Below are 142,121 nucleotides of genomic sequence, written 5' to 3' on the forward strand. Positions count from 1 at the left end.
GGCTAACTTTAGATAATATTTAAAAAAGAATGGCCCATAGTTATGAAATCATTCCACTTCTAATGCATACTAGACCATCTCACGATGTCCCTCAGAGACAATCAGGACATTCTGATGTTTCATTTCAAGATGAGAGCCTGTCAAAACCTCCTTTCTGAGCTGACTTCAAATAAGTTCACAAGACCATTTATGGCTAACTTTAGATACTATTTAAAAAGGAATGACCCATAGTTATGAAATCATTCCACTTCTGATGCATAGTAGACCATCTCAGGATGTCCCTCAGAGACAATCAGGACATTCTGATGTTTCATTTCAAGATGAGAGCCTGTCAAAATCTCCTTTCTGAGCTGACTTCAAATAAGTTCACGAGACCATTTATGGCTAACTTTAGATAATATTTAAAAAGGAATGGCCCATAGTTATGAACTCATTCCACTTCTGATTCATATACCATCTCAGGATGTCCCTCAGAGACAATCAGGACATTCTGATGTTTCATTTCAAGATGAGAGCCTGTCAAAATCTCCTTTCTGCGCTTACTTAAATTCAGTTCACGAGACCATTTATGGCTAACTTTAGATAATATTTAAAAAGGAATGGCCCATAGTTATGAAATCATTCCACTTCTGATGCATAGTAGACCATCTCAGGATGCCCATCAGAGACAATCAGGACATTCTGATGTTTCATTTCAAGATGAGAGCCTGTCAAAATCTCCTTTCTGAGCTGACTTCAAATAAGTTCACGAAGCAAGTTATGTCTAATTTCAGATTGAGATTTAAAGAAAACAGCACATTGATAATTGAAAACAATTGAATTGAATATAAATATTACTATTTAATCGAATAAAATATATAAAGAAAATTCTAAGAAAAAAACAACTTGACACTATGACATATACATTTGAGTTTCAAATAGATTAATAAATAAAAGAGAACATATATTAATTACGTAGTATAAAAAAAAATGAGAACATATGTGGGAAATATTTTAGAACCCCGAAAAAAGAAATTACACCATCAAGTTCAAATGTGGTATAGCCATCTAATGGGTGAGTCCCTTTGTTTGGTAAAAAACATAATCTGAAGTGAAATTATATAGTAATTTACCCTAATTTCCTTTCAAATCTTATCTGAAATTAGAGGTAAATTGACTTGCATGGTTTTTAAATTAGCTCAAGAAAGAGACAACTTGAGTTGGTCTATGTGAAAGGAAATCAAACTTTTGAATTTCATTGGAAAAAAAACACGAAATGTGAACAATCTTAAATGTCTTAAGTATTTATTTATTTTAATGAACGGACACTTATTCATAATAATAATTCAAGTCAATGGATAGAGCTTTTTACCCACAGATGGTTCAGATGTCTAACCACGGAAAAGGGTTTCAGAAAGTCTATATGCACAATGTTTTGCACCCTTCGAAGGAATCCTCCTCTGCCCGTTGAGTCCAGTCTTGGTTTGTGCGTGGTGGGTGCTGCTGTTTCCAAAGAAGAAGGTTAAGTAGGGCGATAAGGATGACACCATGTCAGAAATAAGATACATAAATTGCCTCGTGAACTTATTTGAAGTCAGCTCAGAAAGGAGATTTTGACAGGCTCTCATCTTGAAATGAAACATCAGAATGTCCTGATTGTCTCTGAGGGACATCCTGAGATGGTATATGAATCAGAAGTGGAATGAGTTCATAACTATGGGCCATTCCTTTTTAAATATTATCTAAAGTTAGCCATAAATGGTCTCGTGAACTTATTTGAAGTCAGCTCAGAAAGGAGATTTTGACAGGCTCTCATCTTGAAATGAAACATCAGAATGTCCTGATTGTCTCTGAGGGACATCCTGAGATGGTCTACTATGCATCAGAAGTGGAATGATTTCATAACTATGGGCCATTCCTTTTTAAATATTATCTAAAGTTAGCCATAAATGGTCTCGTGAACTTATTTGAAGTCAGCTCAGAAAGGAGATTTTGACAGGCTCTCATCTTGAAATTAAACATCAGAATGTCCTGATTGTCTCTGAGGGACATCCTGAGATGGTTTACTATGAATCAGAAGTGAAATTAGTTTTTAACTATGCACCATTTTCTTCTAAATCTAGTCCGAAATTAGAGATACGTTTGCTCATGAATGGGATTTTCTATATCTTTTATTTTGAAATTCAAAATCAAAATGTCCCAATATTGGAAGAGTTACCTTCCTATTGTTTTCTATTCATCATTCATAAAATTCATGATTAGTTTAATCTATTACTGTATCTGTATTTAAAGGCGTATTTCATCGTATCACGTTCACCGGAAGTTTGCTCTTATTTTAAAAGTCAGTTTTACACGCTCGTACCGTAATGCCTAGTATATACGTGTACTGAAAAAAACCGTGCGGGCTGACTTGACTGTTTTTCGAAGTGGAGGCTGGCTTGACCGCAGTCGCGGTGCACCGTCTCTAGTTTCTAACGCAACTACTTGGAAAGATGTCGACGGTCGGCGGTGCCTTGTGTCGAAATGTTTTGGCCGTGAGGAACTCTGGCATGATGGTGGTGAGTACAACTATTATCCTCGGCGTAAGAACAGAGAAACGCCTCACGGGATACTTTCAGTAAACGTATATTTGTGTTAATCTCTTGACTGTTGCGTGTGTGTGCTGTAGGCCGTTGTGAATTTAGCAACACAGTCCACGCTTCATTATATATACAGGCTTTTATGATAAATGCTTAGTCAAATGTATCCATTGTTCATGAGCTGAGCTTGTTTGACAACCCTCTCACATTAAAGGCTATATGTCAAATAAACATTTCGCAGTGAGGATAAACAGATATCTGTTTACTTCTCACGACCATATGGAACAATCTAAGTTATTGTGAAGTCTGAAGTCCATCTTTCATGGTCCTGAAAGTCAGTTAGGTAACTATAAAGACTGCTAAGTGATGTAACGCTTTCATGTTAGTTCACCTGAGCTGCCACTAGGGGGCGTCTCCATACTTTCTTATGAAAACAAAAAGAAAAGTAAACATTATTAGACTGTATAAACGGGCAATATAATAATAATAATATATTGAATAATAATATGAATCTAATCCGTAATATTATCTGAAAGCTTCGAATTGTGGTTTAATATACAGTTTATCTTATCTTCCAATTAGTTATTTATTTTACATTTATTTGTGGTTGATGTGATCTTATGGTACTTTTTTTTTAGTTTGTCTTTATTCTACTGCAAAGCAATTTTGTTGTTTGCACAAGGTCATTTATTATTGCAAGTAATATCCTCTGGTGTCGTAGGATCGAATAACCAAGTGTTTCCTATTTTGGCCCGAGTTCACAGAAACGGCTGTTAGGTCACATTATGGGGTGTTCCTTTGTACATACCTCTCTATTTTGTACAGCTCTTTATCTCTCACCTAAAAGAAAAATGCTTTCGGGGATAAAAGAAGAACACACCATAGGGATTAAAACTTGAAGAAGAAGACAATGTTCTTATTTGTTTTTTATTATCTATGATACAGATGGTACGGCATGCTCAGACGGCCGCTGCCCCGGCTCCTGAAGCCCGCATCAAGAAGTTTCAGATTTACCGCTGGGACCCGGACACCGCTGGAGACAAACCGCGAATGCAGACATATGAAATTGATCTCAATACGTAAGTCGTAACCGGGTCCCATGAACAGCATATTGTCGGGCTGTGCCTTCCTCTAACGTGTTGACACGTTCCTGTTATAGTTGCGGTCCAATGATTCTGGATGCCCTCATTAAGATCAAGAATGATATCGACCCCACGCTCACATTCAGACGCTCCTGCCGCGAAGGTGAGAAACAAATCTAGATTCAGCTCCCGCATCGTTTCTAAACTTGACCTTTTGTGCCGGATGTCAGTGACCCATCGGTTGTTTCTTCAGGGATATGCGGCTCGTGTGCCATGAACATAAATGGAGGCAACACGCTGGCATGCCTGAACAAAATTGACACCAACACTAGCAAGCCGACAAAAATCTACCCGCTCCCACACATGTACGTGGTCAAAGATCTGGTGCCTGTAAGTGCTGCACAGTGTATGCCGTTTCTCCTCACATGGCCACATTGAGAGTGGAAAGAAAAGTCACATTATGGTGCATTTATTGGTTGTTTTGTCCCCCCGTCCCCCCTCTTTATGTGATTTCCCCCAGGATATGAGCAACTTCTATGCCCAGTACAAATCCATCGAGCCCTACCTGAAAAAGAAGGATGACACTCAAGAAGGGAAGGAGCAATATTTCCAGTCGGTGGAAGACCGGCAAAAACTGGTAATTAACAGTCTCACTGTAAGATCGACAGAGCTCAGCAGGAATTATACAGCCAATGCTCCCATATTGGAGGTCGTCGTATCACAGTCGCTGTTGTCATTTCATCGCAGGGATTTCAGCCGGCCAGCCACAGAATTGACCACACGACCTGTCGGTTTTCGCGATGTATTACTAGTGGGAAATATTTAGCAGAATCACAATTTGAATGCCCGCACGGTGATTTAAGTAGGTTCATAGTCCTCTTAACCCAACAGGACGGCCTGTATGAGTGCATCCTGTGCGCTTGCTGCAGCACCAGCTGTCCCAGCTACTGGTGGAACGGAGACAAATACTTGGGACCTGCTGTCCTCATGCAGGTGAGTTTTTTTTGTTTCATCCCAATAGTTCAGATATTTGCGAATAATGTGATTCATGATGGCGCTAACGACGGATGTCAACTGTGTTATTATTATCCCTCAGGCCTACCGGTGGATGATCGACTCCCGCGATGAATTCACAGAGGAACGTCTGTCGAAGCTTCAGGACCCCTTCTCTCTCTACCGCTGCCACACGATCATGAACTGCACCAAGACGTGTCCCAAGGTACCGCAAAAGCGCTCTCGCACACGTTCTCTCACGGATTGAATTGAGTTTTGCTTTCTTACGGTCTGTTTGGCACACTGCTCCACAGGGACTCAACCCGGGAAAGGCCATCGCAGAGATAAAGAAGATGATGGCAACCTACAAAGAGAAGAAAGCAGCGGCTTCATGACCGTGTGAAAATCCAGCTCAAGAGATCCACCAATAATACCTGGAACAAGTAGTTCCTCTTAAAAGGAAGAGACGAGCAAACCAAGGTTGCCTACATTCAGCACCTTTTCATAATTTGTATTAAATTCGGGGGAATGTGAGTGAGTAGATGTGATTTGATGAGGTAGAGGAATAAAGGACATTGTGAGAAAAGGCTGCTGGAAAGTACTGTTAAAACAAATATATTTAGAGCGGTGCAACGGGTTGGACCACATTTCTGCTATTTGCTTGCAAAATAAAAATACTGGGCTCCGTTGTATTGACTCTTTGGGAATATCTGTAAATATTTAACTATGTATTCATTAAAGATGTGCTGGGCTCATTGCGGAAACTGAATGTGTTTTAGTTCAGAAAAGAACAAACTACTCTTTTGTGGACTTGCATTGCAATATACAATATTGACGCAACTAATGGGTCATTGTTAATTGCCAAAGAAAAGGGCCTTTTCTCAGCAGGCAATCCGTGACATTAAAGATGTCTTCATATCGATGAGCCAGCTCCAGGGCTTGTGTGTAGTCCATAATCATTCACTGATATGGCTAACTGGGAGACCTAATGGATTGAAGCCATTGTTAACGCAGTTTAAACATGTCAATATGTCTGCTGGGGGGCAAAGTTTCATTGCAATGTGGTCATTATATTTATTTGTTGATCTGTGGAGAAATTACTGACAAGCTGCATATAAACAGGGACTCTACGATAACAAGGTTAATAAAACACATGTTAAATACATTCTTAAATAAAACTCAGTGGGAGTACAAACACCTGCCGAAGGGATTCCAATACTTTTGTCCTTTAATAAACAAACTTTAATACATGAGTTGATGGCATAGGTTTAATATTATGAGCAATTTACAAAGGATGCCTTAGTATATAAATATACTGGAGTGCGTTTCTGGGAATTCTCGCAGTCTATTGGGAATGTATGGAAAAACATCCCAATGAAAACTACTGTAATCAAACTTATGACTGAATTTTGTATTCTTTATCGGGATAAAATAACATGATTCCATCTCTTGTCATGTAGAGAAACCGATCTGCTGTAGGAGGAGCTCAGAAGTGTGTAAGCACTGCGGTTCTGCAGTAAGCGACACACATGCAGCGGGCTGCCACGAGCCTACCGGCGTTTCTGCACTTTGGCACGCATGCGACTATTTTGAACATCGCGGCTCGCCGTAGAAGGGTATATAGTTAGTTAGCTGTGTTGGGGTCGATCGAGGAAGCGCGCCCGTCCGGCCAGAAGACCCAGTCTGTCGTTTGCATCCCGAGGGTAATGTGGAGGCAGTCATCGTGACCGGAGGATGGAGAAGCACGGTAAGTGTGCTTCATGGTCGAAGCGAACACGGTTTGCTTAAAAACAGCAAACCGGTGGTGCTGTTGTTGTTTTGTTGTCTGTGCAAATGTTGATTAGCTTTAGGGTTCAAGATGCAATAACTAACTGATAATCAGCAGCCATGTATACTAACCAACAATGTAGCTTGTAGCTAACTGGTGTTGTTGCTAGTTAAGTTTAAAACCATCACCATCAGGCAATCAATAAGGACAACTAAGTTATTTTGATCAAAGCAACCAATGCACTGCCCTGTCATGTGATTACATCTCAGTGATGTGCTTCAAATGCTGCAGACTATCTCTGGTGGAGTTTAAAGGGTCATTTCACCTAAATTACAAAAAGTAAACAAACAAACATGTGATCCCCTTCTTCCCACCAGGGGGCACAGAGCTGTCAGTCTCTGGCTCGAGGTCCTCACAGCAGCATGGAAGCATTACATTTGAAAGGAGCCGTATATTCTCATAATGAATGGCTTGTATTGCATCAAACAGCTGTTGTCTGTGGAAAGGTGAAATAGTGTGTAGCTGAGCAGAGGATGGAGTCGCCGTCCCTCGGCTTGCATAGTTGGCTCCCAGCTCAACCGTCGACACGTTGAGAGCCGTTGAGAGCCAATCGAAAGGCCCCCGGCTCTCCGCTCTCGCACATGCGCTGCAAACCTCACTCCGGCCTTGGTAGCGTTCCTAACGCAGGTACTAATACGAACACTACTACAGTAACTACTAAGTGTCTCAATTAGAGCGTGAGCGATGAATCCGCCTTCAGCTTCAGGTAACGGAGCCAGGTACCGTAGGGGTCAGGCTGGCCCACCAAACTGTTGAGCCTACTGGCTGTTGGCACGAAGCTGGTGCTATTTGAGGTTAACGGCTCGTTGTTTCGTCACATAAGCCGCTCAGATGACTGTCTTGTGTCTTGTTTAGCCATGTGTGCATAGTCTTTTCCCTTTTTTTTGACAGCACAGACATTTTGTGCTGTGTAAATGGATGAAGGTGAAACTGAAAGACCGGACTTTCTTCGGGTAAGCCACAGCTCATTGGCCACAGCAGGATTCATAAAGTCCTATTCGTAGGGATGTGGTCCATTTGTTTTAACGGGGAAGTTATTGATTGCTGCCTGGGACAACGTTCATTTAAAAAGGGGAATAATTATGACTTTCGAAGCCTGGAATTCCTGTGTGTGCTGAGACGGCCTATTTAGTATTGGAAGTCACTTGAACCCGTCTGGAACGCACTTTGGAGCTTATGGAAATATCAGTGAGATCGCTCTAAACGGTCGGGCACGCGCAAACTATGACACGTGGCCTTCTTGGTCGAGATTAGAGTATTTGCAGCAAAGCAAGCATGTGATCGGGCGAAATATCTCACATTCCGTTGTGTGTGTGTGTGTGTGCACGTGGTTCCTAGTTCGGACAAACTTTCCCTGACTGCACACTTCGCAATGATGGTCGCAATGATAGTATGCTAATGGTCTCTCTGTTTTACCCTTGGATGTCATACCATCAAAAACACTAACTTATGAATATCATCATAATTACAGTGCCCTAAAAAATCTCATGCCATGTCTGCATATCAAAACATCTACTGTTTGTAGGTAATATAGTCTGTCATGCTCATGAATGTGGAATGTTGTACAGTCTTTGTCTTGTAGAACTTATTTCCCTTGTTTGAAGATGACAGTCGCTCCTCTGGCTGTAGCTGATGTCCTGCGGGTATGAGGGGACGTACAACGCCCGTCTCAGCGTCGTGTTGTGGCGTTGACCTCCGCTGTCGATCAAGCAAACCTCCGCATCTCCTCTGCTCCGCGATTCCCGTTGCACCTTGTGCCATCAGCCAACTCCACGCAGTGTGTCTCGGCCTGGAACTTGTCGTTTAACTTTGCAATATCTGTGATTTATGTTTGAAGTCGCTCCCGTGTCCACCATCAGACCGTGCTCCTTGACACCGCGCCATGGCCGGGTCTCCGCATCCCTGTTGCTTATCCGGAATGCATACTCTTTGCTGCTCGTCGTCCCGCCATTGTTTCCGTCTGCAAGTTGCGTCCCGGTGCGTGTTGCTTTTACACTGGCTACACCACTGCTTGCGTTGACACGCGCCAGCATGGCGTTGTCTTCGGACGCCGTTCCACGCATCCTCTCGGTGTCCTCGTAGCTCCGTAATTTAGTTTTTAAATTCGGCTAAAGGCATCGCCACCTCACTTTGCGCGACATGAATAGCAAACGGCTTAAATGATTCTGGCAGTCCCTTCAAAATCATTGCTACTAACTGTCCGTCACTCAATGTCTCACCTGCGTTTGTCAAAGCGGTGATGGCGGTCTCTGCGCGTATAACGTACTCTGTCTCGCCCTCACTGCTCGACTTTTGAAGTGAAGTCAGTTCTGTATACAAACTGATTACACGTGGCTTCCCTTTGTCGACATAATAGTCTCTCAGAATCTTTAGTGCTTTCCGCCTGTTGTCTTATCGCCCAGAAACTGGATTAGCTCTGCGTATGCTTTGGCATTCTCCGGCCCTTCTTCCACATCGCCGGCAGGTTCATTTAGGATAGTATCCCTAAGCCTTTGCAACCGAAGATGGCCCAAAAAATGTCCTCTCCCACAGTTCATAATTCTTTTCATCTCCATCAAAAATTATCTGGGACCAACGGCTACTCGTTGTTTCGGCGACTCATGGTGCTAGCATAGTATGCTAGCAGATGTGGATTGTATAGCGATCCTGGTGTGTATACCCAGTGTTAACCCGACTATAATAATGGAGGAATAAGACAACGTGGGGCATCACTTTAGTTTCATCCAAAAGTAAAACTTTATTGTCAACTTCAGCACCTCTAATTGGCTGTTCTATTTGTCCAACACACCCACACATATATATATATATATATATATATATATATATATATATATATATATATATATATATATATATATATTTCCTTGTGTATGTTAACACCCCCACTTGTTCAGACTATATTACCTACAAACAGTAGATGTAAGGGGTGTTTTGATATGCAGACATGGCATGAGATTTTAGGGCACCGTAATTATGATGATATTCAGAAGTTGGTGTTAACACCCCCACTTGTTCTCACACTGTTTTCTTCAAAACGAACAAAAGCATCATAACAAGGATGTAAACTGGTGATGCGGGTAGTCAGGTGGGTGCCGCGCGAGACACGTATGCAGGTAGAAAAGAAAACGAGCATCATCATCATCATCATCAGCAGCAGCAAGGTGGAATCCAACAGCTGCGGTGTTACGGAGAGACGCGAGTGGCTCCCACTATAACCCTCCATGTTCGGGACGGATATAACGTGTTTAGTGACGGCCTTAGGTTGACGGTAAGCACTTGTGTTCCCCCTCAAATGTCTTAATTAGAATTTAAATATTAGTTTTGATCTGCGGAGACGGAAGTGCGAATCCGGTTCGCTTTGAACGTCCACGGGTTAAAGTTAAACAAACAACTCCTTGACTCTACTTTATTGTTGTTCTTTGTGTCTCCTAGGTTATTGTATGCTGTTAATATGTATCTTTACTGAGAGATTGTAGCAAACGTATAATACTTTATGGGACATTTTACTAGCCATTAAAAAGTTAATGTTTGTAACTGCGTTCACGCTTCCGCCGATACTCGGTCAACTGAGCCGCCGCTGGAAATGTGATGCGCCTCATTTCCTGGAGTTACGGTACCGAGGCCTGGACGGCCCAAAAGCAGCGAGACGCACCCTGATTTCATGCAATGATATGGACATTCTATGAAATAATATTACTGTACTGATGTCAGCTCAAGTTCAATGAGTATATTCATAATTTCACAATATTATAACTGTAATTTCCTTTTTAGCTAACTTTGTCTTCAGTTTTTTTTAGAAACTGTACAGTAAAATCTCAATAAAATAACTGTGGACATAGCAGAGGTCCTCTTGAATAACAATCTAGTGTCATTTTGATATATACTTTTTAAGGATCTGCTTTAAGAAATATTCGTAGGCACTGGGTATAACAACGTTAGATTAATAAACGTAACCTAAATATCCTATACGGTTTAAACTAAAGTTACGAGTGACTTGGGACTCGATAGACTAACATCGTTAACGTTTGTTTGTTGATTTGGATATCTCCATTACTCGTGTATCCGTGGAAAACGTTTCTCATGTCCCCTTCGTCTCGGATGATATCACTTCCAACCACTCTTGCTCTCTTTGCCGGTGGTGAAGTGCCTTCTTCAGAAGGATATTATTATTATTATTATTATTATTATTATTATTATTATTATTATTATCACTCCAACGCTGTCTTTCATTGAGATTTGGTCCACTCACTGACTCTTGCTTCCCAAAATATCAAAGTTTACACAAAACGTTTGGTAATTGTCAAGCTTGAAATGACAACCCATATTATAAATACAGTTTATGGTAACCCCCCCCTGTCTTCCATATATTCATACAGTTTTGCTGTGTTTTTATTGAATCCTTTCCCCCCCCCACTAGAATCACTCCTTTGCAGAGGAATTAATTGGATAAAAAACAAAATGTAAACCATAGTTTTCACCACATTGACCCAGACTGTTGAGTGTCTGGTAAGTTGGCCATGAGCACACCTGAGCCCAGTTTAGTCCATATTGTACAGACAAAAAAAAACTTCCATGACACTGAGGTCATACAAAACAAAAGATGAGATTTAAATCGAGCCACATAAAATAAAAAAAAGTGGTTGCAGTGTGCAACATGGACTCGACTAGAGCGTTGCAGTATGTGCTTTGTTTGTATTGACTGAGTGTGTGTGTGCGTTGTCCTGCTCAGTTCATATGAAACATTGTCCCCGCCCTGTAGGTAGTGCGGCCGGTTTGCAGAGCGGACTCCCGTCACCCAGTCCAAGAGACCGCCTGTTCAGTCCTGACTCGCACATGGTAAGAAACGTCCACTTTTTCTTGTGTGGCAAATAATGTTTACGGGAGCTGATAAGCTCGCCAGCACTATGGGAATGATCTTTTTGTTTGAATCTGAATGGCCTGTCTCGACTCTTTTGCCCCACCAGGATGTCCAGGGCTATAAGTGGGTGCGCTGGCGGGTGTGGTTGTGTCGTCTGGCCGCTGCGCTGTCCTTGGGTCTCCTCCTGATTGTGTTTCACTGGCGGCCGCGCTTCGCTGTCCTCGCCCGCTGCTGCTCTTGCCCTGTGGCATTGGCGGATATTCTGCTAATAAGAGTGAGGAAATGAATGGTCCCTTTTTTTTGTCCCGTTTGTTGGTCGTGAAAGGTTGATGTCCAAAAAGCCTTTTTTAGAATAAATTCTGCACACATCGTCACAAAAATGAAAGCCGTTATATTTATATATATATACATTTTTTTTTTTAATGAAGCTAATAATTGCCACCAGTCCGGTTGTGCCTAGTTTCCAACAGTCACCAGTGTATCTGTGTCATTTGTACCGTCAGGACAGCTTTGACCAGCATCATGTGGTGGAGGTCCACACAGAGGAGATGGAGGACGGCAGGTCAGCTTCAAATCCCGACCCTCTGTCAGCGTCACCTTTTTTAAAAAATATTAAAAAGGCTTTTAAAACCAGTAAGCACGCATTTAGGGAAACTGTGTGCCAGCTCTACTCACTGGATTTGTCATTTCTCAGTTTGGAGTTAATGGCCGAGCTGGAGGACAATGAATGCAGGGATACGGTTCAGCTGCACAAGGAGGAGGTGAGAAAGAAGTGATCGTTTGGCAAAACAATGTGTTGAGGGATCTTCTCTCCCAATGCTCGAAGTGCCTGTTGTTGTGTTCCAGAAAACGCTGCTGCGCTACTACCTGTTTGAGGGACTGCGCTACATCTGGCTGGCCAGGAAAGGAGCTTTCTGTCGTGTCAGGTACTGAAATGGGACACACACACACACACACACACACACACACAGCGTACTGTACAGTCCTGAGCAGCTGGGTTCATCCTGTATGTGTTTGGATTGAAAATGTTTTAGCCAGTGCTACTTTTTTCCTCAGTTATATTTCTAACACAGCTAGAAAGTGAAATATTGTAATTTCTTTTTGCTCACCATAACGTTGAATCCTCCCATCTTTTTGTCTATAGTGTCCTGAATGAAAACTGGACCTGCAAGGACCTGTATGATTTCCAAAAGGGCCTGAGTCCCCTGGAGCAGAGCTTGAGGTAGGAAAAGATGCGCGAATGGGGGAATTAATCTACGAGTGCACTGCGGAGCTATTCATGACGTGACTTCTTTCAGGAGACGCATGTATGGGCCCAACCTTATTGACGTTCCTGTGAAGCCTTACGTAAAACTGCTGTTTGAGGAGGTGAGATGGAAAATCTGTCCGTTTTATATACTGCCCAGATAGTTTTTTTATTTATTTTATGAATGTTTGGAAAGTTTGAAGTGATTTATTTTATTCAAACGACCAGGTAAAGTATCAAATTGAACTCTCTCACTTGGCTCCTTTTTTAGGTCCTCAACCCGTTCTACGTGTTCCAAGTGTTCAGCATCGCCCTGTGGCTGGCCGATGATTATTATTTTTACGCCGTGTGCATATTTATTATCTCCGTTTTCTCCATCGGCCTCTCACTTTATGAGATCCGCAAGGTGAGTGCAGATGCTTAATCTGACCATGCTCTGTTGTGGGTTTAGCTCTGGACATGGATACAATAACATGATACAACCTTTGCTCCACAGCAAAGCATCACTCTTCGCAACATGGCCCAGTTTGTCACAAATGTCACGGTACGGAGGAACTCAGGAGGTGAGCTTTTGCAAAGGTTCCCTTCTTCTAATGTGAATTTCTCTTGGCGTTAACATGAGTCCGGCAGTAATGTGTAGCCGCGGTTCCATGTAGTGATAAATCATCATAATTATAAAGTGGGTCAGAAATATACATGTATTGATCAAATGTACTAAATGACATTGAAGTTGACGCTCGTATTAACTATGAAAGGTGTCCCAGTCCTGGCTTGCAATAGTATATATGAGACTGTCCATATTGAACATGGTTTGTTTAGTTTCGTCGGACCCAGAACAGCCATCTCTCCAGAGGGACATGCACTCACTTGTTGTGTGTTTTCTTCAGCGGAGGAGTGCATGAGCTCGGAGGAGCTGGTCCCCGGCGACTGTCTCGTCATCCCTCAGGAAGGTCTGCTGCTGCCCTGTGACGCTGCCCTGCTGGTCGGGGAGTGTCTGGTCAACGAGAGCATGCTCACAGGTGATCAACCTCAACGTCCACCAACACCAACAGCAGCTACGCTTGTGCAATAAAATATTTGGGGGTAAAACACAGTATTTGTATTTGTAAGTGAAACCCACTGAGCTGAGGGGTGTTTAAACCACGAGATGCCACTAACAAGGTACACACGCTTCCTTTGTTAAAGCTGGGATAAACCTTCAGGCTGATTAGAGTCACCAGTTTTCCATCACAAGTGGTATTCAAGATGACCGCACACATGTGAGGGGTTGAAACATTTGCTTCATTGCCCCTTGTTAAAAGATGCTGCATCTGTTTTACCTCCTAAATCTGAACAAACTGTTTGCTTTGATTTGGCAAACTACTCAAATCTAAAAGGGAAATTGCAATTCATCTTAATGTCCCCCCCCCAGGAAAGAAAAACACTCCACTACCCATTTCCTCAGTTTCGTGATCCAGCATTTGCCTCGTATTCACTCCTCCTCCTCCTCCTCCTTATGTCCAGGTGAAAGTGTCCCGGTGCTGAAGACGCCCCTGCCGACCGGTGAGGGGCGGTACAGCTCAGAGACGGAGCAGCGCAGACACACCCTCTTCTGTGGCACCCAGCTCATTCAGGCCAAAGGGTGGGGCAGCAGCGGTGCTGTTGCTGTGGTCACGAGCACCGGTGAGTCGAAACCCCGGTGGCATTCTGTAACATTTGTAACGGTAATGACAGTTGCCTCAGGGTTGGATGACGTTATTTGTCCTTTTAAAGTCAACCGCACACAGGGCTCAAGTATAGAGGAGAATAATCACACATGTTGAACCCTCCAAGGTACATTTTCCAAAAGCAAAATATTTAGCATCGGCCACCAAACAATTACACACCACAACAGAGTTCGCTCAAAATGCATCCATTTGTATTTAACAGATCAGGGACAGGCACAACAATACACATAGTGAAATAACACACAATTCCCCAAAGTCCATTCCAGAATTTCGTGAGGTAGAGATTACAGATCGCTACACATTGTTTGTGAGACGTTCGGTAAAGTGGTAAAGGTAATCCGTGGAGTATATCGGTTACTCATCCTGTGATGCCTTGAATCTCGCCGAATTAAATGGCGTCCGTGTTTTCCATCAGCAAAACTATATTTTAAAAAATCCTCTTACAAACTGCCAGTCTGCAGTGCTTTTTAAATGGTAAGGTTTGCTCTCCAAGTCAAGCCAGGTCTTCTGCATTTATCTCTCCCTCAGGGTTCTTCACGGCCAAAGGTAGCCTGGTCAGCTCCATTATGCATCCTCAGCCAATCGACTTCCGCTTCTACCAAGACTCTGGCAAGTTCCTGCTCCTCCTGGGTTTGGTTGGTAAGCGCTTTTAACAGTGACCTGCAGGATTCAGTTTCAAGACCTGTATAAAGAAGATTATTTTATCTTTATTTACAGCTAATTCATTAAATGTTTTCTAGTCTTTCTGACCTATTATTCAACCGTTGGACATTAATAAGCTCTTTCCTATGTCTGTCCTTCTCTCTTCAGCTTTTATTGGCACCATTTACAGCATTGTGGTCCTCTACCTCTACAATGTAAGTGCACGGACCATATTTTTTTCTTCTTATTTGGCATGCCAACGATAAAGAAAGTGACGTGTGTGTGTCCAGGTGACTTTGCTGAGCTTGGTGATTCGGAGCCTGGATGTCGTGACCATCGCAGTGCCGCCCGCCCTGCCTGCCGCCATCACCACGGGCACCATCTACGCCCAGCGCAGGCTGAAGAGCCAGGGAATCTTCTGCATCAGTCCGCCACGCATCAACATCTGCGGAAAGGTCTCAGTCTTCTGTTTTGACAAGGTGAGGGGGGTGGGGGGTGGGGGGTGGGGCGTGGGGCGTGGGGATTTTACAAGCTGCACTCTTTGTACGTGGAGAGCTCGGCGGGTTGAAGTCTCCTTTCATCGGAGGACCGTTGTGCTCTCCAGACAGGGACTCTTACGGAGGACGGTCTCGATGTGTGGGGAGTGATGGAGGGGGGAGCTGCCGGTTTCTCCGAGCTGGTCCCAGACCCCGGACTCCTGCCCCCGGGGCCCATGCTCTCAGGCCTGGCCTGCTGTCACACCGTGACGCTGTTGCAAGGACAGCCCCTTGGAGACCCTCTGGAGCTCAAGATGGTCGAGTCCACTGGTTGGGTATGACACTTGTTTTATTTACTTCAACAGTGTTTTTTTTTTTTTTTTAATTCTCAATATTAGTATTAATGCATCAGCAAAGTTGGTACTGATACTAAAACAATACCGGCGTACTTACGAAACCCTTTTGTTCTTTAACGAAAGAAGCCATCTCTGATGTTAAATGTCTAAACACAAGAATCCCTTCGAGAACTATGATATTCTAAAATTGGGGGAGGGGAGGGATCAGTAATAAACAGGGCAGACATTGTGTAACTGTATTCAGGTTGGATATACCAAGCCCCACTCATTTTTACATTGATTTATTTTTCCAGTCCCTCCAGGAGCCAGAGGGGGATGGGAAGGTGCTGGATGCAGAGTTTGGAGGCCACAGAGTTTTGGCTGTTCTGAAACCTCCGACTCGAGGGACTGTGAGTGTCCCTTCTCTCATGTGGACCAATCAGTAGGGCTTGTTTGTTTACGTCAAATCCCGTTAACTGCGGTAGAACTGTTGCAAAGGCATTGCTCTTTCCATTGTTGTCAACCTTTTTAGTGTTATATTTTGACATTGTGGTAAATGTGTGAAATTACAAACTTAATTTACATAAACCTAAATTAAAAATAGATGGCGAAAAGTTGCTACATCTGCAGTTAGGTTGTGTCTCTGCAATATATATATATATATATATATATATATATATATATATATATATATATATATTAGAAAAACATTGTTTTGCTGTTCCAATATCGGTAGTTTCCAGTTATCCAAAACTGATATCCTTCTCTCTCATTTCTTGTCAGTCCACCAGCGAGGCGGTGGCCATTGTCCGGAGGTTTCCCTTCTCCTCGGCCCTGCAGAGGATGAGTGTGGTGACGGTGGCCCGCGGGGGACACTCGGCCCTCGCTTTCATCAAAGGATCCCCAGAGATGGTGGCAAGCCTCTGCCGAGCAGAAACTGGTCAGTGACTTGTTAGATTTTTTTATATTGGAGAGAGATAAGTTCTGTGTGAATGAAATTAATTCTGCACTGCCTGCTCTCTCCTCTTGTACATTACATTCATACTAAACGGCTTGCTTCCTGTTTACAGTGCCAGCCCAGTTCTCCAGTGAACTGGGCGGCTTCTCCAGTGAAGGCCTCCGAGTCCTCGCGCTGGGCTATAAACCAGTAGACGGGAACACTGACTTGAGGGCCATTGAACGGTGTGTTTTTTTATTTTTATTTTATGGACTCATTTTCCTACACCTGAAGCGTGCTGTAAACCCGGTCATGCTGAAATGCAGCCGCTTGTCTTTCCGCAGAGGGGAGGTAGAGACGGACATGCGGTTCCTGGGCTTGCTGATAATGAAGAATCTGGTAAAGCCAGAAAGTGCCAAGGTTATTAATGTCCTGAGGCTGGCAAACCTCCGCAGCGTCATGGTCACTGGTGAGAGATCTTTTGCACTTCCTCTTGTGTCTCTTTTGATCATTAAAGTGCTAAGTTTCAGTCGTCAACTTTTAATGCTGTCAACCTCATGTCAAATCTGGTTTGCGTGTCCTCATTCCCGTAGGGGACAACATCTTAACCGCAGTCAACGTAGCAAAAGGCTGCGGCATGGTGGAATCCCATGAGAAGGTGATATTCGTCAATGTAACCCCCCAAACTGCCCAGTCCGGGCCCAGACTGAAGTTCAGCCTGGATGAAGGAGGGGCTCCTGCCGACCAAACCTCTATTGTCACTCGGGTTAGTCCCGCTTCATCTTTTGAAGTCTCCGGTGTACTGTGCTGTCGATATCTGGGAAGATGGGAACCATGGTTCTGTTCTCTGAGGAGGTTCTTGTAGCATGCTCTGGAACTTGAAAGAACAGTGATGAGGGTTTTATTGGAAGTCTAACCTAATTCTAGCTGATTTCTTTTAAATTCTATTTTTTTTTTCTCCTCAGAGTGCTTTTGACTATCACTTGGCTATTAATGGAAAGTCCTTCGTTGCCCTCTGTAATCACTTCCCTGAGTATTTGCCAAAGGTAATGTATGCCATGTTACGGGGACAATGATTGAACTAGATTATACCGACATATTAGACTAATGGGCTGTATTTCAAATCAAGATGTGATCAACCTTCCTGGTCTTTGCAGGTTTTGTTGCGAGCCACCGTATTTGCACGCATGGCTCCCGACCAGAAAACCCAGCTGGTGAAGGAGCTGCAGAAACTGAAGTGAGTACCCACACAAAAGAGGAAGGATGGGCAACATACACAGAAAGAAAAGAAAACGGTGTGGGGGAATCAAACCCTCCTTTAACCTGCAGCCCCAACACTTATTTGAAATATGGGTAGAAGTGCTAGAAATGCCCAAACAAATGCACTGCCACAAAAGAAAGTGTATAGGTTTTTGGCCCATGTAGTGGCCATTGGAGGAACTGCCTCTCAGAGCACATCCATGTTGGCATCAACACCCAGCGGTGGTGGTTGAATCAAAAAGCTAATACCAATACTATTAAAGTTAAGGTGCAAACTTAAAAGAAATTTGAACTGGTATTTAAGGGCTTTCTAGTTGCATTATTATTATTACAGTCATTTAACATCTTGACTTCTCTTACTACAGCTACCGGGTGGGCATGTGTGGGGACGGGGCCAATGACTGCGGAGCCCTGAGGGCCGCTGATGTCGGGGTTTCCCTGTCCGAAGCCGAGGCTTCAGTCGCCTCACCTTTCACTTCCAAGACTGAAAACATCAGCTGTGTGCCGCTGCTCATCAGGTGAGCAAGTAGGAGGCATCAAGTAAATATGGACGGAGCACCTCAACCAGAAATGTTTGTAGTAGAGTATCTGCAGCAGAATATATAATAACTTCTTCTTTTTCTCTGTGTGTATGTGTGCAGAGAGGGCCGGTGTTCTCTGATCACCTCCTTCAGTCTCTTCAAGTACATGGCTCTGTACAGCTTCATCCAGTTCTGCTCCGTCCTCCTCCTCTACACCGTGAGTAGCAGCTTTCAAAGTGGCTGCCATTTACCTCTTCAAAGGCCGGCTTGTGGTTGTAGATGAGACGTCGTCGTTGGCTTAACTTCTGATATTTTCAGTGTTTAGAAACAAAGCAACTTGCTGGAAGCCGGTCTCATTACCACGCGCTGATTCTCTGACGGACGCCGGCTCTGGTTCGCTAACGCGACGCGTATTCCAGAGAGAAACGCCAGTTGTAGTCGTGGTGACGCTAAAATAGACTTCACAAAGTTAGCTCCGCAGGTAGCACGGGCAGGTATGCAGCAGACAATGGACATTAGCCAGATGTGTTACATTAGTGCAGAAAGAGATGACTGCAGTGTATACAAGCAAGGCTTTACTCATGAGAAACAATGTCGATTTAACTACCGCTATTCATCAACCACGCAGGATTATGAAAAGAGACTTATTAGAGATTTATTAATGTTTTTTTCTCTGAAACATTGCAAGCATACCAACTTGATGTATTTTAATCCAAAGCCATGTGTTTGCACCCCTGATCGCATGGCCTACAGAACTTACAGTGAAGTGTGTGTGTGTGTGTGTGTGTCCAGGTCAAGACGAACATCGGTGACCTGCAGTTCCTGTACTGCGACTTGGTTTTGACCACTTTGCTGGCCATCGTTATGGGGGGAGGAGGCCCCAGCGAGGAGCTGCACCCCGGCAGGCCCTCAGCCAGTCTGCTGGCCCTGCCTGTTCTGGGCAGCCTCCTCATCCACGCCTGCTTGATTGTTGTGGGCCAGCTGGCTGCGTTCTTCATCACGACCTCGCAGGACTGGTAAGTTTTATTTAAAAAAATAAATAAAAGCCCCACAAATTGGATTCCGAATGTCCTAAAGAAACATTTGGACACACTCTCTAAAACGCCGTTCCCCGGTGTATTTATTTATTTTCTTTTAGGTACGTTCCATTCAATTCAACATTGTTTGGCGCCGCCAATCTGCCCAACATGGAGAACACCAGTGTGTTTTCACTGTCCGCTTTACAGTTCATCATCATGGCCGTGGTGGTCACAAAGGGCTACCCTCACAAGAAACCTCTCTTCTACAACTGTGAGTCCGAGGAGGGTGACTTTCTATTGGGGTGGAGAGGATGATCCACACAGACCTGTGCTCACCAACATGGTCACGCTGGTCGTCGTGAAGATTAAGGACCTTGAATTCAGTGTTGTTTTTCCTCCTCCAGGGATCTTCCTCTGTGTACTGCTTGTCCTCTTTGCCGTGACGACTTGGCTGGTGTTGTATCCCGGGCCCGTCGCCGGCCGAATCTTACAACTGTACGACTTCTTTGACATGGAGTTTAAAATGCTGCTCGTCGCCATAGCTGCTCTCAACTTCCTCATGTCTTTTGTCGCGGAGGTGAGTGACGAAATCTTACTTTGATACTTGTTGTTTTACGTGAAAACTAGCTGGTTGGGACCCACGGCAGTATGTGATGCTGAACTTTTAAACTGGAACTCAGTCAGTAATATTCTCCTTCATGCAGACCAGTTCCTCTGGTCCGTTACTATCGGGTTCGATGGTGGGAAAAGTATGAAAAGGCCCCGTCGTAACTTCTCTGGCAACTTCTGCATGCTCAGTATATTCAAAAGACGTATACATAGTATGTAAAAGTATTCAGCACACGTGTCTTAACAGCCATCTGAACCTTTTTGTTTTGGGATTATTTCTCCCAGTAGAATCCTGATTCTTAATATCTGCGCTACAAAAAGACGTGTTGTCCTTTTCGATCATCTCGTTTTGTGGTATATTCCTAAAATAAACCCTAAAGTTGTTTTCACTCCTCCCCCCCAGGTGCTAGTAGACCGGGGTCTCCTGAGCTGCTTTCGCTTGCTGCGTGGGAGGCGTCAGTCCAAGAAACAGTACAAACGCCTGAACGTCCTTCTGTCTGAATCCCCATCATGGCCGCCCCTCAATCAAACCTTGTCCCCCACAGAGTACTCGGTCATCCAGTGCAGCTAGCATCTGCTCGCCCCTGTCGGACATTAGCCAGAAAGTGCCATCTGAGCGACATCCACTTTTTTTTAAATGTCATGTTTACCTTCATTAATAAAAAATATATTTATGTAAACTTTCAGCTGTATGTGTTTTGAAAGATGTCCATATTTTCAAGCGATTTAATATTGGGGTCTTTGAAGGACCTGCATGTTTAGTCTGTGTAGCCAGATTACCAAAATAGATCAGACCGTTATGAGTTTGAGATTTCATACACCTGTGCAATACAGTCTGAATGGAATTTAATTAAGTAAACATGATCACAAAATGAAAAACGTTGGGTTTTTTGCAAATCATTTTATTAAATCAGTATTTACAGGCAGTTTGTGTTCTCTCTCTCTCTCAAAGCTCAGCTAAATCTGTCACCTGCTGCTTTATCTCCTGAACTGAAATCTCTTAACAGTATTGTGAATTCTCCCCTCGGATGTATTCAATTACTTTGACCGACGGTAACAAAAAAAAAAACCTAGGAAGTCAAGACGTGATACAGGAGGCACAAGCCGAAAACCTTTTAATAAGAGCTTTTCTATTGATGCGCATCACTGAATATGGCTTTGAGATCTCATCTACTGGGCACAATAGTCCTGCTCATACAGGCCGTCGCTACCCCTCTGGTTCACAAACAGCGGCGTCGCCATGTTCCATTTCAGAGGACCGTCGGTTAGCCAACAATCACACGGGGTGAGGTCACCGTTTCCGACCAAGTTGCCAAGTCAGACAAAAGCAAAAAAAAAACTAAACCAGCATTCATTCATCTTGGGACGTGGACATCGTTTCAGTTACATCTCGCTGTGGAGCACCGCTTCTAACAAAAGTGCCAAAAATAGGGACACTTGCTGCTGTTTGGAAGCAATCGAAAACCCGCTGGAAAAATACAATCTTAGTTCAATTCATTCACGCGCACCTGAGTTTCCTACATACTGCACGTCAGCGAGAGACATGAAGAAACGAGCGCGCTGCTGACGAGGTGGAGATGTGACCGAAGCCTGTGAGCACAGCAGTAAATTCATCCACGAAACTGAACCTCTCGAGTTGCTGCCAGCACCACCTTCACATGACAGAGTGGATTTTAAAATGGGATTTTGATTAAAATACTGCACCGACATTGCTACCATCTCATACAAAAAGGCAGAAAAGCTACTTAGAAACAGACTTATATCCACAATCTCCTTTTCATTTATTTTTTTTTGCTTTTACTATTTAAATAGAAATAATTATGCGACAGTCCAACGAAGACAGCTGAAAAAGCTTATTTAAAAAAGAGGAACTGTAAACAGATATACAACTTGACACACATGACCCTCAGCCGCAACTTTTAAAAACAAATGGTAATATACATATCAGGGGTGTGCTAATAATGCTAACTCGGTTACTGAGCGGGTACCAGTTTAAGTACTCAGCTTTGGTGGCGAGTTTCCGCAGCAGACCTGGCGCCACAATCTGCAGCCCAAGATGTCAAAACAAAATATTTTTAAGACTATTTTATCACCAAACAAAGATGAAAAATATGAATGATTCCTATTTCGTTAATACTGCAGATGCTGATCAAAACAAATACAGTTTAAATGAACAGGTTCTTGGTGCATGTATAATGTAAAGCATGTACATATGTACTCTAGATATCAGAGCATCCCTAGTATAGATAAAAGACAAGCAAGAAAAACGAAAAGGAAAAGAAAAGCAAGCTAACATCTGGAAATTAAAAACATGGATTTTTAATTTCGATTACCAGCTCATCTCATTTAGCTATAGCCCGTCCCTTCTCCTCTCTCTGGCATCCTTTGTCCAAGTCTTTGCTTCTGCCTCGCAGCCGCCCTGATACGGAGCCTCTGGGCAATGGAGGAGGAGAGCGATGGAGGCGAGGGGGTGTCTCTTAGAAGGGATCATCACAGTGAGTCCAGAAGTTGTCCATTATCACAGTGTCAAACAGACTGGAGCGAGTAGAGAAGAGAGCACGTTTCCATTCAACTCTCTCCTTGAGTTCCTTGCTCCCCGCCAGTGGGAAGAGTCGGACAGCAGCCGCACTGCTGTCCGACTCTTCAGTTCGATATACAATGGAACTGAAGGAGGGAAGTTTTTTCAGAATACAGTGCTGCTGTTGCTCTGGTGACTCTTGATATCTCACTCTCTCTCCCCCCCACCCCAATGGCTGGGCGGCCCCAGGGCCCTGCTTATCTGTGCTGCCGGAAACCGTGAGTGCCGTCTGGACCGTCTGGCTGCCGGACAGTGTGATTGTTTGATCGGGTGTCTTCTGAAGGCAATGTAGAGTTATTGCGACCTGCCCTGGAAGAAAATCAGACCAACCAGGGAACACATTAACAACAGCAGCCTTTTAGAAGCGCCACTTGCAGTTGGCAGGTTTCCACACCGTTCTAGTTTGCAATGGATGTTTTTCTCCTGAGCTGTGCTAATTACAAGATCCCTGTATTCTCAGAAGAAAAAAAATCCACGTGAATTCAATCATGTGGTTCCCTCTTGGTTTTAGAGAGCTGGCTTCAAGATGGTGTTTTTTTGTTTTTGTTTCAGTGGCCATGCTTTTTTGTTTATAATGTTCGCACAAGTCAGCACTATTCAAATCCAACTGAGGACAAACTAAAATAGCGTCCTCTTATTCAGTTAAATAAATTATGAACTATTATTGAGAAACAGTCAGTCAATTTCTGCAAAGCTGCAGACAGCTTTCTGTGATGATTGTGAGGCTCCACCTCCAGTCAATCAAAATAAAGTTTTTCAAAAAACAGAGGCTCGTTTATAGCGTTCACATACTTTTTTTCTCCAACGAATTCAAGATTGCAGTCTACAAGTAGCACAGATCCAACAAACACATTCTGAGTCACAGGTCAAATGAATTTGAAAATAAAAGAAACACTTTGATTTGGTAAAAAGGCCAAATAAAACATGCTGATAAACACATTTCCCCACCCTCTCCGCTATTAAATAGTAAATATTTGTGGATTATTACCGGTCAGTGTTAGGTTTGTCCTGAGGCGTCTCATCTGGGCAGGCGCTGCCGAGTATTCTTTTCCTGGCCTCGGCGTACTCTGCCTCGCGCTGAGCCAAAGACTTGACCTGTTGCGTGGGCCTGTTCGGATTCGAGGGTGAGCCCAACGACCCATTGCTTGTAGGCCGCTTCAAAATGCGTATCTGAGGTGGGGGCGCCGCTGGTAGAGAGTCGTCCTGTATCACCATGGTCGTCTTCAGTGGAGATCGGGAAGAATTGTGACTGGACTCCCTAGAAGCAAACCCACAGGAGCCGGTGCAACCACAATTAGTGACAAGACAGACAGGAAGAGGCCGTGAACTGTGTGTGTACTTGGTACAGCATTTCTGAATAATTAGAATACACACTACAATTGAGTTCAATTGAAATCAACAAATGGATGTAACATGATTGTAAGTCGCTTTGGATAAAAGCGTCAGCTAAATGACATGTAATTTAATGTAATGGATGAAATAACATCATTTAAGTGGATCGAATTTGTGCTTCCCTAAAAAAAAAAGAAGTAATTGGCTCTTGGCAGAACACCTGTATGGTAAGCTGGAGAGTGACTTTTAGTACTGGTCAAACAAAAGTATTGTGTCCACGTGTAATAAATAAGCAAGACAGAGCAAAACAGCGTAGTTTTGAATGAAAATGTACACAATTGTTTAAAAAACAGTTTAGTTTTTTTTCCTACCAATAAAATGCCTTACGTTTCTTTCTGGCTGATCCTTAGCTTCTCTTCTAACCGTTTTTCCATTTCCTGTTGAGTGAGAAAAAAATAATAAAAAATACAAACATGAATTCATGAAAAACAAAACATAGTCCGACTGATTTTTTTGGGGCAGAGAGAAAAGTGCGGCAAGTAGCAAGCAAGTCGGAGAGCGGACGGAAAGGAAGATTCGGTTACAAGCTATTTATAAACGTACAGGACCGCTGCAGAGGGGTAACAGGAACATTACAAGGTTTGACGAGGAGCGTGTTTTAGGGACTTCCAACGCGAAGAGGTTTTAAAAAAGAAAAGAAAAAAAGTGAACTTCAAACTCACGAGCGCCGAACGGTCATGCTAATTTCTTCCCGGAGCCACGTTAAAGGGCGTCACGAGCCGGAGACATTCCGCCGAACCAACTCCACCAACGAGGGGCTAATTTTAGTGAAATGTTATCCATTTAAAAATGTGTGGCGTCATAACTAGCTCATCCCCGGAGAAGCAGTTGGCAACATGGCCGAAATTATTACCCCACAACAACTTGGAACAGGAAATATCCAAGTTAACTGGGCAGCTTGACATTATACAGTAGCGCGTGTGGGATATAAACCAGGCTCAGAACGAACGACAACCCGACATGAAACTAATCGTTAGCTCCCGCACACACTTAGCAAAGTTACTCGTCTTGACTTTTTTGACGGGGAAATGTCGACCCACTAAACCGAATCACGTCGCTGCTAGTCGTCGTTCACAGATCGGTTCGGTTCTCGCGTGAATGTTTAATATGAACGTTTTCAAAATGTTCAATTTGATACCGGAATGGCTCGTGGAAAGGCCTCGAGTCCTGTGTAACGTTTGTACTTGTGTGGACACGTTAAACAAACATGTACGTGTTCGTGTTAGCTTAGCTTAGGAGCTCTTCACTTCGTGGGTTTAGCATCTTGTTCCTACAACTGGTCCGTTAGCGGGGTCGCCGTTTAACTAAAAAACGGCCACGTTGGCGTCATTTCACCAGAAACGAGTTAGAAGTATCAAACATCACGTTGGCTCTTTGACGTCCGTTGGTTAAACTTCACGTGAAGCTCGCGAGCTAAACGTTGCTTGACGTTAACTCCGCCAAGTCTCTCGAAGCTAACGCTAGCTTTAGCCACATTGTTGGCCCGTGGGAGTCGTGAACAAACACACAAATAAATCAACGTTACGAGAACTTCCAAACGTCACCCTGGAAATACAAAGAAGCTCGCGACAGTACGTTCGCCTTTAGCTGGTGGAGCATCGTGCCTTTCATTATTTACCCCACTATCGGCGGCTTCCTCCCAACTTTCGGCGACCTCCTCATCCATGTTTCATTTTGCTCAGGCGCGCTGTAGCTGGACGTCCTGGGCCACTTCGGGTCCGCCTCTCCACCGTCCGGGCTTTGACATCCCCCCCCCCTCTCCACACAGCTGATTAGGAGTGGGACCAAAGTGACAGTCAACAAATTACGTCACGTTATTGAAAAAGTCAAAGACGCTTTTTACAATTCGCTCTAAACATCAGACGTGTGAACTATGTGAACGAACAGCGACTGATTCCTTATTTGCCACGGCCCTCGTCCCTATTTTATGGAAGCCCATTTCCGTCAGTATAAGACACAAATAAGATGAAAATGTACCTGTTTCCATCAATGAGCAAGTTGTTTGTAACAAGATGTTTAATGTTGAGATAAATCAACATACAATAAATGAATGTCATATTCCAGGTCTTGAGTCACTAATTGTACAATACAACATTAAATCAAAACGGCTTTAAAAAAAGGAGCCTTTTGTATCTCTTCTTGCTACTTAGTTCTGAAATATGATAATTAAGTAAACTCAAAATACCAAAGTAATGCATACAACAACAAAAAAGATTTAAACGTTTTACAATTGTTTAAACCTTTGTATTAATCATGGCTTTGGTATTTTTGAGTTTCCATCATCAATATTTATTACGTTTAAGGATGATAGCATGTTCCAATGTCCCCCTTTTTGAAAATGGGAACCACCACCCTGACCCTGGTCTGCCAGTCTATGGGCACTGTTCCCGACCACCATGCAACATTGAAAAGGTGTGTCAGCCAAGACAGCCCAACAATGTCCATCGCCTTTAGCATCTCAGGGTGGATCTCATCCACCCCTGGCGCCTTGCCACCAAGGAGCTTTTTGACTACCTTAGCGGCCTCCGCCATGGTAGTCCCCCCAAAGTCTTCAGGCGCTGCCTCCTCTCCAGGGGACATGTTGATCGGGTTTAGGAGTTCTTCAAAGTGCTCTTTCCACGGCCCGACGATGTCCCCTATTCGGGTCAGCAGCTCCCCGCCCCCGCTGAGAACAGCCTGGGGTAGGCCCTGCTTTCCTTTCCTGAGCCGTCGGATAGTTTATCAGAACCTCCTTGAAACTGAAAGTCCTTCTCCATGGCCTCTTCGAACTCCTCCCATGCCCGAGTTTTAGCATCCGCGACCACCGCAGCTGCAGCCCTGTTGGCCTGCCGGTACCTCTCAGCTGCTTCAGGAGACCACTGGGCCCGAAAGGCCTTCTCCTTCAGCTTGACGCACCCGTGTCCACCACCGGGTTCTCGGGTTGCAGCCACGACAGGCAACGATGACCTTCCGACCACAGCTCCTAGCGACTGCGTCCACAATAGAGGCTTTGAACAAGGTCCACTCTGATTCCATGTCCCCAACCTCCCTCAGGATGTGTAAGAAGTTCTTCGGGAGGTGGGAGTTGAATACCTCTTGGACCTCACTACACGTTTGGGCTTGCCAGGTCTTTCTAGCCGACTCCCCCGCCATCTGATCGAACTCCCCACCGGGTGGTGATCAGTTGACATCTCTGCCCCTCTCTTTTCCAGAGTGTCCAAGACATACGGCCGCAGATCAGATGATACGATTACAAAATCGATCATTGATCTACGGCTTTCTGGTACCAGGTACACATATGTTCGAACATGGTGTTGGCTAGCTGTGACTAGCACAGAAGTCCAATAGCGAGACACAGCTCGGGCTCCTCCCAATCACCCCGAGCCAGGTTTCTCTGTCATTGCCCACGTGAGTGTTGAAGTCTCACAGCATAACTATGTAGACTGCACGAGGCGCCCTTTCCAGGACCCCTCCCACTGACTTCAAGAAGGCCGCATACTCCAAACTGCTGTTTAATGCACAAATATCAACTGTCAGCTTCACACAACTTCAGGGATTTCAGAGAAGACCTGTTGCTCATACATGTGGCTGTTACTTGAAGTTGCCAGTCAGTTATGACAACCAGATTTTCGACATGAAATGAACCACGTTTTAGAAGGCAACTTCTAAGGATCTGTCTAGACTTTTCACTTTTCTTTTTTTTCTTTTTTTTCCTTCTACGCTATAATAATTATGTGGAGCATACATGCACATTATCAAGTAACAGACACAACAATACACAGCTCTGTTGAAACAATAACTAACATTGAGGGAGCCCTGTGTACTGTGTAGTTTTATGCCTGAGCTCCAGTGGAATACCTGTACTGAAGCAGCAGAATTTGACATTAAAACGATAGAGATAGCGCTAAAGTCGATGTTGACTTCGGCATCAGAAAGTGACGTGAAAGCAAAGTCAGACCAGTCTGTTAGAACCACAGCTTACTGGCAGAATGGTGATAGTCCGTCAGTCACACAGTAACATCAGTCACCATGTGATCAGACCACCATTTATTGGGGTTGCCTTGTAAAGCCAGCTTGACCTGTGTTGTTTAACGGTTGAGTTTGTAAATTTGATAAATTAACTGCAAGCAGACAATGTACATGCAAACAGCAAAATATGTCACCCTGTCATGGACAAATTCAAAGACGAGTAAATACATTGTAATTACATAGTGATTATAAAATGTACATTTTACAATCACAGAGATATCTGGTCAAACTTTCAAACAATACTATTTGGCCCTCATTTGTTTATAAAGGAATCACACAAAAGGTTTTGCTAACTTGTGAAAATAATTTGTTTATTTTCATAAAACATGAACATTACAGGGTGTACCTTGGGCATGACAGGGTGGACATGTTGTGAAATGTCATTGAATGGCCTCATAAATGGAAATGATGTACAAAAAAATGTCAGAGGTCCTTTTACCATGGAGGGGGACATTACCAGTTGAACAGACTGGTTTTGATCCACTCTACTTGCATGCAGACACTGAATAAAGATGCCCAAAATGAGCCATTAATGTGGCCTTCTAGTGTTAAACTATGTACATCATTTTGCAGTAAAAGACAAACATTCAACTGTTAAACAAAAAGAAAATGTTTTTAAGTGGAGAAGTTGATTGAAAAGAAGACTCGTTCAGAGAGATCACTTCAAGGCGTCTCCAAACAGTCTCTCCCTTTCTGCAGAGACGTGGCTCAATTCTGCAGTTGCTGTTCCACATACTTCCAAACAGACCCTTCAATCTGTACAGAGCGCTGATGATAGAATAAATACTATTATATAATATATAACAATATCATTATTGCACTAGAATAAATATAAAATTGCACTAGAATAATAAAATTATTGCATTAAAATACATATTTGTAATGTACTAGAATAGATACCATTATAGCACAAGAATGTATATAATTATTGCATTGGAATAACTAGAATAAAATAAATACAATTATTGCAGTGAATAAATATAATTATCAAAAATATTTTGAGCAATCATGGCATTTGAGAAGCTGAAACCAGATGATGTTGATGATTATTGTTTCAGCACTTATACTATAAATATGTTCATGGATACACTATCTACTGTATATATGTATATTTCGTTTACTCAGAATGTAGCTGTGTTTTTTTCAATAAAACATCTTGAAAGCACCCTTTGTTTTGACTGTATTAATACATAGAAAATTAAATAATCAAACATCTAGATATGATCAGCTGTGCGCATACACATCTATACAATAAACATCTGTTGTTGTGCCTTAACATAAGAACAACTGTAGCATGATATTTGGAGATCAGTATCTTATTTTCATAATTAAAGGAAAACCTAACCTGAGGAGGTTTTGCCACGACAAGACACTATTCTCAATTTGTGTCAAATGTATTCCATATTTATTTGAGGGGAATATGAGGTGTCAGCAGTTTGTATACAAACATTGACAATAACGAGGGCAAACAAGCCATAAAACATCCAGACAAAAAAAGGACCAGATAAAGAGTTATTACAACTCATTACAATTCAATTCAACCAACATTTATTTTCAATTCAAAGGTGCCAGTTTCCATGAAACTCACACACTGGTCTTCTTTAAAGAGACAGACACACATGCTCTAGACTACAAAACGAGTGTCCATCTGAAACACACTGGTGCAGGCTTAATTAAGTCACCGCTGCTGAGTTTTCAGAGAATATGGACCAAACAGGAGTCAACGTGCAATTTGCGGCTCTGGCCAGCAGAGGGTAGTCTAGGCCTTTTACCTTGTTACCACTTTCTCGCCATCTACAGTGCAGCTTGTCAGAGTGATTACAAACAACTTCAAAAATCACATCACAGGTACTTCACTGCTGCAGGATCACAGCATCATTGATGCTTTTAGTTGAAACTAACATCGACAGAATGTTCTGGTTAAAGCTCAGCTAAAAACTTGAAAGAAACCCAAAGCCAGAGGGCATGGGGGATATTTACAACACCAAGACTGGTTCAGTAATCAATATACTAATGAGGTTTCTTACTCACAGACCCATGGCAGTCCTAAATCCCCAAACTGCATTTACTTGATTACATGTAAACATTGTGAATTGAAAAATGTGGGTGAAACCGGCAACACCATGGATCTGGACATCTAATTTGGATAGCACACATCCTAAAGGCCTGAAGGAGAGATCGAAGTGGCGTGGTGTGGCGCGGTGAAGGACAGCGACAGAATCAAAATCCCCGAATTCCCCAACTGGCCCGTGCCTCCTGCTTCTAATCCATGTTTCCCTGACTCTCTCATACAGCCGTCCCTGTCCTTGTATCTTAGGCCCTCACTGTAATCACCATCTGGAACTCATGCCTAACCCTAACCGTGTGTGACCTTTGACCGCAGTTCATTTTCCACTACTAACAGTGGGCTCACACACGGCCAGTTAATAATAATCATGTAGCACACTTTGTACAAGTATCCACAGGCATCCAGCCACAATGAAAACTATCAAATTAACCCTTTAGATGACACATGATTGAATTGTGTGATGGAGCCTGATTGTATTCCAAATAACATTTGGAAATTGAAATGAACATGATTTGGCTGATAAATAACATGATTGAAACAAATAATTCATAGTAATGAATTAACAAACATGACATACATGAATTAAGTGACATTGTTTCATTAAAAAAAGGCAGCGTAACTTCATTAGGACATCAAAAAGCAACCACGTCTGTCTTGGAATGTATGATGTACAGAGAGGCCCCAGTCAACGGCAAAGAAGATGCTTCACATCTGTCCTGCCAGCAGCTGGATGGCCTGAGCTTCAGGGTCCCTGCAGCTCATATAGACATCATGTGTTTCTGTTTGCTTGCTAGTGTGACCTTTGACCTCTGAGTGCATCAGCAGCTCACCATGTAAATATGTACAGTTATTTATTATTAGCAGCAGCATCCTCGGCCGCCTTCCTCTTCCTGTAAGCCGTGGACCTGGACATAGGTGGTCCAGTGGTCCAGGAAGAGGAGGCTGACCAGCAGGAGGAGGGGGGGGGAGGACAGCCCTTTGACTATTCATCAAACAATAAATCACACTACAGATTATAAAACACCTGCAGTGTTTAACTAGTAGATTGTATTAATAGTTTAAAAAAAAACAGTTTCCCTCAAAATCAAACATTGCAGCATTTCTTTCAGGCTTTTTTTTTTTACTGATAAGTTAAAGTTTTACTAACAAATCTCAAAAAAGTCCACACAAGGGATTACTTTAAGTTTAACTAAGTTTAATTTGAACAGGTAAATTCAAAATCTAAAATTTGTCAGAAGTAAATGGACATAACTAAACAGAGCTGTGATGTTTTACAGTTATTTGACATATAAATGGATTGTGAGTACATTGAAGACTACTTTAAACGTGACTTTACAACAGATGAAATACTTAAATTGCTGTCTAATTCACGTGGGATTGTACTAAGCAAACGCACCCTCTGGATTAGGAAGAAGCAGCATTAATGGCTACAAGCTTAAGCCATTTGGAATTGCAATCAGCGGATGTATTGATGGGTTTTCCAGAAAGACGATATGGCTTGAAGCTTACAAAACAAACAATGATGACAGACTCAGACTCGATTTAGGAACAGAAAATTGACATATGGCTGAAATGCAGAGGCATTTTGGTCATCTACTCTTTATATTATTTGCCTCCTAGGAAGAACTTCAGGAGGTTGTATTGACACTGTAATGGTGTAACAGACTGGAACCCAAAAGCACGACTCTGAGACAGGGGTAACAAAGATGATCGTAGGTTGGGTTAAAAAACGGGAGATCAGTCCGTGAGGCAAACTAGTCCAAAAAGGGATGATCAGGTGTGAATGGCCGGGTCTGAAATGACGTGAAAGTTAATTAAACCAGCAAACAGAATGAAAACAACTAACATTACGGGGAATTCGTGACAGACTTGGAACCACCACAGAGTCTGTCAAGTCCACAACTCACAATCACCTCGTCCCTCCATATTGCATGCAGTCCCTCAGCTGTACGGAGGCAGAGATTGTTGTACCCTGTGGACCTGGAGAAAAAAATTCAATAAAAAAGAGACTGAACTGAACTCCGTATGTTGGCTGACGACACCGGTAGTTACAAACATAAATATATATTTTTATTGCTAGCGGAATTATATCTGCTTCCTCGTTATCAAAATTGTGTCTTCCGATAAGAGAGGAATCAAACACTGTGACAGTGAATCGGAGAAGATATAGTTGTGCTGATGTGACAAAAATAGCAATGAACTTGATGTTTATGCCTGCTTTTGGTGACACGTTGTCTTATTGTAGCCTGAGATTCTTCTGCTTTCGGGTATGATCTCAGTATTTGGTTATGCCAAAAGTCAATTTTACTGTACAGATCAGACAGAAGACTCATGATTGTTTTTTTTAAGGTCACGAGTTGAACCAGCCTGCAGGCTTGTAAAGGTGTCATAGACCCTCTCTTGATCCAGAGGTGTTGGCTAACTACAGACCGATCTCTAACCTTCCCTTCCTCTCTTAGATCCTTGAGAAAGTAGTCGAAAATCAGTTGTGTGACTTTCTACATCAGAATAGTTTATTTGAGGAGTTTCAGTCAGGATTTAGAAAACACCACAGCACAGAGACAGAACTGGTGAAAATTACAAATGACCTCCTAATTGCATCAGATAAAGGACTCATCTCTGTACTGGTATTATTAGACGTTAGTGCTGCGTTCGACACCATTGATCATGACATCCTATTACAGAGACTGGATCAGTCGATTGGCATTTCAGGTACCGCACTAAGTTGGTTTAAATCCTATTTATCAGATCGATCTCAATTTGTATTTGTAAACGATGAAGCCTCAATGACCACCAACGTTAATCACGGAGTTCCACAAGGTTCTGTGCTTGGACCAATTTTATTTAGCCTATATATGGCAGTTCAATCCCCGCCCAAGTCGATGTGTCCTTGAGCAAGACACTTAACCCTGCATTGCTCCCCGTAGCTGTGTCTACGGTGTATAATGTAAAGTGTCTTTGAGTATCTAGAAAAGCACTATATAAATTAAATGGATTATTATTATTATTATATGCTTCCTTTGGGCAACATTATCAGGAAACACTCCATAAACGTTCAATGTTATGCAGATGATACTCAATTATATCTATCGATCAAACCAGAGGAGACCAACCAGCTCGCTGAAATTCAAGCATGTCTTAAAAACATAAAAACATGGATGACCTGCAACTTCCTGATGTTAAACTCAGACAAAACTGAAGTTATTTTACTGGCTCTGAAGACCTCAGAGATCAATTATCTGGTGATGTGGTTTCTGTAGATGGCATTGCCCTGGCATCCAACACCACTGTAAAGAATCTCAACGTTATCTTTGACCGGGACTTGTCCTTTAACTCCCACGTGAAGCAAATCTCAAGGATTGCATTTTTTCATCTATGTAACATTTAAAAAATCAGGCACATCAAAAAGATGCAGAAAAGCTGGTTCACGCGTTTGTTACTTCTAGACTAGATTACTGCAACTCCTTATTATCAGGCTGCTCTAATAAGTGTCTTAAGTCTCTCCAGAATGCTGCAGCTCGTGTACTAAAAAAAAGAAGAAAAGAGATCACATAACTCCTGTATTAGCTGCTCTGGACTTTGCTCCCTGTAAAATCAAGAATCACTCGTGGTTCCTAGAGTCCTAAAAATTAGGATGGGAGCCAGAGCCTTCAGTTATCAAGCTCCTCTTTTATTGAACCAGCTTCCACTTTCAGTCCGGGAGGCAGACACAGTCACCTCATTTAAGAATAGACTTAAGACTTTCCTCTTTAATAGTGCTTATAGTTAGGGCTGTCTCAGGTTTGCCCTGGTCCACCGCCTTGATATGCTGCTATAGGCTTATAGGCTGCTGGGGGACATTTTAGGCTACACTGAGCTCCTCTCCTCTTCTCTCTCTCCTTAAGGACACATGTATGTCCCTTCATTGCACATTACTAACTCTACTTCCTCCCCGGAGTATTTGTGCCTTCTCGCCTCATAGGGTCCATTGGACCTGGCTGTGTCTGAAGCCGGTCCTGGCTCCTGGGTCCTGCCCCCACTGCCTCCTTGCCCATGCTTCCTGCATCCAGCCCCTGTCCTGGGCATGGCCTCCTTCCCAATGGCCCTGCCTCCTTCTTTGTGCCTCCTGCCTCAAGGGCCTGGCCTCATTGGTCCGGCCTCTTTCGCGATGCATCCTGCCTCCGTGGCCCTGCCCTGCTGATGCACAAGTCTAGGACTTTTGATCTTTCAGGGAGAGCCTGTGAGGAAGGTGTGAACATATTCTTTGATCACCCAGGACCAAACTCTATTAGTTCAAGTCTTATTTTGCAAATTATATTCAAGGTTGTCTGTTGTAGGAAGGCCCTGATGAAGGCCACAAGCCAAACAACAAAATCTATGACGTGACCTGAAATTGATACCATTAGGTTCGCAAAGGAAGCGCAAATAACACACAGACAGAATGTGAACTGAAGTGGTATGGTGTTTATTTGAAATGCAAGAGGGATTATTCATTGCGGAGCAAATCCATTTCAACAATTAACAGTAGTTTTGTTCTTTTTGTTGTTTGTTTCCACATTACACGTTGAGCTCAATATTTCACGTTAGTGAAGTCAGGAGTTTTTGTTTGTAATGCTGTTATACAAACTGAGTTTTAGCGGAAGGATTAAAATAATTTATTGCGTTAATACTTAAAGACACAAAAGACTTTGAAGTTCTATGTTGGCTGCTGAATCCAGATCATCATAATTTAAAGGACTTTTAATGCTCAACCAGCGTCACATTGACCCTTGCAGCAGTGACAACCCTCCGAAAAGACAAAAGAACAATGCATGGTGATGGCAGTCTGGGTTAAACACGGTGGACATAGTATCCTGTCACGTATCCTATGACGTAAACGGACACCAGTGCAGCCAAAGCTCCTGCTGTCTTCACTGCGACTCCCCATCTGCCGTTACACACTCTGTTGTAGATACTGTGAATGTAACAGGGAGAGAGAGAGAGAGAGAGAGAGAGAGAGAGAGAGAGATTTGTCGACCTGGTTTTACCACATTGTCACTTCATTTTGACTATCAATGTTTTACAAAGCTTACTTTCTTATTTTGCATACAAATAGTGTCAGGTTTAAAAGCTAATTTTATATTTCGTGACTTTCTTTCATCAGTTGAGTCCATTCATGTCTCAGTATATAGTTTTATCTCGTCCACTCTATAGGTTTGCTCTTCAGTGGCGTCAGAAAATCCTCCACCATATGAGAACTTTCTGTGTGATGGCTCACCTCATCGAGGTAGACTGTGATGCCTCCACGTTCAGGTTGATGTTGTCCTCGTTCCAGCGATCATATTGCACGCTGCCGGCGCTGCCGGCGCTGTTGGAGTCCATGAGTCCTTCCTCTCCTCAGAGATGTATCTGCAGCCTGGACAATGGACACACAAACTGTCCATTAAGGCCTCGGGACTACACAGACAAAAGAGGTTCAGTTGAATATGGTATCGTTATGACTTATACTCAGACTCATCCCCACATTCAAATAAACATATTTAGTGCTCACCTGTATGAGTCTGAAACGATTAACCTGCAAGGAAAGCTCTGCTGCTCCCTTTTAAAGCCACGAGTGAGAGTGAGAGAGCCTGCTGCTTGGAATGAGACCTTGGTCGTCGTTAGTGTGTTCACTGAGGTCAGCATGTCATAAATCCATTGCTTGTACTCCAGCTTTTCTTATATGACTCTTTCTTAGTGATAAAGGGCAATTAATGCTGCGTGTGGTTTGTTTGGCTCCGGTTTCATCACATCCTGTGCCGATAATAGCCTGCAAAGCAAAAATACCTTTGTGTTTTAGATTTTTATGATACTACCTCCCCTGTATGAAAATGTGATTCGGTCAAATATATATCACTTAGTTATGGGCTTCAGAATGTGCTGTGATATATTTTAAAAAACAATGTAGTGCTGCCATTTGTGAAATTCCCAGACATGAGGACATCTCTGGGTTTTTGAGTGAGCAATGTTTTTGTATTTCCACAAAATGATTTAACTACGCGACTGGTGTTGGGAGACGGTTTACAAACTTTCCTTGAACAATTTGAGCCTCTTTTGCAGCTTCGATCATAAACAGTCTTTGAAGCTGACAAGGAGCAATTGAACTATTCCTCAATAAAACCCAGAAGTGTGATGAAGAGATTATTTCTTAATCCACAGCAAAATATTATTCAAAACAAAGTGGGAAGTACACGTTATCTTACTACAAGGATACCGTTTTGTATCTACTAAAACACTATTGTTATGTTATGTTATATTTGTATAATTGTGTCGTTGTTTCACGTCGGACCTTTTACAGAGGTTACTCTCGCCTGCAGACTTCCGGTGTGCCAAAATACCGCTGCGCATACATCAGGTTTGTTTAACCATTTCACCTGCTTGCTGGTTAATATCACACTTTTCTGTACCTAGGCCTTTAAGTACAGTTCCGGACATGCCCATAGGTTCTTTAGTGTACTGCTCTGCCCGCTGTACTAACTATTCCCTCTAAAATCACGTAATTAGCTACATAAGTTGTTTAGCAACAGTCGACCATGCTAGTTGTTCCGAGCTAACGTTTACTAGCTAATGTGTTAGCACCGACCGCTGGATTCCCTCCGTGGGTTTAACGTCATAAGTAATTCCCTCATCTTCCATTTCCCTGAATGTGCGGCCACACTGGTGCCTTACAAACCAACCGCAGCTTTGTTCAGCCACAAACTTGAACCAGCGGGCTAACGTTAGTTAGGTATCCTGGTAACTGGCCTGTTGACGTCGGCTCCCTGCTCGCGAGCTAGCTGGTGTGCTGCAACGTTTAGCTAGTAAACTTTAGCTTCACACGAATAGCGCAATGATGCTTCATGCTAAACGTGTGTCTAAATAAACCGGATCGTTATTATTCACAGATGTGCAGGTCGTAAGCGCGACTGGCGTTTCGTTTGCAGAATAAGTGTTTGGAATTGAAATTTTGGCTAGATGGTACCAGAATAACCAGTAATAGTGGAACAAATATCATCTTGTAGTTGAAGGTCTTTGTGTCACTCTACGGTTATTTGATTAACTGCTGATTTACTTTGTGGCCTCACAATCGCACATCTTGAATGGCAGCTTAAATCAGAGATCGTTTATTGTATTGACAAGCTGCACGATTATTGTCTTAAAATGCACCGGAGGTTTCATTTTGACTTGTGTTAAATGATTATACAAAAAAAAAACAGGCAGCCGCGTCCCTGTCATGACTCTATTATAACTGTATGGGTCAGTTTTGTTTCAAATTAAGCTGCAATGAAATTACATAATAAATGTATCTGTGTGTGTTGTGGAGCAGGCGGTGGAGAGTGGACGCTGATGGGGGACGAAAAGGAGACCTGGAAAGTAAAAACTCTTGACGAAATCCTACAGGAGAAAAAACGCAGAAGAGAATTAGAAGAGAAAACGGATCCCAAGCGCCAGAAAGATGTAAAGTATCCCACATTTTAAGTAAAAACAATTGCGAGTCACTCATCCTAGCTCAGTTTTATTTGTTGTATAATTTTCCATTAAAACTCAGTAAGTTTACAAAGAATTGATTGGAAATTGCGTTTGCGTAATCGATTTAGGTGTATATATATATATATATATATACCTAAATCGATTACGCAATTATAGTGGGAATGATACATATTTTAAAGACATTGAATAGTGTTAGCTACATTCCAAATAGGCTGGTAAGTCTGAGGGCATTTTTTCAGTTACAAGAAATACAATTCATCCAACTACACAATTGAAACCTCTAGTATGCCTAATTTATTACTATGTCTTGCACAGTTCACACAGAGCCTCGTTCCACAGTCGGATGATCGGGAAGCCAAACGAGATACTCCGGAGGAAGGAGAACTACGGGATCAAAAGATGGAAATAACAATTCGTAATTCCCCGTACACACGGGAGGACTCGACAGAGGACAGGTATTTGGAACTGTAAGAATCAAACATGAGTGTCATTTTATGGCGGAAGTAGTGTACATGTAATAATTAAGGATTCAAGGATCATTTATTGTCATTATGCAACACAGGGGTGTACAAAGAAATGCAGTTGTAGCCCATTTGCAACACAAGAAAAACATGTCAACAACACAAAAAACACCAAAGTATGTATGTCATGGTTTAAAAATGTGATGCAACACGATGTCGCTGACTCTTTAGAGTCTGAGTTTTTTTTTTTACATTCACACAGGGCCGAGGAAGATGAATCATTAGCCATCAAGCCTCCACAGCAGATAGCCAGAAAAGACAAGTCTCATCACAGAAAGGAGGAGAAGAGAAAAGATAAAAGACGTCATCGCAGTAACTCCGCAGAAGGAGGTGTGGAAGTGCTGCTTAATAACATAAACACAAGTGTGTTTCGTAGCTGAATCGAACATTTTTGGGGCTTTAAAAATAATATTTTTTAAGATCTGCTTCCACTCTTTTTACTTCTATAGCAGTGAAACAAGTGCGACCCAAAGACAAAGAAAAAGAGCGAGAGAATGAGCGCAGGAAGCGTCAGTGGGAGGAAGACAAAGCCCGGCGAGACTGGGAGAGGCAGAAACGGAGAGAACAGGCCAGAGCTCATTCACGCAGAGAAAGGTGAGCACCGGCCCTGAAGAAATTCCACATGTTGTATTATATTACATTAATACCGAAGTATTTATTTTTTCTTGATTTCCACTTGAGTTTAATCAGTATACATGTTTTTCAAAGCCTGTTTTGTTGGAGTATGTATTCAAGTTCCCGGCATATTAAAGATATGAGCAACATGAAATCAATCTAAATGTATGTTGTTTTTCCTTGAAATCTGTAGCTTCAGTGCTTTAGTTGTAAATGTGATGTAGTGTACAAAGTATCTGAAGTGACACAACAGTAATTGTATAAATTAACTTTACATTTTTCTTAAGTGCAGGTGGTAAGATTGTAAGTGCGTTTTCTCTTTTAAGCAATGTAAATCAAGTGTATGTATGTAAACAATGCAGCCTCAAGTGATGGACACATTTGGGTTATGTTACTGCAATATATCAGTCATTAAGTACAACTGTGATATGACAAAGCACTGCTGCCCAGACTCCAAATAAACAAGCATTGACGAGATTGGGCTTTTGGTTGTCTGGACAGACCCCGATTGGATTCTCCTGGGTTTTTTTTGGACCACAGGGACCGGCTGGAACAGGTGGAGCGCCAGCGCGAACGAGACCGAAAGCTGCGTGAACAGCAGAAAGAGCAACGTGAGCTGAAGGAGCGGGAAAGGAGGGCCGAGGAGCGGCGCAAAGAGCGAGGTGGCCGACGAGAAGGTCGGTGATATACCATAAACACCTGCTGGACAAGAGGCCTATTTTTTTTTTCATCTCGGATAGAGCCAGGCTAGCGCTTTCCCTCTGCCTGCAGTCTTTATGCTAAGATAGGCTATACATGTCCCAATTACAGCTTCGTAGTTGACATACAGACATACAATTTTATATTTATCTGCTCATGTCCCTCTGTAAAAAAGAAAGCAACTAATATTGTCCAAAATGTTCCAACAATTCCTCAAAACTCAAAATCCAAAGCAGTCCTGTCCCATTGCCAATCACAAGGATTGTGTTTTAAACCCCGTGACCTGTGGTGCTACATCTGCGGCGTTGATTAATAAGAGACTGTCTCGTCCACAGTGCCGTCTCACCATCGGATGCTACCGGATGAGTATGGTGACAAGCCAAAACAAAGCCACCACAGCCGGAGTCCCACCCGCATTCCCCGGGACAGATCTGACCTCAGCGAACCACGGAAAAGTGCACGTGAGTTTATACATTTATTGATTAGAATTTCACAGTTTCTAGAAACAAATGTCTTATTTGAGTTTATTATATTTATGGTCAACATTGCACCTTTTGCAGCATCTCAATTCCCCCAATGTCATGATTGTTTCAGTTAATGCTGTCATTATATCAGATTTTTACTACATGATTATAGTGGCCCAAATTATTCACTGTAATTATATTGCCACGATAGCTAGAGAATATCAGAAAAAATACTATCAGTTAAATTAATCTCTACTTTTGTTTATTGTCCACTTTTATTTTATGGCAAATTAATTACACTTAAAATACGAGTGGAGGAAGGTGGTGAGAGAGTCTAAGCATAATGGCACAGGATTATTTATGTATTATCAATATTTAATTATTTTTCTAAATATCACGGTTAGCAAAGCCCCTAGTTTCAGTGTAACTCACACTACGTTTTGTCTGCAGCGTCGAAGGAGGAGAAGCCAGAGGACAAAGACCTGCTAGCAGACCTCCAGGACATCAGTGACAGCGAAAGGAAGACCAGCTCAGGAGAATCCTCCATCGGTAAATGACCCTGACCGTGACGCATCATTTACACATGTCATTGTACAGGGCTAAAGGCCTGACTTCTTTTGGACTTCTTCCTTCACCTCTGATGATAATCAGGAAAACTGTTGCATCTCCTTCACTTTGTCTAGCCTCGGGATCAGGCTCAGACGAAGAGGATGACGACGAGGAGGAGTCCAGCAGCCAGAGCGAGGGGGAAGAAGAGGAAGAGGGGTCCGTTTCAGGCTCGGGAAGGTCGGAGCAGAGCGCAGGTAAAACTGTCAAAAACGGCTCCCCTGCTGCGGCTTGTGTCGCTGAGTCGGGTCCAGTTACTCAGCATCACAGGTTTAACTCGATGGCTTCCACCCTTTCAGAGGACGTGAGCGAGGCCGAGCAGTCAGTGGAGGAATTTGAGGACGAGAGAGAAAATGGAAATCACATACCTGCAGGTAGGTCAACATGTCACCTGTGTTTTCAATTCGGAGATTGTTTCCTTTAAAGTCATCCAAAGGCCCATTTGCAAAGTCACTCATTCAAATGGCGTGTGGCTCGACTGAATTGTAGATATTTGCTTTGAGTACTGTTAAAACATTTTTGTGTAAACAGTTTGTGTCTGGGAGACCACTTTAGAAGGAAGAGTTGTGTGGCCAGTTGAGAGAGTGCCTAAATAGCAGTTGGGTCAGTAAAAGCGTGTCTTTTTCTGCTAAATATCTTGGAGTTATAATTCTCCGATGGAGGTTAATAAAATGTGCAATCTGTGAGCAAGTATAGATCCTTATAAGGTTTTAGTTTTTCATGCTAAAAGTGGTCTTGGAGTGTTGACCTACATGCCAAAATTCTCGTAAATCAAATTGCACTTACCAACCCTGAGCTGATTTCACACTTCGCCTCACAGTGCCAGAGTCCCGCTTTGATCACGACTCCGAGGAGAGCGGCGAGGACATGGACATGGAGGGGGAAGAGGAAGAGAATGAGGAAGAGGAGGAGGAAGAGGAGGATGACGCAGGAGAGGGTGACCCCACCCCTCAGTCTCAAACTCATTCTCGCTCCCCGACCCCCGAAGAAAATTACATCCCGGATTCCCCCCCAATTTCACCCGTGGAGCTGAAGAAGGAGCTGCCCAAGTATCTGCCTGCTCTGCAGGTCGGTACCGACGTAACGCAAATGTTCATCCGGCTCAGCCGCGAATGTGATGCGAGTCGTCAGCATGTTGAGGTCTTCAATCACATTGTGTTATTTGTCAGGGTTGTCGCAGTGTTGAGGAATTCCAGTGCCTGAACCGAATAGAAGAGGGGACCTACGGTGTGGTGTACAGAGCCAAGGACAAAAAGACGGGTATGAAAACCAAACCCGGGGGGGGGGGTCCATCTGCTCTTTGCGCTCTCACACGTGTTCATCGGTCAAACAATGAACGCACACTCTCCTGTTTGCAGATGAAATTGTGGCCTTAAAGAGGTTGAAGATGGAGAAGGAGAAGGAGGGCTTCCCCATCACCTCTTTGAGAGAAATCAACACAATCCTGAAAGCTCAGCACCCAAACATCGTCACAGTGAGGGTGAGAGAACTTGAAAATGACCTCTTTCATTGTTTAATGTACATCGTCAAGTGCTGTCGCAAAATCAAACCGTTCGCTTTTACTCTATTAGGAAATAGTTGTTGGAAGTAACATGGACAAGATCTACATTGTGATGAACTATGTGGAGCATGACCTGAAGAGTCTGATGGAAACCATGAAGCAGCCCTTCCTGCCAGGTAAAGGGACATGTCGTTGAGCTCTGTTCCGCTTCTGTTGAATGGGATACAAATGGTTTACTCCCCTTTCTGCTGATTTCCTTTGTGCACAGCTTTGGCTTTAAACCCTCCGCCTCCAAACAGCTCTGTTAAAGCATGGCGCCTCTCTTTCAGGGGAAGTAAAGACACTGATGATTCAGCTGCTGCGAGGTGTCCGACATCTCCACGACAACTGGATTCTCCATCGCGATCTAAAGACGTCCAACCTGCTGCTGAGCCACAAGGGTATCCTCAAGGTACAGTGTGCAAACTGAACGGGCTCGCTAGTTGGTGCTCTCTTTGGGGTCAGGGAGTCCACAGCCACTGATTGTGGTCAGGGACTAGTTGGTCTGCTAGATACAATCAATATGCAGATAGCAACACACTCCTGCTGTTGATTGAAAAGGTCAAAATGTACAGAGCTCTGGGAGTTGATTACTGACATTCTGGGAAATGTAGGAAATCATTAATTGGAAGTAAATTAGGCAGATTAAGTTGGTTGGAATGCAATAAACATCCCAGATTAATGTATTACAGCAATGCCCATTGAATGATACTGCATATTGGACACAGACCATTGCATGCCACCCATAAATACAGTTGTCACATTTTATTACAGGAGATTTAGCATAAAGCAGACGCTGTGAACAATGTGGTGTAACTGTCATTTTTAGTTAGTTGTCTCAAGACAAAACCCTTACATAAATTAAAATGATATTTCCTTCATCTTTGTTTTTGTACAGAGACTCTTGAAAGGGGTTCTTTTAATCCATCTTTCTATCGAGCTAGCAGCAATACAACACACGATCACTAAAAGTCAATTAGCATTTGGTGAAATGAATGGCAGACATGAGAGAGAGAGTCTCCACGTGCAAATGAGCATGTTTTTTTACAGACATTATCTATGGAAGCTGACTGGAAAATATGAATCGCACTGCATCTCGTAGTTTTTCAAATCCAACAAGACATTGCAGTATTTGATCTCCTATAAGACGTCAGAGGATCATGCAATAAACACTAATGGAGGAATCCTATTAATCCTGAGGCATTGGTCTTTTACCCCAAATTAATGTCAAAGAGTTGACATGAGTTTACCGTCCCGCACTGTAGATTGGCGACTTTGGTTTGGCACGGGAGTACGGCTCCCCCCTGAAGCCCTACACCCCTGTCGTGGTGACCCTGTGGTACCGATCACCAGAGCTGTTGCTCGGAGCCAAGGTGAGAATTCCACTTCGCCCACACTTCCCAGGAACCGCATGAAATGCCCATGCACACACAATTATTAAGGCGATGTACTTTGGTTACACCATCTTGATTGAGTTGGTTTACCCAAAGATGTATTCCCAAGAGAAGAATAGTTTTTAAGATACCAAACACCACTGAAACGCTCTTTGAGTTTTACAGTATGTAATTTACAGACGTTAGCGGTCCAGCAGCACATCCACTTTCACACGCATGACCGGCGCCAGTGTTGAAACTCGCCAGGCAGACTGTCTACTTTGTGTTTCTGTGGACTGCCACTGTGTTTGTTCGTCTCTCCACAGGAGTACTCCACAGCTGTGGACATGTGGTCAGTGGGCTGCATATTTGGCGAGCTCCTCACCCAGAAGCCTCTTTTCCCTGGAAAATCTGAAATCGACCAAATTAACAAGGTTTTTAAGGTAAATGCCCTCATTTTCCCTTCATAAAATGAAGTAAATCCTCGCCATAGAGGGCAAAGCCCTTTTGGTTGAGAGGCTGTAAATCTTTTGAGTGTGCCGTCTGTCAGGAGGTCAGCATGGAGGTCTGGAGTGCCCCACAGGGTGGAGCTGTTGGTCGAAGTTAACCCAGCTTATGAAGTCATTATGAGGCTTAGAAAGCTCTCTAGAGACTTTTTTTCATAGAATGTCTGCGAGCAGTCAAGCTGCTGTGGCACGGTGCGGTCGTTTTTCCACTGCACAGCACAGCAAGGTAAAGCCGTTTACCTTGGTGACATATCAGAGGTGTCGCAAACCGGGCTGCAGACATTTTCTGCTCTGGCCGCTGCTGTTTGTACTTTTTTTTCCTGCAGTAATATAAACTGAGCAAATCGAACAGAATGTATCCGTGTCTGGTTGGTTAGACCGGTTTTCTTTCTAGAAGAGCAGCACTGCTTGACGACCATAAAAGCAACTTGACTGTTCCCAAGTGGAAAGCTTTTTTTGTGAAGCTGCAACAGCGGGAGGTTTGTGTGCATCAGCAGTATAACGCACAGCTCTTGACACCTTCTTTTAGAAAGCAATTAGGAAACGGATACAAACGGGAATGCAGGAGTTAAATTAACCGCCGTAGCACAGATATTCAGGGGAGAGCAACAACGGAACTGAGATCAGAACAGAAGGAGACTTTCTTTTCTTTTTGAAACGGAGCGTTCTCCGGCACAGACACACAAGTTTAGAGGCTGAAGACACAGCTGAGGGGAGGAGCCGCTACAACGGGTCGGCCCTCATCAGCCCTGCTTATGATCTGCCTAAAGCATGACAGCCTCGGGGACTGATGTCATTCAGGCCTCCCAAGTCATCCTACAGTCTTTACCAGTTATGAATTGATGTACTGAAATGTACTTAGGACTGGTTTATTGTCATGTGTGTGGTCCATGAACACTTTTGCCAAGGTGGAAATATTTTGTGTGTGTGTGTGTGTGTGTGTGTGTGTGTGTGTGTGTGTGTGTGTGTGTGTGTGTGTGTGTGTGTGTGTGTGTGTGTGTGTGTGTGTGTGTGTGTGTGTGTGTGTGTGTGTGTGTGTGTGTGTGTGTGTGTGTGTGTGTGTGTGTGTGTGTGTGTGTGTGTGTGTGTGTGTGTGTGTGTGTGTGTGTGTGTGTGTGTGTGTGTGTGTGTGTGTGTGTGTGTGTAGGACCTGGGGTCACCCAGCGAGAAGATCTGGCCCGGTTACAACGAGATGCCCGCTGTGAAGAAGATGACTTTCACAGAGTATCCCTACAACCACCTGCGGAAGCGCTTCGGGGCGCTGCTCTCCGATCAAGGCTTTGACCTCATGAACAAGTAGGATTCTCCAGGGTCTCATTCCACGCACAACGCATTGCACCTCTGACGTGCTGCACCGCAGTCAGTCTGAGCTATTCCAACTGTTCTGTGTGTGTGCGACCGCGCTGCTGCGGCCTGATGAGTGCACAATAGAGTATTTGTTCCAGTAAATTACAACAATCCGAGCGACTCCCCCAGTGGAAATGGCCTTACTTGGACAATTTCCAAGTTTGTTTCTGAGGGCAACGTCGTTGCCCTTTCTGAGTCTTTGAGCAGTTTCTTTTGAGCAGCATTGTTTAGCAGCTTCTCGGTTCTCCTGTAGGACCTCTACAAACCCAGAGAGCTGTTAGCCTCCACCTGTAAATGAAAACTGCACCGCTCGGTTACCTAACAGCTGCAGAGGATGGCAACAGCATGTCCATCGCGGAGGGCTCGTGGTTCACTGGAAGTCTGGCGCCCGTCCAGCGCAGCTGCAACCCTGCAGCTGTCAGAAGGTTGATGAAGAATGAGGCGAAGAATGAGGCCGTAGAGAAGGGCTGTTTTGAAAGAAAGTGAGGGCAGGTTTGTAGTTCAGGCAGGTAGACATCACAGAGCTGTAGGAAATATCACACCCCCTTGTGTAGGAAAGTGTTTGAGGAATGAGGGCTTTTGGTATCCGGAATTTGCTACATTTACTACGTTACTGAAATGTTGTGGGCCGGATATTATCCCGGACCTCAAGGCCCGGAAAACTGCTGGTTTATGTCACAGGTATTAACGGCTCCGTATGGAGGAGTACGCTCACAGGTTCCTCAACATTATTGGATTCAGTCAGTCAACAGGATTGTCCAGTGTTGGCCATGTGTATCAGTCTAATTCCAGCCAGAAACCCTCCGTCAGAGATTCCTTCCGCAATAAAATACAAAGACAATTTCACGCTGGTCTTAAATCACTTCTCCCACTCGTGCATGGAATATTCCGATCTGGCACTATTTGAAAGCCAATTATCACATTGAGCAGCTCCCCGTTGTTGATCCCGTCAAAACCAATTAGGACTCTTTGCACAAACCCAGTGGCCCCTCGGGTCCTGCCTGCATCTTGTGTCCAGATTGCCTGTCTAGATTTAGTTTAGCTAATGCAGCCACATAAAAATAAATAAATAAAAAGAATAATTTTGAGTTTATAAAAGTCCACGCAACAATGTAAGCCGCCCGTGAAACGTGTCTGAAGTGCTTTGGCATCTCCATATGAACGCGAGCATCGTCTGTTTCCCAGATTCCTCACCTACTGCCCCAGCAAGAGGATTTTATCGGACGAGGGGCTCAAGCACGAGTACTTCCGCGAGTCGCCGTTGCCCATCGACCCGTCCATGTTCCCCACCTGGCCGGCCAAGAGTGAGCAGCAGAGGGTGAAGAGAGCCACCAGTCCTCGTCCGCCCGAGGGAGGACTGGGCTACAGTCAACTGGTAAGGACATTAAGCTCCACTTTCTCCATTACATACAGCTACGCCATCTATGGTAAATAGATTACAGACCTACAGGTTTCTGCTTTGTGTCCCGGTATTTCTCCTTGTGTTTTCCATGATGAGCGCCCTTCACGCCATAATTTCTTCAGCAGTGGTCTTACCCACCCAGAAGCTTGAGGCCGATGCTGTTGTAGTCCAATATGAGTTGAATATTTGCCTTTTGTCATGCCCAAAAGTTTGAGTTTGTTTATCTCTGCGTTATTCTGTGCAACCAACTGCTACATTTAAACTCCAATGAAACCGAGGGCAAATAACTATAAAAATATGAATAATAAGCATGTCCATGCATACCCTTATGGGATACAATCTATCAGTCTCAAAATCATTCAGGTTCAGGGTGTGTTTCTCAAAGGTAACCAGTGATGTGTCGATCAGTTCTATAATAAATATGTAAAAAGTTAAACTGCAGGATATCAGAAGAGCGACTGCGGTCCTAAACCAGGAGATAACTTTGTTTCCATAACCTCTTCAGGGCGGCGACGACGACCTAAAAGACACGGGCTTCCACCTGACGACCAGCAACCAGGGAGCGTCTGCAGTCGGTCCAGGATTCAGCCTCAAGTTCTGAGCCCAAAGCTGCAGGACGCCTGGCGATCTCACTGAGGGCGAGAGCCAAGAGATCTGGGACTTGTTGCTCCTTTTTGGAATCGGGACGGTGTCACTGGTATACAGCTATGAACCAGATAAATATCTGAACATTTACAACTGTTACCAGGATAGTCGGGACTGTCTCACAGCAGGACTTGGTGGCTCCAACGTGTTGAATCTTCAGAATTGTCGCTTGATGTCTTTCAAACCGTGTTTTTTTTTTTTTTTTTTTAATGTGACCATTCTAGCTTTTTAACTTGACCATACATCTGTTAGAAGTGTAGCTCTCATGTTTGACTTTGTTTTATTTCCCCTTTTTATGTCATGAGTGAGGAGCAGATTTTCTAAACGGCTGGTATTTCCTGGCTGCCTGAGCTACTGTATAATGATGCAGCATTGGCTGTGTTTTCCATCCAGCATTATGCGAGAGGTTTACTTAGGACTGTCAATGTCCCTTGATGGCGGGGAGGGGAGGGAACAATGATGTTTTTGCAAGAAATAAAGTTTGAAACTTTGTTTTGTCTGCTGTTTCCCCTATATTTATAAACTGTCCAAGTTATGCAAATACAACTGCACACTGCCAGAGGAGGGGAAAAATGAAGGGAAGTCGAGCCTTTAGAAAAAAATGCAGCCTTGAACCCAACTTGGTAGTTGCTCTCCAAAAGTGATGTCAGTCTTTGCACTGCACACGTTGTCTCAGTACTTTGTTCTTTCAGGGGGAAACGAGGCCCAGACTTTCCTCTGCTGTTGTTTTTAATATGGCTCTGCGTCTTCAGAACCGAACCAATACATTTATTTGATTTTGAGCCGAAGACAAACAAACGGCATACTACAGTTTTATTCCCATTGAGACCTCTTTCGCAGGAACAAGCGCAGAAAACTTGGATAGTCTAACCTAAAGCACAGGTCGAAATGTTTATCGTATATATATTATATTATATATATATATTTATATATAATATATATATATAATATAATTATATATATATATATATATATATTTATTAAAAGGTAACCAGTTACACTATATATATATATATATATAAAATGTATATTTATTAAAAGGTAACTAGTGTGTATGTTGAATAAGCTGCTCGTGGAGCTGTCTGCTGACTTCATATCAGCTTCAGGTCCAAATGGTTCAGAAGGATGACGACCACATCGCTTCCTCCGGCTCAAGTCCTTTAGTTTGGTCGGTGTGTGAATTATCCAAAAGGCATGCATCAACGCAATGGCTCCTGTAACTAGTTCAGACCCCTAAACAAACATACTTTTAGGGAACATGGATGTTTTCTTTTGGATGACACTTCACTGCATAATCTAATTAGTTCTGCTGGGGGGAACCTCAAGAGGCCCTCGGGTGGCCCCGGACCATTACTGCCTCAGCGGCAAGAGCTCTGAAGAAGAAATCCAGGCCAATGAGAACCCACAGTGGACTTTACTGTCCAAAACCTTTCATCGCCACATAAGAGGGAAACCACAGCGTCCATCACGAACACACAGAGGTATTTCCACTAGAATTCTACTCGTCACGGATCATTTATTATTTGCACACATTAGCACGCAGTTACACAATGACAGATGTCGAAGATACAGGAAGAACACTTTTTTTAAAACAAATATGTGCCGTAGTGAACGAGGCCCCAATGTGAGCGCGCAAGTGTGTGTGTGTGTGTGTGCGGATGCGTCCTGTTGAGTGTGCGGAGGCCCCTCAGAAGCGCACGCGCACCCTCCACGAGTAGTTTGTGAGGACTTTGTCTTTTTTCTTCACAATGCAGGTGTACGTGCCTTCGTTGATGGCGTTGGCCACGATGGTGATGTGGTCGTCTTTCAAGGAGATGTAGTTGGGGTGAGAGTACTCCAGCAGCTCCCCGTCCTTGTACCAGCTGAAACGGGGGTCGCACGTTAGATGCTGCTCAGCGAAACAGAGATAGAGAGAGACAGAGAGAGAGAGAGAGATACTCACTATACTTTGCCTTTCTTCGATGCTATTTTCTTCCCACAACGAAAAGTGAGCTTCTTGCCCTCGACGACCAGCTTGTGTTTGGTCCTCGGGGGCGTCTGGGTGGGAGCCACAGTGGGGAAAGGAAATTCTGAAGAGATATTGGAAGGGAAACACTTAAGCTGAAGCTCCAATCTGAGACAAACAAAGATCAGACCCTTTGTGATGTTTTAAAAAAGATGATCCCGACTACAACAATCATCTGAAAGTAATGAACACCAAAAAAGAAAAAGAGATGATCCTACACCTGTGTGTTTAATAGTCTGGAGACGTTCCAGCTTTTCCCTCGCCCAGAAACTATTGATTACTTGTGAACATTGTTGATCCAGACCTCATCGCGTCCCTTATTGGGGCTTTTCATAACCCCTGAGCTACCGGCGCCACGGTTGTCTTATCAGTATAATCTCTCCCATCTGGACGAACACAAACACAACAGGCCACCTTGTGATCAACTCTAAGAGTCTGCCTAAAAAACAGTCGCTCTCGTTAATGCCGCAAAAATCCAAATTGACCTTGTGTGTCTCTAACCCTCAAGCCACAGTCTGAAATTCCAGCGGTTTGGAGTCGCTCAGGAATTTTCCACAGCCGTACAACGTCTCCCAATCAACAATGAGGAACAGATTACTGCGAGCCAGGAATCTCTCCACACTGACCCTTGTTGCTGACAAAACTCTCAAATGCCACAACAATCTATGGGCCTGCGAAGGGTAAGCAAGCCTTTTCAACGGGGCACCTGAGCGCCAGGCGCGCCCCGTGGTGAACCTTGAGGGGCTCCGGCCGCCGGACTGCGGATGTGTCGTCAATGCTCGGTGTGGAGACGGCAATCGACGGGCACCTGCTCTGCTCTGTCAGTGTTCTGGGCTAAACACACACATTTCTCCGCTGGTCTTCTCCAGAACTAAAGACAAACTCGTCCAGTGGGGAGTATGATCTCTCTTCAAATCAGATTCTTCTAAAGAAAAAATCGCCGCTCTGCACGGCTGGACTTGTTGGCTCCCGTTGCTCCATTGGCAAACGGTTCACAGCAGCTCCTTGAGCTGCTCAATTGAGAGAGAACGTTTTTCTTTTCTTACCGTAACAGAAATCACAGGTGGCGGGGCAGTGCTTCTGCATCAGCTTACGCTTGCTGTCGCAATAGCCTTTCCGAGCCCATGCCGGACAGATAAATAACCGGTCCAAACATCCTGGAGGAGAGGGGCAGACAAGTCAGCAGCAAACATATTCGGATCCCCGATCTACTTTTGGTTCCAATGAAGATGACTCATCTTAATACACGCTAATGGTGACTCATGAGCAGTTTATACAACATTCATTAGTGTCAGTCGTCAAAGACAAACTGTGGTCCACTCTCTGGTCGCCTGTGGCCAACATTTGGATCAGATTTTGAGAGGCTTTCTACAGCTGGTCCTTTCGCAAGACGTAATTCTTCAAATACTGGGATCAGACCAAACATTATTCCTAACCTTTGGAGATGTGTCAGATGAAGACATCACTTAAATTCTGGCCCTGATTTGGTTGAGAGACGATCGTAGCTTGCTGTCTTTTCATGACTTCTGTGGCGATCGGGAAGGTGGTGGCGGCACCATTCCCCTTTCGGCACCATTCCCCTTTCGCTTCGGCATGTTTCGGGCTATCATCGTGGAACCCGATGTCTTATGACCTACAACCCTCTTCGTTGGGCCATCAGGCCTATTATGTCGTCTGATCCCAAGATGAGAACTGGACTTGCTTCTTGAGGTCTTGAGGACATTTTCCATTCCTTTAAGAGGCTTCAGTGGTTCACTTTTTTGGAGGAATCGCAAAATGTCTTCAAGACCTATTGAGTCCATTTGCTTTCGACTTACTACTTCTCAACAACCCGTGTTCTGGATGGCCGACAACGTCGGCGGATGTATTCGCAATTGTCTAAGAACTAAAAAAAGAAGAGCTTTTTTCCCCATGTGTGTTCTAGTGGAAAAGTAAGAAGGATCGTGAACATACCGTAGAGGCGGTGCAAACCCCACACGTCATCCTGCGTGATCAGCTTGCGCCCTGTCAGAGTCGCATTCAGGTGCATTATAGCTTTCGGGTGCAAGGAATGCATGAGTCCCAGGACGTGGCCAATTTCGTGAGTTGCCACATGGACGAGATCCGTCAGCCAAACTCCTGCAACACACAGATACCGTTTGAATTACTTTCAGTTGCCCTCCGCCCCAACGAGCTGAACAGCATCCAATCCGCACACGGGGTTAAACAGTGCCGGTTTTCAACAAACATGCCGAGGACACGTGCCTTTCTTCCAGCTAAAGCGCATGTTTCCCAGAATCCAGTATTCGTGGTCGTCGAAGTGGATCTCGCCAGTTGGCGGGAAGAACGCGTGAGCCAATTCTCCTGTGATGCCGTCGAAACAATGGTGCAAGTAGGACTGCAGACAGTCGGTGTGGTTGGCGGGGTAGAAGCCTGCCAAGACAGAGAGGGGGAGAGAGACATACCTCAGAGCCGAGGAGGGAAACCCTCACTCCATTATTTCTGCTCTGTGCAGACAACAGCCGGGGGATGATGAATTACAAAAAGCAGAGCTTTTTCTTCAGCCTTCACCTCGCAGGATGACAACCATTCCTCTTGCTGTCACTGAGAATTTATGCAGGACCCTGGAGTTTGCACTCAAAGAGATGGATAAAGCACTATGTGGGCCGCTTCGCCTTGGGCTGACACGTATGGAAGTTGTTAAGCGTTTATTTTTTTATTTTATTTTTTCACTCACAATTTGTGAATCACGGCGAATGTACGCTCGGTAATATAGATGAGATCGTATGAGGCAGTGTGATTTAATAGGTTTGGAGGCGAAGACATCTCTGCGTTGACAGCGTGGAGAAGGAGAAAAACAGTAACGACAGAGCAGAGGGAAGGCTGGAGCAGAGTACCCACCGATCTTCATGTCAGCTTCTTGGTCAGCTGGCACCTCTCGGAAGCTGAACGGAGAGACGTCGCTCCACATGCCAAAAGCCTTGGCGATGCCTCGGCGCGTGTCGCTGGCATTTATCAAGTTTGTGGGGAAGGAGAGCAACCTGCTCAGAAACAACAGCGTTGCGTAGTTATTGCTGGTCTCTACACACATTATTCTACACCATGGCTACTGTTCAGACAGCTCCATTAGTCTTATACATCGGCGAGGGTTAGACTGGTAATGGGTACTTCTAAAAGAATCAGATAGTTAGTGATCAGTTAGTAACATCAACTGTCAATAAAAAAAAGAGACTCATTTTTGGTCTACTGTCCACCAGTTTCTTTACCAAAAGCCAGTGATCGCACCTCTCTCATTAAACCCAATCTTCCTCGGATCAGATTTTTAGAGGTCTGGAAAGAACAAAGTGTCATTGGATCTTCCCCAAACATTTAGCCGATCCAAATGCGTAACCTAGCATTTGCAATGTGGGTGTGAGAGCCCATAATACTCCATTACTTTCCCCTTCTGACTAATGCCAAGAGTTCAGCAAGTAACCTTTGTTAACCCACACCAACCACGGCCCGATTTTAATCGCCAATGCCTACTTCAACTGAAAGAATATATCTGTGCTTGTGTTTTCCTGCCAAAACCAACACCAACTCTCTCTCTGGTGTTTTTCACCCATTTGTGTCCCATCCCCACCCCCCCCCCCCCCATTTTCTACAACTGCACTTTGAGGAAGAATTGCAAAGGAATACTTGTATGTCAGCTTGAACTTGTCCCACTTGAGCATCTCCGGGGTGAGGGTGTAGCGTTTGTTCCTGGAGAGGTGAAGCATTTGGGTTCGGGCCTCTTTGCGGATCCCGATGAGCAGCACAGTGGTGTAAGCTTCTTCCTTGGACAAAGAAAAACCTTTCATTAATCACCTCGCACCGACGTGAACTCCATTTGCAATCTTGACAGTTGCTGCAGTTGCTGCTATTTCAGTGCCTCGCATCTGAATGTTTGCGCGTAAGGTCTCATGGAAACAGGAAGCGGTCGGCAGTAAAAGTGCGTTCCAAACATAAAGAATGAGCCTTTTCACAGATAAGTTGTGTCTGATGTCCCAAATCCTCACAGCTGGATTCTGCAACTTTTTTTATAGCTTTGAAAGGCCGCCCCCGTGTGCTTTGCATTTCATTGCTTTCATTAACATTCTGTGACTGAGGCGTTGGTTTTCCTTGGCTGCGATATTCCATAATAGTGATCCCATCAGTTGATAAAAATATATCACTTTTTATGGAGACGGATTTAAGGGCTTCCAACACTCGAAGTCGGGCTGTGACTCTGAAGGAAGGCTTCCTGTCCTAGCTCATACATTTAAGAGGGATCATAGGAGACATGCATCAAAACTGAAAAACCGCTGAAGCTACATACTACTGCTCATACCCCGAATAGTTTTCAATGGGCCCTGACATATTTTAACCCTAACTATGTGCTTGCAGACTGACGAGCGTAACCACTGTAAATCAGGAGTACGGTGTGAGGGGTTAAAGAGAGCATGCCAACCACCAACAGGTTGCAATGAAAAGTGTGAAGGCCTCAATATGCTTCAAATTAACGCGTTGTTTCGATTGTCTGACGGCGTCGGAAACTATACCTTTCGGAATCTGAAGACGATCAAACAAAACCCTCACTTTACACAAGTGTGTGCGTGTGTGTGTGTGTGTGTGTCGCCAACTTTAAGAAGCAGAGGCCTTCTATGTGAGCGGCCAGAGAGTGCGAGCTAATACTGCCAGTAATTTTGGTACTAATATATTTTTTGGAGTCTCAAGAGAATCTGATGATCCCGAGGAACGACCGACCGCGTGCAACACTGACAAAAAGGATGTTCGGTAGTCGAATGTCCCCATTGGTGCGATTCATCGCGCCTCACTCGCCTCTCAATGTCTAGCTGGCTTTTCGCCACCTGAAGTGTGTCCATTCAGAACGGCTATGAAGGCTTTTACCTGTGAACGTGGTCAGACGACACCTAATAAGATCCAGTTAACTTAAAGCATAGCAAGGCCTCTTAGGTGTAAACGACCATATGGCTATGATTAATACACTAGGATGAAGTTCACTGCGGCAGCATTGGATGAGCAAGAAAAACTGAATTCTGCTGTACAAAATTATACACATTTTGGTCAATCTTTCATAATTTGACTTATTTGAACCCAAGCATAATTCAAATATACAAGTAGCAAGGAAAATCCATCCTTGATTCAGAAACCAATGCAACAAATGCTCCAGTGCATGTTGTCTTACTTGTGGGGCGGGGGCACTGAAGATGGAGAGCAGAACCATCCAAGGCACACCCTTCACTTTGTATTCTACTCCCGATACGCTCTGGTTCTTCCTGTTCCTGCTTCGCCCAGTCAAGACAAATAGAAGCAGTACTTCCTTCATTTCCTGATCAAAATAGTGACACGGGGGCCGGCCGTCTGGCCGACTGTCCCGCACCGCTGTTGAACTTGATGGCCTTTCTTGCGCTGATGTTAAATATAATGTTTCTGCACTGCATTAGGGCGCACTGGCTATTGTTTTATACAACAGTTGCTCTTCCTGACCTTTACCTAGCACACCGGAGGCCTGTGTCCCGTGATTTATGAAGTGTTTAATTTAGTGGGGCCAGTGCAGTTCTTTCACTGTCGCGTCTTGTTATTTTCCCTGCAAATCTCCTGTCAGACTTTGGCACAAATAGAGATGAACCATAAACCATGAGGGCCCGAAACAAACGCTCCAGACTAAACCTTGAAGCCAGTGGTGAGCGCAGACTCTGAGGGCAAAAGATCTGAGGAATTAGTTGGAGAGTCTGGAAGAGTTTAACCTCAGTCCACGAGACTGTTAAAACAGGGATTATGATTTCCATCCTTAGTTTTCAGAGAAACAAAGGCCACTTCCCGTGTGTAATTCAACACATTAAAACATTCTGAATGTGTCACAGATTGCAGGTCTACAAACTAGATTGTCAGCATTGATAGAACACAGTGTTAGATTAATGGGATATATAGTAATATATAGAAATATATTGGGTGTTTTCTCTAGATTTGAAATGATGGAAATTGGTCATTATATTGGTTTTATACATAAAAGAAAACACACTGAAATGCTCTTTGACTGCATTTTGACCTCACTTTATTCACTCAACGATCCATAAAGCAATCCCTCAGGCTCTGTATCGCAGTGGGAGGAGCACATTTATCCAATTGACTGAGGATTTTACTGTACAGGGATCCATTCCATTGCCTAATCTAATTATGGTTTTCATCCAACTTCTGTGCCTTTATAACACAACATTAATTGCATCTGAAATGAGTTGGCACCCGGCAGTAATCGAGGGACTTGTGATGACGTCCAACTAATTAAACGTTTTTAAGATTACTGGTGAAATTATGAAAATTACATTGACAGGTATTGTGGAGAACTTCTGCATATCATATATATATATATATATATATATATATATATATATATCAAGCAATTGATTATGTTCTTTCTCGATCTGACCTCATCCTGATACCTGCACTGTAAAAAAACAAAACAAGCTAGTTCAACTTAAAATAATGTGTAACCTGGCTTAAAATGTTGAGTTAGACAAGCTAAGACATTTAAATGGTCTAATCTTCAGTTCTAGTTGAATAATAAAAACAACAACTATATATTAGATTTTAATTGTATTGTACTGACTGTCAAATGTACACCATCTATACGTACTTTCGGTGGATTTGGGGTATCCAGCGAGTATCACATTATCATTTCATTATAATAAAAATGAAAAATGTGCTAGCCTACTAGTTGAAAGTCCTCGTGGAATAACATTGCTCTACATGCCCCAGTGGGATTTAATAATTAAAGAATGAGGTCAAGCAACACCAGTATGTATCTTCACAGGCAAAGTTTGGTGTTGTGTTTTTTTTTTTTTCCCCTTCATGACAAAGGAGACAACTTCTACTTCTATAATTACAAAAATGATCAGCGACACAATATATATTGGACTTCCCAGTCACAGCATACCTCTAACCTCCAGGAGGGAAACGCGCTGGTTTGTTGCATCCCGGCGGCCAGAAGGCTGAGCAGCGCCGCCGCCAGCAGAGGAGCGAAGCCCCGTTCGCCTCTTCGTGCACTTCTGGGAGTCTGACAGCGCACCATGGTTTGCGACATATCACCCCTCCGGAGGGGAGAAGAAACAAAAGAACACAAATAATACCTCAGAGAAGACTACGCAGGTGTATCACCCGTGCCCGAGAACATTACTCCTTGGCCATATGGCGCCGTCCGGCGTCGCGCGCAGCTTCTTGGTGCTGTGTGCGGCAGCGCAGTCAAACCCGCCGACCGGGTCGTGAGAGCGGAGCGGACTGCATCTGTTCGGCTCTCTTCCGCGCAGTGCGCCTGCCAGAGCTCCGGTTTCATATTACCGGAGATGGGGCATCGGGTCAGTGTCGAGACGATCTAATGAGAACCAAACCAAACTGCGCTCGATATGCCCACCGAAACCACCCGCTGGAGCCTGCGGGAGCGGTTCAGACGGCTTATTTTGAACAGGGGGTTCTGAGGTTTATGTAATGCTGCGGAGGGGGAGAGAGAGAAAGAAAAAAGAAAAGTAGTTTAGGCTTCTCCATAGCCCAATTTTAGCAGACGCTTTCAGGGCAGACAGGGTGGAGAAACTTGAGCTTCCCTTTTTAGTCTCATGATTAAGAATCAATCAAATAAGGACTTTAGGGTCTAACAACTGGTGCTCACAGGTAATCGATTGGTATTATTTTAACAGCAGACGTATTGTCGACTCATCGTCCTGGTCTATGGGCCACATGAGCGGAATATATCGATTCATTAGCAAGGCCGAGATCCTCCTTGTGGCACTGCGGTGGCAAGCGTCAGTGTCAGGTGTCAGGCAGGCGTGAGTCAGTCAGGCATCAGTCAGGCGTGAGTCAGTCAGGCATCAGTCAGTCAGGCATCAGTCAGGCATCAGTCAGGCGTCAGTCAGGCGTCAATCAGGTGTCAGTCAGTCAGGCATCAGTCAGGCGTCAGTCAGTCAGGCATCAGTCAGGCGTCAGTCAATCAGGCATCAGTCAGGCGTGAGTCAGTCAGGCGTGAGTCAGTCAGGCATCAGTCAGGTGTCAATCAGGTGTCAGTCAGTCAGGCATCAGTCAGGCGTCAGTCAGTCAGGCATCAGTCAGGCATCAGTCAGGTGTCAATCAGGTGTCAGTCAGTCAGGCATCAGTCAGGCGTCAATCAGGCATCAGTCAGTCAGGTGTCAATCAGGCATCAGTCAGTCAGGCATCAGTCAGGCGTCAGTCAGTCAGGCATCAGTCAGGTGTCAATCAGGCGTAAGGTGAGTCAGGCATCAGTCAGGCGTCAGTCAGATGTCAGTCAGGTTTCAGGCAGGTTTCAGGCAGATGTCAGTCAGGTGTCAGTCAGGCGTCAATCAGGCATCAGTCAGTCAGGCATCAGTCAGGTGTCAATCAGGCGTCAGTCAGTCAGGCATCAGTCAGGTGTCAATCAGGCGTCAGTGAGTCAGGCATCAGTCAGGCATCAGTCAGTCAGGCATCAGTCAGGTGTCAATCAGGCGTCAGTGAGTCAGGCATCAGTCAGGCGTCAGTCAGATGTCAGTCAGGTTTCAGGCAGGTTTCAGGCAGATGTCAGTCAGATGTCAGTCAGGTGTCAGTCAGGTGTCAGTCAGGTTTCAGGCAGGTTTCAGGCATCAGTCAGTCAGGCATCAGTCAGGTGTCAATCAGGCGTCAGTGAATCAGGCATCAGTCAGGCGTCAGTCAGATGTCAGTCAGGTTTCAGGCAGGTTTCAGGCAGATGTCAGTCAGGTGTCAGTCAGGTGTCAGTCAGGCGTCAGTCAGGTGTCAGTCAGGCGTCAGTCAGGTGGTACAACGACATTTCACTTCATAATATGTTACACTTATTTACCATATATTTAAAGTAGCTGCCTTTTTTTCAAATGTTGTTATAACTTTTTACCATATGTCATACTGTTAAACCACCACTATGATACTTTACTTTTTTGGAGACTGCACTGTATATAGTGAAAGCTAAACTGGAATTATTTTTCCACCAGATAAACCTGAACATGCACACCTCTCTTAAGTGTAACAGCAATTATAACCGCACCACTATAGATTCTAATTAACTGGAGGATAAACTTTTTTTCTACACGTATACCCTTGAGTATAAACAGGACCCATTGAAATGGGAAATGTAACTCAGCAACGATGCGAGTAAGTCGATCTATGGAGCTTAAAACTGCATGCCTGTGTTGAGCAACCAGGTTAAACTTTATTTAGAAATGTACTTTATTGAAATACTTCCACTAACAACATTATGATTTAGGCAGTTAGGCAGACAGAAATGCAGTATTTACTATTTGTTATGCTTACTTTAATAGTCATAGATAATCAGCTGCAATAATGAATGACAACATTTTTCACTTTTTTAATGTCTTTTTCGTGGCATCTGCAGAGTGCCAACTGACACTGACAAGTGGTTATGACTAAATGTTAGAATTTCCATCCATTATCAGCCTCTTATCCGGGGTCGGGTCGCGGTGGCAGCAGGCCCAGTAGGCTGACCCAGACTCAGCAGGCTGATCCAGCTCATTCTGGGGGATCCTGAGGCGTTCCCAGGCCAGCTGGGAGATATAATCCCTCCACCGTGTTCTGGGTCTCCTCCAAGTTGGAGAGTACCGGAAAACCTCCAGTGGGAGGCGCCCAGGAGGTATCCTGATGAGATGCCCGAACCACCTTAGCGGACTTCTTTCTACAAGAAGGAGTAGCGGCTCGGAACTGAATCACGCTGCAAGCAATCGGTCCATTTTGTAGCCTCAGGTGGTTTATGTTTTGCTGAAAGTGGTCATAAGAGCCATTTTGTTATTGTTTCGTTTTGTTTAACCTGTCACCAATTGGGGGCGTAGGGCCACTGTCAATTAGGCAAAAGGTCAATATAATCAGGAGGATCTCTATTGGACAGGTGTTGCTGTAAAGGCAGGAGCAAACCGTGTTTGAACACGTGATAACGTATGATAACCTGTGATAATGAACGTTATGATTTATTTTAGTCTACGGTTTAGGAAAATGGATTACGACAGAGCACGTGGCGGTCTTCTGTTTATGTGGGAGAATATACAATTCTAAGGATTAATTACTTTTATGTTTGGAAAATAGACATTTCAACTGGTCACTACATATGGTAACACACATTTAGCTTGTTAATAGCTGTATAGTAATAGTGTGATGGCAATAACATGACACAAATAATAATGTACGGGGAACGGTCACAAAGCAGACCAGCTCAAAGCCACAGAAGACTTTGAAAAAGTAGATCCAGTAGAAGAAGAAGATTCACGGACTCACCATGAATTATAATACCAGAGTGATTATGATATGTTTTGTGAGGAGTTCGTAGACACGGTCTACAAGGTGGATGGTTCACATAAGCTGTTTGATTACATACAGGTTGCAATCTGCTTCCTCACCGCCAGACACTGCATTTTTTTGGGAGCAGAATTTCTTTCCATGTTTATTTATTAATTTGTAGGTAAATTCTTATGTTGTTTTTATGTTTAATTATAGTTATAGTTTATATAGTTTATACTTTTAGTTTTATTTTGATTACAATAGTTTACATAGATAAAAATAGGTTCGGTGGACCCTGTTCCCTGGCTGCGTCTGGTTCTATTCATCTCCTGTAGCTTTATTGATTCAGCAAATATTTTTGCTTTAATGTGTAACTTAATTGTGGCCTATTATTTAATTATCAACCATCACATTAATTACATATGGCAATTTTCAACAGCACTTTTCATTGAAAGTAGAATAAAACAGAATATAACTTGAGCATCACAGAAACGTACAAAAATAAATTACAAAATAAACTCTGACATCTAGTGGCAGTCCTGTGGCAGCTTAGCTCTTCTCTGACTATTCAATTACTGTAAATTCAAATGAGTTTGTCTAGGCCAAAATTACAAATTTGCCTCAGAGGGCCTTCAAAATCTGTACACATACGACATCCTCCGACCTTTGACCCTCACATCGGTTCAGGAAAAACTCCCCAAAAAACAGAAGAAACCTTGGTTGCAATCATCTGACACTGTGTGGTGTCACATCTCTGACTACTGGTGGCATGTCTCTGACTAGTGGTGGCATGTCTCTGACTACTGGTGGCATGTCTCTGACTAGTGGTGGCATGTCTCTGACTAGTGGTGGCATGTCTCTGACTACTGGTGGCATGTCTCTGACTACTGGTGGCATGTCTCTGACTAGTGGTGGCATGTCTCTGACTAGTGGTGGCATGTCTCTGACTACTGGTGGCATGTCTCTGACTACTGGTGGCATGTCTCTGACTAGTGGTGGCATGTCTCTGACTACTGGTGGCATGTCTTTGACTAGTGGTGGCATGTCTCTGACTAGTGGTGGCATGTCTCTGACTACTGGTGGCACGTCTCTGACTACTGGTGGCATGTCTCTGACTACTGGTGGCATGTCTCTGACTACTGGTGGCATGTCTCTGACTAGTGGTGGCACGTCTCTGACTACTGGTGGCATGTCTCTGACTACTGGTGGCATGTCTCTGACTAGTGGTGGCACGTCTCTGACTAGTGGTGGCATGTCTCTGACTACTGGTGGCATGTCTCTGACTACTGGTGGCACGTCTCTGACTACTGGTGGCATGTCTCTGACTACTGGTGGCATGTCTCTGACTAGTGGTGGCACGTCTCTGACTACTGGTGGCATGTCTCTGACTACTGGTGGCATGTCTCTGACTAGTGGTGGCATGTCTCTGACTACTGGTGGCATGTCTCTGACTACTGGTGGCATGTCTCTGACTAGTGGTGGCATGTCTCTGACTAGTGGTGGCATGTCTCTGACTACTGGTGGCATGTCTCTGACTAGTGGTGGCATGTCTCTGACTAGTGGTGGCATGTCTCTGACTAGTGGTGGCATGTCTCTGACTACTGGTGGCACGTCTCTGACTACTGGTGGCATGTCTCTGACTAGTGGTGGCATGTCTCTGACTACTGGTGGCACGTCTCTGACTACTGGTGGCATGTCTCTGACTACTGGTGGCATGTCTCTGACTACTGGTGGCATGTCTCTGACTACTGGTGGCATGTCTCTGACTAGTGGTGGCATGTCTCTGACTAGTGGTGGCATGTCTCTGACTACTGGTGGCATGTCTCTGACTAGTGGTGGCACGTCTCTGACTACTGGTGGCATGTCTCTGACTAGTGGTGGCATGTCTCTGACTACTGGTGGCACGTCTCTGACTACTGGTGGCATGTCTCTGACTACTGGTGGCATGTCTCTGACTAGTGGTGGCATGTCTCTGACTACTGGTGGCACGTCTCTGACTACTGGTGGCACATCTCTGACTACTGGTGGCATGTCTCTGACTACTGGTGGCATGTCTCTGACTACTGGTGGCACGTCTCTGACTACTGGTGGCATGTCTCTGACTAGTGGTGGCATGTCTCTGACTACTGGTGGCATGTCTCTGACTACTGGTGGCATGTCTCTGACTACTGGTGGCACGTCTCTGACTACTGGTGGCATGTCTCTGACTACTGGTGGCATGTCTCTGACTAGTGGTGGCACGTCTCTGACTACTGGTGGCATGTCTCTGACTACTGGTGGCATGTCTCTGACTAGTGGTGGCATGTCTCTGACTAGTGGTGGCACGTCTCTGACTAGTGGTGGCATGTCTCTGACTACTGGTGGCATGTCTCTGACTACTGGTGGCACGTCTCTGACTAGTGGTGGCATGTCTCTGACTAGTGGTGGCATGTCTCTGACTACTGGTGGCATGTCTCTGACTAGTGGTGGCATGTCTCTGACTAGTGGTGGCATGTCTCTGACTACTGGTGGCACGTCTCTGACTACTGGTGGCATGTCTCTGACTACTGGTGGCATGTCTTTGACTAGTGGTGGCATGTCTCTGACTAGTGGTGGCATGTCTCTGACTACTGGTGGCACGTCTCTGACTACTGGTGGCATGTCTCTGACTACTGGTGGCATGTCTCTGACTACTGGTGGCATGTCTCTGACTAGTGGTGGCACGTCTCTGACTACTGGTGGCATGTCTCTGACTACTGGTGGCATGTCTCTGACTAGTGGTGGCACGTCTCTGACTAGTGGTGGCATGTCTCTGACTACTGGTGGCATGTCTCTGACTACTGGTGGCACGTCTCTGACTACTGGTGGCATGTCTCTGACTACTGGTGGCATGTCTCTGACTACTGGTGGCATGTCTCTGACTAGTGGTGGCACGTCTCTGACTACTGGTGGCATGTCTCTGACTACTGGTGGCATGTCTCTGACTAGTGGTGGCACGTCTCTGACTAGTGGTGGCATGTCTCTGACTACTGGTGGCATGTCTCTGACTAGTGGTGGCATGTCTCTGACTACTGGTGGCATGTCTCTGACTAGTGGTGGCACGTCTCTGACTACTGGTGGCATGTCTCTGACTACTGGTGGCATGTCTCTGACTAGTGGTGGCATGTCTCTGACTACTGGTGGCATGTCTCTGACTAGTGGTGGCACATCTCTGACTAGTGGTGGCATGTCTCTGACTACTGGTGGCATGTCTCTGACTAGTGGTGGCATGTCTCTGACTAGTGGTGGCATGTCTCTGACTACTGGTGGCATGTCTCTGACTACTGGTGGCATGTCTCTGACTACTGGTGGCACGTCTCTGACTAGTGGTGGCACGTCTCTGACTAGTGGTGGCATGTCTCTGACTACTGGTGGCATGTCTCTGACTAGTGGTGGCATGTCTCTGACTAGTGGTGGCATGTCTCTGACTACTGGTGGCACATCTCTGACTACTGGTGGCACGTCTCTGACTAGTGGTGGCACGTCTCTGACTACTGGTGGCACATCTCTGACTACTGGTGGCACATCTCTGACTACTGGTGGCACATCTCTGACTACGGGGTGGCACTCCTGTGACAACTACTGGCACTGGCAGCTCGTGGCACCTACCGACACCTAACTACATATAAGAAGAGGACAAGTGGAGATATTATTCCACTTGTATTTTAAAAAGTTTTGATAAATAGTTTTTCATTATATTAAAAATGATTGTTTATTTTCATTATTTTAGCCTATTGTTGTAAATGATTATACAAGTAATTATTTGGAAAGAGTATATTATTTTAAAAAACAGCAAAATCATACATAAAATGAATGATAAACAAAAAAGTATAACGAGGTTGCTTGAAGGATGTATACAGAGAATGGGGTCTCAGTTGACTCAACTAAAAGAAAAAATGTTGGCCTCAAGTGACGACCTGCATTTGTATTGTAACTCCTATCACAGGATCCCCCCCCCCCCCAGCAAATAAAAAGGCTTCCTTGTGAACCAGTAGCTAATTACCCTGATATATTTCCCTCATACATTTTCATTTATGTTCTGCTTATTTAAATTTTTTTAAATTCCCTAAGTCACTATTCTAAATAATCTTCAGAATAACGGTTCTAATTCATTTATCCTTAGTATTTAACTCCTCTCTATCAACTGGAATAAAACGCTCCTCGGAACCTTTGTGCGAGAAGCTTGTTTCTTCGAGCCCTGCGCGGAAGTGCCACTCCTGGCAGAGGAAATGGCGGCCATCAGGCGTACGTGGGTTTACGGCTGCCAACCAGTCAAGCACCAACGAAGTTGACGCGTAAGACATGTAACTGTCTCTCTCGCCGCATCGGGCTCAGTGGGCACAGCAGTATGTGTGTGAGTGGAGAGAAGCCTGGTTCGTGTCGGATGTTGAAGACGTAAAAGGTGAGAGCTGTCGGACATGTCCTCCTCTCTCGTCCCCGTACGGAGGCGTTTAGCTCCGTGGCTAACCGGTTAGCGTTAATCCTATAATCTCAGTCGTCTGCCACCCCCACCGGACACGGGGCAGTTTATCGAGGAGGAGGCGAGCAGCATCTCGGTGTGTGTGTGGTATTCAACGACATGTCACGTGTGTTATTGGCGAGCCACACAATTAGCTCCTGTTTGTACCGCTTCCCTTTGAAGTCGAAGTGTCACGACCGGTGTTACGGTTTAACAGGCGACCCTGTTAACTGGCGACTTTCGGCCGAATGCGTCTGTTGTTGTCGTAGTTACGGCAGCGGTTGAGAATAGCGAGAGAACACGTAGCTGTCCTCGCGAATGCCGTATTGTTGAATTCCTCAATTCAATGTCAAACCTTCTCGTATACAGTGTCTGGTCTAGCCGAAAGTCGCCAGTTAACAGGGTCGCCTGTTAAACCCTAACACCATACGTTACTCACTTTATTACATGGCAACGAGCTAATACCAGACTACCCACCCTCATGTATATGTATATATACACAATATTGTCATTTGAAATCACTCTAGAGCATTCTTAAGAATGCTCTAGAGTGATTTCAAATGACAATATTGTCCATAGTGTCTTGACTTGGATATCAGGAAATATCTTTTCTAATTTTACCAATTTATCATGCCAGTCTACGATACTTGACACCTGTGCTTACATGGTGCTGCAGCACAGTTCTTTTAGACCTCAACATTTTGAAGTGTCTTACTCTTTTTGTTTTTTAAGAGAACTCTTACAATAGCTCCACCTGAAACGTTGCCTATTGTGTTTTCACTGCTACAGGATCCCCCAGACTCTTGACCTTTTGGAAACATTGCTGGTAAACTTTGACCCCTGCAGAATGGCCAAAGAGCAGAAACCAGGAAGGGTGGAAACATTTGTGTTGGCTGGATCGAATGGTCACAATGGCCAAGAATGGCACACTGGTCTGAGTAACCTGGCCTACCCTCCTCCGGGCGCTAACCGTGCGTCGAGGATGGCCCGCGTTGCCTCGGATGTGAGGCACAAGTGTGCGGCCTACATGCTGGCACTGAGGCCGTGGAGCTTCAGTGCCTCGCTCACGCCGGTGGCCCTCGGCAGCGCCTTGGCGTACAAATTGGGGGGCTCTGTGGACCTGGTCATCCTGATGGTGTGCGCGGTGACCGTCCTCATGGTCCACGGGGCGGGGAACCTCGTCAACACCTACTATGACTTCTCCAAAGGGATTGACCACAAGAAGAGTGACGACAGGACTCTGGTGGATGAAATCTTGGCGCCGCAGGATGTTGTCATGTTCGGAGCGCTGCTGTATTCGTTGGGCTGCATGTGTGCCACTCTGCTCTACTTCTTGTCTACGCTTAGACTGGAGCACCTGGCCCTCATTTACTTCGGGGGACTGTCCAGCTCTTTTTTATACACCGGAGGTGAGTAAAATATCAACTTGAACAGACGGACACAGTGACTGACGGATAGACAGACAGAAACATGAGTAACTGACAGAGTGAAAGAGTACTGTATGTGTGTGTGTGTATCTATCTATCTATCTCATTCCCCCATCAATTAATTCTTTATTCCAATTTTCAGGGAAATTTCTAAATAAATTTGGACAGTGTAAATATTCATCACAATATCTTGATCTGTGGTTCAATCAGGATATGATTTATTTAAAAGACGATATGTTATCATATTTAACTATCAACTATAATTGATAAAATGTTGCCACTCTATATTTGCGTTAGTCAGCATCAACAGTTCCCCCTTTATGTTAAACCACCAGCAAACACAACTGGGCTACAGTCGTCTATTTTTGGGGGATCTGGCCCTCTAAGGCAGTTGGTGTATTTTTTTTCAAACATGAGAAAGTTGTGTTACATTAAAATTTCGCTTTCTCACTCTCTAGAATGAATTTCTTTTGCAGCCTCACTTTGCGATTTGGGGCAATCATTGTTTTGATGATTTTACCTAAAAATGTTTTGCTCATGTATTTAAAAAAAACTAATTATAGGACCCTACTCGTCTAATCCTCATGGTTAGTGCTGCGCATCCTGTGAGTAAACGGTTAACTTTCCTGATTGGCACACATGGAACCAAAGAGTATGAATGAAGTGGTGAAAACGGATGCAGAAGCTCTGTACTTTTGTAATTCTGGTGGCACATTGTCGATGAACACTAATCAAAGAGGTAACTGTCCACCCCCTCTCTCAGGCATCGGGCTCAAATACGTGGCCCTGGGAGACGTGGTAATCCTCATCACCTTCGGCCCGCTGGCGGTCATGTTTTCCCACGCGGTGCAGGTCGGCTACCTGTCGGTGCTGCCGCTGGTGTACGCCGTGCCACTGGCCCTCAACACGGAAGCCATCCTCCACAGCAACAACACCAGAGACATGGACTCTGACAAGCAGGCGGGCATCGTCACCCTGGCCATCCTGATCGGCCCGACGCTGTCCTACGTCCTTTACAACCTCCTGCTGTTTGTCCCCTACGTGCTCTTCTGCATCCTCGCCACCCGGTACACCATCAGCATGGCGCTGCCTCTGCTCACGCTGCCCATGGCCTTCTCGCTGGAGAAGCAGTTCCGAAGCCGATGCTACGCCAAGATCCCCCAGAAGACGGCCAAGCTCAACCTCCTCATGGGACTTTTCTACGTCTTTGGGATCATTCTGGCGCCCCCTGGAAGCTTGCCGTCCCTGTGATTTAATAAAAAAGAAGAAAAAAAACTTGGATTTCATCAATCGAATGTTTTCTTGTTTTAATACTAGTTCATGTACCTCTTTGTATTTGTTCAAAGCTCTTTGAGGGCTTTTGCTGGCTTTAATTTATTGTTTTATTTATATGTTAAACAGATTTAGCTTAGGTCGGCAACATTTTTGTCGTCTGAGGACAGATTAACCTACAGTTGCCATATAGACACAACATTGATACATGAAAACATTATTATACCACTCTTTGACATTGTACTTTTTATACGGTACATGCTCTTAAATTGTTTTGTTTTTCCTTTGGACAGCCAAATGGTATTTAATTTGATTGTAATAAAACTCAGTGACGCTGATCTACCATGTGTTTATTTTGAATCAAAGTTCCCTTTTTGAGATTTAATGACACGTTCATATAAGGTATTCCAATGTTTTTGGTAAAAATAATATGTAATATGTAAAAATAGTAATATGCGATGCAACAATGGATAAAGCAGCACTCTACATTCAGAATGTGGCATTTAAATGCCTGTTAGATGGATTATAAATTGCAAAGTAGAAATTGCATTAATTCTGTAATTGGTCATTGTTGAACCAAAAGTGTCCAACAACCACAGTTGGTGACCAACATATTCTTTTACAGACGTTCGTAGAAAGATGCAAAGTTTGACCATTTGTCAGCAGCAGCAGGTTACTTCTACTTCTCACAGGGTTTCTACATGAGAAATAATTATTACTTCCCTGTGCCTGAAACAACTACTTGTATTGACACTTTCTGGTAGCGGACACAATATTTAATCTGCTAAAAGACAAATATTAACCACCACAGAAATATGATTTTATTTCTTTGTGACATGCCGGTCTGTTTTTTTTCAAATCAAAGATATACTGTATTGTATACTTATTTCATTTGATACGGGCATAACTAATTAAATAGAACATGAATAAAGTAGCCCGTAAAGTTGAGTATATTAATTTAAAAAAAAATAGTCACAAAGTACATTAACCAAAAGCTCTGGGTTTGTGAAGCAGGGTGTTTGTCAACAGGGGGCAGTATTGGACAACCATTGTCACAACATGCATACAACCTTCATGGCTTTGTGTAAAATATGTTAAATCGCATAATTGTGGGGTCAGAACTATTAGTCCAACTAGGTAGGTCTAATGTGTTCGTTGTCTGACCCCGGGACTCCTCACAGACATTAATGTAACACTTTGTTCTTTTAAACATCATGAGAAATGAGAGAGAGAGGACTTAAATCAGGCCTGAGTCAAGAGTCAATGTCCCCGTGTCCACCAGGGGCCCGACAAAGACCTAATCATAAGTGATGAATTGGGTGTGTTTGATTTCACTTCATTTGAAAATGATCTGGGCTGTTTGTACTTAAAGTTACAAGTTAAAACGTATACCCTGCTATATTATGCAAGTTAAATCATATTCCCAGGGAGTCCACTGTGTTGAGCAACTGATATTCACTGTATATTACCCCCAATTAAGCGATTAAAAACATATTTCCTGGTGAGTATTCCTGCCTCTGTTTGCAGGCGTCTGAATCGGAGTATGCTGCAGATGGAGAAGGGAGCTGTACAGATGAAATGGCATCAGTCATAGTAGAGTAGAAGGAAGGCCACAATAGCAGTGTTAAAGTAATGTCATGGACACATATTTTCATGAAGAAAAGGCTCCCATTTCGTGTTTGTATTGCACCATAATCTCCTCCCACTTCACTCCAACACTGTTTATTCAATCAATGAAGAAAGAAAATGCAGCCAAGCATTAAGCACGTCCACCTGAGGTTGTTGTTGTGTTTGTTTAGCCTGTCCTGGCTACTTGAAATCAAACCATCCATCCATTTTCAATACCGCTTATCCTCATTAGGGTCGCGGGGGCGCTGGAGCCTATCCCAGCTGACATAGGGCGAAGGCAGGGGACACCCTGGACAGGCCGCCAGTCCGAAATCAAACCTAAGAGTTGTTATGTTTATTACGGGGAGCACGTGAAGGCAGCATTTGTAGTGACGTAGTGCACGGGGCGTGTTGACATGGCGGTGCGCTGCCAAACCTTCCAATGTAACGCTTATTTGTCCTAAAACAAGCTCCTCTCCGCGGCGGACAGCGACATGGGATCACATTTGACCTCAAAGTAGACATTGTGCACAGAGGCCCGGTGAGTATCTACACAGGGACATAAGTTGTGTTCTCTTTCTACCAATAATTGATGTCCAGACGTGAGTTAGCTAGCTAGCGTCAACGTTAGGACGAGCTAGTAACGTTCGTAGGTACGCGTAATCCCTCCGCCGTCTCGTGCCACAGCGCCGCGCACACTCACGCTGACATGTCGTTGTCACCCCGAGTATCCGTACGTGTCACGACGTATCGCTGTATGGTACAAACATGTCTCTCAGCGGCGCTTCTCTTCTTGAAGATGAAACGTGTCCAGATAATTCATCCTGTCAAAAGATGAAATAACGTTTCACTTCAAAGGGCGACAGGAAGCTGCGCGAGCCGAGTTCTGTTTGAAACGCTGGCTGTTAATTTAAACAAAACGGGACACTGTGAGAAGAAATGCGCGTCTATCTGTTTGCGACATAAACCCGACGCGTTTCGTCAACTATGCTAATTGTTGAGCATTCAGTTCCCCTTCAAAGTAACGAGAGTCATGACAATGTCAACGCATCATTGTGCAGGACGTTTCGAGAACGTCTCCTCATTTAGAGACCAGCGTCTGGGCTTTGATTGGACTAGCAAGCAAGCTAACTGTGCTAGCTGAGCAGTGGGGTGTCATGGTCGGGTTACTGCTACCTGTCAGGTTGTCAGTCTGCTTTATGTTGTGTTGGACGGTGGGATAAATAAAAATACAATAAATAAAAGGAGCAGAGGTATACGGAGCACACTTTACAAATCAATTGGAAAGCACCGTTTAAGGAAGAATTCCCTGCAGTTGTTGTTGAGTCTATTGTGACTTTACCCCGACTTTCCTTCATTCCGGTCGGTTGGTAGCAATGAAGCTGAGCCCAGATGCAGTTGCCACACTTGGAGCTGCAACTGGAGACATCTGCTGTTTTCTTTGCTGTGTTGTTGCCCCTGCTTGGCATCCACACAACACAATTATGTCACATACATTGCTTGTGTGTGTATATATATATATATATATATATATATATATATATATATATATATATATATAATTGACACAACTGGTTCATAAAGGTGCAGGTTAAATCCAATTTATTTATGAATTAAATAAACAAACAAAAAAGGAGAAAAGGGCCTGGCTGACAGACTGGCACAGTATTTCCAATATGGAGCTTGACAGTAGCTGTCACCACAAAAGAGATTTCCACAGTAACCAGTATGCTTAGCCGTGGTCCAAAACCAGTATGTTTCTTGAACTGAGGTTGTAGAAAGCAGAATTTGAGCCAATTAGCGACCGGCTTTGAATTTGATCGTTTCGTGCACCGTTTTATGGTGAAATGTAATTCTTCTTTGGGAAGAGAGCCTCTGAAACTTGTTTGAAACAAAAACAAAATGTTTCCAGATATAAGTCTTCGAAAGCCAGTGAAAATAGTTTTTCCTTCATCGGGAGGAATGTAAAGCGGTACCAAATCAGTTCTCTGTCTCATCAGGGAAACTTTGTTCATTAGCTTTATGCTTGAGCACCAAGCACCATTGAATCCCACGCTCTGTCCTTTTGACTGCCCATCAAATGCGAACCTGACTCGCCAGATGGTTTGTTGCACAGAATCATTCTGAGAAAGACGCCGCTGGAAACTGTTTGGAAAAGGGCAGGCACTTTAAAAAAAAAATACTTTGCAGGGGATTTGATGAACCACCTGTCAATCAAACTCCTGCCGAAGCGAGTGGAAACGTCTCCTTTTCAGTGAAGAAATGTTGTCCAGTTCTGATTTTCTGATACAAAACGATAAGATTCTGCTGCTGTTTAAGGTTCAAGTCAAGTGCAGCTTGATCCCGGGATGACACGATGGACCAAGTAGCCTGAAGGCCATCTCCCTCAGTTTCTTGCGAGCAGGACGTTTGCCTGGAGTGGGCTGGGTAGTGGAGTGACCTTTGGTCCTCACTGGGTTAGCTAAGTCTCCTCCCTCTCCCCCTGGGGTGGTCGACTCCGCTTTCGGTGGCGTTTGGGCCAGCTGGTCTGGATTGTCTCACAGTCTGCTGCACTTTTCCCAATCTTAACACTCCGTTCCGCTCTTCGATGTTGATGTGTGTATCCTGTCACAGGCCATGTGTGCTCCGGTGAGAGAGCCTGACAGATCTGAGATCCTCCCAGCTGGACTGAGAAGGATTCAGCCCAACAGCCCTCTGGCCACAAGCCAGTCCCGTAATAGTTACAAAGATGACCGCTTCCCAGAGAGAGAGTCGGCACCTCCGGAGTCATCCAGTTTGATCTCTGTGGGACTATGTGTGGCCCGTGGCAGCCGTTTGTTAGATGATAGGAATGGCGTTGAGAGTTGAAGCAGGTCCAGGTTAGATTAATATTTATAAGCGAGGAATAGGGTGACATGCCGTCATGGTGATAGTCGGGTTTGAATTCCCGAGGCAGAGTTGATAGCCTGAGCAGTAATAATGGCTTGCTAAAGCAGTATTTCTATATTATAGTATTTGACTTGGCTTTTGCAGTCCTAAAACATGTTTCCTGTCCCCTCGAATTTCTTTGTAATTTAATCGAGATTCCAAACAGTGTTTGTTTACCTGCCAAAATGATTGGTTGATCAGACACGCCTCGCAGCAATATCTTAGCAGCTAAGATTTGTGTTTTTCCCAGGCTGCCACCAGCAACCAACATTTCAACAGTGTTCCCGGTCTGATGTGTGTGTGTGTGTGTGTGTGTGTGTGTGTGTGTGTGTGTGTGTGTGTGTGTGTGTGTGTGTGTGTGTGTGTGTGTGTGTGTGTGTGTGTGTGTGTGTGTGTGTGTGTGTGTGTGTGTGTGTGTGTGTGTGTGTGTGTGTGTGTGTGTGTGTGTGTGTGTGTGTGTGTGTGTGTGTGTGTGTGTGACCATCTATTTGAAGAGGAACTATATGAATGAATGCACCCTTTTGTGTGATCTGGACCGATGAGCCTATTACACAGACAGCGGCAGCTTTGTTTACAAGATGGGAGAATGTGGGGTAATAAACTTCATTATAAGCCTGTGTCTCGACCGCATCCTAAGCCCCCATTCGTTCATTGGCTGCTCGTGACCCGGCAATACCAGCTGTACATTCGTGAGAGTGTGCCTGCATCAACAGAATGCTGTTTTTCTTGGAAGCCATATTGTCGAGGTCTCCCACAGCTGTGGATACATTAAGGAGTATTGTTCAAGGCTAGGAGAGCATGGGGGAAACATTCACAAGCGTACACCCACACTCTTCCCTCTTTCCTGTATGAGCCTGCAGGAGACTGTGGGCAGCTCCCCCGCAGCGGTTACACAAGCCAGTTTGCAACTAAAAATGAGGATCATGGCAGGTGCCCATTCATCAAAATCTTGTCCAACCCCACCCCTTTTCTTTTCCCCTGAGCACACACACACACACACAGACAAAATAACAACACACAAGACCCTCCCCCTGAAACCTATCGCCCCTCCCCCGCTATCCTCAGTCTCCGCTTGTCTGCTCATTGTCAGCAGAGCAAACACTGCCCCCCGTGCGCTATGACATCCTTATGTCGATCTCGATGCGCATGTGTTTGTAACATACTGATCAGTAAACGCGGTGCGTCAGCTTCACCGGCGTGCGACTGGCGCTCGCATCCTTTGTGTTGGAATACAGCATCAAAGGAGTCCTACGCGAAGCAAAGCCCACTGGCCTGTTTTTATTGCGAGAGCAAGGGTACGTCGACCTGAATGCAGTGCTCGTCAGGCAGCCGCTGTCCCTGGCTATCCTCTTTCCACTCCTCTCCCACGGTGGTAATCCTTGCTGACACAACGCACAAAGGACTAAATGCTGGCCGCATCCTCCAGCAGCAGGGCTCTCTCCTCTTCCTCCTCCAGCTCTGATCCTTTTAGAGCCGGGCTGTTCAGTCGAACACTGTTTCTGTGAGACGGCTTACCGGCCTGGTTGCCCTCGTCCTCCCCCCACTGTATCCTTTCCTCCTCCTCCTGGGCCGGTTCATTCAGGGAGGTGTTTTTTTTTTTCTTTTTTTTTTTTTGTATATCTTGCTCGAAACTGGTCGGACCACCGGTAGCTTCCTCCACACCCCCTTCACCATCTGATGCATTTATATAGCAGGAGGTAGGAGCTGCTTCCTCTCCTTCTCTGTCTTTTTGGTTCCTCTGTTTACCCTACTGTACATCCCTTTACCAACAGGTAAACCAGCTAAACAGGACATGCTTCATTTATCGAGTGATGCATTGTCCATCTAGACCATTTGGGTAATGCTAGCACGTCTTTATTGTCAGACCGTGAGATCCATGCGATGGTGCTGTTCTTATTTTAAGATATAGATGTATTCTTCTCGTCAGTTTGAAAATAGATGAGATTTGAGCATTTCGGAAGAGCAATACAGTCTTATTTGTCTTAAATAACACATGGCTGGCTGCTTCTGGTTTCCCTGTCATGGACTGTCATAGGGGACACATTTGCTGATTTCACTGTTTTCCCTCCCAGCAAGGTAAAAATGATCACGCAAAAACACGCGTAGGTGATATACGTCCATGGCCACGATACTACAGTTGTGCCACATGTCATTGCAATCTGTAGTTAAGCTTGTAGATGTGATAAGCAGGCAGACATCTGGCTGGCTTCTATCACTGTTTGTGGAGCAGACGCGTGACCATCAAACAGGCAAAACATTTAAGTGAACGTGTAAGTATGGTGATGTCGAAGTTCTGCAAGTAGTTTGGGTTTTTTAGCCTGTAGATCAATGATTGCAGATAGCCTAATTACAGCACGGTGCGTGCCTAGGTTAGACTTACTTGAGTAGTTATTACCACATTGGGTACTTCATACTTTAACTATATCACACAAACAATGGCTGATTGGATGATTACGGGATGATTGCATTGCTGGATTAAATTTAATGATTTGTTTGCTTCGGGTTAAATGAATACAGATTGGGGTTGAGAGCTTGTAATGCGCATGTGACTGAATTCTGACTTTTTAAATGACGTTTGACTTGAGGTTCTAGACCTGGACTAAATAAAAGCCCATCAGTTGTGTGAGTTGGGCCCATTTTGCGAGAGAATAGCCTTGGCAAACAAAAAGAATGATCGAAGCTTCCTGTCACTACTGATTATGTGACATGACAATGCCCCATTAATACACAAAGTAATGTGTTGACCTGAAACACGGTCCTCTTGGAGGATCAGCACTGTTATTTCTTTACATCACGCACCCAGTATGTTTTTTCTTCTTCCCAGATAAGGGATCAGACTTATCCAGTTTTTGAGCAACATCTGTCAGAAAAAAATCAACCAAACCGAGGCGAATAGAACTGCATGTTCCAAAACAGAGAGCAAAGTTCACAGCAAACCAAATACTAGGACTGTGCCAGAAAAGGTTCACTCCCCCGTCAGTAGGATGACGGCTTCATAGCGCTCAGGATTTCAGATGGTCCTGCTGGTTGGCCTGGGATAGTAGCAGTGCGAGGCTATCGGTGTCCCGGCACATTGGAATCGTACAGTTTCCAACATGTTCAAAAGTGGGCTGAAGACCATGGGGCGTGAGTACGATGATCCACGATAATTTGATACGATAATCTCCGCACAGTGTTATGGAACTCGCATTCATATCATGTCCTGCCGTGCTTTTTTTTTTTTTTTTTGTGAAAGGCTCCGGGGGAATGAGTCTGCCGGTATCAATTATCAATTTTTTTTACATTTAAAAGATGCTTTTGGACAAGAAAGCAAAGATTTGAAGATGTCCATGTTGTACATTTTTGATTAGTTTCTATAGGTGATTATATGTTTATATAATTATTTTCCATACTCATACTCGCAGTGCTCAGTGCCTGTTTGAGTGAGATTTGTGAAAAGGAAGGGAGGCCAAACAGAAGCCTGAAATGGCTGAAAGAGTCTAATTTTAAGCCCGTCGCCCACTCCGTAAATGTGTTATTTGCTTACGATCCTTATTGATTTCCTTGAAAGACCTCCGTCCACCAGATGTTTCTGACGTGAACCAGTTCCAGCAGGTTTTTACTCATTTCTGATATTGGGGTCGATGAGGCTAAAGCAATAGAGCTTGTGTGCAGATTGCTCTTTGCTAAGCATTTGGGTCTAGCGGCCCCACAAGCAAGCAGCCTCTTCTTATTAGACGAGCAGACCACCTGTCAAGAGGACACACGGCACAAGTAGGCCTGGTTTTAAACAGTAGCACGTATCTGATGGCACCGGGTCTGCCAGTAATAATACCCCTGACTCATTTCCTGGTTGGAAGCTGCTCAGTCACTTTTATCAGTCTGTCTGCCTGCAGGCTTGTTAAGAATTTTATATAGATTTTTATAAATAGCAATTTTATATATGCAGTATGTCTGTGCAGTGAAACCATCATCTGTTGGTCGATGTCGTTACTGCCAGCTGATTTTCAGGTCTTCTTCATTTTTTTTAATTTGCAGCTTTCAAAGTTAATTGACCCAATCCTTGTACACATCTACTACAAATAAATTACATTTGTTATTTTACAAAAATTTAATATCATAACTCAATATTCAATTTTATATTTATGTTTTAAAACACAATTGGTAGCAGTTAAAAAATAAAATAAAATCCACAAAAAACCTTTGAAACACCTACTTAATGCAAACCAATAATATGCTTGAGCAGTTTTTAAGCATTTGTTTACGGTGTGTGTTTATTTGTGTTGTGGCCAAACGCCTGGCTGGTTGTTTCTGTGAAGGGTTCCCTGTGCAGTGTGCAGTGTGTGTGACGGAAGTCGGCCCATCTGTTATTGTAGGAAGAGAGCCGTAGTCCTGCCCGTCTTGGCCCTCAGTCTATAAACTGATTTGTCGAATCTTTACGATTTTAAGAATTGATTTTTCTTAACTTGCTATTGTTGTTGACATGGGCAATGTTTGACTGGAGTTTATTATTAACTAAATCTCTCGCCAAACTGTCTTCAAACTTAAACACCATTTTCGTGGTTTACCCTTAAAAAGCTGCTAGACCTTTTTGCTGCTGCTGCAGATAACATTACACCGCACAAGATATAGAAAAAAGTATAAACTATATCTAAATAAAAAGTAAACACATAAAAAGTGGAAGCTGGAGTCTGCATTGTTCATACCAGAAGTGTGTTTGTACAAACGGCTGCTGAGGCAGCTTCACTTTATACATTTCCCTTAATTTCCACAAGAGGTAATATCTATGTAGTAATTGTTCACTGCGGTTTTAGGATGCAATTTTGACCATCTGTCAACACCAGACCAAACAAAAAAGAAGATGAGGGTAAATTGACAACAATATGCTTCCAAGTGCAGCTTGAAGCATGTATTCACTCTCATTCTGGGGTGTACGCTAGTAGATGGTGAGCTCACAGTAAAAAATAGTCTCCCCTGTTGATGTCGTTGTGTAGATGGAGTCATCCCCTGAATCCCCTGTGCTGCATCGCCTTGTCAGTACCAGTCCTGGTCTAAAATAATGAGGTTTAGATATCAGTGTGTTCAGCCTGAATTCTCTCTGGAACACACTGTGTTGGTGGCGGGCGATGGGCGGGGGGGCAGCAGAGTTGGTGACGTGGGGGCATCAGAGTTGGTGACGTGGGGGCATCAGAGTTGGTGACGTGGGGGCATCAGAGTTGGTGACGTGGGAGGCAGCAGAGTTGGTGACGTGGGAGGCGGTGGGTATGTGTTTTTAAATGTAGGTGGTAGGTTATGTTTTTTTTCTGTCTGTCCGCAAAGCAGTTCCTCAATCCAGAATGCTGGATAGTGGACCTGATTTACCGCAAGCGTGAAGGTAACCAAAGAGTCTCTTCGCTGGTGTGGTGCTTTTTTTTTTTGAAGCTTAGTTAGAGATTCCTCATGATTGCATTCTCAGTTGCTGTTACATCATTTTGGCATGTACTTGCATCTATCCACACCCAGAATGCCAGGAGATTTGTAAAAAAAAAAGAAAAGAAGCTCCCGTGTTTTCATGCTGACATGTTTGATGATTGGTTGGGATATTATTTCAGTGCATAAAAAGAGGCTACACTCTCATTTTTGGACTGAAAGTGGAGTATAAGCAGCCTGCTTTCCATCCTTTTGATCCGTTACGTCCCATATGTTTTCATGCTTAAGCAGATGCCTTTAATACCAAAATTACATTGTAGTCTTGATGAGCGTGCAAGAGTAATCTCAGCCGCATTACAGACATCTGTCTGCCCTATTATTGAATTCTTTAAAAAAAATAAACTTTACCTAAACCCTGTGACTGAACTATCCGGCTATACAACTAAAAACATATGAAGTGAACATTACCAGATAAATGGAGGGGTTTTTAGCCATACAATAATGATTTCATAAATGCTACCAATACTAATTAGGGCTATATTTTGGCGAGAACCTGGTGATACGATGTGTATTATGTATGGTTGTAACCCTATAAACAAAATAGGAGCAGAAGGGACACTCATTCAAATCAATGTAGCTGGACGGACAGAGCGGCGGCCATTTTTATTCGTGCCATTGTGACCGCTGCAGCGGGTTAACTTCCGTATAAACTAAACTGACATGGCAAGTCGCAAAATTACTGAGGTGAGGTTATGCAGTAAGTGAATCTTATACGACCAGTGGAGTAGTAACGTCACCATAACAACTCCCAACAATCGTCATTTTCTGTTGTACTCATCTGGTGACCACAGAAAACAGTTCAATGTCCATTCTACTTCAATTCGGTTTTTTTATGGATGTAACGGGCCCTCGATGGACTGCCGGCCTGTCCAGGGTGTCCCCTGCCTTCGCCCTATGTCAGCTGGGATAGGCTCCAGCGCCCCCGCGACACTAATGAGGATAAGCGGTATTGAAAATGGATGGATGGATGGATGGATGTAACGGTACAACGGTCTCACAGTGTACATTTGCTAATCTACGATAACAACAAACTATAGTGCTGCTAACACGTAAAGGAGGAGTCGTTCAGTTGTTTATTGAAAAGAACCAGGGGCTGAAATGATGTTGGTCTGGGTTGGTCAAATGAGAGCTGGACAGGCCGTGTGAGCCGAGTGGCAGGCTGGCGAGGTCTTGAGCACTCGGGGAGAACAGGGAGGCAGGCTGGGTTGTTAAGGCAGGCAACCCCAAGAGAGGCAGTGAACCTGAGGCTATATAAACACAGATTAAACCGTCACAAGCAAACAATGGCTGGGAACATAGTTTGTCCGTCGCATTAGTAACACATGTGAGAACTGACAATCTGGCAAAGACTGGAGTGAAGAGCTGGGATATATCAACTGTTGGCACTTGATGAGTGGATGAGTGGATGAGTTGCAGGTGTGCAGGTTAATTGGCAGCAGGAGGGAATGAGGAGCCACACTCTGGCAGACGCAATGAAAGCAAAAACACTAGGAGGGGGGAGAGGCAGCGTTCTGTTCCAAATCCTTTAAGGATCGTTGTAACACAGTTACAACACAGTCTATGATGTTGTATCAACCGACATCATAGCACTGCTTTTTGTGCAGTCCGAGTCACCGTCTGCCACACATCTATGCATGTAAACTGTAAACTGAAAACAAAAATTCAATACGTCCAGAAACATGACGTTGCGAAGCTCGAAATGTATCGACGCTAATGGTAATGGCTGCTTAATCTTGCTGGAAAGTGGACATTGGTGTGTATGTTTGCCAAAGGTTTAGCGCTCCTATTTTAATTCTCTACACTACAACACGCGAGGCCTCTGAGGTAGTGCTTTAGTAGGGGGTGTTATTACACAGCAGGAACTGGATTTGAGCCCGTCTTTCCAGTGAAACAGTTTGTGTTTGTGCTAAACGTCCTTGAGGTACTGTGCATATGTCAGATCTCCTCAGTGGACTTTCATCTTCTCTTTTAAAATCGCATTTTAGGAAAGAAGTTCTCCTTTCTGCAACCTCACAAACATTTAATTGTTGTGTGAGCGCACACAGAAATAGCACTGCAGTATCAACAAGGAATGCTTTTATGTTTGTGTCTCGTTAATACTTATAATGGTCGTAGACGAACACTGCGCCAGTGTATAAAAGAATATTTTTAACCACATGTGATTAGAGTATGTGATTGGATGTCGCTGATGGTTGTGCTCTTCAGCAAAAGTTCCTCACTGTATCGCTGACTCAAGCCAACACATAAATGCTGCTTCCTTCCTGTGTTCGTACTGGTTTCTAGCACCCAGCAGCATTCATGAAAACACTGAAGTCATCAGTCAAGGGTGGGAATGAGTTCTTGTGTCTGTCTTTATGACAAGGTTTTGACTCATGTCCTCTTTAGAAGGCTCTGTGATTTCAGTTCAGGCCCATGCAAATGTCCAGTATGTGTACAAAGCTGCATGAGTAGACGTTTGGACGATATGAAAATGTCAAGTCATGATTATACCATGCCAACATAAGTGATTCACGATATTATCCCAATAATCATCTAAATATGCTTGAATCTGTTAAAATAGCAATAAAACCAACATACTTGATTCACTTTAGCTTAACTATTATTGTCAATTCATCCCACTTAGCACACGTGTCTTCTTTTAGTGAACATTGTTTTTAGTGAAAGACAAACAATCTCAGTATGAATGAAAAAAAGAAAACCAACATTGTGTGAGTCTGCTTTGTCTTGCATAGGGGGGAGGGAGGGGGGGGGGGGGTCAGGGCCTGATTAACGCAGCAGGGCGTAGCCGTCGTGTCCAGCTGCTCTCTCTAGAAATGTGCCATGACGCACAGCAAGGCCTTCAGTGAATGATCCACAAGCAAAGAGAAAAACATTGCTCTGAAATTAATGAGACATATGGTATGTTGCTCTGAGTCCCTCAGCTGCCACTGACAGACTTGTAGTTGGACAGCACACAGGTTGCTGGATTTCCTTGTTTAGAAGCAGTGGAAAGGAACCCAACATTTTCTGTGGCTGTCAGTATCCTACTGTTTCTTTTGATTTTTCTAGTTTTCACTTAGTCTTTTTCTTCTCTCGCCTCCAGTCACCCCCGACCTGTTCCCGGAAACTCCCCTGTTGCCGTCCCTGCCCGTGATATCGTCCACACGGGCCAGCCACGCTCGGAAGCCCCGGAGGCGCAGCAGCAGCGGGTGTGAAAGCGCTGCCAGGCCTCGGCCGGTGTGCTCGGCCCCCGGGCCGGGCCCCAGCAGAGGCAGCATGGAGGTGGGCATGCGCGTGGTACGCGGCCTCGACTGGAAATGGGGAAACCAGGACGACGGCGAGGGCCACGTGGGCACTGTGGTGGAGATCGGGCGGCAGGGCAGCACCACGACGCCAGACAAGACAGTGGTGGTGCAGTGGGACAGCGGCACACGGACCAACTACCGCACCGGCTACCAGGGTTCCTTTGACCTGCTGCTTTATGATAACGCGCAAATCGGTAAGCACTCATGACTCATGGGTTAAACTAAAACACCAGAGCAAACTAGAGCTGATTCTAGTTTCTTCTATTACTTTATTCATGAATGTGAGCAAGCATTTGATGCAGGCGTTGGGCACTTCACAGTTTGTGATACTCGGGGGGCGAACTCTCAAAAGGATTGTCCTGTGCAGCCGCTAAACATGCACAAATCAGACAAAAGGAAACCATATCAAAGCAACCAAATTGTAAAATGGACCCCAAACAAACCGCATCTCAGTGTGCCATGTGCTATTTGCACATATTTAAACGAGGTAATATTCAGACAATTGGTGCAAAATTGTCCCCTTCCCAAAGACTAGCGCTAAAAACCACACGCAGTTACAGTGAAATTATTAGTGTCTTCAGATAGTTGGTGGTTACTGATGCTCATTTATAAGTGGTCTCTGCACAAACTAATTTATTTTGGGATCCAATGACATGAAAAAAGAACGAATAAAACTCCCATATGTGTCATTTCTGAAAAACACACACACACACACAAAAAAAAGAGTAAACAAATGATTCCTTTCCCAAATTTGGGGCTTTTTTCTCTTCGGGAGGTTTGGATGGAAGTTGCGCTCTGACGAGCCCCTCCTGACAAGACCTCTGCCTCGGGCTGACTCTCACCCCTCACAACTAGCGCACTGGCCTCAACCACATTTATACTTTGCCACATAGTTACAATAAGACAAAAAAGTGAAAATTGCACTCGGCTGCAAAAACGTTATGGTCACCTGTAATATAATTTGTTTGTGAATCAGCCCTAGATAACGGTTGCGAGTGATGAATACAAAATAAATAATTTCAGCCCTCCTGTTAATCAAGTTGCAGCTGCCTGCATGCTATTGATTAGAAAAATAAAATGAAACGATACCCGAATACACATGCCGATTCATGAGCATTCTGGGACCTTAAAATGTGGTCGTTGACAACATTGAGACCCCCCCCCCTTTACCTCATCAGACATCATCATCATCATCATCCTCAGTTTCTGTGAAGTTTTACAACTCTATAAATTAAAATCCAGGTTCAGTTTAAACACAAATGAGGCTACCAAAGACTATCTCTCATTATCTGCCATCCGGCTCTATTCTAGGAACTTGAATGACACATACAATAATACAGGGCTCATTAGCATTTTGCTCCATTTACAGCAACATTTTTTTTTTATGCCTCAGAAGCTTGCCCTTTAATGGAGAGGAGGAGGATGATGATGATGAGCTGAAGGGGGGTATTTGTGTCATGATGTTTGTGCCTCAGTTATTTCACATCACATTATATGGCATAGGCCTTGACTGCCGCAGTGACTTGCATATGGGAGATGCGTAGCACCATGTTGACATTGTAACCACACTCACCTTTTCTTCCAACCGCCTCTCCCCTCCCTCCCTTTCCAGGCGTGCGTCACTCCAACATCATCTGTGACAGCTGCAAGAAGCATGGCATCATGGGAATGCGATGGAAGTGCAAGGTGTGCTTCGACTATGACCTGTGCACACAGTGTTACATGAACAACAAGCACGACCTTGGCCATGCTTTCGAGCGCTACGAGACGGCTCACTCCCAGCCGTGAGTACTGCACCGCCACTTCCACCAGCACAATAGATCCTCAATTAAATTCTAATCACGGTGTCGTCCGTCACAATGCCTCCGTGTCAACCTGCTTCCTCTTCTCCACGCTGACAACACTAAGATCTCATTAGTGTTGATTTGCTCCAATTAATTGCCGTTAGGCTGTCGTCTGTCGATGCGGGCCATCAGGTCAAGACGGGGCTTAAGCAATATCGTCATGTTTTCAACTCTTGTGCATGTTTGCTTGTTTTGCCAAGTTTATAATGGCAAACTGATATGTTGCCTGGTTGTGTTCAGGACTGTTTATTTCCAAGTACGTTATACATACAAGGAACTTGACTTCTTCAGTTACTGTCCAGATAATATCAGGGTTTATTTCCAAAAGGCCTTAAGTCAGCTTAGGCAAACCACATTTGGCCTTGTTTTGGAGCGAGCTGATTCCAAGTGTTTTACGTATCCAGATTACAGAAGATCTCCCTTCAGAATCCACTCTTCTGCATCAGTTCACAGTAAAGATACAAACGGCTTCAGGCAATATCTGAATGTCAGCTGGATGGCCTGTTCTCGTTTTAACGAGCTGATATGTATGACCCAGATTGTTTCTATCGTTCAACCTGGTCCAGGTCCAACACGGCTCCATGTATTTTCCTGCTGTCCAATGAAAGGTGCGAATAGTGAGTGTTAATCAAGACTTGTTACTTCTAGCTTCCATTTGATCAGATCTTCCGGTAATTATTTAGCATTCTGACAGTGGCGGTAATCTTATTTCGTCTCCCACCTCAGTTTCTCTTCAGAGGTATTGATTTGTCACTGCAGTGTCCTTCATTATTAAATCTTTTTTTGGGTGGAACAAACATCTTTACGTAACCCTCCAAACAGGTCAAAACAGGTCACTGCCTTCCATCTGTGAACGCTGCACAAATACTTGCCCATTCTCATTCTGATTAAACAGTTTTCGAGACATGTTAATCAGAGTAATACGCCTAATGGTTTACAGAATAGTTCACAATTTTAGTTTAAAGGATGCCTTTAATCCAACTTTCAGTCATTGGAGAGATGGGGATCTGGTACATAATGTGTATAGCAACCTGCCTCTGTGAACAAATGTGTCAAATGGTGCTACCTCGAGCATCCACGTCTTTTAGTTATTTAAAGATTGCTTGTATAATAATCGACTGTGATATGTAACATTTGAGTGAGACAGAGCTAAACTTAGTCAAAAGAGATTTAGTGATATCATGGAAAGGTGTAATATAAAGTTGTATGTTATTACCACAGTCAAAAGCGTTTTGAATACTCAACCCTATTGTCAGTTAGCTGTCTTATATTGTACTTCTCTTTTTATAGTTCAACTGCGCAACACTGGTTGAGGCCACAATAGAGGAAGTAAAATGTGTGTGAAATTTCAATTACACAGCACATCTTAGTTTTTTTTTAATGTAAAAAGCCCATTGAGTCAGTAGTTTAACCCCTGCAGTATGAATGTTGCATATACATGAATAATCTGTATAAAACTCACAAGATTAAGATTGGCCAGAATACTATAGAATTTCTTCTGTGCTACATTTCTTAAATGGATGAATGAATTCACTTTCAAAATGTATTTCACTAATCTGAATGATTTATTGAGAGAAATGGAGGCCGGTTGGAGATGTTTGTCTGCAGCTCTTCAACTGGATTGATGTCACAGACGACACTCTGCGCTTGTCTTCTCAGTTACTGCTCTCGGGGGCGAGATTATTCTTATGGAAACTGAAACGTGGATTGGTTATTGATGTCCATAAGTGGCAGTAAAGGCCGTGACTCAGCCGAGGTCAGTCAACCAGCCGTGATGTAAATCACTTCAAACGTCACGGGTCCCGGCTTCCCAACAGTATTGTTTATTCACACATTTTTAGACGGTGCTTAGGATGTTGGTTTGGTGTGCATCACTGACCACTCTAAATGTACAATGTAGTGACAACGGTGTCCTTAAGATATCTTTATTTTTGCTCTATCATTGCTTGTTTTGCTCCACTCTTTAGTCTAATCGCTTCTCCAATTTCTCCTATCTGTGTTCTGTTTGCAATGATAAACCCCCTGAAGGTGACATTAAAAGATATTTCAGTTTTTCCGTGAACACATTTTGAAGTATTACATTTGTGTGAACAAATTGTGTTTGACACTGGCATTAAATTGGATTGAGATTTAATCTACACAGACAGCGTTTCGTTAAAACGCAAACTTTGAATGAAACTGAGTCCTAACTGAAAATATTAACGATTACATTTGTATTGATTCTTTACATTTTGTTTAGCTATAGCCAAGTTTTCAAATTCAAAGGTTTAAGATTAGAAGAAACATTGCTTGCTGCTTTGCTGACCTGTGAGTTTATTATTATCCATCCATCCATCCATTATCACCCGCTTATCCGGGGTCGGGTCGCGGTGGCAGCAGGTTCAGCAGGCCGACCCAGGCTTCCCTCTCACCCGCAGCACTTTCCAGCTCATTCTGGGGGATCCCGAGGCGTTCCAAGGCCAGCCGGGAGATATAATCCCTCCAGCGTGTCCTCGGTCTTCCCCGGGGCCTCCTACCAGTTGGACGTGCCCGGAAAACCTCTAATGGGAGGCGTCCAGGAGGCATCCTAACTAGATGCCCGAACCACCTCAGCTGACTCCTTTCGACACGAAGGAGCAGCGACTCGACTCCAAGCTCCCCCCTGATGTCCGAGCTCCTTACCCTATCTCTAAGGCTGAGCCCGGCCACCCTACGGAGGAAGCTCATTTCGGCCGCTTGTATCCGAGATCTCGTTCTTTCGGTCACGACCCAGAGTTCGTGACCATAGGTGAGGGTTGGAACGTAGACCGACCAGTAAATGGAGAGCTTTGCCTTCCGGCTCAGCTCCCTCTTCACTAAGACGGACCGGTACAGCGCCTGTTTTACTGCTGCAGCCGCACCGATCCGCCTATCGATCTCCCGCTCCACCTTACCCTCACTCGTGAACAAGACCCCGAGATACTTGAACTCCTTCGCTTGGGGTAGGCAGTTTGCCCCCACCTGGAGGGAGCAATCCGCCGGTTTCCGGCAGAGCACCATGGCCTCAGATTTGGAGGTGCTAACTCTCATCCCTGCCGCTTCGCACTCGGCTGCAAAACGCCCCAGTGAATGCTGGAGGTCACGGTCCGAGGAGGCAAACAGGACCACATCATCCGCAAACAGCAGAGAGGCGATCCCGAGACTCCCGAACCGGATCCTCTCGGCCCCCTGGCTGCGCCTAGATATCCTGTCCATGAAGGTCACGAACAGGACCGGTGATAAAGGGCAGCCCTGGCGGAGGCCAACACCCACCGGGAACGTGTCTGACTTACTACCGAGGAGACGAACACAGCTCCTACTGCAGGCATACAGAGACCGGATGGCCCGTGCCAACGGGTCCGGCACCCCATACTCCCGCAGCACCCCCACAAAAACCCCCGAGGGACCCGGTCGAAAGCCTTCTCCAGGTCTACAAAGCACATGTAAACTGGTTGGGCAAACTCCCAGGACCCCTCCAGTAATCTTGCGAGGGTAAAGAGCTGGTCCACTGTTCCACGACCGGGACGGAATCCGCACTGTTCGTCCTGAATCTGAGGTTCGACAAGCGGTCGGAGCCTCCTCTCCAGCACCCTGGCATAAGCTTTTCCCGGGAGGCTGAGCAGTGTGATACCACGATAGTTCGAGCACACTCTCCGGTCCCCCTTCTTGAAGATGGGAACCACCACCCCGGTCTGCCAGTCCATGTGCACTGTTCCCGACCCCCATGCGACACTGAAAAGGCGTGTCAACCAAGACAGCCCAACAATGTCCAGCTGCTTCAGGAGACCCCTGGGCCAGCCAGGCCCGAAAGGCCTCCTTCTTCAGTTTGACGGCTACCCTCACCCCCGGTGTCCACCACCGGGTTCTAGGGTTGCCGCCACGACAGGCACCGATGACCTTCCGGCCACAGCCCCGAGCAGCCGCGTCCACAATAGAGGCTTTGAACAAGGTCCACTCGGATTCCATGTCCCCAGCCTCCCTCGGGATTTGTGAGAAGTTCTTCCGGAGGTGGGAGTTGAAGACCTCCCGGACAGGATCCTCTGCCAGACGTTCCCAGTTCACCCTCACTACACGTTTGGGCTTGCCAGGTCTCTCTAGCCGAGTCCCCCGCCATCTGATCCAACTCACCACCAGGTGGTGATCAGTTGACAGCTCTGCTCCTCTCTTCACCCGAGTGTCCAAGACATACGGCCGCAGATCAGATGATACGATTACAAAGTCGATCATTGATCTCCGGCCTAAGGTGTTCTGGTACCAGGTACACTTATGAGCCACCTTATGTTCGAACATGGTGTTTGTTATGGACAAACTGTGGCTAGCACAGAAGTCCAACAACAAAACACCATTCGGGTTCAGATCGGGCAAGCCGTTCCTCCCAATCACGCCCCGCCAGGTTTCTCTGTCATTGCCCACGTGAGCGTTGAAGTCTCCCAGGAGAACTATGGAGTCGGCAGGCGGCGCCCTTTCCAGGACCCCTCCCACCGACTCCAAGAAGGCCGGATACTCCGAAATGCTGTTCGGTGCATAAGCACAAACAACAGTCAGAGCCTTACTCCCCGCAACCCGTAGGCGCAGGGAGGCGACCCTCTCGTTCCCCGGGGAAAACTCCAACACAGCGGCGCTCAGCCGGGGGCTCGTGAGTATCCCCACTCCCGCCCGGCGCCTCTCACCCTGGGCAACTCCAGAAAAGGACAAAGTCCAACCCTTCTCCAGGAGCTTGGTTCCAGAGCCCATGCTGTGCGTGGAGGTGAGCCCAACTATATCTAGCTGGTACCGCTCCACCTCCTGCACCAGCTCCGGCTCTTTCCCCGCTAGTGAGGTGACGTTCCACGTCCCTAGAGCTAGTCTATGCTGCCGGCGATCGGCCCGCCCAGGTCTCCCGCCTGGCCCGCCGCCCGGTCTACATAGCACCCGACCCCGATAATTCTCCCTGCGGGTGGTGGGTCCACAGGGTGACAGCTGCTCCATGTTGTTCTTTCGGGCTGAGCCCGACCGGGCCCCATGGGCGAAAGCCTGGCCACCAGACGCTCGCCAACGAGCTCCCCTCCTGGGTCTGGCTCCGGGAGGGTGCCCCGGTTTCCCTTGTCCGGGCAAGGTGGCTACAATCCGTGGGCTGCTTATCATCAGGGTTTGTTGAACCGCTCTTAGTCTGGGCTCTCCCCCGAGACCTGTTTGCCTTAGGAGACCCTACCAGGGGCTGACGCCCCGGACAACATAGCTCCCAGGATCACTGAGCCACTCAAACTCCTCCACCACGTTAAGGTGGCGATTCATAGGATAATATTATTATTATTATTATTATTTCATAGTTAATTTTACACTTGCATTTGCCTTGGTTGCCCTCTTAAAAAGGAAACTACAGTGACTTGTGCAGGAAAATAAAGACAAACCAAAAGACAGATTAAATTTTTTTTTTTAAAAAGCACAAATCTTTGTTCTTAATATTAACATCAATTATCCATTCACGACTTTTACCCAGTGAAAATGGAGTTGTGCTTGTCACCCAGGGGTGGGAAGGGGCGCATGTGGGAGAACATCACATGAAGGTCACTTCTCTCCTCGTCGAATGAATTGCAACAGAGGAACACTCTACAGTACGTGCTGCTAAACGCACACTGCTTCTTTATTTCTGGACCACACTGACCCATATTTCCCTGACAGCATTTCAAAAGACTAATTTATAATCTGGCAGTCATGGGACTCGCTTGATAGTTGCCTGGAAAGACAAATTTAGCTTAGTTTCATAACGAGGCTTCTTGTTGTGCCAGCAGTGATTTATGTAAGGAGACTGGAGTTTGGGCTTAACATAGTTAGGAGGGACATGTGGACCAAACATGTGTGAGGGTTTAATGACTATTTAAAAAGGGTAGATCTATTTGTAGTTCATTGACACACTGCGGGGAGAAACTCCACCGCTGTCCTGGGGGGACAATGGGAAGTTGTCAACACGATAAACTGGTGCAGCTCCCGGACACTGGAGCTGCACCATCGCAGACGCGATGCGAGACCTTAGCCGGATGTACTGTATATGAGCGTTCCCTTGTAATCACAACCGATTTAACTGGATTAGCATGCTGCATGCTGACATTCTCAGATGTGCGGATTAGCATGTTCACAGTTTCAACTTCCTAAAAGACGTGGAGAGAGACCAGGTGTTGGATGTGGAGCAAAATCAAGGTGCTGCTCATGAAGCACGAAGCTGCGTACCAGTGTTATATTATGACCTGTGCGTTCTTCTCTCAACTCTGATTAGGGAATTTTTTTCATTAATGTGAATCTTCAGGATATGAGAATATTACAGATTATTTAGTATTGTCGCAAATAATAACTTTTGCTCCAAATGCTGCGGAGCTCCTGTAGACGGCTGCTCGGGGTTCTGAACGGCTCACGCTGTCTTGCATTTGCTCAAAGTGAATATGTTTACGCTACTTTGACACGGGTGTGCATGCTGACGGTGCTCAGGGCGGCATATGCGTGTTTACGAGGAGGTGGTTGGTATGCAGCTGGTTAATCGGCTCTTCAACACACAAACAACACACACACACACGCACACGCAGTTCCAGGGAACATATCCGGTCGACGCAATGCCTAATCCCCTCCTTGCACATCATGCCACGCTGTAGCTGTAGGAGCACCATCCAACTCAAGCCAAAGGCTTTTGAGCTTTCAGTGTGGACAATAGATTGATGTATGCTTTGAAAGGTGTGTCTCATTAATATATTTGTTTTTCCACAATAGTAAAGGTACCACAGACGCATTACAATAAAGCACAGCAAATGCAAACATGGCTGAGATTTTAAACCAGGGCCATCTTACCTTAAGGGGAAAGCTCTGAGCTGCCCACAACTGGTATCGTCACACCGACTCATACCCTCGCCGTATTATTCTGACAGCTGCCACCTTTTATGCAAATTCGTATTTTTCTTGTGACTTTTATTTTGGTGATTATTGCAAACAAATGTTTTCAAGCGGGGACGCTTGCTTCCGGTGGACTGTTGACCCAGCAGCCGTCGTCTGTGGGTCTCTGATCCTGTCTAGGAGCAGGGGTGACATTTGGCCAGGATTAGAAAATCTTGATCCCTTTTTAAAGAGCTGCTGTCTTTCTTAGAGTAGCTACACAGAGAAACAACATGTCAGTCTGAGGTCATGTTTCCCAGAGACATCTGTCAGTTTCCATCCTCTTTGCGAGTTTTCTAGAATAGTCTGTTCTCTCAATAACCTCCCAGTCTGTACTAAATCAGCTTTGTGTTATCAGAGGTTGCTACATTCTCTTTTATGACCCTTTTAATACTACAGGTTCAGGAGGTCTGTTACTATAACCCACATTGTATGTGTTTCCTGTACAGATCCTATATACTTTATTTACAGCATTTATTCTTGTACCTCCATATAGACAAGTGCATGCTCTGATAGCTCTGCTTTCCATGGATTAGGCTCAAAGCTCTGTTTACAGTGACACCTCTCTCAGCGCAGACCTGTCCAAGCCCAGACCTGCGTCGAGATTTACTGTTACTTGGCTTCGAGAGCCAAATGTACTGCTGTTTCCTGCTTTAGCACCCAGGAACCTAGAAATCCGGCCAGTGACGGGGGATGAAGTAAGCCAACGCTAACTTTAAGCCAAACCCTAGCGCTAGAGAGAAACGTGGGAGCAAAGCCTCGATGAGGCTCCTTCAGGACGACAGCAATCACAGAGGCTCTCATATTCGTTTGAGCACGTTGGATTTTATATGACTGTGTCCCTCCAAAAAGCTGTTCGGTTTAAATGAAAGCTGGAGTTTGATCTCGTCGGGAAAGTATGGGAATAGGCAGCTCGTTTGCTCCAAGATCTGATCAAATCTTTACCATAAGGTATGTCAGACTTTTAAGGATATGACTGGCTGAATCTTTTAAATGCAGTTGAGGCTGTTGGTCAGTGTGCTAGATAGTCGAGTTTTGACACTGATGTCAGAAGCTTTGCATAGGTTTTAGTTTTTAGCTGAAACCCTATCAGAAAAAACTATCCTGTTTTAAGGATTTGTCCTGCTTGGCTATTGACCACTTGTGGAAGAACTACCGGTTCACTACAGCTAGCACTGTGCACTTTATGTATTTTGGTGAGAAATGATAAAGCCTGTAAATTATACAGAATGAATCTGTTGAATTTTGATCTATCCGTCTCTTAATGGACTTTGAGCTCACCTGTCATTGAAATCTCACTACAGCCTTTTTTTCAAAATGTTGCATCGTGTCCATTGGTCCTCAAGGATGCTTTTTGATTTGCATTTCATAAGCTTGCAATTATTAATCGATTAATCGGTCTATGGCCGACTCATGTTTGAACCCCAATAACTTAAAAGAATGAAATGTATTTGCTCAGAGAAACTTTGATACTGACTTTTGGTGCATGTGTCCGCCGAGGCTCGTCACAGATTCAAAGCGGTTACATGTTTCATTGGGTTTTTAATATGCACACTTGGACCAAGTTTGATATTAAGTTCACATGAAGCATTAACGTTGTCTTGGATGGTCCGTAGTTTGTTCAGCTGTGTCTCCATGCTCTTATCACAGAGTGAGCTTGGCACCGAGGCAGAACCTCCCACGGATCATCCTCAAAGGAATCTTCCAGGGGGTTAAAGTGGTTCGTGGACCTGACTGGGATTGGGGCAACCAAGACGGTGAGTGGTGCGTGGGAAGTGTGGGATTGGGGGGGTGGGGACTGTTTCTAACCGCTAACTTGGTGCTGCCGACTCAGCAGGCCCCCTACCTTCTTGAGCATGGAGCCGTACCTCTTCAAAGTGTTTCACCCACCACAACACATAATAACATCCTAACCTCACGTTTCTTTAACCCACAAAATGTCCTGTCAGTGTGTGTCTGCGTGCATTTATATTGCTAGTGACTCATCCGAGTCTGTTCCACAGATGTGTGTCTGTACAAAGTCCTCGTTCCGTAACATTTATCTTCTTTGTTTTTCTCTTTTCCAGCCCTGTGTAGTGGCATAAACTGAGAAGCCCCTTCACTTAAAAATATAGTGTATGATGCAAGTGTTGAGAAAGCAGTAAATGGAGATTGTGTTTTTGTGGCTTCCACTAACGTCCTGCCGTTTTACATTATGTGACAAAACAATTGTTGCTGATTAGAAAAAAGAATTGCTCTTGTCCAGATCTAGGCAGCCTGGTGTTTGAAATGGATGAAATAATAGTGGAAATCAAGTGGGTTAAATTAAAGCCCTTGAATGTTCCTTTTAGGGGGAAAAGGGGAATGCTAATATGTCTTTCATGTTTCCTGATCTCGGGTCATCGTCGTCTCTGAGAATAGCAACGCTCCCTTTTCTGGGCTAGAGCGAATGAGTCAACATTTACTTTTGGTGTCTTTTTAAAATCAACGCCCTGGGGTTCGATTAAGTCACTCAGCAGGCCTAAATGGTGTACGCGGAAAGCACATACAGGAAGCTCTGAGCATGCTCAGAAACCCCCAGCCCACCGCGTGGTCTCGCTGGTGTGGACTAAACATGAGTTTTCTTACATCATCAAACATGATCTATAGATCTGAGACCATCTTGTGAAATGGTATTGTTTAATGGTGATTCTTATTCTTCACTTTGATAATTTTTGTGTTGTAATCAAGATGGGCAATTGTTTTTGGATTGGATTGAGCTCGCTCTACAAAATGGAAGTGGCTGACACTCAGTTTATGTCTCTCCAGGGAAAATGTTTCTTGCACACCTGTGTCTGTCATCTCATCTGTCTCATGTTCTCAATTTGACCACGGATGATTACATGTGCACTCTGTTGTTCACACATTTAATTTTTTCTTCCCTGTTCAAAACACACCGAGCTCCAATCTGTATCTAACGACTTTTCCTTTCTTTAATGGGATGCATTTTATTCCACTGCCTTTTTATCTCCCCCACTCCTCCCACACACAGTGACGCTTTATTGTTTCTTGCATATTTGTGTGTGTTCGTATGTGTGCATTTCTCTGTGTGTGTAGGCGGGGAGGGTAAGGTTGGGAAGGTAGTGGACATTCGTGGCTGGGACACAGAGTCGGGTCGCAGCGTGGCCAGTGTCACATGGTCCAATGGCACCACCAATGTCTACCGAATGGGCCACAAGGGCAAGGTTGACCTCAAATATGTGTCTGACGGCCAAGGAGGCTTCTATTACAAAGACCACCTACCAAAGCTTGGTAAGGCTCCTGTTCCTAAGTGTGCTTACTCGGTTGTTTAAGGGATCATACTGCAACATTAGGAGTGAAGCGGCATATTTGACAGATATATATATATATATATATATATATATATATATATATATATATATATATATATATATATATATATATATATATATATATATATATATATATATATATATATATATATATATATATACTAGTCATGTATTACTGATAAGTGGAGCTGCCCTCCACCTAAGAACTGCTTAATCAAAAACATATTTGGTGTCAGTTCATGTTTACTGTATTATTGTAATGGTTTGTTGTGACATTGTAGAACATTGAAAAAGCTGTAAATATACATGTCTTTGGAAAACATAGCTTTGAATGTGGCTTTGAAAAAAGTCAAATAAATCCCTGACGCAAGTCTCCAACGTAACACCTGTCCTTCAAGGAGAGCATGCAGAGCTGCAACGCCAGGAAAGTGCTGAGGGCCACTCCTTCCAGCAGGGCGACAAGGTCAAATGTCTCTTGGAAATGGAGATCCTGCGACAGATGCAGGAGGGCCACGGAGGGTGGAACCCCAAAATGGCTGAGGTATTAAAGTCCCTTCTGCCAGGCAGACAAATCACACAATTCCAAAACTTATCAACAATAGAGTGCTTTACGTAACTCACTGCAGACTTTGTCGATAATGTAGAAGTACAAAGTGCACTTGTTTTTTTTCCAAGAAGTTACAATGAACTCTTTGTACTTTGCGCATAGTATGTACTCTTTATGTTTTGGACAAACATGCCCTCGTAGTCAAAACACACGTCCCTCTTGAGCCTTGCTTCCAGATTATTTATATAAGTGGCTCAGATGGATGTTAGCGTGCAACAGAGTGAAAGGAAACGGCATCTAATTTTCTAATCACAGCTGCCAAAGGGAACATTAAGGTCACAGCCGTGCAGAGGGAGACCCTGGGTGAAACAAGTTCTTTGTGTCTGCAGTACATTTGCCGGATCGGGACCGTACATAGAATCACTGACCGAGGAGACGTCAGAGTCCAGTACAGCAACAACATCCGCTGGACTTTCCATCCTGGGGCTCTCACCAAGGTACTGAAGAACCAGGGGATCTTACAGTGGGATCTGACGTGGTTCAGAACTTCAGTTTTAAACAGGAGTGTGTTTTGGATTAAAAGCGTAGTAAGTTTGTCCCTCTTTCTTTTCACTAGGTGAACACTTTTGGAGTTGGCGAACTAGTAAAAGTATTGGAGGACATCGAGAGTGTGAAGAGACTGCAGGCTGGCCATGGAGAGTGGACAGACAGCATGGCTCCTGTATGCTCATTTAGCCTGATAATAGATAGTAGCCTGATAGTACTAACTCTTCATGGTGTTTCATGGCGTGGTTAATGTGAACTCGAGTCACACGCGAAAATCAGAAAGAGTTGTACCTCAACTTTGAGCCCTGACATAATTTGGACGTAAACATTTTGCCTGGGATCGATAATCCGATGGTTTATTATTATATACTATATTTATTAATTATACTAACTGTTAATAGAAGGTAGAGTTTTTATTTTATTTTTTTAAATGGCCTTAAATCTGATGAGGGGTGCATGATAACTTGAGTCTCAATCGAGACTCTCGAAATACAACTTGTTTTCATAGCTACGAGTTGAGACTTGCAAATCAATTATTTTGTCTCACCTCTGTATTCTGTTTAATTGAGGTTCGCATCAGGGTGTAATCAAGTTTAGATCCGCTTCCTTGAATGCGGCCGGGCCATTTACTGAGAAGCACAGAAATTGGTCCTTTTCTAAAACCATGAATAGTTCCTGCTGGATTCATTTTTCTTGCTCTTTTTGTTTATTTAATTGTCCATGTCAACCTTCTCCCTTGTTTTATTTTTTACTTCTAAAAGGTCTTTTCTCACCGAGCCATGCCACATCCACCTTACTTACTATTGCTCTCCTAGGTGCTCGGCCAGGCCGGGAAGGTGTTGAAAGTATATGCGGATGGCGACCTACGGGTGGCGTTCGCAGGCCAGACATGGACGTTCAACCCAGCGTGCCTCTCGGGCCAGACCTTGGAGGTGGACGCCAACCTCATGACAGCCGAGAACCCCAACGAATCTGGAAGTAAGCCGAGACGAGGGGGCCCACCTCTAACTCCAGCTCCAGCCTTACCTTCTGCGTGCATTCATCCATTCTCCCGTGCCCTCATTGCAGCTGTCTCCATCCAAGCATGCTTTCACGTACAGGCTGCAACTGTGGAATTCATGCGCACAGTCTCGGCCATTCTTTGTTTTTTTTCAGCTGTGTGTGTGTGTGTGGTGGGGGGGTGGGGGGGGGGGTCGTCACTTCTTGAAATGTTCTTTGCTCCATTGCATGTGCATGATCCTGCATGTTGACAGCGAGAGGCTTTGGCAGCACAGCAGACGTTTGTCAGCATGTCAGAGGTTTCCCAGCAGACTCCTAATCACGACTAAATCTGTTCTGTGCATGTGTTCCTCAGCGGATTGCAGCTTGACAACAGAGGGATGTGGGTGTTTGTGAACGTGTGTGTGTATGCTTTGACAAACACATTAACCCATGTGTCTGCTATTTTAGCTCTCTGGAAAGGTTTCTGCCACCATTTCTGATTTTGTTCATATTGGACCGATGAAGATTAATTATACCTTTTTTGTCTGTCTCGTTTGTCCCCTTTTCACAACCTTTTCCTTCTCCCTATACCCTGCTTTCCATCTGCCTGTGTCTCTGTTCAGGTACTGTCATCTCCGTGTTGGAGAAGCTGCTGTCTCAGTCCACAGAGCAGGACAATCCCAGCCGGCTGGTCATTGAGGCAGCACACGGCAGTGCCAACAAAGTGCGGGAGTTGGTGCTGAAGTATCCTGACAAGGTTAGTGCAGCACTCCTCCTCTTTGCTGCAGTCCACTGCCCGTTCCAAAAGCTCTTTCCACCAGGACACCAGGACTGGGCTCACTGTACACACATTTGTCAGTCTGAAGCGACTGTTCAGATTCTCTCACAATATCTCTAAAAACTATATATATATATATATATATATATATATATATATATATATACATACATACATACATACATACATACATACATGTATAATGAAGAGAAAGAAATGTGAGAAAAGACATCGATAGTCAAATATGAGATCTAATAATAATTGGTCTGTTGGTAATTGATCACATTTTCATAATTCTCATAATTTTCTTGGCTTGTTTGGTTAATATGAATCGCGCTAACTTGGGTCAGTACAAAGTATTTAGGTACGTTTACACATTATGTACTTAATACTTCGCTTTGACCTACTGCGGGTTTACAACACACTTTATAATTGTCTTTCCATTTGATTTATGACATTATATAATGTTGTCTGAGATATTTTGTTTTTAAAAATGAGTGAGGATTTAATTTAATAAAAGTACATTTGTAAAGTCCTTGTTTTGTTTAGTTCTACACAACTACATTTCTACCTGGCGAAGACTACATGACTTATTAGGATTACGTATCGAGTGTCTGACGAACGGGGTTTCCGCTCATGATCAGATTATTTCCTGCCAGTCTATGTTCAGCTCTGTTAGTGTCTTGGCTGTCGTCGCCTCGAATAAATCTCCCACCACGGTTGCGTTCCTGGCAGGTGGATATAAAGAACCAGGGCAAGACTGCACTGCAGGTTGCTGCTCACCAAGGCCACATGGAGGTGGTGAAGGCCCTGCTGCAGGCCAACAGCTCCATCGAAGTCAAGGATGAAGATGGAGACACAGCATTGCACTACACTGCCTTTGGGTGAGGACACACTTATTTTCCTGCACGCAATTGACTAATGTGCAATACACACACACACACACACACACACACACACACACACACACACACACACACACAGAAAGGGGACTGACACATGTACAGTAGAGCTCCTGCCTATCTTTCCTTGTAATGTGATAATCCATTCACAGAAGTGACAGCATTAAGTGCTGCCCTAATCAGTCCGCTATATCTCCTCCTCTCGTCACATTAACACGTGCTCAGTAAGTCTCTTCAGGAATCTACACTTGCTTTCGAGCCAACAAATAACGTTGTCTTGCAGCAGTGGTACACCATGCAAACAAAATGGCAGGGTTTAAAAAAAAAAAGAAGGATATTTGTGACTTGAGCTTTGTGCAGCTCCCTGTAGGTTTTTCAGAACAAGCCTTTGAGATTTGATGTCCTGGTTTAAATTGACTTTATGGAAAACACTGTTCAGACATGTAGAATCACTAAACTCAAGTGGATGACAGTGGGGATTAATCTGCGTATGTGGCTTTTTCTGTTGATGTCTTCCGGTTTAGTAATCAGGCAGATATCACACGGCTGCTATTGAGCAAAGGGGCAAATGTCAACCTCCTGAACAACTCCATGTGCACGGCGCTCCACATTGCCGTCAACAAGGGCTTCACCGACGTGGTGCGAGTGCTGACCGAACATTCAGCTGATGTCAATCTCCAGGTGAGAGGGGCGAGCATACCTCATACTGTACCTCCTGATTACAAACCGCAGTGACGATTTTTGTCTGTTTTTATTCTAATTCTAATATATATATATATATATATATATATATATATATATATATTACTTAGTAGCCAGTGGTCAACCATTGAGTGAGCTTCTCTGACCGTGTCAGTCCTTTGATATACAGATGCTATGCAGATGGAACCACGCACAAAAACAAACATTTATGGTGTTTGACTGTGACCCTGCTTCTTTTCATCCCTCATCCTCATTAATGCAGTTTAGTGCCTCCTTTAAGGCATTTTCCAGACTGTCTAAGGCGCCGAATGACGAAACATTCTTTTTCTGCTTGAGTGGTGCGGCTGCTACTTTGTGCCATGTATAAACCGAATGGACTACTGCATCATCACATTAATGTAGACACAGAATGAGCATACACAGTCTAGATTTCAGGATTGCAACAAAGTATTTTAGTACAAAGAAAACTAGTAGGGTACCTTAATCTTTTGAATAATGCAACTGTGCTGTGCCTGTATACACTTTGATTACCAAAATATGCTTCAAACAACTGTATGGTGGGTTTAATGGAAAATCTATAAAAAGTTAAATGCCAACAAAAAAATGTTTCTCACCCAATCAGGATTCATATGGGGACACGCCGCTCCATGACGCCATTGCTAAAGATTTCCGAAATATCATCGAGATCGTGGTCTTGGTGCCCAACATTGACTTCACACAGCAGAACCACCGAGGCTTCAACCTGCTGCACCATGCTGCCCTCAAAGGAAACAAACTGTGAGTAGAGAGCACGTCTGAAACTTTGTGCAAGGACCCAGTCGGGACCCAGGTGCAACATTATAATATTGACATAATATTCAGTATAACATTTGTTTTGTTAGCTATTTTTTACCCAGGCACTTCAATATAGTTGTCTTCTAGCAGGATTAGTGGAAGTGCATCTTATTAAATCTTTTTGTAATGGCTCTAACCTTCTCCTTGGTGGTCCCATAAGACTTATAACTAGATAATGCTTAATAATTGGCAAAAGGAGGAACAGATCAGCACAAGTTTGGAGTGGTCGTATTTTAATATATTTTTTTAACGGGTTCAGTGAGAACCAGAATCATCAGTGTTATTTCCCACATATTTTTTACCACACAAATCTCCTATTATATGAGCTTGTTAGTCCATCAGTATGGACTAATGTAAATCATATTTTCTGGGTGTCTACTCCCCAAATCGAGCTTGCCATCAAGCATATATGCACCAGATAAATCTAACCGCTTGTTAAAGGTATGTGTCTCTAATATGCGTGGGGGAAAGAAATCCAGTCCTTGTGGAGTGTGGTGCCTGTTCTTTTCAGTCTGCTCACTTGTTCTCAGTGTCTTGGTAGTTTGAAAGCCTGGGAAATGAGGGCTTCTGGGCGTGTGTGTGGGAATCTCTCCTGCGTGTTCAAATGAGGACTCGCAGTTCAACTCTCAACACTATCTGTTACAGATAGAGAGCTCATCTCCCACACAGCTTCTGCTGCTGTCAGCAGGCTGCCAGTCGATATCAGGCAAAAATGCAACATTTACTTTTGAACCCTGGTTCCCTCCACATCGACTTGTCCTCCGAATTTGTCCCACACTGCATTCTGTGTAGTCATGTTTCAGCAATGCAGAAACAGGGATTCATGATTGGACAAAAGAAAAGAGAAAAAAAAGATCCAAACAAACTGAACAGTGTACCAGATCAGTTTTCCCAGGAAAGACCTGCTCAGGACTTGGCCAGAGGTTGTGTCACTGCTGTGTCACAGAGAGCGTGAAGGGAAACGCGCTTATATTTGAGCAATATTTCATAAAATGACACCAGTAGACAGCTGGTGAAAGATCAGCTCACTACTCTACACGGAGGTGCAAACATCAAGGCTGCCTCACTGACACATGTCACAAAGGCGCCATTGTCTCCTGGCTGTTTGTTTTTTGTCTCTTGGCTCGTTAACACCGGAGGTGCTTAATCACAAGCGGAGCCTTGATGTCGCACTGACCAGGCAGACAGAAACGCCACACATAACTGAACGTTCTCACAATGATAAGGTTTCATCCCTCAAACACAAATAATTCTAGCGTCTTTGTTTTTTGGTGTGCCAGTGTCCTCCTCTGTCCGTGTTGCATCCCACACAGCCCACAAAGCCTAAAGATGTAGAGAGAAGAGAGCAAGCCAAAAGAAGTTATCCAAGCAGCAGCATTTAAAATCTAAATCTACAAATTATGTAATTTATACTGCTTTTTTTTTGTTATCCCATGACTCAAACTAACCTCAACAGTTGAGCAGTGTGTTCTCTCATATGGTATTCAGACTGTTTACATTGCACTGCATAGATCGAGTGCATGCATTACTGCAGCTGACCGGAGTTAATTTGTAAACTGTAAAATTATTTCATTATTTTTTGAATTTTTATTTATGGCTATTTTCAATGGAAAACTGTTCCTGTTTTTTTAGTTGTTTTTTTTAAAAGAGTAAAGAAAGGAAGTAGGAATGAAAAACACCAGCATCACCATAAATGTCCACCCTTCAATGTTTCAATTAGAGATTTTTAAAGTGTACTTTATGCACTTTGTTGGATAATATCGTCTGAAGGTTTATTCCAAAGAGTGGGAGCCCTGTTATTATCATTAGCAACGGCTAATTTTCCGGCTGTGAGTAGATCACCAAAGCTTGGTTATTTGCCTGCAGACTCTCCACCATCTATTATTATTACAAATAACCGTAAGTCAATCCATTTTTCTGTGACCCACATTTCTCCATCTCTCCAGCAACTCAGCCCGCTCCAAGCTCACATTGTACACACCTTGAGAATGATCCGACTAAAAATCTGATCTCAGGACAATCCTGTACATCACTGCAGTATGTGAACAAATGTCAACAGAGACACAAAACAACAACAACAGAAAACAAGCAGTAAAGTAACAGAAAGTGAGAGAGGAAAGGGAACGGCAGTGGAAGCCGCTGTAGACAGTCCTTTAATAAATGTCCAATCTGTTCTGGCAAGTGTCATATGTGCAGTGCTGTGAGTTTAGGCTGCTCTCCCAAGCATTCATTTAGCTTGACATAAGCCGCTGCACCAAGAGGAGAGACACAGGATTTACAGTGTTCAGGCTTGGCTTGGTTCACCAGTTCAATCGTCTATCATCAGCAGGCCTGCAGTACATTCATACAGCACAGGTGGCGTGTGTTTGTTGTACGTTTTCCTGGTTTGTTCTGGAACTACAAACATGCGTTAGATTGAGGGTCTGTCTCCAATTCAACATGAGAATACTCTTTGTGGAGTAAATTGGTCAGTTGATGAGTGTAGACTTACCATCCTGCGCTTTGAAAGTATAGATTATCTATAAAAGTAGATTTGTGTTTGTTTGTTTAATGCAGCACTGTTTTGAGTTCCTGTGAGCATCTCTGGCTCCTTTTTTTTGTTGTGTTTTTGTGACGGATAGATGAGTGCTTTTGTTTATTAGCGTATTTATTTATTGTGAGGAAATGGAAAAAGAGGGCTTGAGGGCAAGTTCACAAACAGTCCTGGGAAAGAAAAGAAAAAAGGCAAGCAGCCAGATTTCCTCTGGAGACTTCAGCTTGACAGAAGAGGCAAGTGGGTGGTTGGTCTGTTTTTACTTAACTCATTTCTTTGTTGTTATGTACTTTATTTCCGGCGTTACATTGTGCCTTTTGACTTAAACTGTCTGACACACACACACACTGGATATATGTCACATAACATTTAGTATTTCTTTTGTCACCTCCAAAGTAAAAGCAGCAGGACTCGTCATGGTACATTTTTAAAAACGCAAAAACAAAGTCTCCAAAAACAACGTTACTAAGCGGGCCCGAGATGCCCTCTGGCTGTTGTGTGTGAAGGCATGTTTGTGCAAAACTGCCTCAGGTCTGAATATTCATGAACACACAGGAGTTAACGATTATGGAAATAAGGCAGTAAAGAGGCGTAGTGGGCGTGAAGGGGACACAACGGACACGTCTGACTACTTCAGGCTCTTTATCTACTCGAAGGTGCTGTGGAGAAGACTCTAATGCGGGAATGATGTTTCACTCTGTCAATGAGCTGCATTGCAGGTACAAATGACCTCCAACACAATCTCCCCCCCCCCCCCCCCACATGTAACCAAGCAGCCGGTCTTCTCAGCGTACAGGCCCCTCAGCAGTGCGTTTGAAGTGTATCAGCAGTCTGCTGCTAATGAGCCTATAAACATTGTAATGTGTAATTTGTCAGTTATCATAATTAAAGATGCATAAAAACTGCCGTTTCTCATGTTCCCCGTACATCACTGGGAGCATTTATGCAGTGTAATCTAGAGATGATGACACAATCTGGATGCACCAATAGACGAGAGTTGAATTCAATTAGTTTCACTGCATCTGCCATTCAGTCTAATGTTGTGTGTCTAAGGTTGTAGAAGGACGAAAGTCAATCTTCAGAAAGGATCCTTTGAGTCACAAAACAGCAGTGTTTTAATTGATTGTGCTTTTGCTTTGTTAGTCGCTGAATATTAAAAGCAGTTTCAGGTTGAGAGATTTTTAAGATTTTCTTGTAACTTGCCCTAAAACTAAGAATAAAAGTCACATAGAAATAGAAGGATATAGAAGGAATTTTCATGAATATTGACACATGAATGAGACGAGAAATCTGTCTAGCTCGCTGTCATGGTAGAGAGGAGAAACAGTCACTTTTGAACATGCAGAATGAAGCAACTATAGTTCTGAAGTACATTTCATAGAAGGTACAAGTAAAAAAACAATAGGAACACTTTAAAACTGGGACAGAGACTAATGTCAAAACTATATCTAAGTAGGAATACATATTGTATGTATTTGCATTGTATTTTTGTTTTATAATTAACTTTTTATTGCTGGATTGGATATGAAGAAGCTTGTATACGTTATCGGTTACTCTGGTTATTGATGTTCCGCTGGTTACTGAGCAATGTATTAACATCCTCTCGTTGTGTTCTTTATGAATGAGGGATAATAAGGAGCTGTCTGTCTGTCTGAGTCATAACATGAGTCAAACCGTGAACGTTGAGCTGAAAGCAATGAGCATCACTTTGTGTTGGCCGTCAGTCTGCTTCATTCTGATCTGAAAAACAACAACAATCTGTCAACATCAGCAACACCAGTTTTTCCAAACAGTGAAATCCGAGCCTCATTAGAGGGAGAGAGCCCAGCGTCCATTAAGGAAAAGGTTGGGTCACGCCAACGCTTCCATGGTGGCCCGCCAGCGTCCCGGGTGCTCACTGAGGCCATCGGCGTCAATTTCACACGTCATAAAGCGGACTCGGCTAAAGAGCAGGGGACGACTCACACTGCAGCATCAGCCCGCTGCGTGAATCACAAAGAAGAAGTTGTATTAGTCCGACGTCACTGAATGCGGTGTCATCCTCCAGAGAACGCCTCACATTAAAGATGACATGCTGCTATCTGACAAAACTAGATGGGCGCCAAAGTTTCAGTTTTTTTTAAACCTTGAACGCGTTCAATGCCGTCGGTTGCGTGAGCAGTGATGTGTTGATCGTGATATTCCGTCCACATAATGACACACAGGATGTGATGAGGACGAGCTTTGAGGATGATGGCTATCGACTATCATTTAAAGCTCTAAGGAACAATTTACGTTGAACACTTAGAGAAGGGGAGTATTAAAGAAAGGGCTAGCTGGACATCAGGAGGCCAGTCGGCTGTGTTTATTGAGAACCGGCTGCCTGGGTGTCTATCGGCTCGTTAACAGCGCTCCAACAGCTACGTCTCCGTCCAAAAGCTGCTGTAAATGATACAGAATGATGCCAGCTTCATATTCTGAGAGATCCATACAGTCTGCAGTGGTGTTGTCACCGTGTCTGATGTAGGGACTACGAAGCTTCAATCAACATGCGTGTATGAAAGTGGCGTTTTGCACATCTTTTATGGATCTTTATGGATATCACATTTAATCAGAATATTCATGTTTGAATATAATACCCAAATATTTTGGCACACGGTAGTTCTTCCTGTTAACCGTAACATTCAGCAGCCTGCAATTTTTTTTAAGTGAGAGATGATTCACTAAAAAGCACTAGGGCCACTATTACGGATATTACTCTTCTTAAGCTAAGCTGGGAGCCTTGAAGAGCGCTGTGCACTCTGCCTGATTTGAGTTTTGTGTTGTTTGTCGTGGCGGCAGGGCGACGGAGAAGATCCTGGCCAGAGCGCGGCAGCTGGTGGACGTTAAGAAGGAGGACGGCTTCTCTGCGCTGCATCTGGCCTCCCTCAACAACCACCGGGACGTCGCCGAGATCCTCGTCAAGGAGGTGAGCTGGAGACGGGAGTGCGTCGTCGCCCTTTCGTCTTTCTTTACTGCTGATGAATACAGGAGTTGCACCCCACCGTTGTTTTTGCACATACCACTCATACCTCCTCTCCTGCAGGGCCGCTGCGAGATCAACATCCGCAACAACCGGAACCAGACGCCGCTGCAGCTGGCGGTCACACAGGGCCACACCGACCTGGTGCAGCTGCTGGTGTCCGAGGGCGCCGACGTCAACATGGAGGACGAAGACGGGGACACGGCCATGCACGTGGCCCTCCTCCGCCCGCAGCTGGCCAACGTTATGCTCAGCCCCGCCGTGGGAACCAGCAGCACCGAGGAGAGCAGCGAAGGTTGCTCCTCCACATCGCTCTTCTGCAGGGTGAGAACCGACGGGGTCAAAGTATTCTTATTTATTCCAAGGGGAGCAACTAGAGTGGGATTCAGAAAACCAAATGTCCTCAAATCAGTAATGGTTTGCCAGGGTTTGGGGTGACTGCACATACGGAGAGAGTGTAAACTGGTGAGTGTATAATATAATATAAACAGAAGACACACGCGACAAACAAAGAACCAAAGGAAGAGTACCCAAAACATTCAAAGAGGTGTAAATATAGACTGAATGAGGGGTAAATAGACACTAAAACGGGGGTTAGATTAGGACTAAAGGAGGGAAAGAAGGATTAATGCAGTCTTAAGAAGATACAGACGGACTCAAAGCAGGGTAAATAAAGACTTAAGGGCTGAGAGCAGACTTAATATTGGAGCAGAGAGGGAATGGTAAACAAAAACAAAGGGAAAGGATGTAACAGTATTTGTTTGTAGTCTGAGCGGTTGATTTAGGATAAAGGGGTTAGTTGGCTTTACCAGGGAATTGAGGGATGAATGGGTAAGAGGAGGGAAAGGGAGTGGGGGTGGGATTACTTAAAGGTGAAGGTTGACTGAGGAGAAAGGACCTTGCTTTATTGTGTAAACAGGGTGCGAGACGGGGGTCAACTGAGGAGAGAAGTCATCAGATAGGAGTGCACAAAGGGATACTATACGCAACTCCAAGCACGTGTTGCTTTCCGGAGAAAATCACAAAAAATAAACTGGAGAACCATCTTAATAACCACATTGATTTCAGTTGTTTAAAGTCTCAACATTGAAGATTTTAATTTTCTTAGAAATAAAGAGTACCTCCTCTTTGACTTCTTAATCTATTGGTGCTGTGATAACAGCGAGTGCTGTGGCCAGAGGCCGAGAACGATGGTGTAAATGAAGGGAAAGAGGAAGGGTTGCGAAGTGAAGAGGGCCTGAAGACGGAGCTCTAGTTAAGATGTCTGAGATGAATTTTGGAGGACGCCGTAAACGCACCATGCCATTCCTAAAAGTTGGGAGATGATTCTCAATGGTTTCATCACTTAATTTAACCCATAGTTCAATTTTAAAAAACCTGCATTGCAAGTCTGAGAGCAATTTACTCACAAGAACTAGTTTAGTGCTCCTCATGGAGAGACCTTGCTTTGTGCCGCTCCTTTGTTATACGACTGCTACATTAGTTGGTGTTATCACTGCGCCAATGAAGAATGTCCTTTTCAGTCTACATGACCGCAAACACTGCAGCTCCACTCAACAGCCTGGGCACTTGCCAAGCCAATGCACACGCATACGCACACACACACACACACACACACACACACACACACACGTTCATGCATATGTGTGCAGGAGCACGCACACACACACACACAAACACACAAAAATGCACCCACACCATGAAGCTGGCTAGACTTTAGTGCTCAGGGTTGTTTTGGCTACTGTCAGCAGATTATTTGATGGGGGAGTTCTTCAGTTCTGATTAGATGTGGGCTTATGAATCAGCCTTAGCTGGATTGCACTGGTTTTACTACCATTTTCCTTTTTTCTTTTGTTTGTTGGTCACCATTAGCCGTGTCCCTGACACAAAAGTGTTTCAAAGTATTCTCAACTCCTACCATTTCCACAAGATCAGTCCGTAGCCTTATCAAGAGTAGCTCGTAGAGGTCCGCCTCAAAATCCCGTCTGTGACTTATTCTCTCTTCCTCTTTCTTTTCCGTCCTCTCTTCTTCACCGTCGCCAGCTGAGCGCTTCGGGTCTTCTAGGGAACACCGAGCTGAGCGTTGGCTCAGCCATCGCTTGTTTTCTCGCGCAGGAAGGGGCCGACGTCAACTACGCCAACCACAAGGGAAAGAGTCCCCTGGACCTGGTGGCGGACAGCGCCATGCTGCAGCTCATCAAGAGCTTCTCTGAGAAACACAGGTATGTGCCTATAACATTCACAATGCCTTTGGGTAGTGTCACTAAATATGTTGGATTGTTAAATCAAAGAGTAGTTTTTTTTTATGTCCACATTCATTACATGCAGATTACCTATACATTTAAAGATGAAGAGAAATCAGCAGATTAAAAAAACTGCACTTTAGGTTTTGTGCGTAACAGCTGTGTGTGTGTGTGTGGCGTCAGGTTGCAGCGTCTGCAGGCCATCACATGTGGGCAGGGCCTGAGCAGTGCCAGCCTGCGGCGGGTCCACACCACGCCAAACACCATGACCAACCTGGTTCTTCCCGCGCCACCGGGGCCCAGCGAATGCCTCATCTGCTCCGAGCTGGCTCTGCTGGTTCTCTTCTGCCCCTGCCAGCACAGCGTGGCCTGTGAAGGTGGGTGGAGACTGGAGTTCACGGACTCTTTGATGGCCGTCGTTGGCGAGGAAGCCAACGGCAGCAAAGGGCCACACTGTCGTCAATAGGCAGATTGTGGGTTTTGTGTGTCAAGAGAAAAACATAGAGAATGGCCTTCTTTTCACATAAACAAAACAATAAACAAAACAATCTCAGAATACTGTTTGCTTCACTTTCCATATTGGATGTTAAATAATGTAAATCCTTTCTACTGTAGGTGCATTTTGTTTCTGTGTCTCCTTGCTGACGTGCTTCTTGTCTAAACAGAGTGCGCCCATCGAATGAAGAAATGCATCAAATGCCAAGTCACAATCACCAAGAAAATTAGACACGGTAAGAAGAATCCTTTAGTTCTTGTTGTCTGGGACATGTTGACACGAGAATTATATAATGGAACATTTTTAGACGAAGAAATGTCTTTACGTAAACTCATGTTTGGGACAAAAGAATTCCTTGTAACGGTGACTAAACAGCTTTTATTTCTGGAATTGTTTTTTAATATTTTGAATGAAGCAAACTTTTTTAAATATTGTAATTTATTATCTACATGTATTGTTCATTTAAATAATGTTTTACCACGTATAAATTCTTCCTTTAGTGTTACGACTGATTTTCATATTTATTTGAATTTCATTAATAATTTTTTAAGTGCATTTTGGGTGTGGACATCCCAGAGAAGAGGACTTAGAACATCTGTCTGTATTATCACTAGTCTGATCTCGCTCTATAATGCTATATCCATTGTCAGCTGCTGTAGTATTAAGCTTTATTTTTTTTTTTAACCAGTCGCACGGTGAAACAGTAGGATAGCTTTCATAGCGTTCATAATTGTATTACATCAGGAAACGATAACCCACTCCTCCCGCCTCCACAGACCAAACAGAGGTGGACTGCAGCCCCGGCACGGAGAACTCGGAGCAGCACAACCTGCTGGAGCAGCTGCAGTCTCGCTACCGCCAGATGGAGGAGCGCATCACCTGCCCCATCTGCATCGACAACCACATCAAGCTGGTCTTCCAGTGCGGACACGCCTCCTGCATCGACTGCAGCGCCGCGCTCAAGACCTGCCCGATCTGCCGGCAGACCATCCGTGAGCGCATCCAGTTATTCGTCTGAGCTCCTCTGTCCTCTCAGCTCTTAACAACCCAAAGAGGATGTCCGACGGGGGCTGGAAAGAAGAGTGGGCTGGGAGGGGGCAGCTGTGACCTTCGAAGACCCAGTGACTCACACCTGCTCATCCGTCTCCCCCCATTGAACACTGGCTCAGCCCATCGGTTGCTTTACCATAAGACGCTGTGTTACATCGCTGAGAGTCCACTGTTTGTTACATTTTGACTAGTTTCCCTCTCGAGCAGCGCAGGCAGGCAGGAACATGTCGATAACTTGAACGTAATTTCCGGTGTCAGGAGCACTGAGCCCGGCGGGAAGCAGGCGAGGCAAAGATGCGAGTACTTCGATAGGTAAACCGTGAGGGAAAAAAAAGGTCCCCACCTCGTCTTTTTCCCCCGCTCCCGCCCAGCCTCCACCTCCTGTAATCTGTCCCATCTTTGCTGCTTTAAGTGGATGTCTGTTACCCATCATCCTCTCTGGCTGTCCGGCCTCCTCTGTTTACAAGGCTGCGCTTGAATCAGTCCCCGTCTTCTCGCCCTTCAGCCTGTCCTGTGAATTATGTTTGCTCTCATTTGTACCGATCTCTTAATAATCTGTGTTAGTCTCTGCAGAGGGAGTTGGTATAACTAAAGGCTCTCTATATAGTCCCCAACCACTCGCCTGTATGCAAGGGGAAATGCACACTATATATATGCATGAATATATGCATATTGTAAAGCTGAAAATGACTGTGTTATCATGGGTGATTTGTCGTCGTTGTATTATTTCTCTCGGATTACATTTGTGGTTTTTAATGTAGCGATCAGTACAGGTTTTTATTTATGTGTGAAAGGTGGTGTTACTTAGTAATGTCCTTTTTTTAAAAATGTTTTTGGTTGATGTTTGCTTGGCAAAAATGTTTTTGTTTCTACTGAACTTCACCCCAAGCCTATGTCCTCTACTCAGGGTATCAAATCATTGAAAGCACTAGCATAGTCCCGTCCCCACACACACACAGACACAGACACACAGACACAGACACACACACACACACACACACACACAGTGTGCACTAGTGACTCAAAATTCACTTTGTCAACCCTCCAAAGTTTCACGGTCATTAGTGAAATGAATGTTTCTAGAAGAGTTTCTGTCATTTTCCTCCAAAAACGACTCAAAACAATGTCCTTGAAGCATCCCAGTCAGCTTGTTGGTGTCCCAGTCTGTGTCACCTGACTGGTGTAAGGACCCCGACGGGCAGTGAATACTCATGTTTTGTTATTCATCCACCAGATGCATTGTAAGATCGGCAAAAACGTAACGTGTTGCGCCTCTAGTTCCACGTCTGCCTTTCCAATGGAATCACCCTCTCTCTCCTCCCCCCTCTCTCTCTTCTCCTCCCCCCCCCCCCCCTCTCCGGTGGAGTTCTGGATTGTATATCATCTTCATCCTTTTTAAAGTGTCGGTGTGTTTTCTTGAAGGGCTTACGCATATGAAAAAAAAAAAAAAATACTATCTATTTTAATTATTTAATTTAAATTTTTTTTTTATTTTATTTTTTATAATAAACTTCCAGAGACGGAATTTTTTTTTTTTGTCTTCATTAGATCCCAAATTCTGGGAGAGCCAATGTTTAAGATGTACATTTGAATGTCGGGGAAGAAAAATGTATCCTGTCTCGCTTTTTTTTTTTTGTGTAAAGAAAAAAAGAAAAAAGACGTAAGAAGCAGCTGGAGAGACTGAGACATGAGTTTTAATTTGAAGAAAGAACTTCTACATCTGTGCCAAATCGCATGAGGATGTGCATGGGCATGCACGCCCACATTTAGCTATTAGACGCACTCTGCTAAACCCCCTCCGAGCTCAAAGCGAGGGTTCAATTATTCCAGCAGTGTGACGTGAACTAAAAGCAAACTTTGATATTTAATTTAGTTGTAAATCAGAAGTGTTGTCTCTGCACACTCAGTTCCTGGCGTTGGCCTCCTAACTTCAGCTGGTGTGCTCTGAACCTCCTCGTGTTCTCATTAAGAGTCACGCAACGCTCACTTCCAAAACATTATCAGTCCCATATTGAGATCTCTCTCTCTTTATATATATATATCTATATATATATATATATATATATATATATATATATCTATATATCCAAGAGACACGTTTCTTACGGGAGTACACAACCTTTTTAAGGATTGTCCATTGGTGTCCCAAGTCGGTGGGTCTCGAGGCAAAGGCAATAATGTTTTAGAAAACAAAGGGGAAGATGTTTGAGTTCTTTCTTTTTCTTTCTTTTTCTCCCCTTGAGGAGGTCTCTCTGAGGGTGGGAAAACAATTCATGTATAAAAACACAAAGCAGCAAATGTTACTATTGGTGTTTGTGCAGTTCAGCTCTTGGAGTTCTGATGTTGGCCTTACTGTCCATTCCTCCTCTGTTGATGTTTTTTCAGTTGTATTCAGTACAAAAATATTTTGCAATAAATATGGAACTGTTTTATAAGGACTTGAGATGGATTCTAGTGATTTCTTTCTTTTGATTATTACTTTTTTTCCCAGGAGGTTTTGAAGTGCAGACAACAAGTAGTTTAATTTAGCGTTGTCCAGCAAGGCAGTTTAGTCATTTTTGTGTCATTTGATGCACCGTTCACTGAAAATGTAGTCCCAATATAGATCAATAATACAACGGTCATGTTTTTAATTTTACACTTCAGCGTTGTAAGTTAACAAGTAAGTATACTATAAGCATCTTGCGTATCTCAAGCAATGTAATTGCAATATTTTCAACTGCGTAATGCTTTTATTTAATTGGACGTGCAACAGAAGTATTAATATTTTCATATCGCACAATGGCGCAGATGCTACTCCAGCTGAATGCCGCTGTGTGCCACTCCTTAGTCCTAATGGTCTTAGGCTCAGAGGGCTTTGGCATATGACGTAGATATGCATTGGCAGTGAAGGCAACATGTCTGTACAGTTTGTTACGGTTAGTTTTACATAACGGTTATCGTTCAAGTCAAAAACATTTTTAAAAAAGGAAATTTTGACATACTACTGCAGTTTGAAGTGTATGTCAATCATTTTCATTGAATAATTACAAATTTAATTCATTTTCCACACGCTGAATTATTTCAAATCAATTTGGAGTGAAATTAGTTATTATATTTGACATGGTGTATATCATGGAATATATTCACACTTTACACTTCAAGAAAATTAAATTAAAAATGATTAGTAATGGTTTATGCCCCAAAACTTATATATAAGGAAACACGTATTTCGTTTGTTCTTAAAGTTTACTTGTTTTCCCGTCATTACAAAGATTTCAAAGTATAATAATGACATTTTTAACATATTTATATATAATTTGTAATTTTCTGTCAAATGTCCTTGTGATGTTGTTTGCAACTGTTTCTTCTTTACTGTTTTTTTTAATACTGTTTTTGATGAAAGTTCATTCTAATACAACTACCCCCTAAAACCCCATCTTTTCTAAAACGGGTAAGGACTGCCCACCTCAGTTGTGTCAGAGCAGCAGAGCTCGTGTGGACAGGATGTGATGAGATCACCATCTAGTGGTGCATAATGTGAAAATCAAAGTAATGGATATTATTTCCTGAACATCCGGCTCCCAGAGGATCCTCCAGGGGGCCCACTTGCTTACACATCTGCTCCCTGAGCCTCATGAGTGCTGCTCTCCTCTCTTCTCTTTGCTCTCCTCACAGGCGCATCATCCACACCAACACCAACCGGCTTTTGTTCAATACACTCCTTCAACTGACAAGCAGAGGGTTTACGTAGTAGAGGATTCACAAAGAATGGCATGTTGAAGGAAATATTTAAGTTGAAACTTTTCAACATTTAGGGGAATGTGTTGTGAGAGTCACATGAGGAGATTGATACCACTTCATAAGTCAGGTTGCCAGAGAGACTTCAGGGAGTCTGTCTGAAATGGCCATAATACATGCAAAATGCCCCCCCCCCTTCCCCCTGAAATCACAAGCTGTCACTTCAGTTTTTGTACAAACACATAACGTGATGAGTCGTGCTGCTTTAGAGGTGCCGGTGGATGGAGGCTAGATTTTTCCTGCTGTCAATCACTTTCTCGCAAAGAAGACGACTCTGGAGGCTGATAGCATCGTCTGGAATAAAGCTAGCTTCTCCGTAAGTATTCGTGAGTTTTCTGTAACAGTATCAGAAAAAAAGACCAATACATTTGGTACAATTGGGGATTATTTGCAGGACTTTTAAATACTTTTTTAAAATAAGGAAAGATAAACTGCCATTGCACAAGCGCAGACACTTTATCACACAAATCCCACACAATGGCCTCCAGTGTCACTGAAAAGGGGAACAGTCCTTCCCCTCATACTCACAAAGCTGGCAACCACCTTGACTATATTTGACTCTACACCTGTCCTTCGCAACATCCGCACCCTCTCACCCTCTCACCCTCTCACCCTCCTCTCTGGCCTCGTCTGTTCTGTTCCCTCCCTTCAACTGACTCTTTCTCACTCATGCATCCTGACTCTGCCACTGACACTCTCCTCTCTACTCTGTCTTCCTCTCTTGATTCTCTCTGTCCTCTTACGACTCGAAAGGTCCTCAAGTCCTCTCCGGCTCCGTGGCTGTCCGAACCGGTGCGCGCCGAGAGAGCCACTATGCGAGCATCGGAAAGGAAATGGCGAAAAATCCAAACACGCCGACGACCTGCTCTCCTATCACTCTCTTCTCTCCTCCTTCTCTGTGGCAGAAGTTCTGCATTTTCACTTTCTCTTGTCTTTATTTGCTAATTTGGTAATCCAAAAGTAATGCAAAGTAATAAAGTGTCATTTGTTACATTGTGATACTTAGATTAGGTTACTGACGCTCCCTACCCTGGATATCAGATACAAGTATGACATATACAACATGGTAATATGTGAGATTTAGAGAGGTGGAAGAGCTGGACATTAAGAGCATCATGTGGAGAGTGAACCGTTCATTTGAAACCAACACAAACACCACATTCATTTGTTTACTTGAGCATACTTCATGTGTAAAAATGATATTGTTATTTCCATTATATGTAGCCTACTTTACCCCACAACTAGCAATTGTTGATCTCATAAAAGTTTTCAAATTAATCTGACTCAAAAACAAAGCTTTTCCATAAGCAACTAATAAAAACGTGTCAGGCCAGCAAACTCCTCCCTATCGTTGCCCTAATACGTAAACCCAAATATTTACCTCTCATCAACCAGGTCAGACCAGCTGTGAGAACCATCAAGGTGTGGCCAACGGGGACAGACTCAACACGCCAGGAAAAATGTCAACACACGGAGTGGTGTACGTTTGCCTCTCAGGACACCCGTGGCTCACAAATTGACATTGACCACTATGCTTCCTCTGTTTTAAATTGCATTACCACCACCATTGACGGCGTCACTACAGAGAAGCGGATCACCACGTACCCCAACCAGAAGCCATGGATGAACAAGGATGTGCTGAAGGCCCGTAACATTGCCTTCAGATCGGGTGGATGCACAGGCCTACAGCACATCCAGAGCAAACCTGAGAAGGGGCATCAAAAAGGCCGAGCACTGCTACAGGCTGAAGACAGAGGGTCACTTCTCCAACACCGACCCTAGGCGTATGTGGCAGGGCATCCAGGCCCTCACCAACTACAGACCAAGCAACACCTACTCCACACCTACAGACATCTCCTTCCTGTACGAGCTGAATGACTTTTATGCCCGCTCCGAGAGGGAAAATAGGAAAATTGCCACCAAGATGCCACTCTCAGCAGACCATCAGCATCTCACACTCTCCTCCACTGAGGTCTTCACAGCACTGAGCAGGATCCATGAAAAAATAATCATTTACAAAGAATGACCTATCCATGTAGGATGCGGATAGCTTCCTTGGAAGCGAAGATGAGTGAAAGCAGGTTACGAATCAAACATTCCTCCGGTTTATGAATGACATTGTCATGATAATTTACTGAGCACGTCCATGTTCCCCAGAGAAGAAACTCTTTCCCTTTTTGGACACTCCTTTCTTTTTCTAGCATATTGTGTCATTTTTACACAATAAGTTTAAACGTATTAGTCATATTCTTATGAACCTTTTTGGACATTTTTGCCTTAAATGATTGAAGTGCAGAAAATGAGAGAGACATGCAGTGACGGTCAGCTGGAGTTGAACTAAAGTTGTAGCTTTAGTTATTTAACGTGGTGTGGGTGTTTGACCTCTCTGTCACCACTATGCTCCTTGACCTTAAACTTAAATTTGTATTTGTCTTTTTTTCCACCTTCCAACGGCCATTGGCTTCTCTGCCACCGGCAGCATTACGTACATTCACAACATCGGAAACATTAGTTTACAATCTCACAAGACTCCCTTTTACGGTTTACTGTGAGCCCGTTCCGATCATGCCCTTATCTTTATGGCCCACAACAGCAACACAGTCCCATTCTGCTAACATATATAATCTTTGACCCTGCGTCTCTCTGTGTTTTCCTGCCAAGTCTTTCTCGAGGAAGAGGGAAGTGTTAATAATTCTCAGGGTCACATTTTTAAGAAATGAACAAAAGTTTCCAAATCTATATGGGGATGGTCATACTTCCCTCGGAAAAGAGGACAAGTTAAAGCAACGTCACTAATACAGTTCTTGGAATAGCTTTCCACAACAAAGATCCTTCTTTTGAAATCAGGGCATGCTATATTTCTGGTTTGGTTTGAGATCTTAATGTTTTCGGCACGCTGGCCTTCACTGTCAACATGCGGCTTTGTTGTTATATTCACGTGTTTATTCTGTCTATTTCATGCATAATTGCATCGGAAATGATGACACCCGATCTTACTTTTCCAATACATGTTATGTGTTTTTGTGCGTAACATGGAGTTGAAGACAATGTTAGCTGTATGGCCACATGAGTGTCGTTCAAAGATATGTCATCCTATCACTTGAAGCATTTCTTTTTTCTTTGTTGTTATCAATTGAGCCAGGAGACATGGAGACACATTTTCCCTCAGCTAAAAAGTTGAGTTGGGACCAAAGACCATCAGAGAGACCCGTAACGTTGTGCGAGAACAAATGGTTATTTTCCCGGTGGTGGACAGCGGAAATAATGTTTCTACCAGACAAAGAACAGGTCTTTGTTCTTTTATTAAACTAAACAGCCGTATGTTTAGTTTAATAGATTCAGGAATTATTCCTGTTTTCTTTTTGGTTTTAGGAATGTTCTGTGAACAAACTGAAATAATCTCTTTTCATTCTCTATGTATTGTATTCTATCTATTAATGAATGTATTTATTTATGTACTGTATTTACTTACTTACCTTTTCAGAACAAGACACAGCTGGCCATACTGTCCTCAAAATATGATGAGTTTGGTGTCTTGTACCCAACAATGAGCCTGCTGGCTGCCATTGCCCTGACAGTCCCGGTCAGCAGTGTAAACTTCCCCACCATGAACAGGGTAAAACATACTTTTCACAATGGGATTTGCTGCTTTAAGCTATCACTATGTTAAGCTATCAGCTATCACTTTTAAAGCCTAACAGTTCATCTATTTGAACATCCGAGACAAGACAAACATCCGCAACAGACTGCAAGGAGACCATCTTGCATGCCTCAATAAAACATCTCAATAAATGGGCCATATCGAGAGACTCTGGAAAGGTTCTTTCAAAAGCCCCGAAAAATACACTGCAGTGACAAAACGTGCACACTTTGTGGTTGTCATTCAAATAAATTAACACCATGTTTCCTTTAAGTGTTTGTGTTTAGGTCGGTCGGTCGGTCCCCTCTGAAGCTGTAAACCTTGGGGAAACACTGAACTAGATATTGTTTCTAGAGCATCAACAGTAATGTTTACAACAGTTAGGTCATTAGATACTATATATACTACATATTTAGCATGAGGGTATGATTCCCAATACCTTTAAGGCAGAGGATCGGCCTCTATGGTGTAAAAGAGTGTCAGTATCAAGTGTCATGCGTCAGTAACCTTGGTACCTGGGGGGTGCTGTGGTTTATGGTTTCAATCGCTGGCTTCAGGTATTCTTCAATACAGCATATTGTTTATTTGGTACATTACAGTCCCATTTAGAGTCAAATAAACCTATTACACAGTATATTTTTCTCCATCAACATAATCTTCTCACCTTTTTTACCTCTGTAAATTACAATGGAGCATTTTGATACATCAAATTCCATAGAACAGTTAGGTTTGTTGGTTTTGTGTTCAGTAAGAAAATTATAAACCACTTTAACTCAATACTGCAGTGCAATCCTTTTTAGTAGGCAAATGTTTTACGGTTCAGTTTTCAGTTGACCATTTTGCACGTCCTCTTCCTGTATGACAGATTCAACCATGCCATTATGTATTCAGTGATGTAACATGAATGGGGTTGTTATGGCTTCAGTGGGATATGTGTTATATTGGTGAAATAAAGCTGTATCATGGTATTTTCATATGTATTTGTAAATTACAAAGTCTGCAGCTTAAATGCTTTTAGCAAAACTGAATACGTTCTATATGTGTCTCTTGTTTTAAGGGTGAAGATTGGATGCAGTGCAAATTCTGCAAATTCGCCAGCATCAGTAAAGAGATTCTTCTGAGACATTATCGTCTTCGTCATGGAAAAGGTGCACACTGGCCTTGTATTTACCCTAACTGTGTATGTGTATTTAAAACACCTGGTGCATTACGATCACACCTCTCACACAACTGGGAGAATCCAGGAAAATTCTACATTTCGTTGTGAATTGTGTGATTTTAAAGAGAGTCTGCAGTGAAAACACTTATTGGAACCATCTTGGACATCATTTAAAGAATGGAGAAACTGTACAATGTCCCATTCTCAGGTGTGCCTTTAAAACAAACACTCGCCCAACTTTCAGTTCTCACCGAAGTAGAAAACATAAAACCTGCAGGTTTAAGGATTTTCGAACAATAGCGAGAGCCAACACTGAAGATGTAGGAAATGATGGTGAGCAATCTGATATTGAAGCAGGAACATCATCACAGAACAGTGTGAGGCCAGACTTGGTTGAAGAGATTGTGGAAGATGTGGATAGTGAGACACTTCAACACAAATTGGCCTCGCTCTTTCTATATATGCAAACAGTGTTACACGTTTCTAGAGCTGCAACACATAAGATTGTAGAGGATTTGCATAATCTGCTGTCTTTTTCTAACAGTCAGACTCTTAACAGTGTCAAAGAGATCCTTTCAAATCATAGAATTGAAATAAATAATTCGATTTTGCAAGAAATTTCTAATGCTGTAGTTCAAACTAATCCACTACTTTTAACAACATTCTTTACAGATTACCAAAGGAATTTATATTTCAAGGAAACATTTTCTGTTATAGAACCCATAGAATATCTTTATAGCCCATCAAAATTATTTTGTTTATATATCTGTCACTAAGGCACTTCAGACTTTTTTAGGTCGAGCTGATTTTTTGGACCAAATTGTATTTGAACAAGAGGCTTGATCAGGGCACTTTAAGTCTTTCCAAGACGGCAAGTATTACAAGCTACTGGGAGAGCAAAACAAATGTATCAGTTTTGCATTCTATATTGATGATCTTGAAGTTTGTAACCCGCTTGGCACCTCTAGAAAACTTCATAAAATAACTGCAGTATATTGTGCATTAAACCATGAGTCCAAACTCAGAACAACAAGAATCAAGCAAGTACAATTTCTTCAATAACGTTAAACTACAGAGTACTATCTGTAAGAGCCATTTAAGTGCTACTAAAGTGCTAAACAACAAAGTGCTATCGGTAAGGGACATTTAAGTGCTACTAGAGTGCTACTACGGCTCTACCTTCCCTATTCAAGGTATAGTCGAAAAAGATGTGTTTTTAGTTTGCGACTGAAGGTGTAGAGACTTTCTGCTATCCTGATGTCAATGGGGAGCTCGTTCCACCAATGAGGAGCCAGCACAGCAAACAGTCGTGATTTTGTTGAGTGTTTAGCTCGAAGTGAAGGAGCTACAAGCCGATTGGCTTTTTCATCCAATACCTGGATTTCCCCCAGATAATTTGCATGACCTTTTTGAAGGAGTCGTCCCTGTAGAATTGTCCTTGTGTTTGAAAAATCTGATCTCAAAAGGTTTCATTACATTTGATGCACTCAATGATACTATCAAATCATTCCCCTACAAGTATTCAGACAAAGTCAACAAACCACACACAATTCCAAAAGACATGAAAATTGGACACTGTTGCGCTTACTTCCTTTTTCTTCTCTCTTTTCAGACATTGTTACTTCGGGTGGTTGTGTCCTCCAAGGAAGCCCGGCGAGTCCAGCTTTCTGAAGTACCAGGATCTGTGGCCCAACTGATTGATGAACTTAAAGAGAAACTCGAACTTGATAGGGATTTTTCACTACAGTTTGAGGATCCAGCGTTTGGAAATGCACTTTGTAACTTGACAGCAATGTCTGAATTACCAGCTGAGCGTGCAGTCCTGCATATTATGTGGAACTGTGATTCATCTACACCCCACCAGTTCCATTTGTTCAGTCTCCTCTCTTGATACAGCAAGTGATCACTCGGAAGATTTCAGTTCCAGCTATTCCGATTCCAGCAGGAGCAATTTAAGGCATGTTGCAGAGTGGCGCTCTCCATTCCATATTCCCAAGTTCTCATATGATGTTGAACTGAAATTGCGTAAGGGCAATGAGACGTACGAAAAGTCAAAGAAGGGCCTTGATGTGACAAGAGACATTAAAATTGATATTTTGGATAAACAAGCAATCATTGAAATCAAAAGCTACCCTGAGAAAGATGACAAATTGAATCACGTTGGTTCTCAAGTATCCATGCCTGAAGGAGCCTGGTAGCATTAAGGGCTATGATGGATGGAAAACAAGTATTAAGTACAAGCTTGGAATGTCAGGTGAGGTGAATGTCAACAGAAGAAGAAAAGGGGGAGATGAAGATGACAATCCGTTCACCCTGAAATGGCCCAAACGTGGAGAAGGCAATCATGTCCCAGATTATCCACAACACCATGATGATTTACTCTTGAGGAGGAAAGAGTTGCTCTGGTCGACGAAATGAAGAAAAAAAACAAGAACAACACATTGATCCGGCACAAGATGGAGCTGACATTTTCCCTTAGACAAAGGGAGTTAGTAGAGGCCTATGGTTTCCATGGAGGAGGTAAGGCTGTCCTCATTTATTGTCTTATATTGGGCAGGAGCATTTATACTACATTGACTAAAACTGAATAAATACAGGATCTGCTGTTAGTGGTGGACAGATATATTGGCAAACTCTACTATACCCTGCCCTACCACTCAACTAAAGGCCCCTTAACACACTACACCCAGTACGCCATCAATCCCGACATTTGTAAGAAAGAAAAGAAACAACTGTCAAACTGAAAAAAAACAATGTCATGGTCTGATTTTTATTGAATTGTTGATCCTTAAGATTTATGTTTAAAAAAATGCCATACTTCATGATACTTTTTTGCTGAAACTAAATTGTATATATTTTCATACCATTTCTGTTGAAAAAGACTGCTCCCAAGACATTGTCTGACATTGTCTTGTTATTATGTTGTTCAGATTTCTGGAGAATTCCATCGGATCACCAGCAAAGACCTCCTGGGGACTTTAAGTGCATCCCTTGAAAAATATGTCCCTGGCCTGCTGAGACTTTACCGAGGAAGGGAGCTTTTGGTCAGAAGATGGAAGACCTCCTGGAAAAGCTTGATGAAGCTCAGGACATGCAAAGGTTAACCTGTTGGCCGGTCTACTTTTTGACCTCAAATCTTTTAGAACTTGTTATTGTAAGCAGTCTACGGAGCCTTGTCCACCAAAGCTTTTCTCCCTAGTTGAAAATAGTATTTTCAATTCTTAAAAGTAGAAAGTAAAATTGCCAGCGGAATTGCATTTTTTTTCCTTTTTTTTTTTTTCTTAAGCGTGATACTTAGTTAGGTTTATCCTTCTCATTGCTTTAAATTATGTCAGATTTTGTGTAACTTCACTATGGCACTATACTAATAGTTTGGGTTTTCCACTGAATACTCCTCAGACATCGGACATTGTGTCTCACAGAAACACGGCAGCACTGAGAGGCCTGCCCATTTTTGTGCGGGACGACACAACAAAGTTTCTTCTCCTGGAGTGTTTGGTAAGTAATGGAAACTGTAGGAAATAGAGTTAAGTAATATTACTGAACCCCAAAAACCTGCCGGCGGGATTCAAAAGCATGTTTTCTTTAAACAATCGCCAACACTACACTGTTTATCCTATCCTATTAAAAACGTAATTATTGTCCGATTTTCATCATTCCTTGAACATCGTGTGCGACGAACGCTTCCTTCAGTAAAAGCAACCAAAACGAAGCATAAAACATTTTACTCTACATGTTTGCATTTAAAATCTTGCCTAAAATATAATGGTCAGTAGAATGGTACTACAGTTAAATTTAGAATGAGTAGAAATGTATTTTGTCTTTAAATTTCCATTATCACTCAATCTTGCATGTGTTGCTTTTCCTCAGGACACAGCTTGTCCTGCTTGATATTGTAAGTTTTCCCAATTTTTTTTCTTCTTTTTCACAGTGCATGGGCCGGGTGAATACTTGATTCTGATTGGCTGCAGGGTAACCATTAATACCTGATAATGTCACGAATTCCCCATTAGTTGTTTTCATTCTGTTTGCTGGTTTACTGATCTCCCGGTTTTGACCCTGCCTGTACCAATTAAAGACGTTCATCTTTGTTACCCCTGTCTCGGAGTCATGCTTTTGGGTTCCAGTTTGTCATAGAGACTACCAGGTAGGTTGGTAACCAAATCATATTTACTGTAATCTCAGTAAATATGTATTCACTTTGGTTCTTGCTAGGATAAAATTAGCTTTCTTGTCAAGGTTCGTCCTATTTACTGGAGTGGTGAACAACGTTTCCATTGCTTACGAGCATTGTGGTATGGTAATGAATGTTCCAGGTATTGGCAAACCCTCAGGTGTTTCCAGAGAAACAAGAGTTACGGCTCTTGAAAAACGTGAAGATTTTGGTTGCAAATACAAATGAAGGCCTCCCTGTCATCGATGAATCCCTGATAACGGACACCTTGTCGGGCAGCCTTGAGCTATTCTTGAGAGGTTTCTCAGCATCTCCAACAAGACAAGCTCTGTTTTGGCATGAATATATTCCATTAATATTCCATTTAATACACTTTTATTTTTTGGAAAAGCAATTTGCAATTTGAGTTTATTCAGGCTCACATTGGGTAATTCTATTTTTCTCTTGTTCCTCTGACAACATTAAAACCAACATTTAATTGATCCTACAAACAGGTATCATCTCTGCATCTAAACCCTGATATATTGTATTTCTCTGGGCCGTAGAGCTCCATTGTTCTGCACAACCAACCAAAGAACATCAATGAGCTACACTGTTGCACTGGGTGACACGAACTTGGGCATTGTTGTTTATTATTTGGCGTTTAAAAAAAAATATATTTGTATTCATCACAAACAGGGTTGAAAAGCACAGACAGACTTAGGTCTGACTGATCCTGGTCATTTCATAGGATTTGCTAAGAACAATAGTATTCTTATTATCCTTATTCTTGAAAGGTTCCCTGTGGGTGTGTTTGACCTCTGAGTGCTATGGGGCTGTTTTTTCTATGAGTGGGTCCCAGTTTTGTTTATCTTGCGTATACGAGGATGTGTGCTCATGCATGTGTCTGCCCACACAGGTGAAGCGATACGCGGCCCTCCGGTACCAATGGTTTCACATTATTCCTCTGATCAATAGGTGGCGGTAACGCGTCGAGATTTGCTGCAGTGATGGAAGGAAAGAGGATGACGGCAGGCCAGTGTACATGGATGTAGAGGATGCTGGGAAATCTCCCGTTGCAAATGTTTTACATGGACGGAAACGCATTGCACACGTTTGTATGACCTCAAGGATGCAAACAATGTGTTTCGGTGAGTAACACCGAATGTAAACATAACTTTAGTTACACAGAGCCCCTTCAATTGATCTCTGTAAGGGAACTGAGCCGGACAGGAGGGAGAGAACAGCATCCACCAAGATGGTAGAGATTCAGCCATGAAGTAGCCCTCAGCAGGACCCACTGGAGCGGCCTCAGATGCCAGGTCTAGGTTGGCAAGTTGAACTGCTTGATTGGCTCAGACCCCGTTGCCTGATTACAGTGAACAACCGGGTTAAGGTACAGTGAGTTGTGTTCTATTTGAGTCTGTGATAAAAGAAAGAAAAGAAGATGCATTCAGTTCACACACTTGAAGAAGGGACACATTGGTAACTGACAATTTTAACTGTGGTGCAGTTTGTGGTGTTTTCTTTTAGACACTCTGTCAAATTTCGGACACAAAAATAAATAAAGCATATTTTTGAGAGAGAGAATGACTTTGCACTTTTTGCTCATTACGGTGAGCAGAACGGAGGTTTAATAAATGATTAGGAGATCATTTCCATCCTGTTTCCAGAAAAAGCACACAAACAAATCAACAACCCCCCCCCCGAAAATCAGCTGTAATTGTAGTTTCATCATTATAGTGTAAAACAAACATCCAGCAAACTGTAATGAGACTTTTATCTTCAAAAGACATCAAAGACCAGTGCCTCCGTTTCCTCCAAGCTCTTAGTTTACTGGTTGATTATTCATTATCAAAATAATAGCTTTGCACCTGTTTGTCCTCTGAACTTCATACAGTTCTCAGATTGAGATGGTGGAAAATACCACACTGTGACGGGACTTTTCCGCAGCGTAGGATTTAGTGAATCAACTCTCCTGCGACAGGAAGAAACCAGCAATTCAAGATGAGGTGGCTTTGTTTACACTGTCACTAAACACCTGTTGTTCCATCAACAAGGGTTGATTGTGACCATACATTACTGACACTTCCCAACACTACAGTATATAAAAGTAATGCTAAATTGCAGGAGTTCCACTTTTAATTGGTGGCATGATTTAGAGCAGCTCAACGTGAAAACTCAAAAGAGTTTATAGGTGAGACGTTATGAAAATACACATGACGACTTTCCTCTTTGCTCCAACTCGGGCTTTATTGTCGTGACCCGGAGGAATAACAACCAACCCCATTATTATAGCCAACCGACGGTATCAAAAAGAGCCACACCCTCACCCATAGTACTATCTTCACCTGTCATAGATTGTCGTAGGTTCATCTAAATCCCCAAAAATGTGCGACAAAAAATAAAAATCTGTACGCTGCCTAATGCGAGGGCTATTTATGAGTGAGTTAATATTAAGTTTTCTAGATTTGTGTCCCTGCTTTGTCCAGTGATTGGCGGTCACAGTCAATTCTTTGTCATTGCCGGTAAATGATTAATGGCGCTCTGGTTTAGGGCGCTTTCTTCTAGTTGCTGTAACCCAATCAGAGCACTATGTAACAAAAACAACATGTACGGTGGTTATGGGTAATATGGGAGCTGTCGTACGTATCTGGCCTGCTCAGCTCAGGAGCTGAGACGTACAGTAAGCACCTTGTTTTCTTTTCTCCATCTCCCTGTGGCTGCAGGCACCCGGTTGCTATGATGGGATTCCCAGTGATGCAATATCAGCCAAGCTCCGCTCAACTCTCTGGGTACGCGAGCAGAGTCTAATTCTGGGTCGGAGGTGTTTTTGCTCACTATGTGCCGGTGAGGAGCCGGTTTCTTGAATTGCTCTAGTTTGAGAACAAGTAACCTGAACGTCCATGTTGGATGCCTTCTTCACATCACAGCCTTCTTTAAACTCCCTGCAGACCAACCCCACCTCTGTGGTCCTGCTTAACACTTCAATTGCACCGACCCCCCTAGACGACCCTGCCTTCATTGTAGTCAACCTGCTGTCGCCTCGGCCCAGAGTGCCCCCGTTACTGCGGATTTGTTAAGAAGGTGGTCATTACATTTTCTATAGGAGAACACAGCCCATATGTAGAGGGACTAACCAGCAGATGGGTAAACTGGATGGGAAGCAGGTTAATTAAGGCCCGATGACACCCAGATGTGTTGCCCTTTCTTCTGAGATTACCAAATTCAAAACGGATATATACCGTGGGGGATTTAATCCAATCTGTTATTTTGACAAACGCAAATAATATCAGAGAATGTCTCGTCGAGATTTCCTTTGCAGGAAGGCCATTTGGTTCACATCCCCTTTCCTTTCAAATATAACACGCCTTCCCAGACCTTTGAGTTCAGAGTCGCTGCTGGTCTCCTCTCGCTGGTCTCCTCGTACAGACTGGAGTGGACAAGAGATGTTGTCGTAGTCATGTCTGCTGCTACAGCCGGTTTTGCATCTTGGTTTGATTTGAACAAGAGAGGCCAGGAAGTGACCTGAGCATGACAGAGCAGCCTTGTCTCCTGCAGCAGCGACGGCATCCGCTCGGTGAATGCAAAGTTATTTGCATAGGAAAATACAAAGTGAAGTCTTTGGGAGTGGAGGGCGACCCATCATTGGGGGACAACTGAATTCTAACGTAGACGTACGCAGACACACTTTCTGTATATTGTGTATACTTTTATGTTCCATAACTACTGGGACTTCCAAGACTAGTTGGACTTTATCCATTCTTGTGGCTAAAATTTAAGAGTTTGATAAATACGGCTGTGATATGCAAGTGTTAGTGTTACTGTGAGTATGAATGACACTATCATACACTAGGCCTAGGGAAACACACATTATTGCTACCCCAAATCATATGGCTCATTTTCTATGCTCAGTAGCCACAGCTCAGCTGCTGGACACGTGATCTTTCCCACTCTCACAGAGGCTGACTGATTTGCCTCTGATGCAAATATCAACTGAAGACGCGGTGCGGTGATGATGCAGCTCAGGCAGCAGGAAAAAAAGGCGAGAGAGAGAGATATTTGACTTTCAATGTCAGACAGGGATTTTCTGAACACCTGGTGAAACGTGAAAAGTACTGAATGCCTGTTCTCATTAGGCCTACTCCATGGCCATTTTGAATTATTATTATTATTATTATTAATAAATAATCATCCCAAATATGAAACAGTTATGGTATCTCCACTTAATGAGTTATTGATATAGTAGAGTTTGGATAATCTTTATTTTTCTCTGACTGCTGTCATAATACCTTTGCTACTTGTGTTTATTAAAGGCATAGACATCTAGTGCAGAAATGAGACCATATGATTTAAGAAGTAATTCCATATAACTGGAAAAATACTGTCAGGGTTGCTGTCACCAAAACAATAGACAATAAGAAGTGGACCTATCACTGTGGCGTCACCCATTGGTTTGTGGACTGCGACTTTTGAAGCCTGGTGTTTGGGATTCAAGCCGTCCTATCTTGTTTTTGCGACCCAAAGTAAGATACAACAGAATGCTGAATAAATGACAATTCACTTTCATGAACTGAAAACACAAAACACAGACAACCTTCAGACTGGACCAACCCCGCGGTAGCTAGCTAGCTAACGGGGCAATGCCACGACTGACTTCGAGTGAAGACCGACCAACAGTGCATGTTATCCACAATAGTTTGATTCATCTCTCTGTGGTGTAGGGCCTTTCACCCTGCCTTTGATTGTTTTCATTCAGAACAGGAGTAACGTATAGGCTACATGGACTGATCCAAGTGGACCCTGGTTCCCAACAGGTGCTGGACCAGTGAATCCTGTATGTTAGTAGAAACTGAAGTTCCAAATGTTTTTAAAACAGCTTTTAAAACCCTATTCTCCGGGCACGATAAATTAACAAGACATAGCATGTAGTTCAGTCGGTTTCTTCCAGTCTTTGTGCTGAGTTCAGCTCACATGTTGTGTGTGCCGGTCACACTCGGATGAAAGAAATATCTTCTTACACACCAAGGAGGGTATTTCCCTGAAAGTTGGACTGTTCCTTTAAAGTGCGGGGCCTGTCTCAGGACAGGAAGTAGGTTAGTGCACCTGGCAATGCAGGGAAGACTGTCGAGCACTGCTGGGTGTACACACCTTCCGTGTAAATCATCCATGGTTATGTGAATAGATATGCAGGTTACTTAAATAATTATAATAACAGTTTGTACCTGTATGGAGAAGTCACACACACACTCACACGCGTGTACACACACGTTCCTTTGAAGTGTGTGGTGTGTATGTTGGCGTGGTCTCTGTCTGCCCCCCCCCCACATGAATAGATCCGAGTCTTGTGCAGTCGACAGCTGTCTCCTTTGAACGCCCAAAGACAAAAGGCCTTAAATCCAGCGACCTCCCTCTTTCATGTGTTCATCTGATACGGCTCTTCCTCACCACACTACTGTCTCTCCATTCAGCTCCGGGGCCCGAGGCTGCAGCTTGTTTCCCCGTTCAACCTCTGGAGTCCATGGATTCATTCTTCACCTCTGAATGTTTCCGAGAGAGAGAGAAGTCTTTTCGTTGAGAACAAAGTGCAGCTGCCGTGCTGTCGTACCTTAGAGCTTGTTGGTTGATCCAAATTGTCCCAACTAAGAAAACAAACTTTATCCTGTGGTAATATGCAATAAACAACCAATAAATATACATTTCCTGGGCATTTATGTCTCATTTCCCCAGAAAATGTATCATAAAAAGGCAATGTAGTTCTTTCATAAATAGATTACACGCAGAGAAAACGCAATGGCAAACAAAGAAATGTTTGACCCGCTGTTTTCTTCCTTTCAGTTTTAACATGAGTGAGTGGTTAAATTGGAGCAAATGGCCGACTTTATAGTGCTGATGGGTGACAAAGAAGGGGAATCTGTCCTTTGCCGGTTCGAGGTATTAAATTGATGAGCTAAAGTTGTGGCACTGTTTTATTGAAGGATCTAGTTTCAAAATCTAGTTTTAACACAGTAATATTTTGTTGTATTCTGTTTTCTTTTCTTTCTTTTTATTCAAGCTCACATTTTTCTAAATACAGCTGTGTCCTGTGACATCTAACTACCACTAATCAATCGACATAGAGAACCAGGCACTAGGCATTATTATTCCAGCACAGGAATAGAGCTCCAGGCTCACTGGGTTCAACAGGGGGCCAATAGAAATGTTTTAGATCATAACCAGTTAATCTGGCTGTGGTTGTGAGATACAAACTGCACCAGGAAAAAGTTCAAGTATCTTAATAAATAGTCGAAATGTGTCAATTATAGTGCACCAAATGAAAAGTTCACTTGTATGGAGGTTTTAGTTCAAGCTCTGTAGTTCTTCAGAGACATCTTCTGATGAGCTCGTCCGATATGAAGAAGCAGCAACTGGCAGTAAATGCTTTTTCTTTGGCTCGGGTTACAGAGTTCCACTTAAACTAATCTTTTGTTTCATACACCTCATGCCCTCTGAGGGAAAACAAACCCAAAAGCCACAGATGAAAGCTAAAAATAGTTTATTCCAAAGAAGACCGGGGAGTCTTGGTGTGATAACCCAGACGGTCAGCCCTCCGTGTGTCCGACTGCCTCCCTGAGGGTAATTGGGAAATCTTCAGGGCAGGATCTTCTTGGCTCTGTGTGTGTGTGTGTGTGTGTGTGTGTGTGTTTAGGCTGTGCATAAGGAGGCTGAGGCCCAACGCTGTACCAGGCAAAGGTTTCCACCGGCCTGTTCTTGCATAACTCAGTGAGTGATAACGACTGTGAATTCCTCTCAACACACATCACAGCTGCCAACATCTTTCCCTTTGGTTTTTTCCCACTTCGCTTTTTAAATGCGGTCGGTCTCACAGCACTTGCTGAGCTCGGAGAGTACAGGTTGAAGATTTCCCCGCAGCCTTCTTTGCCTTGAAGAGATGGAGAGATTGGGCGATCTTCACGTTCAGCAAGAGGTGAGGTCAGCTGGGGTTAAAGCTGAGGGTGGACACACATCGATTGTGTGTCCATACCCTTCAACCGAAAGGGAAAAAGAACGTTTGACTCATGAGAGATGCACAGGCAGGGACTTTGTTGGCAAAAGAAGCTGGTATGAAGTGTAGTTGGAGGTATCGTGAAGAAGAGATAGAGGTAGATGTGTCATGTGAGTGCATGTAGGCAGCATTGTGTTGTATTTTTTTTTTTAAAGCCGTTTCAACACCTGCATTTTCCTGAATAATTGGATGGGACTCCATAAATGCACTGCTTTGCACGCTGCAAAACACCAACATCAACAGCAGTTCATACTCTGCTTGCCAAAATGTACCTGCACCCTCAGGCCTCAGGCCACTTCCTCACCCATCACCGCTCACTCGCTGAGCAGCTGGTCTCCATGGCTCCTTTCCTCCCATAGGCTCTCAGTGGACCGCTGCTGCTTCTTTTTGATTGGCCGCAAGGACCAAACCAACCTGCCTGGTGTTTGGGGAGTGCAATGTTGACAGAGCGGCGCCCAACGGTTGTTAAACCCCTGGCGGAGCTTTGAGAAAACCGACGCGCTGAATGGGTTAATGTGTAGCTCCTTTACAGTGACAGGGCTGCATAGCAGAGAGACTCAGGTAATGTTTAGGCCTGTGGACTTTGATACTCATTTGATTCATACAACAGAAAGACAGCTGCCATTCATTCACTTGCCGACTATGAATTCAAAGCTGATTCAGTCATTCTGGGTCAATGCTGACGTGGGGATGTCTGTATTCAGCAGGGTTCACCTCCGCTCTCACATGTGTCTGAAGTCATTCATTTTATCTGCGTGGATAAGATATGCAGCGCGAAATGATCAAAGCAGCTAGTAACACTTTTCCTTTTGAATGACTAAAGAAATCAGTGCTTCTCATTGCAGGTGAAGACGGGCGAGTTTACGGTCGGCATTAGTTACCTTTTAACAATGAACATAATCAGTTGGAATCTCTTTTCTGATATTCTCCTCCCTTGAATCATTTTGTCCATTGAGTGTGCCGGTCGGAGCTCTTGTTATCTCCCCGCTGAGGTCATATGTATATGTTGGCCATGGCCTTCAGCCTTACCAGCAACAGTAAATTATTCTGACCTATAAATCTAATTTAATTGCTACTTTTTAAAAAAAGTTTTAGCATTGCTCAGCAGTAATTTACTGCCAACAGACAGGGATGAGAAACAATGACTGGATGAGGGTTTTATAAGCTGCAGAAACATAAAACACTAGTATATCAGAAGCGTGTACAGTAAATGCATGGAGACACACTGTCTGCTGCTTCCTTGCATAAAAGTACATGTAGTAAATGAGTGGCAGCAGCATGTTGCAGCAGCTGCAGCATCTCAGCAAGCTGTTGATTCAGCAGGAATGGAAACATTTACTTACGTCGGAGGAGGATTTTTGTGTGAATTTGGGGTGATTTAAAGCTGTGGTATAGGTAGTATATTTTTTGCACAATTGTGCAAACATTCCATAATAAGCTTTTTGCATATTGTAAGTCAAGTAGTCTGGGAGTGAACTTGCCAGCGCCTCGAATGACAGAACGCTGTCATCTCAACGGCCTTTAAGGTTCGCAAAGAAAACAGGAGAGTAATTGGCATAGTACAATCGTACAATAGTGTCACTGGGACGATGTTTGAAATGATTGACGAGTAGGATGCTCGTACAGGTTACTGTACCAAACGTGTGCATGTGGCTGTGCTCGTCTGGAGGGAGGGGGCTGAGGACAGAGTGGAGAGAGAGGAGAGCTGCAGGGTGAGGGGTTGTATCTCCAAATTGTGGCTTTACATTTTTTTATTAATTTTTTTTTTTTACCTTTTCCAGAAAACTGCCTACCTCGGGGGTACCACTTGAATTACAATATGCTGAAAGGTTGTTATGGAATTTCTTCCCGATAATGTCAACAAATCGTCAAACAAAAAGAGCTTTAAGTACTATGATGGACAAACCTGAACGTGATGGTTTTAATGAAAGATGCTCTTAACAAATGAACGAAAAGTAATTTGCTTCTTTATTTGGTCCTGTTAGTGGGTGCACTGTTTTGTGTTGGACTATTAAGATATGCTGCATTGCATTAACATAAAAAAATGGAAACATGGGATGTTGTTTTTCCAGTGAAAAGGTCGCTGGGAAATTTGTTCTCACATGGTGATTGTTATTCAGCAAATGATGCAGGAAGATCTGTGGAGAGTTCTGCAAAATGCAGTCATATGGCAATTACATCAAGGTGTTTCTGTTTATTTGACAATGATATATTGGTTTTTAAGACACCATGCTATGTGTAAACTTTGAGTGACTTCCGGTTTTCTTTAGCCCCAGTATTGGTACAGTATTTAATGTTGTTTTCGTCGTGGCCCCCGCCCCGACACACAGAGGTGGAGGAGAGGTACAGTACATGTGAGGGGTGGAGGAGGGCTGTGCTTCCGCCTTGGTAACTGGTCCCAGTGTGCCGCTTCCTTGCCGTACCTTCACCTGAACCCTGCCTCCCCGGAGAGCCTCCACATCACAAACACGTCTTGCATCATTAGCAGGACCTGCTGTTAGCCTGCAACCAGACCCCCATGATACACTCTGTGGGAGAGATCAGCCGTTACCCAACACATGTGGCCTCTCGCTTCCCAACGAGCAATAACAGAAATAGTAATAACTGGAAGTTCTTTAATGCTGAGGGTTACACTGATATTCATTTCCTTTGATGATGTCAATGGTGTTTTCTTTTCACAGAACCAACTACTTATGTTGTTTTGAAGCAAACGTCTTCAAAGATATTTCAGATCACCTTGAAACGCTGTATGCCAGCTTCTTTAATGAGTTGTGTGACCCTCAGAAATCTCTCATCAATCCAGTTCAGAGTTGTCAGGTTCACGTTTGCTCTTGAGACATAACTTATCATAAAAGTCATGTCTTATTAAGCCATTTATGGTGTGTGCGCAGTTTATAAAGCTCAGTGATTCGCACATATCCAGGACATCTCACAGATGTTCAAAGGGAAGTTGAAAGTAATGAAGCAAATCAATGTCGACTTGATACGTCTGTCGCCGGATGCATATTTCTGCTGGTTGTCACCATTCTTACCAAAAAGGCACTTGTTTTATCTAAATGTTTTTAGAGAATACAATTATTCAGACATTTACAAGAGAGAAAAAACAAGCAAACATTAGAGCAAGTCCTTAAAAAGTATAATATTTTCATTATCCAGGAACTTACAGGAACGTATCCAGGAACCCACAAACCTTTGAAGGAACTCAGGGACTTTACCTGCATTTCAAGTGGAGGATCCTCGGGTCTCCATGTCGTTTCTAAGCCGTGGTTCCTGTCAGTTACAAGAACAATGTGACGACTGTGTGTTCTTGTTTCATCATTAGCAAAAATATATCTTCCCTTAGTCTATTGGTCCATTCGTCATGGTTGTTCAAAGGTGGTGTAAATGTAAATAGGATTGCACAAGAGGGACTTTTAGTTCCCGGTGCTGTCTGGTAGAATTGTAGAAACTACTTCTAGTGCAGAAAAATATATATATATATAAACATATTAATATAAACAAGGGAAATGATAAGCAGTTATATGTGTTAGTGCCTGGTAACTATTCCTTATGATAGAACCAGCACTTTTCTAAAAATGTTGGGCATAAAAATAGTTATTTCTTAATAGGAAAGTCAACCCATTGCTAATAATATTATAACTGTAAATTCACACAGGACGACTGACTGTTGACCTAAACACTGATCAGTGTGTGCAGCGGAGTGATCCCAATGAGGCTTGTGAAATGCGCTCACCTTCTGTTAGGGCCATTCAACATTCGTCATGCCTGGATGAATTCAACATACACATAAACTCATAAAGCATTTATCTCTTCCTCTGAACATCTAATGCCTTAGTAAACACATTGCTCAGCCAGCTAATTACACGAGGCCAAACAGAAAGTCTTTTGGAAGAAGCAGGCAGGTGTGTTTGGAGATGTGCACCATCGCAGCGCCTCATAATGCCCTCGAACTGAACACACACAAGCCCTTTAAAGCTTTAACAATGCCACTTTCCGCCGCGAGGCAGGCATGCTATTTAAAGTAGGGCACAATGAATGATGACCTTGAGGTCAGTATTTACGCTCATTTCCTAAACAAACTGCAACGTCTCGACCGTGAATGACTGAAACTGGACCCGGCCGGCAGCTCAGCAGCTGTGTTTGACAGGCAACAAGAGTCCAACTCGAGTGTGCGTGAGTGACGGTTTAAGGCAGACGGGAATCCTTTCAGTGACTTTGAACTTTAAGCAACGTTGTTCAAGATTTGCCTCAGCCCAACGTAAAAATACCATCATGCACTTCTCCAGTGAACTTTATTTCTTTCAAATCCTTAACAGTTTTGTCTCTTGCTCGTTGTGCCGGCCTTTCCTTCTCCACACGGGGATATATCTTGGCTATTCCTAAAACCTTCGGGTCGTCCGTATGCAAAGGTCACTATGACCTCACGAATTTATTCAAATTCTGCACAAACGTCCAGTTGCACTCGAGGATTAAATTATTTGAATTTGATAGTCAAAGATCACTCTATACTCAAGAAACACATTTTAACTGATTCATTGTTTCTTTCTTCATTCACATGTTCATTTGTGATCAATGGTTTTTCCAGTGACATCCGGAGGAAACAATACCTCAAAACAACAACAATGTCAGACAACCACTAGTGTAGCTCAAGGCGAGAGTTGTCTCATTCATACAGTGCAGTATGGGGACAGTGTGTGGAGGTCTACGTGTTTGCCTTCACCAGCGTCCTGAATCACATCCTGTTTAAACACGTTGTCATTGACGGTGTTTTTTTTTATTATTTAACTGCTGTATGATAAACTTTCCTGAACATTAACCCGGTAGTTTTAGTTCCTAAACTTCACGTAACAAAAACGTAAAGGAATACTTAATCGAGCATCATTAACAGTGAATGTTAATATATGCACATTGATATGATCTGATGATATGGATTCTGTACTTCACTCCATTTACCTCTTTGCACGTGAGGCTGATCACAGCGGCAGTTTGTTCCTAAAGCAGCAGATGAGCCAAACAGGTGTGTTGTGGAATAGGATGCAGTAATAATTGCTATGCCTCACTCTGCCTCTCTATGGCAACTGCCCCATTGGAGATTATGGGATACGACAGCGCCATCCACACACACCATCCCGCCCTAAATCCTTCGGGGCCAATTACTCGCTGTTGGTGGCAGGCCGCAAGTCAGAGCACGGCTGTGGCTGCTAGACAGCTTGTGTGCACGCTGCTCCCTTGGTGATTCTCGGGCTTTGTGAAAAGAAACGAGGCTCGTTTTCCTCCTCGCAGCCAGGCGAGGAGTTCAAGACGTTGTCAGTATTGTAATGTAGAAAAAGGCAAACACGATGTATTAGCGAATATCGTATTGTATTCCGTATTGTGTTTATCTACCGTGGGGTGGCGGGGGGAGGGGGGGGGGGGGGCTTTGCTGACGAGGAGCTAATTGGCGAGAGACTTGGGGGAAGTCAGTGGTTGAGTGCTGATCAGTGTAATGAGGGGCCTTTAAACATCACACCTGGGCTAAGTCCTCCAATTTCCTCTAAGACAATGTGAATCTCTGTAATTATCCCACAGTCACCTGAGCAGCAGGGCAGAACAAGGAGACGGGTGGATAAAACTACAGAAAAGACTGAACAGACAGATGCTGCATATTGAGCCGTTTAAGGCCTCTAATTTGGGAAAACCTACGAGAACAGGAGCCTATTGATGGCTTTACATTCGCGCCTTTGACCATTTGGAGACTGTGGAAATATTATTATTCACTCCTCATCACTGATGAATGTATTATAAACTTGTTGAAATTGTTCAAAATCAGTTTCAAGCAAAGTATCAGCACACAGCGTCAACAAAGTGGTGTTATTTGTCCATAATATTTGACATTTACACACATCCATAATTCATCTGCAGAAATACAATGTTCGGACTGGCAGTTGTAATGCTGGTTATACATATTATTTGTTTTAACCTGAAATAATCCTGACACTATTCCAAAGAGTTTACACATTCAACAGAGCTGTTCAGTGGTACTCCAGATCAGTCTTGATCCTCTCTCGTGTTTTAAGAAGACGTATTGTGAACTCCAAGGTCACCTCTGGATTTGTGATTCTCCGTTGGCCGAGAACCATAAAAGCTACGACTTCCGTTCGAGGCCTGCGGAAGATGCGTGTCCATCTTTACTCGTCACCTTGGATACAGAACTCAGATTGTTAAAGGGCTACATGGCAACACAGGGAAAGATGAAATAAACATGAGGCATTGTTTTCCTGTTCTCCGTTGACAAGCTGTGGCATTTATCCAGACTGCGCTCCACACAGCTGCTTTCACGTTACTGTAAAACCCAGATGATTGTTAACTCCAAATGGTTTTGCGGTGAACAAGGTTTTACTTTTTTCGGGTTAGTCCCATCTCATCATTTAATCCCCAGGATGTCTGACACTCTACATCCAGTACACACAGACCCCTTCAAGATTACAGTGCATCACAAAACCATCCTAAAGTTGTGGGAGGTGAGTTATGGGAAAAGTACATCATAAATTACAGGCCAAATTGCAGTCTTTATGAACAAAGGAATCTTCTAAAGAAAAACACGACTGTCTATTTTATGTGAGGGTTGTGAGGCCTAATATAGAAAAAAAACTAATCTAATTTCTTCCCACAATCTAATAATGTTCTTGACTCAATAAGGGAAATTAATAAGGGGACAATTCAGTCAACCAGAAGTTAAAAGTGAAAATAGACAGTTTTTCAACAGATTTAATTCAGAATTGCATAGTAAAAAAGGGCTTATGGGGATTTTTATGAACTGGATGCCATTCACAGCATCATCACAACTTGTACAGAGAAACAAACCGTTATCCTGTTTGCTTGGATCTCAAAAACAACTATAAATCTGTATTAAATGTGAATGTGTGACGGCAAGCGTAACGACATAAGTTATGCAAAATAGGACAAGAATTATTCATTCGAGAGCATAAATGTTTTTTTACACCTCCGTAGGGCCTCTGTTAAGGTTTTTGTGAGTTGCTTTTCTCCTAAAAGTGACTTGTTGCAGCCCCGTGTTGGCTGGTGGGAGTTGGAGCATGTGTTAGCAAGCAGATGTATTTGGTTGTTAGTGCTTGTTGTCTAAGGCTGTTGGGTCAGTGCTGCTGATGGATGTCCTTACATCCTGACCTGCGTGACTGCATACGCAGATAGCCATCAGTACCCAAATGAGTTTGGGTCATGCCACTGCCTTTACTCCAAACCTCATTTGGTATGCAAATGGGAAGGCCTTAACAAAGCAAACCTTTCAGAGCGGGGCAATGTACTTACTGCTCCCTTTGAAGAGACTGGAGGTCTAGAAAAGCTAATAGATTTGAGACTTTCTGTCACTATCCTCTTTTTTTCATAACCAAACAGCCTGAATAAGCTCATTGTCCACAGTACAGGACTGAGAATTTAAAGGTAAAGGTGTTTGATTGGTGGATAATGAGTGATTTTATTGTACTTTGGGTCGGTATTTCACAGACTACTGTTTGTTTAAGTCAAAGATTCAAACAATCACTTGCTTCCATCTTTGCTGCAACCTGTGCCACGCCCCTGCTGAAACAGGATACGACTCTGGCATTGTGCTCATTGTTGAGAGGCTAATCCCGACAATTACACCTCGAGACCGAAAGTGGCTGCCCTGCGAAGCATCCAGCCCTGCCCCGTCCAGGCTTTGGATTAGGCCCCCTGTTTGCCCTTGGGGGCCATGAGCGCCACCGGCCCCCTTGTCACTGCTCCCCCATCTCCCACTTCTCAAACTGCTGGTGTGTCTTTTCTCGTTTTACTCACCTGCACTTTGTTCACCTGTCGGGTTATTGTTGGGACAAAAAAGGTGTGTGGACACAAAGACAGGCATGAGAGCAAAGGGCAGGTATTTCAGGTTATTGCAGGTGTATAGAGCTGACAAGTAGGCAAAGGTTTATGCATGTGATAATTCCTCACAGATAGGTGTTTTTGTGATACCTGGCACTCACGGTGTGTGTCGGCCCTGATGATTTATTTTGTCCGCTTGGACAGGACGGGGTGTGTTCGGCAGTTGAGGATGATGGTGGTTTAGCTGTTGTCTGCGTTGTAATAGGAACAGAGGAGGTTGTTCCCACAGAAGCCTGAGCTGACATCATAAAAAACACACAACGAGGTACCTGGGGGGCTGATGGGGAGGGCGGAGGTGAACGAACCGGTGAGGTGGGAGTCAAAGGGTAGGGGAGGGTAGTGTAGGATTGGCGGGGGGAGGGGGGTTCGTTTCAACCACCATTGGCTAAAGGCAGCGCCGGGGACACACCTGTGGGCGCCAGAGGCTAAGAGATTGGCTGCGACCTGAAAATTACACCTGTGGGGGGAAGAGGGGAGGAGGGGCGGCCAGGCTACATGTAAACCAAGCCCTTTACAAATTCAGCCTCTGTCTTCTTGAGGAGCTTAACTGCCTAACACCGCAGACGGGAGCTCCTGGAAAAAAACAAGTTCTGCTCGGGCTGCAGGAAGAGAGCTGACGCGCTTCAAACTGGTTGGGTTTGTTCCGGGGCTTGGCTCTTTCTCCGACTCAACGGCGGCGTCTACCTGAAAGGGACGGCTTTTTTTTTTCTTCTTCCTCCTAACTCCAGAGGTCGACTGTCCTTCAGCGGGAGCAGGAAAGAGGAAGACTAGCCAACGGGGCGTCAAGAGCCCTCACACAATGATGCCTCTTGTCTTGGGTTTCTGGCTCGGTGACCACACCTGGGACAGACTTGGTAAATTCACAAACGTGATCCCTTCTTTGTCTTCATTCTCCATCTTTAAGACTTGAGAAGCTGTCGTCATAACCGGTTGCCCGGCGACGGTAGAGTTAAAACTTTATGGGCATTTGTTCGTCGGCTAAGTTCAGGAAATGTGCGGCAAACAAATTAGGTCATTGCACGAAGCGCGCCGCGATTGTGCGATTGTGTGCTGATATAGCAGGGTCGTGCTAGTTTCGATGGGCAGCGAAAATAACGTGTATCGAATTCCAGCTCCTTTTAACCGGAGAGAAAGAAGAGGAAACAATAGAAGCCAACGCTCATTCCTAAACTGGATAGACCAGTTGGGGCAGGTAAAGGCAAACTGCCAAGCTTGTCAAAGGATATGAAGACGGAGGCTGGCTCCTTCTTATAGCGCGTTAAAATGCTATTCGCAAGGAGCATCCACGGTATGAAACCGCTTTAAGAACTAATTATCTACGAGCAACATTATTGTTAATTCATACGAGCTAATTTGGCAACTTTTCTCTGCAACCTGTTGAACCGTAAAGCCTCGGCTAATCTTTTGAAGATATCCTCTCGAGTTTTTACGTCTACGGTTAACTTGTTAGCGCTTTCTTTCTTTTTTTTTCTTTTTCTTTTCGGGGGGCTTTTAAAGGCAGATATTTGATATAATTATTCCTGTTTCAGGTGCTTTTCAAGTGTAAAAAAAAAAAAAAAAAAAAAAGGACGTCTGTTAGGAAGAATGGATGTGTGTCAGACATAAAATGTCTGCTCATCCGTTTTCCTTGCCTCTGAGGTTTGGTTAAGATAAGACAGACACCAGCATTGGGACTTTTATCAGTTTACACTAGATGGAAGGTGTAAATTATTAAGTCTTCTGCGGCGCTCTTGAGGTCTTTTTAAGCCGACAGGGACTGTTGCAGTCTGGGAAGTAGGAGGGAAAATGGAGGGAAAATGTCGACCATATACTGTACAGCGGCGACTGCAGAGCGAGGTGGAAGATTGTGATTGGTGCAAAGAGCAACATTTGTTCATTTCTTTCATAGACCAGAGCAGCCTCAAGTCACATGCGTGTCGCTCTGCCAGAACGTGGCGGCAGGGCGGGAAGTGCAGAGCAGATTTTCAACAGAAAGCGAGATTTAAAGATTGGGATGCGAGACGAAGAGGTGGACGGATTTTATGCTGTTTGTTCACGTCTGACTCCCAGGAGACTGTAGGCCTTATCCCCCGAGAGGTGAAGTTAGGTTTGATTCAGCTTGATCCGGTGACACTGCATTAAAGGCCAGAGCCATTGAGAACAAGTTAATGCTATGCTAACATTTTAAGAACGTGGCTTACCCTTTTCATTAATAAGCCATGATGATTTGGTTGTAGGATTCAAGATATCTTCTTCTTACAGTTTTAAAATTTGTTCCTCTTTTTTTGGCAACATTGAGTCAACTTTAACTGATGCAATGTTACATGTTGTGCCTCCAGGGAGATGAATAATTTAGATTTTCAAATTTCTTCAAAATTTTGCTTTTCTACTGTTTCTGAATAGATAGAGCATAAATACAAGAGGAACCTGACAGTACGGGGGAGGGTGGATAGGTAGCTTAACAAACGCATTTGGAAGAAAAGGAAATGTCCAAATCCCTTCTGATAATCAAAACTGCTGTTGAATATTGAACTACTTCACTTGAGATATTCAAAACTGAAGGGGGAGGAGCTACTGTCTCTCAAAGGACAAATGCAAATTGTGAAGTATACATTTAGAATCACAGCCAAGAAGCTGCAGTAGCACATGGGTGATAAGCAGTATCATGGCCTAAATATCACAGCTACCAGGCTGCTCCTTGCTAGTCCGAGGGCCCAATTAGGTGGTGCGGAGATAAGGTCCGGAGTTAAATAAGGTTTTGGGTTTCCCTGCCATTGTTTTCTCACAAAGACAGCAGCTATTGATTAAGGGCCAGGCCAGTATACCTATCAGGTTGTTGACTTCACAGTGGAGTCACATTCCAGCACAGAGGGCAGAGTTACCTGATCACGCCTCACTTTCAACAGGCAAAAAGCGTGGGCAGCCGTAAGCGGTTCAGACTCCCACTGCACCGAGCACCATGTGCAACAATGGGAAAAGTTCTGCAGGTTTTGGCCATGAGGGAGCAGAAGAGGAAGTAGTTGGACAAATGGAGGACAAATTGAGACCGTATAGTTTGCTGGTTAGATATTTTGAAAGGTAACGCGGGATATCCTCCACATTGAACAGGTACTGTTATTTTCACACCTTATTCCTACCGGCTTGAATTTTCTTGGCTAATCTTTTTTCACTCTTTCTTTCTGTCTCTCCATCTTTTCTTCCTCAAAGGGCCTGCGGCACTGGTTTATAACGCTGATGATTAACTAAATAGAGTCTGGGAGAGCAGGTCTGCTTGGCTTTCTCATTTCATGGGGCCTGACTGACCGGGAGGAAGACGGAGCGTTCTCAGGCAGCGGGGTGGAAATTCAAGATCTTTTTTCTCTTTCTTTTTCAGCCCCTTCCCTCTAAAACCTACTCCCTTTACTTTGGTTTTGTTACATTCTTTCCTTGGGGTACCTTTCATGACGGTAAGGTTACAGGTGCATTCTCCATTTTCCTTCTCCACCTTCTTTCCCTGAACTTTTCCCTCCCTTACACTCGCTTTTCTTTCTCTCTCCTTCTCCCCCCCCCCCACCCCCCCCCACCCCTCTCTCTTGTGCTTTACTTTTGCATTGCTCGCAGGATGACTAAAAACCTGTTCTGTCTCAATGAACACAATAATGTCTCATCTTTTCATTTGTGCTTCTGTTCTGAGAGACATTTAGTGACTTTGTAAAAGATTTCAGAACGAGAGGACTGATTCTCATTGCTTTGAACAACCGAGTCTTTGTTGAGAGAAAAGGGGAACTGTCCATTCTCAACCTACACGTCATTTGATCGAGTATATTGTATGTCTGATGTGACAAGATGTGAGAGATTTTCTTTGTCACTTATAAGTACGGGAAATTTGGTTGCGTCAATCTCTCAGGCAGTGCAGAATGAATAACTATAATAAATGAATAACTAGATGATGCACTAAGATAATGTTTAATTTAGAGAATAATGTACTTTAATATGTCCCGATGTGGTGTGAGGATTTGGCACGGCGTACGTGTGAATGATCCACGTTATTCAGTAAGCGAGGGCTGTTTCAGTGACCTTCTGCATACACGGCGTCTGCCCGGGTCGAGCTGAGCAGCATTCCATCAGCCTTTCATCATTCAGCAAACACAAAGACAACAGCCCGAGAGGTCCACCAACGGAAAACAGACACACACACACACACAAAAAAAAGACGAGTCAAGAAAAATGGGCTTTTCCTCTCTTCCATTCCGTAACACATGTGTTGAAATGCTGTTTGACAACACTGCTTTGTCGCGAACACACAATCTGCCGGTGTGATATGATGTGAAACGGAAACAGCTCCCCGAGGCTGATGTGCTTTTGAGGTGTATGTGTGCGGCGGCGTGCGGCGTTAGAAATGACTAACTGCCATGTATTGTGTGAAAAGCAGGCCTCCCAACCTTGCCGTGCCATAGATGTAGACTAGTTGGAACAGGTTTGGGCAATCATTAACAACTACTGTGGCCCAGTCTCCTGTGACAGCGAGTTTAAGCTGAAAACCACAACAAGGCTCAGCTATTATACTATGGAAAGGTTGTCTACAAATATGGACCTCCCGACTCCTATTTATAATGCTTTTTTTGGGGGGGTTGTATGTGGCCCAGTTATACTTAAAACAATGTAACTTAACATCAATATCCAAATCCATATTCTTACATGCGCATCTACTCAAATAATTTAAGGTACAGTTGTTTTCTTTTAGACAAAAGTATTCATGGTTAGGGGCTCTGCTCACGCCCAAATCTGCTTCAGTAGTGTTCCTTCGTTCATTAACCTGCCTCTCATTAACTCTAACATATCTCAACCCTTGTATCAGTGTAGTGGCTACATGTTATGTGTTCGGGTGATTATCTCCATCTTACGAGGCAGCATTTGATATCATCACTTTCTCTAATACTGCCTGGTAATGATGATGATAGTCATCTTAAGACTGCAACCAGACAAACCGCTTTAGCGACGTAAGCAGCAGCGGGCTCCCGGCCTCGGCCCCTGGATCGGCCGAAACACAGAAATGGCTCTCAGGATCCATCTTACCTCACAGTGCTGGATTGTACAACTGTTGTTCTAACACTGTCTGGTAACGATGTTTCCTGGGAGGCTCTTTGGTCTGCGGTAGTAGTGAATGACGTCACCGAAGGGTAAGCGTAATAAGCGGATAACCATTAATAATGGCTCTGTGTTCTGTGGCAGCACGGACGGACAATAATTCTCAAGTGTCTTTTTTTTTATAAAGGCCCGAGGCCGCGTGGCAATCGGTGACACATGAAAGGTCACAGATTACTTTACAGTGTTGAAAGACAGGATATTAGGTCCCGTGAAAATACACAAACCTTTATGTCTGAGCCTTTTTCTATTTTGAAAACAGTTTGAGATTGTTGAAGGAGCACTAATGGTCCTAAAGGTTAGCTTTTATGACTTTTCTTCTTTCTTTCTTTTTCGTTTTACTTCTTCACTCACTTCCCTGTCTGTTTTTTTTTTTTCAAACTTTTTTTTCAAACTTTTATTGCAACCCTACCCCACCCAAGTTAAAGAATAGCAGTTGGTTGATGGTTCCACCGGTCTGGCAGGGCCTTGTTTCCATGTTCCCTTGTTCCCTCCCCTGAACAGTGTTGGCGTTTGTGTTGTGTGGCAGTGATTGGTCCCACGAGCCGTACCTGCGTGGCACATCCTGAAACTGACACATGAGCTCACTTGAGTGTGCTTAACTGGTGAAAAAACTGAGCTACAGATGCCGTGGCCTCGCCCAGCTGTTTCTAAGCTTTTATCCACTAAAGGACAATATCTTAGTGTTTTAAGTAATCATAAAAGGGAGACTCAACAAAAATGGACTTTATATAGTCTGTTAAAAATGTTGTGAGTAAAACTTACACTGATTTCTTCTACCTTAAAACAATGGAGATTAGATATAACTGAAGACGTTGAACAATAATTTTCACCAATGTCTAGACTAGAATGTGAATTTAATGAGTAAAGCCTTCAAACAGGACTTGAGAAACGGGCAAATAACAGACATGAAGCAAGCAGAGACCTAGTGTTTGTTTAGGGAGGGAGAATTACCCCGCAAATAATGAGCCGCACCTTTATTTGCCTACCCAGCTCCATTATTCAAGCCACAGAAACATGAAACAGCTTTTTATTTTCTCCCATTTGTCCCCTTTCTTTGCGTTGACGTCACATATTTGTGTATTGCCGTAACAATGCAGAACGACCGGGACGGAAACAATTCACCAAGCTCACTTTGCCTAATGCCTTGGTCTGCTCACTCATGGCTTTATTCTTTATCACTCTGCATGCTTGGGTCATTTAAAAAAAAAAAAAAGTAAAATAAAAGTGCAGTGTGTATAGAATCTGTGATTGCATCAAAAGAGGAACCGCTCGTTTCAACCTGTTTCTGCTACGCTGCTCTGTTCCCTCCGGCTCTCTTCCTCCTCTATGCACAGGTGAAAGCTCAGAGGTCATCCTTCCAGCCTGTTGATAGGCGTCTTACCAGACATGGTTAGATGTAATTAATGGTGTCTAATACTGTCTGGTAATGCCGTCCATTAAATGGCATTACCTTCTGCTCTCTTACTTCCTCCTCTCTCGCTCTTGTGCGTCTGACATGCGGTGTATTGACAAAGGGCAGCGCAGGGAAGCACATCATCATATTTATAGCAGTGGCAGATGGGGCTGAATGATGATGACTATGGAACTAGGACCCTTGCACTGGAAGATTGATTGATTTCTCTGGGTTCCTTCCATGTGACTTGAGTCAAAGTTTCTCAAAGTTTCTCCACTGCAGAAGTCCAGGTTCAGGTTGTTGGGCACATTAGTTTCTATCAGGAATGTTAATATGAGTGCAATGTAAAAAAAAATATTCCAGAAAAAGCTGTAACATTTATCTGTTGAAAGATCTGCTTTCTTCCTCCTATCGCAATAACTGAATTCCTTCTGGGGAACCTGGCTTTTCTCCATGTACAGTAGAACAATGCACACAGCTTTTGAGACCTCATTATGTACTATACTACAATATGTTCCTGTATTGACTGAGATATCATTTCATGTAATGTCAAAGAAAAGATTCAATAAAATGGGATGAAATGTAAAAATACCTCTCTTGTTCATTTGCTCTTTCGGAAAACATACTTTCAGAATCAGTTTTCCCTTTTCAACTTTTTAATTCACATCTCCTGTTTGCTGGCCCTTTGTAGCAGTTTCTCTGGTCATTGTGAAGTCTTCCTTCAGCCAAACCGGAATGCCGAGCCCCAGTCAGGTGTGGATCGGGTTACTGACGAACAGAGCTTCTTTTTAAATGCCTCAATTTACCCATGAGGTCCCCCCATCAGCTAAGCCCTCATTGTGTCCCGGTCTATGGCGGTACACAGTGGGCTAGCTTGATAAACCGAGGAGCACAAGGCTCGTTTTCACTGCCAGGTCCGTGGGCCACTTACAGTGGGGCTGCTTTCGCCTACTGAAAACCACACTCTTAGTCTAGATAGGTGGTTTGCAATTACAGAGTTACGGGGGGAGGTTTTATTTTATTTTATTTTTTTCATTTTCTTAGCACTGTTATCTCCCTCTCTCTGCAACAGACACACATACAGAGCCAATAGCACGGCTATGGTGTTTAATTAGGCCTGTTAGCTCAGGGGTTCAGTTGACTGATTTTATCAGTTAGAACGCAAACACAAAAAGCCATTTAGCCGTTAAACAGGCCCCAGGCCTCATTGGTCGCCCATGCAGGGGAGACTTACTCATTAGCTTTCCACAAAGGAAGAGTTTGCTATTCCTAGAAATATTTTA

The 142,121-nt window shown here is 43.8% G+C and overlaps 7 protein-coding genes across 13 annotated transcripts; 5 read left to right on the forward strand and 2 right to left on the reverse strand.

The window, feature by feature from the left end:
* Positions 1-2,351: 2,351 nt before the first annotated feature.
* Positions 2,352-5,397, forward strand: LOC117734176 (succinate dehydrogenase [ubiquinone] iron-sulfur subunit, mitochondrial-like). Its single transcript, XM_034538339.1, has 8 exons — positions 2,352-2,537; positions 3,504-3,637; positions 3,718-3,803; positions 3,894-4,030; positions 4,161-4,277; positions 4,532-4,633; positions 4,737-4,859; positions 4,948-5,397. The coding sequence occupies exons 1-8, from the start codon at positions 2,472-2,474 to the stop codon at positions 5,026-5,028; spliced, it is 846 nt and encodes a 281-aa protein (XP_034394230.1). The 5' UTR covers positions 2,352-2,471; the 3' UTR covers positions 5,029-5,397.
* An 856-nt stretch (positions 5,398-6,253) lies between these two features.
* Positions 6,254-20,756, forward strand: atp13a2 (ATPase cation transporting 13A2). 2 transcript variants are annotated; one of them, XM_034538330.1, is made up of 29 exons: positions 6,254-6,380; positions 11,221-11,297; positions 11,426-11,593; positions 11,823-11,881; positions 12,014-12,080; positions 12,166-12,245; positions 12,464-12,541; positions 12,618-12,687; positions 12,837-12,971; positions 13,062-13,128; positions 13,453-13,584; positions 14,069-14,227; positions 14,800-14,910; positions 15,082-15,128; positions 15,204-15,392; positions 15,500-15,724; positions 16,039-16,134; positions 16,508-16,664; positions 16,795-16,906; positions 17,006-17,130; positions 17,255-17,427; positions 17,627-17,707; positions 17,819-17,898; positions 18,287-18,439; positions 18,563-18,659; positions 19,235-19,458; positions 19,581-19,732; positions 19,866-20,038; positions 20,474-20,756. In XM_034538330.1, exons 1-29 carry the CDS (start codon positions 6,368-6,370, stop codon positions 20,639-20,641), a joined length of 3,468 nt encoding a protein of 1,155 aa, XP_034394221.1. In that variant the 5' UTR covers positions 6,254-6,367; the 3' UTR covers positions 20,642-20,756. The 2 variants fall into 2 exon arrangements, with proteins under 2 accessions (XP_034394221.1, XP_034394222.1); XM_034538331.1 differs by having other exon boundaries at positions 15,518-15,724.
* A 1,098-nt stretch (positions 20,757-21,854) lies between these two features.
* On the reverse strand, positions 21,855-25,815 carry szrd1 (SUZ RNA binding domain containing 1). 2 transcript variants are annotated; one of them, XM_034538342.1, is made up of 4 exons: positions 25,659-25,815; positions 24,368-24,417; positions 23,637-23,906; positions 21,855-22,957 (listed from the first exon to the last, which is right to left on the reverse strand). In XM_034538342.1, the coding sequence occupies exons 1-4, from the start codon at positions 25,704-25,706 to the stop codon at positions 22,846-22,848; spliced, it is 480 nt and encodes a 159-aa protein (XP_034394233.1). In that variant the 5' UTR covers positions 25,707-25,815; the 3' UTR covers positions 21,855-22,845. The 2 variants fall into 2 exon arrangements, with proteins under 2 accessions (XP_034394233.1, XP_034394234.1); XM_034538343.1 differs by having other exon boundaries at positions 25,645-25,744.
* Positions 25,816-36,340: 10,525 nt separating this feature from the next.
* cdk11b (cyclin-dependent kinase 11B) lies at positions 36,341-47,793 on the forward strand. Of its 2 annotated transcripts, none has more exons than XM_034538332.1 (20): positions 36,341-36,468; positions 37,420-37,550; positions 37,899-38,038; positions 38,307-38,434; positions 38,554-38,698; positions 39,221-39,396; positions 39,754-39,879; positions 40,333-40,431; positions 40,566-40,685; positions 40,788-40,862; positions 41,309-41,556; positions 41,658-41,748; positions 41,847-41,968; positions 42,060-42,165; positions 42,319-42,440; positions 43,294-43,401; positions 43,728-43,844; positions 45,055-45,203; positions 46,440-46,629; positions 47,162-47,793. In XM_034538332.1, exons 1-20 carry the CDS (start codon positions 36,357-36,359, stop codon positions 47,255-47,257), a joined length of 2,601 nt encoding a protein of 866 aa, XP_034394223.1. In that variant the 5' UTR covers positions 36,341-36,356; the 3' UTR covers positions 47,258-47,793. The 2 variants fall into 2 exon arrangements, with proteins under 2 accessions (XP_034394223.1, XP_034394224.1); XM_034538333.1 differs by having other exon boundaries at positions 39,260-39,396.
* A 1,010-nt stretch (positions 47,794-48,803) lies between these two features.
* Positions 48,804-57,085, reverse strand: mmp23ba (matrix metallopeptidase 23ba). 3 transcript variants are annotated; one of them, XM_034538335.1, is made up of 9 exons: positions 56,967-57,085; positions 56,241-56,791; positions 52,964-53,100; positions 52,187-52,326; positions 51,551-51,718; positions 51,260-51,424; positions 50,353-50,463; positions 49,244-49,370; positions 48,804-49,163 (listed from the first exon to the last, which is right to left on the reverse strand). In XM_034538335.1, the coding sequence occupies exons 2-9, from the start codon at positions 56,385-56,387 to the stop codon at positions 48,989-48,991; spliced, it is 1,170 nt and encodes a 389-aa protein (XP_034394226.1). In that variant the 5' UTR covers positions 56,388-56,791; positions 56,967-57,085; the 3' UTR covers positions 48,804-48,988. The 3 variants fall into 3 exon arrangements, with proteins under 3 accessions (XP_034394226.1, XP_034394227.1, XP_034394225.1); XM_034538336.1 differs by having other exon boundaries at positions 52,964-53,096; positions 56,241-57,085; XM_034538334.1 differs by having other exon boundaries at positions 56,241-57,085.
* A 6,694-nt stretch (positions 57,086-63,779) lies between these two features.
* Positions 63,780-67,098, forward strand: ubiad1 (UbiA prenyltransferase domain containing 1). Its single transcript, XM_034538121.1, has 3 exons — positions 63,780-64,004; positions 64,851-65,470; positions 66,252-67,098. The coding sequence occupies exons 2-3, from the start codon at positions 64,909-64,911 to the stop codon at positions 66,737-66,739; spliced, it is 1,050 nt and encodes a 349-aa protein (XP_034394012.1). The 5' UTR covers positions 63,780-64,004; positions 64,851-64,908; the 3' UTR covers positions 66,740-67,098.
* Positions 67,099-68,660: 1,562 nt separating this feature from the next.
* On the forward strand, positions 68,661-109,112 carry mib2 (mindbomb E3 ubiquitin protein ligase 2). 2 transcript variants are annotated; one of them, XM_034536630.1, is made up of 19 exons: positions 68,661-68,909; positions 79,806-80,201; positions 81,620-81,791; positions 90,396-90,502; positions 91,821-92,015; positions 92,455-92,597; positions 92,993-93,100; positions 93,220-93,324; positions 93,965-94,127; positions 94,754-94,887; positions 95,644-95,792; positions 96,335-96,491; positions 97,135-97,289; positions 102,700-102,826; positions 102,944-103,204; positions 104,924-105,102; positions 105,307-105,500; positions 105,789-105,854; positions 106,396-109,112. In XM_034536630.1, the coding sequence occupies exons 2-19, from the start codon at positions 79,979-79,981 to the stop codon at positions 106,635-106,637; spliced, it is 2,880 nt and encodes a 959-aa protein (XP_034392521.1). In that variant the 5' UTR covers positions 68,661-68,909; positions 79,806-79,978; the 3' UTR covers positions 106,638-109,112. The 2 variants fall into 2 exon arrangements, with proteins under 2 accessions (XP_034392521.1, XP_034392522.1); XM_034536631.1 differs by lacking the exon at positions 93,220-93,324 and having other exon boundaries at positions 68,741-68,909.
* Positions 109,113-142,121: the final 33,009 nt, after the last annotated feature.

This window comes from Cyclopterus lumpus, chromosome 7, assembly GCF_009769545.1.
Source record: "Cyclopterus lumpus isolate fCycLum1 chromosome 7, fCycLum1.pri, whole genome shotgun sequence".
NCBI classification, from domain to species: domain Eukaryota; kingdom Metazoa; phylum Chordata; class Actinopteri; order Perciformes; family Cyclopteridae; genus Cyclopterus; species Cyclopterus lumpus.

What these genes read in the sequence shown, in the direction of transcription:
- mib2 (XM_034536630.1), top strand. Translation starts at nt 79,979, where the DNA reads ATGGAGGTGGGCATGCGCGTGGTACGCGGCCTCGACTGGAAATGGGGA. An exon ending in AGACCACCTACCAAAGCTTG is followed by an intron (nt 92,016 to 92,454) that starts GTAAGGCTCCTG and finishes CTGTCCTTCAAG; the next exon opens with GAGAGCATGCAGAGCTGCAA. An exon ending in CACCAAGAAAATTAGACACG is followed by an intron (nt 105,855 to 106,395) that starts GTAAGAAGAATC and finishes CCGCCTCCACAG; the next exon opens with ACCAAACAGAGGTGGACTGC.
- mmp23ba (XM_034538335.1), bottom strand. Translation starts at nt 56,387, where the DNA reads ATGTCGCAAACCATGGTGCGCTGTCAGACTCCCAGAAGTGCACGAAGA. An exon ending in CACCTGTGATTTCTGTTACG is followed by an intron (nt 49,371 to 50,352) that starts GTAAGAAAAGAA and finishes ATATCTCTTCAG; the next exon opens with AATTTCCTTTCCCCACTGTG. An exon ending in TCGAAGAAAGGCAAAGTATA is followed by an intron (nt 49,164 to 49,243) that starts GTGAGTATCTCT and finishes CCCCCGTTTCAG; the next exon opens with CTGGTACAAGGACGGGGAGC.
- szrd1 (XM_034538342.1), bottom strand. Translation starts at nt 25,706, where the DNA reads ATGGATGAGGAGGTCGCCGAAAGTTGGGAGGAAGCCGCCGATAGTGGG. An exon ending in AGGAAGCCGCCGATAGTGGG is followed by an intron (nt 24,418 to 25,658) that starts GTAAATAATGAA and finishes CTCACTCAACAG; the next exon opens with GAAATGGAAAAACGGTTAGA. An exon ending in GACAAACCTAACACTGACCG is followed by an intron (nt 22,958 to 23,636) that starts GTAATAATCCAC and finishes ATTTTCTTCCAG; the next exon opens with GGCAGGTCGCAATAACTCTA.
- atp13a2 (XM_034538330.1), top strand. An exon ending in TTCAGCTGCACAAGGAGGAG is followed by an intron (nt 12,081 to 12,165) that starts GTGAGAAAGAAG and finishes GTTGTGTTCCAG; the next exon opens with AAAACGCTGCTGCGCTACTA. An exon ending in CAGTCTTCTGTTTTGACAAG is followed by an intron (nt 15,393 to 15,499) that starts GTGAGGGGGGTG and finishes CTTTCATCGGAG; the next exon opens with GACCGTTGTGCTCTCCAGAC.
- ubiad1 (XM_034538121.1), top strand. Translation starts at nt 64,909, where the DNA reads ATGGCCAAAGAGCAGAAACCAGGAAGGGTGGAAACATTTGTGTTGGCT. An exon ending in CTCTTTTTTATACACCGGAG is followed by an intron (nt 65,471 to 66,251) that starts GTGAGTAAAATA and finishes CCCCTCTCTCAG; the next exon opens with GCATCGGGCTCAAATACGTG.
- LOC117734176 (XM_034538339.1), top strand. Translation starts at nt 2,472, where the DNA reads ATGTCGACGGTCGGCGGTGCCTTGTGTCGAAATGTTTTGGCCGTGAGG. An exon ending in GGAACTCTGGCATGATGGTG is followed by an intron (nt 2,538 to 3,503) that starts GTGAGTACAACT and finishes TCTATGATACAG; the next exon opens with ATGGTACGGCATGCTCAGAC. An exon ending in GACCTGCTGTCCTCATGCAG is followed by an intron (nt 4,634 to 4,736) that starts GTGAGTTTTTTT and finishes ATTATCCCTCAG; the next exon opens with GCCTACCGGTGGATGATCGA.
- cdk11b (XM_034538332.1), top strand. Translation starts at nt 36,357, where the DNA reads ATGTTATGTTATATTTGTATAATTGTGTCGTTGTTTCACGTCGGACCT. An exon ending in AAATTAACAAGGTTTTTAAG is followed by an intron (nt 43,845 to 45,054) that starts GTAAATGCCCTC and finishes GTGTGTGTGTAG; the next exon opens with GACCTGGGGTCACCCAGCGA. An exon ending in GACTGGGCTACAGTCAACTG is followed by an intron (nt 46,630 to 47,161) that starts GTAAGGACATTA and finishes TAACCTCTTCAG; the next exon opens with GGCGGCGACGACGACCTAAA.